Source organism: Eulemur rufifrons, chromosome 30 (assembly GCF_041146395.1).
Source record: "Eulemur rufifrons isolate Redbay chromosome 30, OSU_ERuf_1, whole genome shotgun sequence".
NCBI classification, from domain to species: Eukaryota; Metazoa; Chordata; class Mammalia; order Primates; family Lemuridae; genus Eulemur; species Eulemur rufifrons.
Window position 1 is genome coordinate 20,124,747 of NC_091012.1, and position 122,445 is coordinate 20,247,191.

General features: G+C 57.5%; 9 protein-coding genes, 1 non-coding gene and 1 pseudogene across 16 annotated transcripts in view; 3 read left to right on the forward strand and 8 right to left on the reverse strand.

Moving 5' to 3' along the window:
* The window catches only part of PLXNA3 (plexin A3), a 13,365-nt gene extending 11,350 nt beyond the window's left edge, over positions 1-2,015 (reverse strand). The window contains exons 1-3 of the mRNA XM_069462809.1: positions 1,419-2,015; positions 608-1,147; positions 1-105 (exon numbers count right to left, since the gene is read on the reverse strand). The exon at positions 1-105 is cut by the window's left edge and continues 78 nt beyond it. Coding sequence (XP_069318910.1) covers positions 1-105; positions 608-1,147; positions 1,419-2,015 — 1,242 coding nt within the window. The remainder of the gene's footprint in view (positions 106-607; positions 1,148-1,418) is intronic.
* Positions 2,016-9,438: 7,423 nt separating this feature from the next.
* Positions 9,439-16,233, reverse strand: FAM50A (family with sequence similarity 50 member A). 2 transcript variants are annotated; one of them, XM_069462881.1, is made up of 13 exons: positions 16,037-16,233; positions 14,687-14,771; positions 14,489-14,588; positions 13,855-14,003; positions 11,478-11,554; positions 11,316-11,382; positions 11,098-11,159; positions 10,800-10,876; positions 10,415-10,469; positions 10,181-10,229; positions 10,015-10,085; positions 9,788-9,898; positions 9,439-9,644 (listed from the first exon to the last, which is right to left on the reverse strand). In XM_069462881.1, exons 1-13 carry the CDS (start codon positions 16,145-16,147, stop codon positions 9,636-9,638), a joined length of 1,023 nt encoding a protein of 340 aa, XP_069318982.1. In that variant the 5' UTR covers positions 16,148-16,233; the 3' UTR covers positions 9,439-9,635. The 2 variants fall into 2 exon arrangements, with proteins under 2 accessions (XP_069318982.1, XP_069318981.1); XM_069462880.1 differs by having other exon boundaries at positions 10,415-10,538; positions 16,037-16,230.
* An 803-nt stretch (positions 16,234-17,036) lies between these two features.
* Positions 17,037-22,844, reverse strand: GDI1 (GDP dissociation inhibitor 1). 2 transcript variants are annotated; one of them, XM_069464382.1, is made up of 11 exons: positions 22,722-22,844; positions 21,459-21,566; positions 21,217-21,316; positions 20,947-21,081; positions 20,310-20,508; positions 19,955-20,086; positions 19,279-19,378; positions 18,705-18,876; positions 18,273-18,417; positions 18,112-18,166; positions 17,037-18,021 (listed from the first exon to the last, which is right to left on the reverse strand). In XM_069464382.1, exons 1-11 carry the CDS (start codon positions 22,764-22,766, stop codon positions 17,869-17,871), a joined length of 1,344 nt encoding a protein of 447 aa, XP_069320483.1. In that variant the 5' UTR covers positions 22,767-22,844; the 3' UTR covers positions 17,037-17,868. The 2 variants fall into 2 exon arrangements, with proteins under 2 accessions (XP_069320483.1, XP_069320484.1); XM_069464383.1 differs by lacking the exon at positions 20,947-21,081.
* Positions 22,845-23,457: 613 nt separating this feature from the next.
* On the reverse strand, positions 23,458-31,981 carry ATP6AP1 (ATPase H+ transporting accessory protein 1). The gene is made up of 10 exons (XM_069464385.1): positions 31,849-31,981; positions 31,511-31,637; positions 28,746-28,820; positions 28,266-28,459; positions 27,732-27,772; positions 26,262-26,347; positions 25,568-25,806; positions 24,812-24,859; positions 24,493-24,724; positions 23,458-24,313 (listed from the first exon to the last, which is right to left on the reverse strand). The coding sequence occupies exons 1-10, from the start codon at positions 31,971-31,973 to the stop codon at positions 24,104-24,106; spliced, it is 1,377 nt and encodes a 458-aa protein (XP_069320486.1). The 5' UTR covers positions 31,974-31,981; the 3' UTR covers positions 23,458-24,103.
* Positions 31,982-36,247: 4,266 nt separating this feature from the next.
* On the reverse strand, positions 36,248-44,582 carry TAFAZZIN (tafazzin, phospholipid-lysophospholipid transacylase). Of its 3 annotated transcripts, none has more exons than XM_069462817.1 (10): positions 44,189-44,582; positions 43,895-44,023; positions 42,848-42,893; positions 42,516-42,601; positions 38,385-38,465; positions 38,266-38,307; positions 37,922-37,984; positions 37,702-37,754; positions 37,250-37,327; positions 36,248-37,100 (listed from the first exon to the last, which is right to left on the reverse strand). In XM_069462817.1, exons 1-10 carry the CDS (start codon positions 44,295-44,297, stop codon positions 36,999-37,001), a joined length of 789 nt encoding a protein of 262 aa, XP_069318918.1. In that variant the 5' UTR covers positions 44,298-44,582; the 3' UTR covers positions 36,248-36,998. The 3 variants fall into 3 exon arrangements, with proteins under 3 accessions (XP_069318918.1, XP_069318919.1, XP_069318920.1); XM_069462818.1 differs by lacking the exon at positions 38,266-38,307 and adding an exon at positions 41,864-41,933 and having other exon boundaries at positions 42,496-42,601; XM_069462819.1 differs by lacking the exon at positions 38,266-38,307.
* A 1,998-nt stretch (positions 44,583-46,580) lies between these two features.
* On the forward strand, positions 46,581-55,604 carry DNASE1L1 (deoxyribonuclease 1 like 1). Its single transcript, XM_069462816.1, has 8 exons — positions 46,581-46,679; positions 51,661-51,873; positions 52,217-52,305; positions 52,388-52,474; positions 54,111-54,211; positions 54,354-54,466; positions 54,546-54,794; positions 54,895-55,604. Exons 2-8 carry the CDS (start codon positions 51,739-51,741, stop codon positions 55,039-55,041), a joined length of 921 nt encoding a protein of 306 aa, XP_069318917.1. The 5' UTR covers positions 46,581-46,679; positions 51,661-51,738; the 3' UTR covers positions 55,042-55,604.
* Positions 48,499-49,522, forward strand: LOC138378815 (KH domain-containing, RNA-binding, signal transduction-associated protein 3 pseudogene; annotated as a pseudogene).
* A 1,878-nt stretch (positions 55,605-57,482) lies between the features above and the next one.
* RPL10 (ribosomal protein L10) lies at positions 57,483-60,073 on the reverse strand. 2 transcript variants are annotated; one of them, XM_069464354.1, is made up of 6 exons: positions 59,998-60,073; positions 59,063-59,121; positions 58,873-58,980; positions 58,523-58,661; positions 57,775-57,937; positions 57,483-57,695 (listed from the first exon to the last, which is right to left on the reverse strand). In XM_069464354.1, the coding sequence occupies exons 1-6, from the start codon at positions 60,018-60,020 to the stop codon at positions 57,543-57,545; spliced, it is 645 nt and encodes a 214-aa protein (XP_069320455.1). In that variant the 5' UTR covers positions 60,021-60,073; the 3' UTR covers positions 57,483-57,542. The 2 variants fall into 2 exon arrangements, with proteins under 2 accessions (XP_069320455.1, XP_069320456.1); XM_069464355.1 differs by lacking the exon at positions 58,873-58,980.
* LOC138379332 (small nucleolar RNA SNORA70) lies at positions 57,987-58,121 on the reverse strand. Its single transcript, XR_011232099.1, has one exon. It is a non-coding gene; the product is annotated as a small nucleolar RNA SNORA70 (small nucleolar RNA).
* A 17,376-nt stretch (positions 60,074-77,449) lies between the features above and the next one.
* Positions 77,450-100,050, reverse strand: FLNA (filamin A). Of its 2 annotated transcripts, XM_069463511.1 has the most exons (47): positions 99,544-100,050; positions 96,308-96,556; positions 96,109-96,206; positions 95,861-96,008; positions 94,727-94,845; positions 94,556-94,633; positions 94,301-94,463; positions 94,017-94,217; positions 93,344-93,481; positions 93,138-93,261; positions 92,875-93,011; positions 92,580-92,773; positions 92,336-92,449; positions 92,101-92,244; positions 91,402-91,525; positions 91,159-91,319; positions 90,983-91,073; positions 90,734-90,903; positions 90,391-90,508; positions 90,009-90,271; positions 89,150-89,747; positions 88,883-89,056; positions 88,642-88,804; positions 88,401-88,561; positions 88,139-88,309; positions 87,639-87,762; positions 87,393-87,549; positions 86,554-86,743; positions 86,372-86,395; positions 83,887-84,134; positions 83,679-83,774; positions 83,436-83,538; positions 83,205-83,345; positions 82,973-83,101; positions 82,622-82,795; positions 82,360-82,521; positions 82,065-82,268; positions 81,836-81,988; positions 81,597-81,719; positions 81,226-81,492; positions 80,953-81,090; positions 80,590-80,705; positions 79,912-80,044; positions 78,952-79,128; positions 78,568-78,786; positions 78,277-78,480; positions 77,450-77,942 (listed from the first exon to the last, which is right to left on the reverse strand). In XM_069463511.1, the coding sequence occupies exons 1-47, from the start codon at positions 99,914-99,916 to the stop codon at positions 77,755-77,757; spliced, it is 7,944 nt and encodes a 2,647-aa protein (XP_069319612.1). In that variant the 5' UTR covers positions 99,917-100,050; the 3' UTR covers positions 77,450-77,754. The 2 variants fall into 2 exon arrangements, with proteins under 2 accessions (XP_069319612.1, XP_069319613.1); XM_069463512.1 differs by lacking the exon at positions 86,372-86,395.
* A 7,515-nt stretch (positions 100,051-107,565) lies between these two features.
* Positions 107,566-109,997, forward strand: EMD (emerin). Its single transcript, XM_069463425.1, has 6 exons — positions 107,566-107,836; positions 107,983-108,087; positions 108,247-108,324; positions 108,528-108,661; positions 109,139-109,188; positions 109,265-109,997. The coding sequence occupies exons 1-6, from the start codon at positions 107,755-107,757 to the stop codon at positions 109,596-109,598; spliced, it is 783 nt and encodes a 260-aa protein (XP_069319526.1). The 5' UTR covers positions 107,566-107,754; the 3' UTR covers positions 109,599-109,997.
* The last annotated feature ends 12,448 nt before the right edge of the window (positions 109,998-122,445 follow it).

Below are 122,445 nucleotides of genomic sequence, written 5' to 3' on the forward strand. Positions count from 1 at the left end.
GCCGTCCGTGCTGTCAGCCAGCAGGGGCAGCCCCTCGATCACATGAAGGCCACCCAGTGGCTGGTTCAGCACCAGCCCACAGAAGTTTCCATTGATCTGCATGGGCTGGCAAAACAGGGGAGGGATATGTAAGAGTCTGGTCCGGGTGCAAGCACACACCACTGGACAAAGGCCACCAGATCTGTCCCAGGAGAGAACAGGGTCTGGAACCCGCTCCCTCCATCCAGACCTGACTACCTGTCCTGGGACCCTGCGGGCAAGGGCACTTGGGACCAGAGGAGGGAGATGGAGGAGGAAACGCAGGGAGGAGCACAGCTCGGGCTGCAGGACACCCACGAGATAGAGCATGGAAGAACCTGCTGGGAGTGGCTGGAGGGACAGGGAGAAGGAGGTGGCAGTCTACAAGGAGGGCACTGGGCAAAAGAAAGACTGTAGGGAGGAAGGGTTGAGAGAGGGAGAGACAGGGCGGAGGTCCCTGAAAGGGAGAGATGGGTGTCAGGGCTATGGTGCCACTCCCAGGGTTAAGCCAAGCCTGGGACAGGACAGCCAGGTGTCAGCCCAGGCCAGGCACTGGCTTGGGGACAGCTGGGCTGAGTGAGGGGCTCACGGTGTTTATGCAGGGCAGCTCCTTGTTCAGCAGCCAAGGCAGGGCCAGCGTGCCCTCCCCCCGATAGCAGGACTGGATGCGGCGCCGGATGTGGGCGTTGATGTTGCTGAGGGTAAAGAGGCAGAGGACGGTCTGCCTGGGCGGGCTGACACGGTTCTTCTGGCCCTGAGAGAAGACGGTGAAGAGGACGTCCTCGTCGGCTGGCACACCCAGGGCCTGGGCCAGCAGCAGGCCGGGCTTGGCCAGGTGCGCGCTCTGCACCAAGCGGTACTCCACCCCGCGCCAGGAGCAGCCGATGGGGAACTCCACGTATGAGTAGAACTCCGAGTCCCCCGCGCACATGCGCACAATTTTGGACGTGAAGAATTTCTCGCCTGCTGTGTCCAGCAGCGTCTGCTGGGTGTCCAGCTGCAGCGTCAGGAAGTACACGAAGGAGGCGCTCACAAAGCCGTAGATGTAGTAGATGTCGAAGGCAGGGTACAAGGACAGTGTGTCTGAGGGGATCTTGATCTGAGAGGAAACGAACTCATCCTGGTACACCTGGGGAACAGGTCGTGGCGAGAGCGTAGGGTGAGGCCCTGGGCTGCCCCCCACCCCACCTTCACCCCAGCCCCAGCGCACTCCACCAGTGGCTTCCCTCAGGATGCCCCACCTGCCCCGCCTGGGCCAGAAAGGCCAAAGAGGGCAGGGTAAGCAGCCTCCCTGCAGACAGGACCCCCCAGCAGCTTGGGCTCAGCTCGAAGACCGAAGACCGGGACGCAGAAGGAGAGGGAGGGCCAGGCGGGTGAGCAGGGGGGCGAGGCTCACCCACCAGGCTAAACATGTCCGCGCTGTCTTCGTCGCTGATGAGCTTGCGGGAGCTCAAGGTGGGGAAGTACTCCGACTTGCCGTCGACAGCGGTGCCCACAAACAACTTGCTGGGCCCCTGGCCCTGCTCTACAATGACGCCAGCCATGGAGTCAGGCTCCTGAGCCCCCGACAGGTAGTGCTCCTTGCGGTGGTGGGGCTCGCCCAGCTTGAAGAGGTCATCCAGGCGCAGGAACTGGCAGATGCCCTGCCAGGTACTGCCACAGGCCACCAGGCGGTGGGCTGCGTAGTCTATGAGCAGCAGTTTGTTCACGTTGTCCACAGGTGCCAGGCGGTGGGCACATACGCGCATACTGGGGGGTGGGTAGCAGCTAGCATTGTCCTCGACAGGCCCGGTGACGTGGGCCCGCAGCTCGGTCAAGTTGGGGGCCAGCTTAAAGACACGGTTCACCGCACCCACGAACACCTCTCCGGTCACTCGGTGCACAGCCAGGTGGGTGAGCGTGGTGTCTGTCACCACGAAGGCACGGAAGGGCCTGCTGTTGCCCAGGGCCCCATCAACGGCAAGGAAGAGCAGCTGGAGGAGGAAGACAGCAGGCATGGCCAGCAGCTGCACCTGGGGACAAGCCTGAGAAGAGATGGCAAGTGGGAGTCAGAGACCCCAGGCCCAGGCTGCCCGTCCTCCTCCTGTGCTGCCCAGCCCAGGGCCCCCGGCAGGCTGAGCTCCAAGCCACAGAGGGCCAGGAGCCGCCACCACACCGGAGCCCCAGATGGTGACCACGGCTGGGAGAGAGGAGGGGCCTCCACCAGGGCGCATCAATCACCCCTCATCCCCTGTGCTAGAGAGGAGCCAGGAGGCCTCGCCTCAGCTGGGCCACACCCAAGGGGGTGGCAGAGCCAAATGCTCAGAAAGGCAGGCCGGGAGGCCCTCCTGGAACTGAGAGCCTGAGCGACACATCCCGGAGCTGAGGTCGCCAGCTGCACAGAGCAGCAATCACAGGGAAGCCTCAGGCCGCAGAGATGCCCCCGCCTGGGCTGAGAGAAGGGGAGAGGCAGGGAGAGAATCAGCACAGCTGGGGGAGGGGAGTGGGGGCAGGGACACCACCCCTGAGTGGCACTGCGACCAGAAACCCAGGACAGAGGTCTGGGGCATCAAGGCCTGAAGCTAGACCCAGCACCACCACATCCCCGCAGGGGGCCAGCTGCCTCTTGGCCCCAAGGGCCTCGGCTGGCTGTCCAGGAGTCTGCTGTCTGGCCTCCCCGCTGCAACACAAAGCCGAGTCGCCTGCCCCCACAGCCACGTGCCGAGACAGACATAAGTCAAGCTCTGCTCAGGCACAGCCAGACAGTGCCCGGCAGCCCCACGCGGCTCACTCCAGATCCAGAGGTTAGCTGGGGAGGGCAATGTGCAGCGGGCCCAACCCACCCTTGGGAGTCCCAGGAGCCTTATGGAAGGGGAGCAATGTCCCAAATACAGTTGAGGCCTTGGGGAGATGAGGCTTGGGCCACAGGGACAGTGCTGGGATTGGCACTTAGCCCCCAGGCCACACCCAGCCAGACCCAGGCTGCAAAGACAGCAGAGCAGTGTCGTGGCAGCCAACAGGGCAGGGCTCAGCACTACCATCTCAGTGCCCCGGCCCTAAGGGAAACAGAAGGCACCAGCCTGGGGGCTCGGGGAACCAAACCAAGGAGGCACAGATGAGAGAAAGGAAAAAATACATTTGCTAGAACAAGGAGCGGGCCCAGCTTGAAACTGCAAAGTTTCAGCTCGAATTGATCATCTCTCTGGGGCTCTTTTGTCAGGTCTGCCTCCCAGACCTCTAATGCAACAGCAGGAGAAGAAAGGCAGGCAAAAGAGAAGAGAGGCCACATCCTGCCCTCACCTTCTCCACACTCCCAGGAAGCCAAGCTTAGGGACAGGCTGGGGACAGGTCAGCAGAGAGACCTGGAGAGGCAGGATTTGCAGCCCAAGACCCCACCCCAGCCCCCACCTGTAAGTGGTAACCTCTGGCATCACAGGTACACCCACCCGTTTGCTGCAGCCCTGCCAGTACAGCGCTCCTGCACGGGGACAACCCCGCACAGAGACGCGGGTCCAGCACCACCCAACGTCTCCCTACGCTGCTGGCCCAGCTCGCCCTACCCCGCCAGGAGCACCCTCAGCAGCCGACGGAGACCTGAGTGGATGAAGTGCAGCAGCAATCCTCGGAGGGGTCGCTCCTCCGCGACAAAGGGTCCCCATCGGCCTGGGCGGCTGGGCTTGGGCTGGCCATCCTTACCCGTGCAGAGCACAGAGGGCCAGGCAGGCCGTCGCCCGACGGGCAGGGGCAGGGCCAGGGCCTGACCCCCGCGAGGCCGAGCTGGACCCCCGGGGCTGCCGGAGCCCCAGGCCACGGAGCAGGCTGGCCCCGCGGGGATGGTGGCCACCTACCTGTCCCTCCGCCGCCACTGGTTCCGGGCGGCCGCCCGCCGGCCACGTGGACGCACCCCCGAGCCCCACACCGGCCCCGCTCGCGCGCCCCCACTGCCGCGCCCCGCGCCCCGCGCGCGCCGCCACCCACACACTGGGCCGGCCCACGGCCGCGGAGCCTTTTAAGCCTGGACCGTACCACCGCGCCGGGCGGGGGCGCCCAGGGAGGGCCAGCGGGGCGCCCAAGCGGCGGGGCGCCTGGGCGGGGGCGCTCTCTGCCGGGGCCCGGGGCCCAGCCCGCAGCCCCGACCCCCGCGAGCCGCCGGGGGTCCCCCCCAGCGAGCCGACCCCCTTCGCTCAATGGCCGCGTCCGCCGCGCGCGGCTTCCCCCGCCCCCAGCTCCCCGCCGGCTGCCTTGGGCAACCCTGGACTCCGCGCGCGCCCGCGCCACACCCCCTCGCGCCTGGGGCGCGCGCTCGCCCTGGCGCTCGGGGGCGCGCCCGGGGGGTCACCTGCTGCGGGTGCGCGGCCCCCTTGGTGCCGGCCCCTCAGGTGCACTGGGGCCGAGGACTCGGGGTCCGAGCTCGGGACGCTGCCCGGACGGCCCATAACGTGGATGGCCTGAGGCTGGCGGCATGCAGATGCCCAGCGCGGGGACTAGAGGGTTAAGGTTACAGCCATTTACACCTTGCCCCTGCCCCAGCTGGCCACCGCGACCCTGAATCAGAGGCTTTCTTCCCTCGCTGTCTTTCTCCTTTTTAAACAGTTTTATTGAGATGTCACTCATTTAAAATGCACAATTCAATGGCTTTTAGTATATTCACGGAGTTGTGCAACCATCGCCACTAATTCCAGGACATTTTCATCACCCCAAAAAGAAACTCTACCCGTTAGCTGTCCTTCCCCACTCCCCCCTGCTCTAGCCCCTGACAACTGCTCTTCTGCTTTCTGAGTAGGGTTTGCCTGTTCTGGACATCTCATGTGAACGGAATCACACAGCATGTGTGTGTCTTTCTGTCCGGGTTCTTTCACTTAGCATCCTGTTTTCAGGGTTCATTCTTGTTGTAGCCTATGTCAGGACTTCATTTCTTTTTATTGCCAAATTGCATTTCATTGTATGGGTGTATTTTATTTCTTCATCAGTTAGACATTTGGGTTGTTTCTACCTTTTGGCTATTGTGAATAGTGGTGCTAGGAACATTCATGTAGGAGTTTTTGTGCGAACATGTTTTCATTTCTCTTGAGTATACAGTATACCTAGGAGTGGAATTTCCAGCTCATATGATGACTCCATTTTTGACGTTTTGAAAAACAGCCAAACTGTTTTTCAAAGTAGCTGCACCATTTTACATTCCCACCAGTAATGTATGAGGGTCCCAATTTCTCCACATCCTCTCCAACGTTAATTATTGTTGGGTTGTTTTTTTTTAATGGCCATCCTAGTGGGCGAGAAGTGGTATCTCTTTGGTTTGGCTTTTCATTTCCCTAATGAGTAATTATGTTGAGCATCTTTTCCTGTGTTTGCTGGCCTTTTATATATTGTCTTTGGAGAAATGTCTATGGAAGTCCTTTGCCCATTTTTTAATTGGATTTTTTGTTTTGTTGCTGTGGTTGAGATGTGGAGTTCTTTGTATATTTTGTATACCAATCCCTAATCATATGTAAGATTTGCAGATATCTTCTCCAATTCTGTGGGTTCTCTTTTCACTTTCTTTGTAGTATTCACTCATGCACAAAAGTTTAAAATTTTGATGGTGTGTAATTTATCTTTCTTTTGTTGTTTGTTCTTTTGTTGTCATATCTAAGAAATCATTGCATAATCAATCCAAGGTCGCAAAGGTTTACACTTACGTTTTCATTTAAAAGTTTTACAGCTTTCTCTCCTGAATTCGGGCCTCTGATCCACTGGGGTTACTTTGTGTGTGTGATGTGAGGTTGTGGTCCAGCTTCATTCCTCTGCATGTGGATATCCAGTTGTTCCAGCACCATCTGTTGAAGAGACTGTTCTTTCCCCGTTGCACAGTCTTGGCACCCTCGTGGAAAATCAATCGACTATAGATGTCTGGCTTTATTTCTGTACTCTCAATCCTGTTCCATTGGTCTCTGTATGTCTGGCTTATGCCTGCACCACACTGTCTTTTGTTTCTTCTTTTAGCAACACATTCCAAACCTAGTACCACACTGTCTTACTCAGTGTAGCTTTGTAGTAAGTTTTGAAACAGAATTATGAGTCCTCTAAATTTTTTTATTTTTCAAGAGTGTTTTGGGTATTCAGGGTCCCTTGCATTTCCATATGCATTTTAGGATGAACCTGTCAGTTTCTGCAAAAAAGCCAGCTAGGATTGTGAAAGGGACTGAATTGAATCTGTTGATCAGTTTGCAGGGTACTGCAATCTTTACAAAGTTGAGTATTCCAATCCATGAGCACAGGATGTTGTGATGGTTCAATTAAAACCACACTGAGAGCAAACAAAAACTTGAACATGGATGTTCACAGCAACGTTATTTACAATAGCCAAAGGGTGTAAACACCCAAAATGTCCATCAACAGATGAATGGATAAACACAGTGTGGTCTATCCAGACAATGAAATATTACTCAGCTACAAAAAGGAATGAGTTACTGGTACATGCTACAGCATGGACGAACCTCAAAAACATTGTGCAAAGTGAAAGAAGCCAGGCACAGAAGGCCACATATCAGCCTCCCAAAGTGCTAGGCCTACAGGCGTGAGCCACCACGCCTGGCCTGTACATTTTTAAATGGATAATGGCTAATTTTATGTCAGTTTTTCCTCAGTTGAAAAATTAAAAATATAAATTAAAAATAAAACCCCACATTGAGAAAGCATGTCTCCCGCTTCAGCTTAGTGTATATCTCCCGGCGGGGAGCAACAACACCCTGTGGGCGAGGCTAGGGGGGCAGCTCGCACACCTTTGGTTAGGCTACGAAATGGGACAGGCCCCAGGGAGGGGAGTTTGCCAATATCTGCAGCATTTACCACGTGGCTTAGAGAAGAATGAGGAGCCTCTCTATGCACAGATGTGGGAAGACAGGTAGACGATTCAGATATATCGTTAAGTGACATTGTAGTGCACAGCGTAGAGCAGCGTGCAAGCGTGACATCTTTTGTATAAGAAAGGTGAGCTCGGCCAGCTGCGGTGGCTCACGCCTGTAATCCTAGCACTCTGGGAGGCCGAGGCGGGAGGATCGCTCAAGGTCAGGAGTTCAAGACCAGCCTGAGCAAGAGCGAGACCCTGTCTCTACTAAAAAAATAGAAAGAAATTAGCTGGATAACTACAAATATATAGAAAAAATTAGCCGGGCATGGTGGTGCATGCCTGTAGCCCCAGCTACTTGGGAGGCTGAGGCAGAAGGATTGCTTGAGCTCAGGAGTTTGAGGTTCCTGTGAGCTAGGCTGACGCCATGGCACTCACTCTAGCCCGGGCACCAGAGTGAGACTCTGTCTCAAAAATGTAAATAGGCCGGGCGCGGTGGCTCACGCCTGTAATCCTAGCACTCTGGGAGGCCGAGGCGGGTGGATCGCTCAAGGTCAGGAGTTCGAGACCAGCCTGAGCAAGAGTGAGACCCCATCTCTACTAAAAATAGAAAGAAATTATATGGACAACTAAAATATATATATACAAAAAAAATTAGCCGGGCATGGTGGCGCATGCCTGTAGTCCCAGCTACTCAGGAGGCTGAGGCAGTAGGATTGCTTAAGCCCAGGAGTTTGAGGTTGCTGTGAGCTAGGCTGACGCCACGGCACTCACTCTAGCCTGGGCAACAGAGTGAGACTCTGTCTCAAAAAAAAAAAAAAAATGTAAATAAAAAAATAAAAAAGAAAGAAAGGTGAGCTCGGAGGACTGAAGGAAAGCGCGTCGCTGCTGGGGACGTTGAGGGAACTGGCCCAGCCAGGGCTGAGCCGGAAAGGTGTCCTTTCATGCCTGTGTGAACCACGTGAACATGTTGAACGGTTCAAGGCAAAAGAGAGAAAAGAGTAACATCCACCCCTTCCCTTCATTTCAGACTTTCCTCCTTCCCTCCTTCCAGCCAGGCTCTCCTGCAGCCAGCCCAGCGGTGTCTGCACGTGCTGTACCCTCTGCCTGGAACCCCGTCCTCCCAGGGACTTAGGGTCTTCCCAGAAAGTAGGTCCGCCCCTGCCAGGCTCCGAGATTGGTCCTCAAGGAGCTTGATTTCCAGAAGCTGCAGGGCTGAAGGCAGCTCCCCTGGAAACCATCTGCCGCTGGATGAGCTGGCTGAGAGGCGCTCCCTTTCCCCGGGAAGCCTGCTCTTCTGGTGGCTTCTGAAAGGAGAGGAAGGGGCTGGCACACAGGACCAGACAATCTCCCCCGGGGGCTTCTGGGAGCCCAACAAAAGGCCCCATTGAGGTCCCCAGACTTGTCTCTCACAGCTGGGACACGGAGTGAAGCCCGACCACCCCCTCCTTGCTGCTCCCTGGCCTAATCTACCCTCTTCCCTCCTCCAAGTGACCCCAGATGGCCCCACCCCAGACACCGGGCCAGGAAGCCCCCGTGTGGGTTCCTAGTGGCAGCCAGGCCTCCCCAGGCCACGCCGAATGGGACACAGGGCCTCTGTGCTGAGCACAGCCCACCACCTGCCACCATTGCATCTCCACATTTGCCAGGGATGTGGGGCCAGCCCCAGAGCTAGGATGCTCCTGGCCAGTGAAGGGCTGTCCCCTGTCCCCTCTGCTTGGCTTCAAGCAAAGGAAGGGTAGGAGCAGAGAGCTGTCAGCTGGCCTCCCTCAGCCTCCTGGAGCCAGGCCTGCCTGCCTCAGCTTACCCAAGGGGAACAGGTGGGCAAGGAGGTGGCTGCTGAGGTGGCGGGGGGCAGGAGCCACCCTGTCAGCTGGATCCCACTCCTAGGGCCGTGACAGCCGCCAGCCCCGGGCAGTGTGAGCAGGGGTGCCCAAGGTAGGGCAGGCAAGTGGTGACTGCAGGACACCCATAGCAGCTTTCCCGTGCTGGGACTGGGGGGAGGAGCCAGGAGGGCGTGGCCAGGTTTGCACCTGCGGGCAGGGCAGCGAGGAGACAAGAGGACCCCAAAGGAGGACCCCAAAGGCTGGGGAGAGAGGCCCGGGAACTCCTTTCCCGCCCTGGAGACCCACCGCAGCCCGCAGATGGGTGCCCATAGTAAAGAAGCACAATGCCGTGGAGGCGCCTCTGGGAGGGTGTGTGCCTGGCCACGGGGACAGCTGGGCCTTCCCTCAAAGATGTCCCCTTCTCCTTTCAGACTCATGTTCCTGCCCAATCCCCTTCCACTTCCCCACGCCTGCCAAACACACATCTTCTCCCAGACACATGAAACGTCCAGAATCGGCCCATTCACAGACGCAGAAAGTAGATTAGGGGCCACCGGGGCCTGGGGGAGGGGCGTGGGGAGCGACTGCTAAAGGCCATATGGTCTTTTGGGGCGATGAAAATGTTCTGAACTAGATAGAGGTGATGACTGTGTGACATTGTGAAGGCACTGAATGCCACTGAATTGTATAGTTTAAAATGGTCAAAATGATGAAGTTTATGCCATATAAATTTTATCTCAGTCAAAAAAATGGTTTTAAACAAAACACACTTTCATGCAGCACTGGTGCTCCAGCTCTGACATGTGCCTTTCTTTATTGTAGAAGAAACAAGCGGTCAGTGACAGTGCCCGGGCAGGGGCTGGGCAGCTCCTGTTCTCCCAGCGTGCCCAACCCGGGCGGAGGGCAGTGGGCACCTGGGGTCCCAGAGACACCAAGGGCCGCGCCGGGAGAGCCGAAGAGCCGAGGCTGCGCCGCGTCCCGGATGCTCAGCGGATCTGGCGCGAGGACACGGGAGGCACAGGGAACAGAAGGAAGCAGAGGCGTGAGCTGCAGCCCTCTGAGAGCCAGGCCGGTCCCCACCCCACCTCGAGCCACCCAGCCCGGCATCAGGGCCACCTCAGAGGAGCGTCCTCCTCACCGTATACTTGTCCCACTTCTTCTCGGGGTCGTAGGGCTCCCAGCGGCTGGCGGGGAAGATGTGCTTGTTCTTCTCATACCAGCTCCTCAGCACCACCTTACCTGCGTGGGACTGAGGACGGGGACAGGCCCAGTGCGGCCGCTCAGGCCCGCCGGCCCGTCCCCACCCTGCCTTCTCCTCCACAGCGCAGACACACCTGCCCTGCTGGGCTCAGGGCACCGCCGTACCTCGTCCTTCTCCACCGTGGCGTCACTGAGCAGCCGCACGTCATCGTGAACATCAAAGTTAAAGAGTGGCCCTGCAGGGGGAAGCACACCTCCCCGACGTCACGCCGCTGCCCCTGCGACACCAGGGGCAAGCTGCTGTGGGGGAGGCCGAGCCAGGAGCACTCACCACTCTTCCCTCGCGCCTTGGTGACGATGAAGTCGTAGAAGCTGTGATGCTAGGAGCCAAGGGCAGGAAAGCGATGGTGACGGCTCATCTCAGCCTGTCCCACCCCGTCCGCAGGCCGGACGCTGCACCCCCCGCCCCAGCCCAAGCCAATGAGCCCAGAGCACAGCAGGGACTCTCCTGCTGAAGCCCAGGGCTGCGGCACCCACTGTGTGACCCGGGGCTGAAGGGACTCACATGGGGGATGATTAAGTCCTCCTTGATGTACATGAGCTGCTCTACCCCTGCTGACCTGAAGGAGAAAGGCGGGAGGGTCTGGACGGACAGACAGCATCCTCTGCCCAGGAATGGAGGAAGCTGCCTGCCAAGGAGAGCCCGGAGTGTGGTGAGCCCGGGACTAGCGCCCCGCTGTCCTGCACCTTTGGGCTCAGGAGGCAAGGCCGGTGCTGCCTCCTGAGCGCTCTCCGGTCGCGGGGAGGGAAGAGCAGCCTGATCCTCCTCTCGGGAGCACAGTGCCCAGCACGCCACTTTGCTATGTGGGAACAGTCATCCCGGGTGCCTGGTGCCCAGGCGGGGACCGCAGGCACCACACGCATATACACACAGGTACACACGCCCTCACCTGAGCTCACTGAAGTCTTTCCGAAGGATCTCAAGTGCCTTCTGCAGGAACTGCTGCATCGTGTTGCCCTTTTTCATCTGCGCGGGTGGCCCGAGCGCCGGCATCCGGGAAAACGAGGAGTTGGGAGGGGAAGACAGAAGCACGGAGAAGGTCTCTCGAGAAGGCAGAGACTGCAGAGCCTCCGAGAGGTCTGAAGGGGGCCGGGCCCTCTATCCCGCCACCCTCAGGATCCCCCAGGGCTTCCCAAGTCCAGGTTTCAGTTCCTCCCCACTGGACCCAAGGGCCCCGCGCTGCCTACCTTGACGGTCCGCCGGTGCCCAGAGCCATCCCAGTAGCTGAAGGTGATTTCAATCTCCTCACCTGCAAAGCAGAGTCGCCCCTTAGTCTCCACACCCAGCTGGCCCCGCCCCACCGAGAGCTGCCTTGGGGCTCAACACACTGCCCAGGGGACTGCGGGCAGGAGGCCAGCTTGGCCCCAGTGCCAGGCCACGCGCACCCAGCTCCGCGAGCACTCACTCTTGATCTTCTCCTGCTTGGCTTCCCACTCCTGCCGCAGCTCTTCCCGGAGCCGATTCTCCTCCTCCTGGGAGAGGAAGCAGGCACAGGAGTTAGGCCAGGGTCCTCAGGGCACGCGGTGAGAGCCTCCCCCAGGCCCGGGTCAGGCCAGGCAGCCTTTACCTCCCGGTCTCGGTCAGGCAAAAAGCTTGTGTCCACATCTGGGTTCTTCCCCAATTTCCTCTTCTTTGTGGTGATCTCTGGAACGAAAGGATGCAAAGAATGTCTCAGCATTATCATGAAAACGGTTTCGAGCTCTCAGACTGCCCCCTCCAGGGTCCCTGGAACACACTTTGAGAACCACTGACCCAGAAGACAAGGGCAAACTCCTCAGCTTGATGCTCTAGGGCAGGGGTTCTAGAGCCCGGTTGCACGTTAGAATCACAGGGAGGGCTTTAAAAAATTGATGCTGGGGTCCTATTGCTGGGCCCCCTAAAATGAAACCTCAGAGGGGAGGGAAGAGCCCACCACGCAGGGTTTTGTAAACGCCCTAGTGATACACAGCGAGGCTGACAAGCCTCCCCCAGGCCTGCACTGGCCACGCAGCTAGTGTGACGTGCCACAGTGGTAATGTTTTGGATGTGTCAGGTTAAATACATGTGCCACTAAAATGACACATGCCTGTTTCTTCTTATGTGCTTTACTGTGGTTCCTGGAACACACGAAATGAAAATTGTAGGCGGCTGGTAGGCTCTTCTTTCTGACAGTCCAGCCACTCCCCTAAAGCCATCACGCCCAGCCTGTGGCCACAGCCATGCGATGCCATCCCTAGCCTTGGCCCCTTCCCACCACTGTTCCCTGGGCATCACGATTTCTAAAACAGCCTAGACCTGCCACCCTGCCCTCCCCTGAGGCCTGGGACACAACTTGCTCCAAATCCTCCAACGTGTCCACTCTGCCCTGCTCTTTCGGTACATACTGTGTCTTTTGACTGTCACACTCTCCCCACCCTCTCCCATCTTCCTGGCTAATGAAATGTCCCTCATTTTTAAGGCTCAACTCAACGGTCCCCCCATGTGACATCTTCCCTGAGTCCTGGGCTAGCCCCCCGGGCCCTGAGCAAAGCAGCAACCCTAAGTGTCCTGAGTGCATGCTGACCCGCGTGACATCCACTAGGAGAGGGACAACACCCTGTGCGCCGCTGGTCGGGCACAGCGCAGGTATGTGGTACATGGGGTGCCAGGCTGGCCTTCCTGAGTTGTCCCTGACAGCCCCTCCTTCTCACAGCTGAGACCTACAGTGTCCGACTAGTAGCACCGCATTTCTGTGGCTGTGGAAGTTTATGTTGAAACTAACCACACAGAATTAACAATCTAGTGCCCCAGCCACATGAGCCACGTGGCAAGTGCTCAGTGGCCACCTGTGGCAAGTGGCTACCACATTGGGCAGTGCAGACACAAACATTTCCATCATCATAGCAAGTTCAGCCAGCCAGCCTGGTCCAGACTATCTTCTCTCCTCCTCGGTTTATCCTACATGGTAGCTCTAAAAGGCAGTGTCTGGGGCCGGGCGCGGTGGCTCACGCCTGTAATCCTAGCACTCTGGGAGGCCGAGGCGGGTGGATCGCTCGAGGTCAGGAGTTCGAGACCAGCCTGAGCAAGAGTGAGACCCCGTCTCTACTAAAAAATAGAAAGAAATTATATGGACAACTAAAATATATATATACAAAAAATTAGCCGGGCATGGTGGCGCATGCCTGTAGTCCCAGCTACTCGGGAGGCTGAGGCAGGAGGATCGCTTAAGTCCAGGAGTCTCAGGTTGCTGTGAGGTAGACTGACGCCACGGCACTCACTCTAGCCCGGGCAACAGAGTGAGACTCTGTCTCAAAAAAAAAAAAACACCCATGTATACATATGGTAGTAAAAGTCAACAGAAATCATGCAGGTGTCCGGGGGAGGACGGATAAATTCACACCTAATGGGTATAATGCACACTATCTAGGGGATGGGCACATTTGCAACTTTGACTCAAACTGTACAAAACAATTCACGTAACCAAAATGTTTGTACCCCCATAATATTCTGAAATTTAAAAAAAGGCAGGTGACGGCCGGGCGCAGTGGCTCACGCCTGTCATCCTAGCACTCTGGGAGGCCGAGGCGGGTGGATCGCTCGAGGTCAGGAGTTCGAGACCAGCCTGAGCAAGAGCGAGACCCCATCTCTACTAAAAATAGAAAGAAATTATCTGGCCAACTAAAATATATATAGAAAAATTAGCCGGGCATGGTGGTGCATGCCTGTAGTCCCAGCTACTCGGGAGGCTGAGGCTGGAGGATCACTTAAGCCCAGGAGACTGAGGTTGCTGTGAGCTAGGCTGACGCCACGGCACTCACTCTAGCCTGGGCAACAAAGTGAGACTCTGTCTCAAAAAAAGAAATAAATAAAAAAAATAAAAGGCAGCATCTGGAACCTTCCTGACCGGGCACCAGCCTTGCTCTAACAGCCACTCCCACTGGTGGCTTCTGCCCAGGGGCCACAGGCCCACTCAAGCCTGGCCTCACCTTCCCTTTCCAGCTCCTCCTCATACATGGCCACCTCCTCCTCCTCCTCCTCGCCTCCTTCTTCTTCCTCCTCCAGAGTGAAGGACAGGCTAGAGATCTTCCGCTTGGCCTCCTTCTTGCGCTCCTTCTCTCGAAGTTTCTCCAGCTTCCTACCGGAGCACAGGTGACAGTCACACCCCAAGCCCCACCCTCAGGTCCCTTCCCTGACCCAGAGCCACCTGCGTACTCAGTGTGGGGGCCACTGAGTGCAGGCTGGGCCTCCCCAGCACCCCAGAGGGATTTTACTGCCTGGGTCACTTCAAGCTCATGGGCAGGGCTCTGATTATGACACAGCGGGCACAGCAGGCCATGGGGGTCATGGGATGGAGAGGAATGACACCCGATGAAAGGAAAGGGCCCCGATGGGACTCAGCGCCTTCGCAGAGGAACAGAAAGGGGATGGACAAACCACAGAGGTAAGACTTTAGCGTGGGCCCAAAAAGGCGGGGGAGAGAGAAATACAAACCCCAAACTACACACTACACCTGTTCCCCAAGCAGGAAATGGGGTCCCCCGCAAGGTACAAAGACAGCCTGGGCCGCCCCCAGGACCCCAGGCACTAGCTCCACTCGAGCCCACCGGGGAGAAGACCCACAGCTGCAGCTCCTTGGACTGCTCCTTCTTGGCCAGCTGCTTCTCCCGCTCCTTCACCAGCGCCTCCTGCTTGGCCTTCATGTCATTCAGGGTCACCAGACCTGGGAGGCAAGGAGACGCGAGGGGAAGGGTCACTCACCCAGGGCCAGTGAAGGAGTGGCCCCGGGCCAGGAGAGGGTGGCACACGCGCCCGGCTCACCCACGGTGCTGGACTTGAGCTCGGCCTCCACGGCATCGTAGTGCGCGGAGAACTTCTTGTCAATGTTGGATTTCATGATGTTCTCCTGCAGGGCAGCGGGGCAGCAGTGAGGGTGGGAGCAGCAACCCGGGTTCTAGTCCCAGGCCTGCCCCTGGACTCGCTACAGTGTGACCCTGGAAAAGACATGTCCCCTTTCCTTTGTCAACACAGGGTTCCATGAGACTGGGAGGGGCTCTTCCAGTGCCCAGGGAGCCAAATGGGGTCACTTCCCTTTGATCCCTGCAGTGCACTGGCCCCTCCAGATCTCCTGCTGGGGACCAGAGCCCTCTCAGTGGCCTGGAGCCACAGGCCCTACTGACCTTTGGCCTTTCCATGCTCAGTCTTTAAGATGAAGCTCCTGAGACCCAAGCCAAGGAGTGTCAGTGGAGGGCAAAGAAGGCAAGAGTGGCTGAGGGACCAGCCCTCCCTGAGCGGTTTTCCTCCCTGCAGTGCCAGATGTGGCCAACAATTTCCCATGAAGCCTCCTCTCTTCAGTCCTGGCCCCAGCCCACTTGGTACCACAAAGATCCTTCTCTGACTGGTGGGCCCCAAGGGAGGTAGCCAGCAGTGAAATATACCTTCAGCTTGCCAGAGAGTCCTCATTGAGACGGTGGGGCCAGGACAGGGGAGTGACCCGAGGCTGCAGGGCCTCAGCGTGGAGGCTGCTTGCTCGGCCGGGCATCTGCACTTAGCTGGGGTAGGAGCCTGCTCTGCCCTCCAGCCCCGAGTCCCCGCTTTTCGGCTGAGTCTACTAAGATCTCCATATTACATCCCTGACTGCACGCCACCACAGGCCCCTCACCAGAGCGCTGGGCGAACCGCTCGCATCCCAGAGGCGCGGGCCTGCCAATGTCACAAGGGCAGAGGCGGTGGTCTGAGCCTCCGCGCGGGTGCACCGGCCAGGCCTGCTTGGGCCTCCCTGTGAGTCCCCTGCGGGGAGAGCCTGCCCTTCCCGGTAGCACTGGATCAGGGCAAAGGACTGGCGCTGAGGGCTCAGGGACCCAGGAGGGGCCCGGGAGGGCCCGTCCCGCCCCATTGTCACCAAGAGAAACACTGATTGTAGCTCCCTCCTGCCGGAGCTTTATCACAAGCTAGATGTCTCAGATTCTGAGACGGCCCGATCCTGTGGAGGGGACGGTCGCCGGCTTGCTTCTATCCCAGGCTTGAGGTCAGCGAGCAAAGTTCCCGCCCCCGGCTCACAGCCCGAGCTCAGAGCCTGCAGCCCGGGATCGCCCCGGGCCGGAGTTTCGCGCCGCGCCGCCAGGGGGCTGGGCGCGCGCATGCTCCGAGGCGCCCCGGGCCGGTCCGCACCTCCGCGATCCGCTGCTTCATCTGCTCCATCTGCTCGCGCTGCTTCTCCCGCTTCTTCATCAGGTGCATGGCGCGGCCCGCCTCACTCGCGGCGCCCTTGTACTGAGCCATGGCGGCGGCGGCGGCGGCAGCGGCGACGGTGGCGACAGCGACTGCAGCCCAGCTGAGTCTCGGTAGCGGCGGCGGCGGCGGCAGAGGCGCTAGCGGCGGCGGCGCTGGCGGCGGTGGTAGTGGCGGCGGCGGCGGCAGCGGCGGCAGCGGCAGGGGCGGCGGTGGCCGTGCAGTCAGCTGACGCCCGCGCCGTGACGTCAGCCGCCAGGAGACGCACGGACGCCCCGCCCCGCGCCAGCTGTCCCGGGCGTGGCGGCCTCCCGCCCCGCCCCTCCGGCTCCTGGTACCCTGCGTTGACTGGCGTCCTGGCCCCCTCTGCCTGCCCCTAGGTGACCCGGGAGGCTGGGTCCCCCAGCCCCCTGCGCTTCCTCGACGTTAGCCCGACCGAGGCGGGGCCTCCATCCCTCTACTCCCTCCTCTCGACCCCGAGGCTGGGACCACCCCTTCCACTTCTTCGATGTTGACCCCAGCCCTAGGCCAGACCCCTTGGTCCCCAGGCTTCCTCCCTGCCTGAGGCCAGATCCCAGTTCCCAGCCCCTGCCCTCGACTTATATCCCTGTCCCCCTGCTTCAACTTTGGCCCCCATCCAAGGCTAGGCCCGGGTCCCCTTGCCTCCTCAGACCAGATGTTACCCCTGGTTCCCTCTGCCTCCTCCTTTTGACCCAGAAGCTAGGACCCCAGCCCCCTCCCTTCCTCGACGCCCAACTCCCGGCCCCTCCTCCTGCACTGACCATTGAGGGTCGCATTCCTGGTGCCAGCATCAACTCACTGGGTGAAGAATGCCACCTTTTACAGTCAGGAAGTGGCCAAGTGAGAGCACCAACCCAGGGAGCCAAAGCCCCGCCAAGTACCCAACTTTTGGGAAATAAACCTAAAGATCCAGTTCAGTTTCAACAGTTTTATTGGGAGGTTTTGTTGTCTGTGAAACACACTAGATAGAGGTTTAGGAAGGGGACACATTCACTTTGCAGAGATAAGGGTTTCCCACCACTAAAGGAAAGGCATGGGGCGGGGCACGCTGGGTCGGGATCCATTTCCCACCTCCTTCTGCTATGCTCACACTTCTTTTCGCTCTCAGCCAGTACCACAGAACACAAACACAAAGACAGAAGCAAAACAGCAAGAGCAACCTCCAATGGGGCCACACCCAAGCCTTCTCCCCTCCCCAGGCTGGGCCAGGGCTGGGAGGGGCAGGGCAGCTCACTCTACAGCCCCCAGGCCGCACCTGAAGGCTGCGGGCTCAGACGGGGTGGGCCTAAGTTAATAAATTAGAATAAATTAGGGGGAGGAATGCAACTTTGTGCTGGGAGGGCCCCTTCTCTCCAACACGCAAGAGAGTTGGTGGGGGGAGGCAGGGGGCATCTCCAAAGGCCACTACAGTGGGGATAAGAGCGGTGGGGGCAGAAGTCAGCTTTTCTTCCACGTCCTTTCCAAACAGAGCAGAAGAATTAGGGGTGGGGGGAAGAGACACACACAAGGAGAGGAACCCTCTTTTCCTAGGATAAGGAAGGGCCAAGAAAAAGGATGCTAACCAACCCCCCGTCTCCCAAACCATCACTAAGGTTAAGGATTTGGTCAGTGAATCAATGAGGTGGTGATGGGAATGTGGTGGGGAAGCAGAAGAGGCTGGGAACAGGTGTCCAGCCACACATCTCCCCAGCCCTCGAGCAGAAGAGACACAGGTGGGAGGAGGGCGGCAGGGGCTGGGGCGGGGGCAGCAATCACTGGTCAGCCTCTCCGAAGACGTCATTCTGTTTGCGCTTCATGTTCTCAAAGTCAAAGGCGGAGCCAGCCATCCGTTTGTAGATGTCTTTGATGTCATTGCAGGTTGTCTCAAAGTGTGTGGTGGCATCATAGGAGCACGAGCAGAACACCTGGAAACAGCCAAATCCCAGGGCCCGGGATGAGTTGGGCAGGGGCCCTGGGTGGGCAGCTAGGAGCCAGGGCCGGGACAGGCTGCTTACCTGGCTCTCGGAACCGTCATCAATGGGCTCGTACAAGTCACTGATAGCCACAAACCTGAGGAGCAGATAGAGGAGAGGGGAGAGGCCTCACAATAGGCCTTGCCCTTCCTGGGCTTCCAACCCCCTCTCCCCATGCGGGCTCAGCCCAGCCCCTCCCTCACTTCTGGTCAATAGGCTCCAGCAGCTCCAGGGCCGGCTCCACCTCCTTCTCGGGCTCCGTGGTCTCCACCGTGGTGCTGGCGATGGCGATGTACTTGCCCTGCGCAGCCACGTTGTGCGCGTAGGAGATCATGCACACGTAGATGTCTGGCCACAGGAAGCACCGTGTTAATGCAGACCGGAGGCACCAGCCGCACACAGAGGGCACAGTTCTGGCCGGCCCGCCCGTCTGCAGCCTCACAAAGCAGGCAGCATCCAAGACATCACCCTCATGGAGGGGAAGGGTCCAAGAAACCCAAACCCTAGGGCCCCAAGTCGTGACTGCAACGCAGGTCCCATTTTTCCTGTGGAGGGATCAGGCAGGGCACCCCGAGGCTGACAGGGAGAGGCAGAGCCACCCCAGCGAGCACACAGGAGAGGAAGTGGCCACCTACCTGACTTCCTGTTGACCTGGTTCTGAGGGATGATGATTTGGCAGGAGTTGGCATCGTTGGTATTCTTGATGGGGTGGCTGAGGATACAGATGATGCGGATAACCTGGCCAGCCTTCTGCACACGGTCTGGGATGTAGCTGGGGTCACAGATTAGCTGCTTGCAGCGGGCCACCTGTGAAGGCACCAGAAGGCCTTGCTCCTGTCGGATCACTCTCCTAGGTGGCCATGGGGCTGGGCCCACAGTGAGGACAGGCAGCTCTGACAGGGTGCTCCCCTGATCTGTCACCACTGTAGCACACGGCCCCCCACTACAGCTCAGGGAGGCAGGCCCCAACGCACAGGGCTGGGCAATCCCCCTGCTGAGGCACTGTGACCAAGAACAATTTCTGGACCACAGGCACAGTACACGGCTTTTAAAGAGACCTCTTGCCAATGGTCATGGCTCCACAGACTTCTCTTGGACCCTGGTTCCCAGCTCCAGGGCCCTCAGAGTCAATCTCACTGGGAACAGCGCCCGTGAGGTGGCCAGGCCCCACCCCAGCCACGGTGACCGCACTGCGAAGGGAAGGCTCACCTCTCCCTCAGACTTCACGCCCACCACCTTGCCATTCTCCATGATGATGTCATCCACAGGCTTGTTCAGCATGTATGTCCCCCCATAGATGGCACTCAGTCTGCGGGGAGGAGGGTGATGGTGAAGGCCCCCACCCAGGAGAGACGGGCACCAATTCTACCACACCCCCCACAGCATGGTGCAGAGAAGGCTGCCCCAGGCAGACAGGAGTCCCAGAGACCCAGTGTCCATCCCAACTCTATCCCTGCCACAAGCTCTGCCCCCTCTCAGGAAGCTCCTTCCTCTCTGGAGCTTCTACCCAGAATATTCTGCCAAGGGCTAACCTGAATGTGGCATGAGGGAACAGTTCCACTCAGCAAGAGCCTGGGGAGGCCGAAATGAAGGACTCTCTGGAGAAGGGCCTGCTCCCAGCTAAGCCCTGACTCAAGGTTCTGGGGGTCCGGGCCCAGTCCTGGTGTTGCCAGGAGCTGAGCAGACTGTGTCTGGGAACACCTGCTTTTTTGACCCTGCACTTCAACGCATCGGGGCTGCACCCCATCACCCAAGGATGCAGTGATGTAAATGAAGATCACAGATTGCAAAGTGTGAAATGCTATGGAAATGCTCGAGGGAGCCATTTCCATTTTGGGCCTCAGTCCAAATTAGTAATGCCAACTCAAAAAAGCCATATCCTCACCTTGCAAAGCCCTGGGGCAGCTCACCCAGGCCATAGAGTGGGTATAAATATGGGCTCTTGCCATACCGAGCCAGGGACTCGCTGTACAACTTGATGCGGTTAATGGTCTCAAGACAGGGCTGGTCCAGGTAGCTGGGGGGAGAGGGGTGAGGGGAGACACTCCAACAGCAGCATCCCTGGCTCACCCCCACCCAGGCACCAGGCCAGCCTTCCCACCACCCTGAATGGCCTGGGGAGGACGTGAGTCAGATGCAGGGGAGACGTGCGGGGTGGGCGGAGGGAGGAGCAGGCAGGTGCGGGGAGGGCAGGGGATAGGCCAGACGAGGGGGCTGCCGCCACACCAGCTTCCCCTCACTCATCAGTGCGGTAGAGCGCCAGGGCGTGGCCAGTGAAATCGATGACATCCTGGCCCAGGTCAAACTTCCGGTAGACATCACGCATGCTGGTAGTCTGGGGGTCGACGCCCTCGAAGGTCTTGGGGTCGTTCTCATCGAAGTTTGCCACAAACACCAGGAACTTGCGGAAGCGCCGTTTCTCAAACATGCCCATCAGATCTGAGGAAGGTGGCGTGAGGAGACCCTTCACACCAGTGGAACACAAAACTCTCCTTCCCAGCAGGGCAGGCCAAAACAAGCAGGCACCCTAGGTCCCGGCTGAGCTATCGTGTAACCTGAAGTTAACCCCTCTACCCTCTTGGCCCCAGTTTCCCCACCTGTATGAAGAGGGGCTTGGGCTGGACAGACTCTGAGGTCCCTCCTGGCTCCGACACTCTGGGACGTGGTGGGGGTCCAGTGGAGCCCCTGCCAAAGGCTGAAGTCTTTCAAAAAGGAGTCCCCCTCCCCATCCCTGCTATGTGTGGACTTTCCTCCTGGCACCCAGCCATAAGGTGCTATGGTCCTATAAGAGGAACGTGACTTTGGGCAAGGGGGTACCCTACTCTGGACGGCTTCCCTCCACCCTGCTATTCTCTGGCTCAGGGGACCCACACTCACTGGAAGCCAAGGCCTCGGTCTCAGTGGATGGCACTTTGTAGATCTTGCCCCCCTTGTAGACAAAGCTGCCCTCTACCACCTTGAAGTCCAGGTAGCGAGTCACCTCTGTATACAGTAGCATCTTTACCAGCTGCCCTGTGGGGGAGTGGGGGTGACATCAGCACAGCTCTCTCCAGAAGCACTAGGTGGTCTGGCTTCCCCTTCTCTGGAGCCTGACTGTCCTCTGGTCTTCCCAATCACTCCCCGCAATCCCTCCTTCATCTCCCTCACCATTGGCCATGAGGAATTTGGGGATCAGGTCAACGTTCCAGTCTCGGCCCCGGCCCATCGACTCAGGGGGGCCCTCCAGCAACTGAAAACGCTTATATAGCTGTAAGCAGAAGGGAGAGAAAAAGACATGCCTCAAGGACCACCCCTCCCTCCCCCACCCGCCTTCCCCCCAAAACTGAGGAGCTGCCACAACCCTATGCCCCTATGTGAGAGGTTACAGGGATGGGCCCGGGCAGCCTCACCTCCTCCAGGGGTGTGATGGAGGAGCTCTCGCCCCCATAGTAGGGGTTCCGGTCCATGTGCAACACCTTCTTCCCGTTCACAGACATGATGCCTGACAGGATGCATTCCTGGGGGAGGGGCGACATTTGCTGCACTCCCACCTGCCCACGTCCCCACCAGCAGCCATGATCTGTTCCCCACAGCAAACCTGCCCCAATGGACAGCTCCTTCCACCCCCAGCTGGTCCCCTCATCTAAAACTGGGGGCGAAGGCTTCGTGTGACCAAAATTTCCTTTGTAACCTTGCTGAGCAAAGACGTGAACAAGGTGAGAGAAATAACGGAGGATTCGAGGGAGCCAGAGCATCCAGTGCCAACATGCCAGTAAAGTCATCTATCTCCGTAAAGTGCACAAAAAGGCAGACAAGACACAATAAGCCATAGAAGAAACCCAGCCATGCGGCAAAAGGCACCCAAAAGGGAAGCTAAGAAAGATTTACCACAGTCCTTGAAATCGCAGGCCCCACCCTGGGCTGCTCTTTCTTCAAACATCAGGAGCCCTGACCCTGAGCTTTCGCCGCCATGTCCACGGGAGGGGCGTCTGGGCCCAGACTAAGCAAAAGTCTCTCAGGGGATTGGGCCAGTGGGGTTTGGGGGAAAGGGGAAGATAAACACCCTCACCAGTCACTGTCACTGGCCCAAGGACAAAGGCTGCAGATACTACTCCGCCTGAGGTCTCCATAGGAAACCGGGGTGGGGTAGCGGGAATGTGGTCGCTGCCCCCACTGTTGCGTCTTCTGGAACATTCCCTGGGTGCCGTGGCCCCAGAAGAAGCTGGGAAGGCAGGATGAGGGCTCACCCTGGGGAAGCCCCCGACCCTAGGTCCTTGGACTTCATCCCTATCGAGATTAGCGCAAGATAGGAGGGGATGCTGGGCGGGCGATGGGTGGGGGCTGAGTAGGCGGGGTCGGGGGCATCGGGCGAGCGGGGGTGAGTTTTCCAGCCCAGCAAGCAGGGGTAGGGAAGATCTGAGGGGGCCGGGGGTCGGCACCCTGGGAGTCGAGGGGACGGGCAGGAAAGGGGGGGGCCCTTCAGGGAGACGGAGCCATGGAAGCGAGTAGAGACAACGTCGCGGGGGGAACTGGTGGGGTGGGCACGGCGCTGGCTTTTTGGGGACCAGAGTGCAGAAGATGGCAGTGATGGGAGGATGGGGCCGGCGGCTGCATCATCGCAGGGGGTGGGGAGGGCACGATGAGGGGCCAAGGGTGCCCAAGACCGCACTTACGGTGAGGCCGGTCCCCAGCACGATCACATCGTATTCCTCGTCCATGGTCAGGCCTAGGTGCCAGCGCCCGCTCGGCTCCTCCTCCTCCTTCACCACAGCAGTCGCCGCCGACGCCGCCGACGCCGCCGCTGCCGCCGCAGTGGACCAAAGATGGCGGCGTGCCGCACGCCGCCCGACCCCTCCGCTGCGTCAAAGAGTCCCGCCCCCTTCCAGCGCCCCGCTGCACCCGGCCAGGGCCACCGCCTCCCCGGCTCGTCTCCCGGGAGGGCTGCCAGTGCCCGGGCCTCAGCACCAGCGCGGCTCCGCGGGCGACGCTGCTCGTCAAGGGCCAAGAGAAGAGCGGGGCGGGGCGGCCCGGCGTCCGGTGCTGCGGCCCAGGAGGGATCCCTGCGCGGGAGCCGCGCGCGCCCCGCCCCGCCCCGCCCCCCGGGAAGCTCGGCGCGGCCCCGTCGTCCGGGCGCGCGCCGCTGCGGCAACCCCTCACGACGCGAGGGCTGCCATTGTCACCGAGGCGCCGAAGCGAACTATCGCTCTGCCCTGACTGCCCCCTCCTTACCCTAACCGGTTAGGGGCCCACCTTGCTGAAGACCCTCCCGGCCTTCCCGATCCCGGAGATGCCTTCCTGCCTCCCCTGCTTGGCCTGGCTGGGCTACATCCGGGAGCCTCTTCCCGCATCCCTCAGCCAAGCACAGTCCTTATGCCCAGCGTAGAAATGAGTGACATGAGGGCCAACACATTGCGATCGTCTTTATTTTATTAGGAAGGAAACAACTGATTACCCCAGGCTCCTGCCAATATGCCAGAAACCCAGTGACCACACCCAGCCCACCTGTGGTGGTCCCTCCCTTCTCAGGACACATAAACAAACCCCAGTGTACTGCTTACTGTTAGCACATCACAAAAAAACGATAACGACAGCCAAGCGGGACAGAATTTAGTACTTCCACACCCCCTAAACTCAGGGAACCTCAAGCTCATGGCTGCTGCAGGGAGCCTCATAAACTGTAGGGAGGGAGCATTTGCTACACAAAAGCGCTATAAACAGCAAGAGATAATGGTGGAGAGACAAGAATAAATAAGGAAAAAGGGGAGGAGAAATGGGACCGGAGAACTAATGTTCCCTACCCCTCACAATGACTGAGCCTGGGAGATGTGTCTAATATCTATGCAGAATATGTACACCTTGTTGGTAGAGATGGAGGCAGCCCCAGGGAAGCCCCCCAGTAGGTTGAAGAGGGAGCAAGACTGGCTGAGGGGAGCTTGGGGTTCATGCTATGGTAGAAAGAAGGGAAGCCCTTCCATCCAGTGTGCCACAAGGTGGGAAAGCGACAACCTGGACACCATCATGCCCTCTACCTCGCCCCCCCCCAACTGGCACAGGGTCACACGATCTGGGTCAAAGAGATGGTGGGGCCCTTGTGGTCGTCAAAGCGATCCATGGTCTTGAGGCTGAGGATCATGTGCAGGCCATAGGTGAAGATGAAGAGCATGAACAGGGAGGTAAGCAGCCCCATCCAGATGCCCGGGGAGAAGAAGCCGGCACAGTCGCTGGCATAGGAAAACTGCTCACCCATCACGTTGAAAGCCTGGATCTGGGGGACACAAGGATGCAGGTCAGAAAGGACCATGTGGCCCCACAGGTGGGAGGTCCAGCAAGGACTGGGATAGGGCAGCTGGGACTCTTCAGGCCTCTCCTCCCCCCTCTATCGGTGCTCTGCTACCATCAGCCTGGGCCCCCCCACCTGAAGCTGGGACCCTCCCTGCTCCACACCTGGAAGTCCTGAAGAGTCACCATCCAGAGTGAGGGCTGTGTGCGGGGCACAAGGAGACTGCCTATCTTGCTTTCACTGCTGACATACTCGCAGTGGAAGGAGTAGATGCTGGGCCCTGTGACCTGGGAAGCATTGAAGTAGGCAACAGAGCCATTGCTGTGGATTTCGAGGTGCTCCATGGTAAACCAGTGCCGGGCAGACACTGGGTAGAAGCGGTTGGCCAGAATGAACCTGGGGAAGGCAGCAGGGGTGTAAAGTGAGCTGAGGAGACTGGAGCCACACCAGCCTACCCACATCTCAACTGCCCCCAGGACTCACTTGAATGTCACTGTAGTACCAAAGAGTTGTTCGTAGGTCAGCGAGAGCCTGCAGGATCAGAGTAAGAGGCATGTTGTCAGGCTCTGGGAGGGCCTTTAGCATCTTAAAGGAAGGAGCAAGTCCCTTAGGTCTGCTCCTACCTAAGCTGCCCCAGGTCCTTGCAGCCACCTGAAGAGGCAGTGTCCCCACTTGACAAATAGGAAAACTGAGGATTCAGTCATATTGCAAGCAGGAACAGAGCTGGAAGCCAGCATCTAAGTCCCCCACCTCCAGCTTAGGGCTCCTTCCTCTGGTTACCCTGAGCTGATCGCCCCTCCTTTTTCTCCCTCTTGGAGTCACTGAGGTGCCTGGGTTGGGTTTTGGGGGAGAGGGCAAGCAGGAGGGTATGGGAGCCCCAGAAGTGGCTCAGGTAATTGGCCTGGTATTTGCCCACGTGCAGTCCCAGAGGTTTTGCTAAAGGGGGAGGTGACAGGTTCCCAGGTAACTGTGAGGTGTTAACAACCAAGGTCCCAACCCATTACTGGCAGGCACGGGGAGGCAGAACTCTTGAGCAATTCCCCCTCCAATAGCCCACTAGTGGCCCTATCCTGTGATGTGATACCACCTGCATTTTCAGGGTGACCATGCCCCACCAAGACCAAAGCCATCCTTGCCCCTAATACACATACCCGATCCCAGCTCCCCACGTTGGCCCCAACCCACAGTGGCAGGATGGAACCTGTGACAGCCTAGTCCTCCCCAACCTAATGCCCTTACCTGGCAATGGAGTCATTCCAGAAGGAGCCAGTCAGGTTGAGCTCCTGCACCCCGAAGGTGAGGGAGGTCAGGTCTCTCCACTGGCCGTTGTATGCTACAGAGAAGTTTTGGGCCCAGAACAGGATCCGGGGGGCGGTGTCATTGTAACTCACAGGGGGATGGGTCACAGTTGATGCAGGCTGTTTTTGTAGCAGCTGGCGACCTATCCCCCCAGCCACCATGGCTATATCACGGGCCACCTGTGGGAACACCCAACAAGCCTCCTCTCAACAGCCCTGGGAGCAAGCCCTGACCCAACTGTCACGCCCTCCCTTCCCTCCCCACTGGGTACCCTGTGCACCATCTAGACGTCCCAGAGGTCAGAGGCAGCCCTTCCTCCAGGAAGCTTTCCCCGCTGGCCCCTAAGCCCTGGCAATACTCCTATACCCTCAAACATGGGATCACTTGGCCTTAGTGTCCGATTATGCCAACCATAAGGTTCACAGGGCAAGATGGAAAGCTGCCCCATGAAGGAGGAAGCGGGACTTGACTGCTCATCCTGTTGCCCCAAAGAGTTACTCCACAGGGGTCCCCTGCCTGCTGCTTCCCCAACCCTGGGACTCCCAGGGGGCCCTGACTGTGGCATACACCTCCACCTCCAGGCAGACTCACCACACTGCCTCTCCCCACTGCTTCAGAGCCCAAGGGCACATACCCTGGAAGGGCGGATTGCTGTGAGGGCCGCTGTATATGGGACATCTTCGGACTTGAGTGTGTTCAGCACCTGCCCGATGACCTCATCTGAGGGGTGATGGGGAGAGCAGACACCCAGGTCACCAGACAGCCTGCTTAAAGAAATGCTCCCCACATCCGTCTGCTTTAGAAACCTTCTAGACATGTGGTCCCCAACCTCCAAGCCATGGACAGCTACCGGTCCGTGGCCTGCTAGGACCCGGGCCGCACAGCAGGAGGTGAGTGTCAGGAAAGTGAGCGAAGCTTCATCTGTATTTACAGCCACTCCCCATCACTCGCATCACCACCTGAGGTCCGCCTCCTGTCAGATCAGCAGCCGCATTAGATTCTCATAGGAGCGCGAACCCGCTGTAAACCGCACGTGCAGAGATCTAGGTTGCGCGCTCCTTATGAAAATCTAACGCCTGATGATCTGAGGTGGAGGTGAGGTGGTGATGCTAGTGCTGGGGAGCAGCTGCAAATACAGAGTCTCATTAGCAGAGAGGTTTGCAGAGACCATAATAAACCAATTGCTTGCAGACTCATATCAAAACTCTATCAGTGAGTGGCAAGTGACAATGTAATAAAAATAGAAATAAAGTACCCAATAAATGTAATGCACTTGAATCATCCCGAAACCATCCCCCCTGCCTCTGGTGCATGGAAAAACTGTCTTCCATGAAACCGGTTCCTAGTGCCAAAAAGGTTGGGGACTGCTGTTCTAGACCATCTGAAAGCAGTGTTTTTTTGATACAGAGTCTTGCTGTGTTGCCCGAGCTAGAGTGCAGTGTTGTCATTATAGCTCGCTGCAGCCTCCAACTCCAGCCTCAGCCTCTTGAGTAGCTGGGACTACAGGCGCATGCCACCACACCCACCTAATTTTTAGTAGAGACAGGGTCTCTCTCTTGCTCAGACTGGTCTTGAATGCCTGAGCTCAAGTGATCCTCCTGCCTCGGCCTCCCAGAGGGCTGGGATTACAGGCGTGAGCTACCGCGCCTGGCCAAGAGCAGCTATTTCTCATCCCACCCTCTCCCCCAGCCTCTCCTGGGACCACATTGTGGCCTCAGTCATCACCAAGTACTACCTAAGTGAAATGGGTAAATACATATACAGAAAATGCCATATCCACCCACAGAAGGTTTCCAACTACCTTTCCATGGAAATGACTGTCCTTTATAGCAAAATGCTCTCAGAATTATTTTTTTTAAATGTTGCTGGTCTACTAAATCCAAAAGTCTAGGACTCATGCTGCCTGAGAGAAACTGGCTCCACAGGCTCCCGCACAGTAGGCCATATCTGCCAGCTGGACAGGGATGAGGCCCAGGAGCCAGCATAGATCCAGGAAGCAGGCAGGCTGTCCGGGAGTGAGGAGGGGCCCTGGCGCTGTGGGCCAGCTCTGTGGTCCCAGCCCAAGGGCTAGATAACGACGTGCATCCTCCCTGACTGCACTCACCGTTGCCTGTGAGGACTTCCCTGGGCGCCATCAGGCCAGAGCTGTGGAAGAGAGAGTGTCAGAGCCCTCAGGTGGCCTGAGCCAGCTCCCCACTGCCCACCACCCTTCCGTCTGCCCCTCCAGCTTCTTCTCCCTGCTGGCCCCACTCGCAGAGCCTGCATGCACACTCAGCCAGGGCCATGCTCAGCCTTCCTGCACCTTTGCTTACCTCAGCACCTCTGCCTGGGATGCCGTACCCGTTATCCCCGGGCTCTGTGAACAGGGCCTGGCTAGGTGAGGGGCTCCCCACAAGCAGGGCCCACACCTGCCTCGTCTCTGGAGGCCTGCCAGGCCCGGCTCAGTGCTGGACACCTACTCCTGAGTCCAAGCCTGGCAGGAGACCCTTCCTGCCTCTTCTGGGCATACAGGGAACCTTCTGGAAGGGCTTCAAGGTAGTGGGAAATACTGTCATCTTTGGCTGAACTGTGCACCAGAGCCCAGAGCCTGACTGTTCTCTGGGCCTTAGAGTTGGAGACTAGGCCATGTGGGCAGTACCTGGCTGTGTAGGGCAGGCGGATGAGCAGCAGGGCAGGGAGGCTGGCATTGAGTTTCAGCTCCCGCAGGGTGGCCAGGTCCACGTGCAAGGGGCTGGCCCCGAGCTTCTCCTGCAGGTAAGTGGTCAGAGTGCTGACTGCATACCAGTCGACGGCGGGAAGCACCAGTGAAGAGGGGGCCAGGTCCAGGGCATTCTAGGCGCAGGGGAGAGGCAGAAGGTTCAGTTAGCCAGGGACCAGTGGGCCTGGGCTAGACCCCCAACCTCTCTGGCAGCTCTCCTCTGGAAAGCCACATCTACACAGGGGTCTTCTCATGTGTCTGAAAGAAAATGCCCCACACCCCCGGCCCCTGACACTCAGGCCCCAGGCCTTTCTACCCCCAAAGCCAGCATCTCTGGTTCCTAAGAGTACAGTTCTTATTGTGCTGGGAGAGCAGGCACAGAACAGACACCATGGCCCATGGCTGGAAGAGGACTCTTACCTCCAGGTTAGAAAAGGCGCTGTCTTGCTTGTTTCCAAACACACCACCATATGCCGTGAAATCCTCAATGCTCAGCTAATAGGGATGCAGGGGAGACATCTCAGGAGGTTGACAAGTAACAGGGACCAGGGCAGGGGGCAGTCACCTTCCCTGTGCATTCTCAGGGCCAGCAAAATCTCAGTTAGAGTCAGATTTGATCTGGTGGAGTGAGCCGTTGGGTGGGGGTGGGGTGGAAGGCTGGCTTTCTTCCCTCCAGCACTCTCTGGGCAGGGTGAGAAGACACAAAAGGCAGTCACGGGGTCAAGAAGAGACCTGCAGGCAGCTGACTTGTGGTAACCACGGGAGTAGGAGTCAGCAGCCTCACCCCTGCAGACAAGAGGAACTGGGGAGGGAAGAGGGAAGCTGTGGGGAGGGAAGCTGGGGAGAGGGAAGCTGTGGGGCACACCTTCTGGGAGGGAGTCAGAGAAAAGGAGAGCCGTCTATGTCTGGTCTGGACAGGACCCATTTTAAGGAGGGTGATAATTCCCTGCCCCACCCGTTTTTGGTGGACAGGGAGAGAAGTGAAGATCATAGGGTATGCTGGAGGAAGCACTGAAGTCTTTAGAGCTCTCAGGATCGTAGTAACCCTGACCTCATCCCTACCTCATCTCTACAACCTACAGATGTCCTGTAACTCCTGCCCTCCACCCCAACCCCAGCTTCCTCTGGCTTTTCCCAGTTAGGCCCAGAGACAGATTTCGATCAGCTTCTCTAGCCTCACTCTGTTTAGTATACACACTTGCCCAGCCTCCCCTCCCTCTGAGCAGGAACCTTGACCTTGTTTGGCTGCCTGGGCTCTCAGTCTGAAAGCACTGGAAGCACCTCTGGGTCCTGTGGGCTTTCCTTAATCAAGAGGTCACATCACTCCCTGCTCCACAGAGCCCAAGGCGTTCTTACACATTTCCAACTGCAACTGACCTCCCGCCTTCTGGCCACCTGCAGACTACCTCCTACATCTCCTACCCCTTTCTCTCACTCACTGTGCTCCAGCCACGCCAGCTCTTCCTTGAGTTCACCAACAGCACACCATACCCAGGGCCCTTGCACCTGCTGTTCCCCTGCCAGGAATGTCCTTCCCCCAGAGCCACATGGCTGCCTCCCTCCTTCCCTCCACTGAGGTTTCTGCTCAGGTATTACCTTCTCAGTGAGGTCCTGCCTGATCACCGTTATCTAAAACAGCATCCCCAGTCACTCTGTCCCCTCAGCCTGCTTCCTTCTTTTTTTTTTTTTTTTTTTGAGACAGAGTCTCACTCTGTTGCCGGGGCTAGAGTGAGTGCCGTGGCGTCAGTCTAGCTCACAGCAACCTCAAACTCCTGGGCTTAAGCGATCCTACTGCCTCAGCCTCCCGAGTAGCTGGGACTACAGGCATGCGCCATCATGCCTGGCTAATTTTTTGTATATATATATTTTAGTTGTCCATATAATTTCTTTCTATTTTTAGTAGAGACCCGGTCTCACTCTTGTTCAGGCTGGTCTTGAACTCCTGACCTCGAGCGATCCACCCGCCTCGGCCTCCCAGAGTGCTAGGATTACAGGCGTGAGCCACCGCGCCCGGCCCTGCTTCCTTCTTTAAAGACCACAGCACTGACATCGTATCATATACTGACTTAGTATTTACCAGTCACCCTCACAAGAATGTCAGCTTCCTGAGGGTGGGGCTTGGGTTACTCTGCTCACCGCTATAGCCCCAAACTTAACAATACCTGGCACGTAATAGGCTCTCTATATTTCGCAAAGGAACAAATGCCCTAAGACTGGGGGACCCTGGCTAGATGTTTTACGTGGATTTTAAGAATTACTTCTCACAGCCCTCTGATGTAGGTGGTGTCATTATTTTACAGTGTAGAAACTGTCATTCACAAAGATTATTCCATGCATCCAAAGGCTGGTTTAGTAAAACTGGGACTGAGTTCCAGTCTGACTATATAATTTACCACCTCCTGGAAAGACTATGGGTCGCCACCACCTGCCCACACAGCAACTGAGTGAGACCACAAGGGGAATGAGCCATACAGGCCACCAAAGAGGGACAAGCAGAGGTTTGACAGCCTCCCAAACACCAATACTAAGCTGTCCTGGAATCTTCCCATGGTCTATACCCCTGCTTTGGGGGCAGAGAGGTATGGATAGGACAGAAAACAGCATGCTGGTTAGGAGTACAAACTGGGGCAGGTCTGACAGACTCAAGCTGGAACCAATGTGGTGTCTATAAACTGAAACTTCAGCAAATCATTGCACCTGTACAAACCTTAGTTTGTAAAACCAAGATAATGACATCAGATTAACATGGTACCTATGAAGTACTAAATAAGTGATCATTTTCCAATTATCCCTATTACGATCATTACAGTTGGAATTACAACTCAGTCACCCATTAGCTGTATGACCTCGGGCAAGCCACTTCTCCTCCTCCAGCATCAGTCTTCTCATATATAGACAATCCCCACCATACTAGAAGCAAGTCAGATAATATCTAAAGTTCTTGGGACTTAGGCATCTGGCCTCAGACCCATTGCTTCCTGCAATCAAGTCGGTGCCATTTCTGCTGCTCTCACCAGTCCCACTGAAGCTTCTCCTACAGGCCTTCCCAAGAGTCGAGCCACACCTCCCTACAGTTTGGACAAGGTCACTGAAGCTTCCCTTAGGAAATGGGTGTCAGTGTCGTGGGGGGAGGGGGCCTGCCTGCCTCCTGATGACCGGAGAAGAGCTGGCTGGGGCAGGCGCACCTTGTCCTGCAGGAACAGCAGCACATTCCGGGGGCCCAGCTCCAGGGCGGGGTCTAAGTAGGTAGACAGCTGCAAATCGCTGGTAATGTGGCCCTCATGAGTGTCAGCCGAAGGAGCCCACAAGTCCCTGACAGGGGATAGAAAAGCTGATGTCAGGCCATGGGCTTGACGCGCGGGGACCGGACCTCTGTCGCCAGCCGACTCGCTGCGAGAGAGCCCCTGAGCAAGGAAAAATCCCCCTCTGGGCCTCGCCACCGCTTGCCGAGGACAGCCCCGGAGTCGAGCGAGGGTGTCTCAGCGCCCACGCCGCGCAACGCAGCCCACCCTAGCCCGCTCACCGGTCACTCGACCACAGCACCAGCGGCACTTGCTGCTCCGCCGCTGCCACCGCTGCCACCAGCAGCCAGAATGCTGCGGCCCACTGCGTCCCCATCCGCACCCGAGAATCCGCCGCCGCCATCATAGCCTCAGCCTCCACCGCCTCTGCCGCCGCAGATCAGGTGACCGCGGCTGGGCCCGAGCTCCGCCCCGCTCCGCCATTGGCCTGGGCGCAGGCCTGCTCCCCAGGGCCACAGGTAATTGGGCCAAGCGCATGCCACTCACAACCGCTCCTTTTCACTGGTTGGCTGTACGTGTCTCCAGGCGCTCCCGCTCCGAGTGGGAAAGGGGGCGGGGCTGAGCGCGACTAGCTCCGAGGGGAAGCGACGACTCAAGAGAGCCCCACGCGCATGCGTTGGGCCCCGTCCCTTATTTATTAATTAATTAATTAATTTATTTTTGGTAGAGATGGAGTCTAGCTATGTTGCCCAGGCTAGTCTCAAACTCCTGGGCTCAAGCGATCCTCCCGCTGGCCAATCCCTGTCCAACTCCTGTTTTAATCTCTTTTTTGCTTAAAATTGCAAGAGTGGTTTGTTTTTCCTGTAGAAGGACGTTCTCTGATGCAGGTGAGAGGAGAATGCGATCCCTTGAGAGTGAGGAGAGAAGAGGACCCAGGATAGCATCCGGAGGAACACCAGCACTTACACTGGGCAGAGAGGAGGGTCCAGAAGGGAGATCTGAGAAGGAGCATCCAAACAGGAGGGGGAAACCCCAGGGAGAAGCTTGGTTTCAAGGGCACCGTGACTAACAACATCAGTGTCAACTGCTGCCAAAAGGCAGGTAAGATGAGGACAGGAAAATGTTTCTTGGACTTAGCAATAACTGGAGACTCTGGCAAGAGCAATCCCAGTGTGAGGAAATGGAAACACGGTACAGGATTGTCCTTTCTCTAAATTTGCCTTAAATGGAAGAGAGAGTGACAACTAGAGTCAGAAAATGGGAGACACTGCCCCAAACGAATTGGAAGACTTTTATCTTTTTCTGTGTCGCTTTTGATTTCTCAAACTGGTGATCATTACAAACAAACAAAAGGATAACTATAACCAAATCTTGAACTCTCCTTAGGGATATCTATGCTGATTAATTTAGGAGCAAATGAACTAATGTCTGCAAAGTACTTTGAAATGCATCAAATAAAATAGAAAAAGGATGGTATGTGATAGGTATGTGATAAAGCAAGGACACTAAAGTATTAATGGCAGAATCTAGGGGGTGGGTAGATACGAGTGCATCTCATTGGCAGAATTCAGTCTGTTTCCAGAGCCCTAGATGTGAAGAAGCAGAGGGGGCTGGGGGCTTCTCCTTTTCCAGCCACTGCAGTGCAGGAAGGCAGGACTAGGTGCCAGGAGCCACCACACATGGACATAATGACTCCAGCCCAGCCTTATTGTCTGAACACAGCCCCATGTAGCTCACAGCCTACTGATCACCTCCACTTGTTGGAGAAACTGGTTATAAGATTGTAGTCATGATTGTCACACTTCATTCAGACTAGGACTAGGATGGTGGCAGTTGAGCTAGAAAAAGGAGGTGGGCCTGACAGGATATAGTCAAAGAAGATAGTGGCTGAGGGTGGCTCTTAGGTATCTCTGAGTTGGGGACTAGGAGATGAGGTAAGTTGGGGACTGTTAAGTTTGGGGTGCTTGTGGGACCCCCCTCTCCAAGTGACAATGTCCAGGCCTGAGCTGGCTGAGGTGAGAAGTTTTGACTTGAACTTTGCTTTTTCCCAGAAGCCATTGAGAAAGTGGTTTTAAGCCCTAGTGACATGAGGGACAAGAAGAACCCATGGCCATGGGGAAATCCTGCAGAAGAATCTGACAGATTTAAAAAGGAAAACATGTCTGTTATGTTTAGGAACACAATTATCTCCATTTAAATAGTTTCAAGGCAAAGACCTGGCCAGGCACGGTGGCTCACGCCTGTAATCCTAGCACTCTGGGAGGCCGAGGTGGGCGGATCGTTTGAGCTCAGGAGTTCGAGACCAGCCTGAGCAAGAGCGAGACCCCATCTCTACTAAAAATAGAAAGAAATTATATAGACAGCTAAAAATATATATAGAAAAAATTAGCCGGGCATGGTGGCGCATGCCTGTAGTCCCAACTACTCGGGAGGCTGAGACAGGAGGATCCCTTGAGCTCAGGAGTTTGAGGTTGCTGTGAGCTAGGCTGACGCCACGGCACTCACTCTAGCCTGGGCAACAGAGTGAGACTCTGTCTCCAAAAAAAAAAAAAAAAAAAAAAAAAAAAAAAAAAAAAGGCAAAGACCTTCTCCCAAATGTGATCTTGCCAGTCAGCATTCTGTTGCTCAGCTGCTTCTATCCTTAAGGGGAGAAATTCGCCTCCAGCTGCTTTTATTCTTCCCTGGGTTGCCAGCGGTCCTTGGAGTGGTGACCCTCAAGCCTTCCTGAAACACCTGCCATGGGCCAGACACTAAGTCAGACTCAGACTCTGCCCCCCCACAGGTTCACCATCTAGTCTAGAGGAGACACGGGACAGTGGGTCCCGATACAGGGTGGTGAATGTTCAAAAGGGGGAGACACAGGGCTGGGAGGGAGGTGCAGACAGGGGTGGCCATGAGACGGTTTTGACTACAAGGTGATATCTAAATTGAATCATTCACCAAATGTTGACAGCACCAATGAGCACCTTCTGTCCGGGGACTTCCTCAATCTTGCTGTGAATCTAAAACTGCCTTAAAAATATAGTCTATATTAAAAACATCAAATTACAGAAGCATCTATATGGTACAATATCGCATAAAATTTAAAAACCTGCAAAACTATATAATATTTATGGAGACTAGTATCTAGTAAAAATACAAGAATATGAGAAAATGGAATAGTCTATCATACGGTATAAAATTAGAACTCTTCATGTAGTTGATGTTTGTTCAAATGGATATAAAATAGATCCATGAAAAAGGGATGTTACATTTGGACCTATTGTCAAACTGGCCAACAGTCTGCTTTACCTATACATTTTTTTTTTTTTTTTTTTTTGAGACAGAGTCTTACTCTGTTGCCCAGGCTAGAGTGCCGTGGCATCAGCCTAGCTCACAGCAACCTCAAACTCCTGGGCTCAAGCGATCCTCCTGCCTCAGCCTCCCGAGTAGCTGGAACTACAGGCATGCGCCACCATGCCCGGCTCATTTTTTCTATATATATTTTTAGCTGTCCATATAATTTCTTTCTATTTTTAGTGGAGACAGGGTCTCGCTCTTGCTCAGGCTGGTCTCGAACTCCTGAGCTCAAGCGATCCTCCCACCTCAGCCTCCTAGAGTGCTAGGATTACAGGCGTGAGCCACCGCACCCGGCCCACTTTTCTATTATAGTATTTTTCTGTTTGTCTTTTTTTTTTTTTCTTTTTTTGAGACAGTCTTGCTCTGTTGCCTGGGCTTGAGTGCTGTGGCATCAGCCTAGTTCACAGCAACCTCACGTCCTGGGCTCAAGCAATTCTCCTGCCTCAGCCTCCCAAGTGGCTGGGACTACAGGCACATGCCACCAGGCCCAGCTAATGTTTTCTATTTTTAGTAGAGACAGGGTCTCGCTGTTGCTCAGGCTGGTCTCGAACTCCTGACCTCAAGCAATCCTCCTGCCTCGGCCTCCCAGAGTGCTAGGATTACAGGCATGAGACACTGCACCTGGCCTATATGTATTTTTAATATTGATCTGACCCTATCTATATCACAAGTACCCAAGGGTTCCAACCTGTGTTTCTGCTGACGTAAGTACAGTGATTCATTTCTTTGTATGTTTGGTGATCTTTGTGAGGTCTTCTTGGTTGATATTAATCTATGGACAGAGGGCCTAAACTGAGCATAGAGGATTTGCTTTGTTTCTGGGAGTCCAGGAGCATCACCACCTTGCATCTATCTTTGCTTCCATGCAGGGTCCCCAGCTCAGCCTAGGTGTCCCCCTTCCCACTTCCTGATCATAGCACACCCTGCTCATGGCTGGCCACTCACTGGGCCCTTCGGAGCAACCTTCCCTCCTGTCAACCAGGCCCAAGTAGGATCGAATTGGTTTTTCATAGTCAGGGCTCTCCCAAGTGTGGCTCCAACCCACCTGGCTATCTTTGGGTTTCAAAGCAAGTCCATTAGCCTCACTCTGCTTCCTTTTCAATATGGGGAGATTAATCCCTACTTTTACAAGGTCATTATGGGGATTACAGACAATAAGTGAAGCCTTAAGTCACTGGTGCAGAATGAGACCTCAGTGCCTGTCTGCTCAAGCGCTCTCCGTTTGCCCAGGGCACTAAGGGTCCAGCCTTCCTGTCCAGTGAGCTGCCTTCCATTTCCACCCTTACAGAGACGCCAAAGGCCAGAGGTACAACAGATCAGCACAGATACTTTATTGTTTTCTTTATAAAACATGAAAACCCCGGCCCCAGGACGACAGTGATGCTGGGGGGCAGAAAGAATGGAGTTGTCGGTGGGTCCTGGCATGGGGGCAAGCAGCCAGACCTCAGCTCTCGCCACGGGCTCCATCTGGCTGGGGTTGATTTCTGGCAAAGGGCTGCTCTTCTTGCCTGCAGCCCACCCGAGGCCAGGCCCTGCAGGTGGGGGAAGCTCGGGCAGAAAGAAGATGTGGCTCATGGCCATCCCTGAGTTGGCAGTAAGCAGTTCTTGGTTCGGCAAGGGCGAGGCTGGGTGGGAGCCAGGCCGAGGGGCCTCATGGTTCCCTCTCACAGCTCCAACCGGGCCACCCGCTTTGCCACCGAACTACTTGCTCACCTGCCTGCCATGCTCCCGCCTGATGCCAGCCCCTGGGAGAGAACATCTGAAGGCAAGAAGGAAGAAGGCCCCTGCCTAAGCTTCTTCCTTCCTTTCTGGTCAAGTGGGAGGAGCAGCTGAGGCCATTTCTTTAACTGAAGAACCACAGAAGGGCTGGGACAGGGCACCCAGTAAGGGTTATGAACACATCTCTGAAAACCATATCTGAGCTGAAAGCATCAGTCCATCCCCAGCCCAGCTCAGTGCAGGGCGAGAATCCAAAAGGCAGCACTGAGAGCCAACCTGGCTGGGGCTGGGGTCCTAGCGCCGCCTCTTGCCCGAGCTTCAGAGCCCGCTGCTGCCTGGGCTGAGGGGGGGCCAGAGCCCAGCCCAGCGGAGCCTATCTCCCAGGCTGCAAGTGGTTGTGGAGCTGCTCTGCCTGAGTCTTCAGGTGCTGGAATTCCTCCTGAATGAAGTCGGTCAGGGCCTTGCGCATCTCCACCTGAGTGAAAGGAGCAGGGCTGGCCTGCACCCCTCGGGAAGCATGGCCCAGGTACCGTGGGAGGTAGGGGGGATGGGAGGGGAGAGACACCACCGGTAGCCCACGCGGGGGGCTGAGGACAGCTACGGGAAACTGGGGAGGAAACTCACAGCTGACTTGTTCTCTGCCCGGAGCCGCTCGAGCACAGGGAGAGCACTGAAGGGCTTCCCGATCAGCACGGTGATCTTCTGTGGGGAGCCCAGCCGCCGAGAGTGAGCAGGGGGAATTGCCCTTGATGTGCTGCGTGCTCCCTCGGGGCCACGCTCCCTCTTTAAAACGAGGCAGCGGGGCTCCAAGGGCCATCCCAGTCCTAGAATCTGTACTGCAGATGACTTGTCCTGTCCCAAACCCTAGGGTCTGACCCTGCCCCGGCCTGATTTCCTCGGCTTTCATTCTAACATTCTCGGTGCCAGAGAGTCCCTGCCTGTGTCCCACTTGGTCTCCCTGCTACAGCTTTAAGCTCAGTTCCTTCTGCATCCGGCCTCTGTGATGCTGAATGGGAGACACCGGGCAGATGGCAGACGGGCAAACAGACAGACAAAGGTCAGCAGCTGCTACCCACCTGTCCAAAGCGGGGGAAGTAGGGCCGACTGTTAGGAAGGACATCATTCATCCCTGCAGCACAGTGGACAGAAGGCCAGATGAGGGTGGAGTAGGGCAGCCTGGGACCAGAGGGTGTCCTGGGCTCCGCACCCCAGATGCCCTCTCTCTGCCACCCAGCAGAACTGCCCCGCCACACCACCTAGGGAAGCCACTCTCCCTGCCCTCGTCCCCAGGCTCACCAACATGCCACAGTGGTAGGATGATGGGGTTAAGATGACACTCAGCAATCAGGCGCCCGATTCCTGCCAGGAGGGAGGCAGAAACACTGGCAAAAGCTGGGTCCTGGGCCAAGCTTCTGTGCCAGCCTACAGCCAGTGCCACCCAACATCCCCCAGTTACAACCAGCTACCCTAGGCTAGCCTCTGGACAAGGCAAGCCCTTATCTCAGCACCTGTCCCTCCCTGCCGCTACAACACACCCATCTGCCACAGTGCAACCCAGCCCAGAGGGGGCAGGAGCCAGGGTCCCACAGGGCCACCTCTGGGCTGGGAAGATAGCCGTGCCCAGGGGCAGCATCCCTTACCCCACTTGAAGCGCAGAAACTCGGAGCTCATGTTCACTTTCCCTGGCGAGAGAGCACAGAGGTGAGGCTCAGCAGCCCACCCCGCTCACCATGGGGGCTTGACCCGCCAGCCCGCTGACCTTCTGGGAAGATGTGCACCCAGTCCCCGTGGTTGAGCTTCTCCAAAATGAAGTCCATCCCCTTCTGGTAGACACCGTCTCCTGAGGACAAAAGGCCTCTCCCCATCAGTCCCCCTCAGGGGTGGCCGTGTCAGTGAAACAGGCCCATGCGTTAAGGCCTCTCCCCATCAGTCCGCCACTTACTGGGAAGGAAGGAGCAGCTCAGGGATCTCCTCATGCCCCACTGTGCCATCCACACCGACACCCTCCAATGACTGTCTCCAGGGCCTGCTCAGCCCCTGGGCACACTGTGGCCCTTGACTTCCTTCCTTCAACAATATACTCTAAACCTCAAGTGTCTGTCCCATACGAGGTAGCATCATCTCAAGACATCTCCTACTCAGATTCTGAACTTGGCAATTCCTCCACCTACCTATGGCCCCCCTTTCAGTGGCTCACCTGCTAAGCTGCTTCGGCCACATATACCTGTACACCCTCAAATACCGCCCCCCCAGGTCAGCTCACCACCTACCTTCCCTCCCCAGCCAGGTCCCAGCTGCCAGTCACCACTCTCAGGGCCTCCCTTTCTCCTTGGATGTGACACCCCAGGGTGATCCTGCCATGTGCTGCCCCTAGCCCAGAGGGCACTGCTGAAGCCAACCAAGCCCAGCCTCGCAACCTTTTCCTAGGTTGTTAGCCAGTTCCACGGGCACTCCTCACGGGGCACCTGCCTGAGGCCTCAGCCTCCATCATTCCTCCCTCCTGCTGCTCCCTTCTTCCCAAGGCTTCCCTGTAAACGAGACCCTCCCTTACGGGGGCCTCTTGGGAAAAACTCAAACTTGATAGACTGAAAAAAGTGGAGTCAAGCTGCCGCTGATTCTAGCAGCCTTCCACTTAGGAGACAGACAGACATTAGACCAAAGAGAAAGAAATGCAAACCTGGGCCTAAGTGGCCCAGCAGTCAGCCACAACACAGAGGCAAATGTCTGATGCTGTGTGCTGGCTTGCATCTTGGTGTCGCTTGGAGACAACAGTACCCAGTAAGAATCTCATAAACCTCGATGATGGAAAAGTAACCATATGATGGACAAAAGCAGGAAAGAGGAAGGGGGGAGGTTGAAAGAATGGAGTATAGCAAATATCCTCATCTTATCAGGTGGGGAGTAAAGCAGCCCTATCACAAAGAGGGAAAGAGACAGATATTAGGAATCTCTCTGGTTGATGTAGTAAGAAATGGACTTTAAACCTGTTCTCTGCAAGGCTGATTCTTTGGAAGGTGCCAGTTAGGGATCCAGGATTCTCATCCTAACCCAAATAGGGACCTGACACAGCGGCTCACTCAGGGGCTAGAGGTGGGGAGTGACTGATTACCCACTTAAATCCAAGTAAGAGCAGTGGTTTCCCTACTTGGGATTGCAGTATGTAGCAGGGGGTGGTCTTCATAGGTGCTGGTCCTTCTCTACTAAAGCCCACTGGTATGATCTATCCATTGATTGGAATTGGAATTAAAAAATAATAATAATATTCTTTTGGAGCAACACTTCATAATTTTTAGCTTTTGCAAATGCTATTGCTACCCACTTGTATAGCTTGTGTAAAATCACTTGAGTACTTAAATATCATATTACAAAATCTATGGAGAAAAAGGGAATTTATCTCTGGAAGGCTGAGGCGGGAGGATCGTTTGAGCTCAGGAGTTCGAGACCAGCCTGAGCAAGAGTGAGACCCCATCTCTACTAAAAATAGAAAGAAATTAGCTGAACAACTAAAATATATACAAAAATGAGCCAGGCATGGTGGCGCGTGCCTGTAGTCCCAGCTACTCGGGAGGCTGAGGCAGGAGGATCACTTGAGCCGAGGAGTCTGAGGTTGCTGTGAGCCAGGCTGATGCCACGGCACTCACTCTAGCCTGGGCAACAGAGTGAGACTCTGTCTAAAAAAAAAAAAAAGGGGGGGGGAATTTATTGCAACACAGACACAAAGTATGTCAAATATGTCCTTTACTTTAATCATGTGTTATTATTAGATCTTTGCTGCATGCCAAATGGGTTTGCTAAGTAACTTGTCCACCCACTTTCTCTCAACGAAGGTGCTTGGGATTAAGGTTTCACTTTTTGTTTCTAATGGTACAACAAAACCTAGATGCAGATGAAAAATAAAGAAGTGGATATGGAAAAGCCTCTGCCTGAGGTTGCAGAGAGGAGGAACTGAGACTCGGGGACAGGGAATAAATAAGCAGAGTCCCCATTTCTCAGAGCAGGTTGCAACAAACAACACCACAGTCATTTGCCAAGACATTGGGGCCTCTGCTTGTTCTCCTACAGAGATAGAAGTAGCCTCCAAAAGCAGCAAAAAGAGGAACCATTCCAAGGGGCTGTTTCTGGGAAATGGGACTAGAGAAGTGGAGGGGTAGGCACCGCCATGTTCCATTAAAAGTCCTTTTGATTCAACTTGAGAAAGCTCATATCAATAAATAAATAAAAGCCCTTTTGTTATTTGAGGTTATTTTATGGGGTTTTGCCATGTTCTACTTACACCAACTAGAAATAATAAACTCTCCCTTGACCTCTAATATCCTTTGCTTACTCCCTCCTTTCCTTTCTTCCTCACAAGGGAACCTCTGGGAAGAGTGGCCCCCCCCCCGCCCCCCGCTGTCTATACTCTCCTGCCCACTGCAGTGCCACCAGCCCTCTCAGGCCACAGCAGGCTGGCTCCTGGGGCCGTCACTCCATGGGAATGGCTTCTCCAGGGTCAGTGTGGCTGCCATGGTGCCATAGGCACCTGGTTTGCTTCTTTCCTCTCTGGACATTGTACCCTGCCACCTTGGTGGCTTCTCTCTCCCTGTGTGCTTTGAGGCACCGTCCTGGGCCACTGCTCGCTCTCCTTGCTCCCTCTAGAATCTTGCCTCTAAGTCCATGACTTCATTTGTAGTTGAATCCCCAATATCTTTATTCCTGATCATTCTTCTGAGATCCAGAACTGCATATCCCACTGCCTCTGGGACTGTTCCCTTGCACAGGCGACAGGCTCCTCAGATGCAGCACATGCAGAACGGGACTCACCCTCTTCCCTCCCCAACCCCATGCTGTGTTTCGCTTGCCTCATCCTCCTGGAGGCTCAGGCCAAACACCTGGTGTCGGCTTTGAGTTCTCTTTTCCTCACCCCATCCCACATCTAATCCATTTACAAGTCCTGCCAACTCTGCCTCTAGAGCATATCCCAAAGCAGTCCCCTTCTCCAGCTCTCCACAGTGACCCCCGGAGGCCCAGCCACAATCATCTGCTACGGGAATTACTGCAGCAGCGCTGACCCCGGCTCCCTACACACACACACACACACACACACACACACACACACCGCGCTCCCATCCAGCAGCCAGGATGCTCTCTCTGAACCACAGATGCAAGCATGTTAGCCCCCTGATCAGAGAGTAGAGCCCAAAATTCCTAACAGGACTATTCCAGAACTTTCACATTCTGTCCACAACCTACATTTCCTACCTTTCTGTCTCACCTCTCCAGCACCTGGCATGTGCCTGCCTGTGTCCAAAACACCTTTTCCCCTCGTTATCTTCTTGGAAAAATTCTGCTTCCCCAGAGGAGAAAGCAATCTAGATTCGAAACCTGGCTTTGCCACCTCTCGGCCCATCACCTTGGGCCAGCAGCTTAATCCCTCCAAACCCCTCATCTGGAGAATGGGGACCAAAACGGCCCCTACCTCCCTGGGGTTCTTGAGAGGTCCCAAGTAGTCACTCTATCTCAGATGCTTCATCCCACGAGTCTGTTTGTTCTCCCAGAAGCAAAGCCCTCTGGCCTCCCAGTACATGCTACCACCATCATGGACCGATGACAATGCACTGCTCTCAGTGAGTCGCCCAGTGACCTCCCTGAGAGAAGGGGCTGTGGATAACGCCTCCTTGAATTCCAACGCTAGAGCTCCAGCTCCACACGATCCCCGGGCAGTTGCAGAGATTGAGGGCTCTCCAAGAAGCCATCCCTCCTCCAGCAGCCTCTGCCGCCTCATGATGGAGCTGGGCCTCACACTGGCTCCCGGACTGCCTGTCCCCCATGGGTCCTTCCAAGACAGAGGTGCTGGCCACCAGCCTCCTTGCCCTAGAAGCACCTCCCTGCACTCCCTGGAGGAAGAGCTCACCTCGGCACACAGGCACACACTTGCCCAAGCTGAAGAAGTGGGAATGCAGCTCCTTGGTGAAGCAGATGTCTGCAGCCGCAGGGGTCCTGGAGCAGGGACAGATGTAGTCAGCTCCACCTCCTCTGCAGCCTGCTGCCCCGCCCCACCCCCAGCATGAGACCTGACATCATCGGCATGCAGAAGGGAGGCACAGGAGGGCCTGTGGGGGCCCCACCCCATGCCCTGCCTGGACTGCTGGACGCCACCTCCTGGGCAGAGCAGGAGGAGGGCAAAGCTGGGCAGAGACGGGTGGGGGCTGTCAGGCCCACTGTGAGGGGCCCATTCCTCCTCACCAACGCATCAACTTCAGGTTCCAGATGTGGCGGAGTTTCAGGATCCCTAAAGAAAGAGAGGAAAGGCTTCATGCCCTAACTTCTGTTGTCCCCAAGGAATGCCCTTTCTGTCATCCCATTTCAGAGAATGAAGAACAAGGGTGGCAGCAGTACCATTTCCCTACATCCCAAAGTGCCATATTCAGACGTTTGGGCTGGACCCCTATTTTCTCCCTGGCTCCTCCCTCTCCACGACTCTCCATATCTTACTAGTCACTGCATCTGGTCTGCCTACCTCTCCAATATATTTTGACAATGCCCATTCTTCTACAGCTCTCCCTCCACTATCACTGCCACCATCCTAGTCTAGGCTACTGGACAGCTTCAAGGCCTCCCAGGATCCACCTGTGGCATCCTACAGGCCATTCTCCACCCAGCAGCCAGAGTGAGCTTTGAAAGGCTCCAGTGTGTCCAGTTGGCCCCCCATGAGCTCTAGGACAGTCTAATGCCTACATTCAGATGTGGAGGTCCTGGGCACCCCTCCACCCAGCCATTTGGTTACTGGAGCCAAGCAACTTCCCATGAAGTCACAGAGCAGGAACTTCTAGGTGTGGCAACCAGGCTCCTAAATGGGGCTGGTTGAAGGCTACAAACCTAGCCAGGGGCAAACCTGGAACCAGGACACAGGTCTTCCAGCCCCTGGCCCAGAGCTTCCTCAACAGGACACCCTATCATCCCCGAACATGTTCACAAGACTCTGTGAGACCTTCAACAGTTTAGAGAACAGAGGGTTCCACAGGCCTGATCAGAGTAAAGAAGCTTTCAGACCTTGCTGTGTGGCCAGTTCCTCATTCCTTCTAAATTTCTCAGGCCCTCTCCAAATCATGTTCCCTGAGGGCATCCTGAAGGGGCCACAAATCAGACTTTCACCCCTGGGGCAGGACACCAGAAACAAGAGTGCCAGGACTACACAAAGAGCCGCTGAGAAGTGAGTTTGTCCTGCTTTTGTTTGGCTCCATCCTGAGTTCTCTCCCTTCCTCCCTGTGCCCAGCACACTGAACCAGGTACCCCAGAGATGAGGGTCATCCATGCAGGACTGGTGATTGGAAACGGTGATGAGGGGCGTGGCAGGGCCTCGGTTCTCGATGAGCTCGTACAGCACCTCCTTGTTATGGACGGTGAGGTGATTCATGTACTCTGAGGGGAGAGGAGGAGTAGAGGGGTCTCAGCCTCCTTCTCCCCACCGGGCCCAGGGCTTACCCCTGCCAGGCTAGCCCCTGCCAGCACCCGCAACCCCAAGCCCCAACTCTGGCCGGGCATGGGATCTGTGACAGACGCCTCCTCGGCCTCGGGCCCACTCACTGGTCCAGAAGCAGCTGTAGGTGCCCACCAAGCCCATGACGACGCTGCTGGCCAGGGTCCAGGTGAGCGGCGGCACCGCGGGGAAGGGCCATTTCACGTTTAGGGGCATCTCCCCCAACCCCCGCCGGCAGCGGCCCGGAGCTCCCCCTGCCACTGGGCAGCCCGTGGGGCCGCTCTAGGTCTGTGTCCTTAACCGCTCAGGAGAGGGGTTTCTGACAGGCCCGCGCACAGATGGGCGGCACGGCGCGACAGGGGACTCAACCAAGGTCACCTCGCGGGTCAGGCGAGAGCTGCACCTGGCCCTGCTCTCTCGCCACAGAGGAGCCGCTCCCGGGGTCAAAAGCTGCAGTCGCAGCGAGGGGCGGAAAAGATGGGGAGAGCAGGCCACGGCAGCCATCGGCCGCTCGCACACGCCGGAAAGCGAGCCCGCGACAGCGCCTGACTCCCCACCGCCTGTCGCAAAACGCACCGCGCTGCTTGATGGCAGTGGGGGCGGGCCCGCGGGCCGCGTGGCCGTGGCTCCGCCCCGCCCCGCCCTGGCGCGGATCCCGGTTCCAGACTGCCGGCTGAGCTTCCCTTTTGTCTCTTTTTTCTTTACAAGACTTCACTCTACAGCCAAACCTTTTGTCTCTTTAATTCATCCCCAGAAAAATCTCTGCAGATGACACGGGCTTCGCAGCACGATTATCTGACATCACTAAAGGCCTGGGCTGGCAGAGCACTTTTACTTAATTTGTTTTTTTTCGCCTTTACTTTTTTTTTTTTTTTTTTCTGAGACAGAGTCTCGCTCTGTTGCCCTGGCTAGAGTGCCATGGTGTCAGCCTAGCTCACAGCAACCTCAAACTCCTGGGTCAAGCAATCCTCCTGCTTCAGCCTCCCAAGTAGCTGGGACTACAGGCATGCGCCACCATGCCCGGCTAATTTTTTCTATATATTTTTAGTTGTCCAGCTAATTTCTTTCTATTTTTAGTAGAGACGGGTCTCGCTCTTGCTCAGGCTGGTCTCGAACTCCTGACCTCGAGCGATCCTCCCGCCTGGGCCTCCCAGAGTGCTAGGATTACAGGCGTGAGCCACCGCGCCTGGCCCTCCCCTTTACTTTTATTGAGGTAAAATTCACATAATAGAATTAGCCATTTTATAGTATTTTATACCATCTTATGTTATATATAATGTCTTTACAATGTGTATATGTTATATATTACATTATGTAATTTTACACAATTATACAATTCTACTTAATTACAATAGTACATGATTGTACTATATATATGTAACATGTAATGTGTGATAGGATATGTAAGGTATAACATGTGGTAATATATAAGATATTGTATATTATATGTAATATAAAAACATAACATTTTATACCACTCGGTACATTCACAAGTTGTCAACCACTACCTCTAACTAGTTCTAAAACATGGTCATCACTTCGAAAGAAAGCCCCTCACCCGCTAAGCAGTCTATTTTTTATTTTTAAACCATAATTTTATTGATTTAAAAATTTTTTCCAACCTTCTGCCCATCACCACGCCCAATCCATTAGCCAGTAGGTCCTACCAACAGGAACATTGTCCTGCATGACCGCACTACAACCATCTGATGAGGACTTGAGCGGACTCGGATCCACCGCTTGCCTGCAGACCCTGTCCGAATCCTCCAGTTGTCCCAACAGCATCACTGCAGGACTCTATGGGGCATTGAACTGCCAGCTCTGTAGTCCCCTTCTCTCTGGGACAGTTCCTCAGTCTGCCCTTGATTTCCACAACCGTGGGCAGACAGTGAGCGGACTGTCCCTCACTTTGGGTTTCTGGAGCGCTTGGCTCAATACACCCTAACTCAGGAGTGTGCAGCCACACCCAGGGCTAGCGCCTGAGGACACGGAGAGAAGGCGCTTGTCCTCGGGGGTGCCCAGGCTCGCCACAGGGCGCCCCTGCCTTGGGCACGAGTTCCACCTCCTGCGCCTTCAGCACCGCTGCTACCTGGAGGCAGCCCGGGCTGGGGGCCTAGCGCCTGGCCTGGGCGAGCGCATCGCGGGCGTTCCGTTCTGGCGCCAGCTCCTTCTTGCCCCGGGCCCTTGGCACAGGTAGCCGCCCATTAAGGGGCTGCTGCTGCTCCATCGCGACGGCGGCCAGCCTGCCACGCTTTAGTGACTCACGGGTCTGTCGTCTCCTGCAGCCCCAGCTCTACCAGAGCGCAGCCCCACGCCGGCCCAGGCAAGGCGGGGTCTAGGTAGGAAGGTGGGCGGGCAGGTCGGCAGTTCCCAGGCCCTGTGCTCGGGCCTGGGAACTGTGGGCGGCGGGGCGGAGCCCGGACGGGGCTGCCCATCGGCAAGGGTGGGGCGTCCGGCCCCGCCCCGCTGGGTGAGTAGGGAAGACAGCCGCTTCTTCTTTTTTCCTCTCCGGTCCCTAAGCAGGCAGGAGCTGCGATTTGGGAGTGTCGCGATCCGCTTAAGACTGAGGCAGACGTGGTGACAAGCTGGTCTGTGCAGGTATGGGAGGTCTCTGGGCAGAGAGAAGGAGGGAAGAAGAGTTGCCCCCTGCCTGGGGGGCGGGTTGGGAGGGGAAGGGAACCCCAGCGCTGGGCCCAAGGCTGGTATTGGGAGCCCGGGCTGAGCTTTGGGCTGACGCCAGAAAAAGTCGCGCTCTCTGGTTCTTCTTGCTTATAGCCCTCGTGGGGGCCCCTGGCCCCAGAACCTCCAAGCTGGCCCATGTAAGCCCAGGGCTGCCCAAATGTCCACATATATCCCAAAATAGGCACCAGGGCAGGGAACCCAAAGTACCATGAGTGACAGAGCAGGTGCTCAGGGAGAAACAGGCATCAAGCCCAGCCAGGCGGGAGACACTGTGACAGAAAGGGGGTGGGGAACAAAGAGAGGGAGAGGGAGACAGAGACAGAGTACAGGAGAGGCAGGAAGTGCCTTGGAATGGAAGCAACATAGACAGGGAGTGGAGTCAGGGGCTGAGTCCTGCAAGGTCGGAGTGAGCCTGAGACAAAGACAAACCCAGAAACGCTCAGAAAGAGGGGGCTCTAGCTCACAAGATGAACAAGAAGGGCTTGCCAGTGCTAGCGAGGCCGTGGGAAAGAGGCCCCATTACACATTGCAGTGGGGATGATTTGGCCATATCTAAGATCATTTTAAATGCATACACCCTTGGACCTAGCAATTCCACTGCTGGGACTCTATTTTAAAGATAATATCTCACAGGCTGAGGTGGCTCATACCTGTAATTCCAGCACTTTGGGAGCCCAAGGCAGGAGGATCAGTTCAGCCCAGGAGTCAGAGACCAGCCTGGGCAAAATAGTGAGACCCCGTCTCTACAGAAAATTTAAAAATGACTTGGGTATGGTGGTGAATGCCTGTAGTCCCAGCTACTCAGGAGGCTGAGGCGGGAGGATCGCTTGAGCCCAAGAGTTCGAAGCTGCAGTGAGCTATGATGATGCCACTGCATTCCAGCCTGGGTGCCAGAGCCGGACCCTGTCTCAAAACAAAACAAAATAAAACATAACATGTCACAAGTGGGGAGAGAGAGATGCATGAAGATATTCCTTTAGTTGCTGATAGAAGTGAGGTTATAAGCACCTGAGCCTCCCTGAGTTGACAGTTGGCTGCATCTCCCGTACGTAGTCAGTGTGTCTGGAGGAGAACACTATGCAGCAATTTAAACGAAGGAGGGAGCGGGTGGAGGCTGCAGCTCCGACGCCGGTGCGGGCTGGCGGGGCTCGCCCGCGATGGCCTTCGGATGGCCCAGTGCTCCGCCCGCTGAGCCTGAGGGCCCGCCTGACGCGCCGGCCCGCGCCCATTGCCTGGGATCCGCTGGCGCTGGGCACTTGGCGGCCCCGGCGATCCGATTGGGGCTGTGCTGCTGTCGCCACCGCCCAGCCGACCGCCCGGCTTGGCCGCCTCTGCGGTGTCTGTCTGTCCCCAGGTCCGCGCTGCTGAGGGCGCCGGTTGCAGAGCCGCGGCAGCCTGAGAGCGGCGGGTGCAGCTCGGACGCCTGGGCGGGCTGGCGGGGCTCGCCGCAGACGGCCTCAGGGTCGTCCAGTGCGCCGCCGGCCCAGCCTGAGGGCCCTCCTGGCAGTACCGGCCCGCGCCCGGAGCGCGGGGGCCACTGGCGCTGGGCACTCGGCGGCCACGGGGGATGGGGGCCAAGCGACCGGTTCCCACTTCTGAGCCGCTGTCACCGCCGCCCAGCAGGCCGCCCGGCTTGGCTGCAGCTGCTGAAGGCGCGGGCAGAGTTGGCGGTTGCTGGCCCTCCGCAGCCTGTGCGCCTCGAGCCTGCGTCCAGGGCCCCAGGCAGCCGATGAGCATGGAGGAGAAGTGCTTGCTTGAGATGATGGTGGAGGACTCCCTGGACCCCTCCTTCAGGCATATTCTGCAGCTGGTGTCAGAAAGGAGAAGACAAGGATGAAGAAAAATACATTGATGTGGTGTTTAATAAGAACATGAAGCTGGAACAGAAAGTGTTAATTCCTGTAAAACAGTTCCTGTAAGTTCAACTTTTTGGGGAATCTTTAGGGTCCACATAGTCATTCTCTGAAGTGTTCACAGGAAGAAACCTTGACCAAAATGTCCACCCTAGGAAAAGATTCCATGAGAGACAAGGCAAAGGAGAAGAAGAAGAGTTGAGGCAAAGTGAAGAAGTTAAGTACTTCCACCTCCATGATGATCTCCATGTTCTCACTGAAGCATTTCCCCACCTGCAAGAGGCCCCATGGGACGTACTTTGGGAGAACTCAGTAAGTTCCTCATCCCTAACTAGAATGATGAGATCAGGCAAGCATAGCTCCAGGAATTATCATATTGGAATAGCAGTGTAGAAAATGCAGATGTTCCAGTGGTTGGAGGGAAACCCACCTTGCATGCAAGAGGTGCACCAACCCCAGCACTAACCAGGGGAAGGGGAGAAGTCACAGCCCAGCTGGTTGGATTTGGTGTCCCAAGAGGGGCACCAACTCCTAAGGGAGTTCTTTCTACCTGAAGGCCAGTGAACAGAAAAGAGGACCTCTCACTCCCAGAGCAAGAGGAGTCCCCCCAACTGGGTACAGACCACTACTGCCACTCTCAACACAAGAGACCTCTGGAGAACATGACTGTGATGATGGAAATGGCACTGCTTATGATGAACGGAGTTATGATTCCGATGATAACAGCTGTAGCTGCCCAGCCCAGTGATACTGATTACTATGATTATGGACTCTGACCCAGTGTGGAGACTCACGATTCTTACGGGCAAGAGGAATGGACTGACTGAAGACACAAGGACCTTCAGCAAGGACAGCAAAGGATGCCTCTACAGAGACCAGCCATGTGACAGAGATTGTACTGTCTGATGTGAAATAGCCAATCTCCACCAGTCCTGTATACTGTTCAAAGCAAATTTTTTCCGGCCAACCTCAGTGGCTCACACCTGTAATCCCAGTACTTAGGGAGGCTGAGGCAGGAAGATTGCTTGAGACCAGCAGTTTGAGACCAGCCTGGGCAACATAGCAAGACCTTGTTTCTACAATAAATAAATAAATAAAAATTTTTTTAGGCCTGGCATGGTCACTCACGCCTGTAATCCTAGCACTCTGGGAGGCTGAAGCAGGAGGATCACTAGAGCTCAGGAGGCTGAGGTGGAAGGATAGCTTGAGGTTAGGAGTTCGAGACCAGCCCGAGCAAGAGTGAGACCACATCTCTACTAAAAATAGTAAAAGTTAGGCCGGGCACGGTGGCTCACGCCTATAATCCTAGCACTCGGGGAGGCCGAGGCAGGTGGATCATTTGAGCTAAGGAGTTCGAGACCAGCCTGAGCAAGAGCAAGACCCCGTCTCTACTAAAAATGGAGAGAAATTAGCTGAACAACTAAAAATATATAGAAAAAATTAGCCAGGCATGGTGGTGCATGCCTGTAATCCCAGCTACTCGGGAGGCTGAGGCAGAAGGATCGCTTGAGCCCAGGAGTTTGAGGTTGCTGTGAGTTAGGCTGACGCCACGGCACTCTAGCCCGGGCAACAGAGTGAGACTGTCTCAAAAAAAAATAAAATAAATAAAAATAAATAAACTTTGATTAAGTAGTGTTAAACAAAAAACTAAGTTTACTAAATATGTTAATCTATTCTTTTAACATACGCCTCACTTTTCATTTTAAAGGTTTCCATAGAATTTAGTTATTTTATCTTTCAGCCATATGCTAGTTTTTTTGTCTTGCCAACATACGTAAAAAAGGAAGCCAATTACAAGTGCAAATAATGAAGTATTCTTTTGTAACTCAAGTCTTGAAATGTTCTGTAGTGTTAAGCAATAGCTCTTCTTGATACTAAACTTGTGAAAGAAAAATAAATTAAATTAAGTAAAATAAAATAAGTTGAACCCTTGTGCACTGTTGGTGGGAATGTAAAATGATGCGGCTGCTATGGAAAACAGTATGGCAATCTCTCAAAAAATTAAAAATAGAGGCTGGGCGTGGTGGCTCACGCCTGTAATCCTAGCACTCAGGGAGACCGAGGTGGGAGGATCGCTTGAGCTCAGGAGTTCAAGACCAGCCAGAGCAAGAGGGAGACCCCGTCTCTGCCAAAAAAGTAGAAAGAAATTAGCTGGACAACTAAAAATATATATAAAATTTAGCCGGGCATGGTGGCGCATGCCTGTAGTCCCAGCTACTCGGGAGGCTGAGGCAGGAGGATCGCTTGAGCCCAGGAATTTGAGGTTGCTGTGAGCTATGATGATGCCATGGCACTTAGCCCAGGTGACAGAGTGAGACTCTGTTTAAAAAAAAATTAAAAATAGAACTACCATATGATCCAGTAATCCCACTTCTGGGTATATACCAAAAAGAACTGAAAGCAAGAACTCTATATATTTATACACACATGTTCATAGCAGTACTATTCATAATACCCAAAAGGTGGATGAAACCCAGTGACCATTGACAGAGGAATGGGTGAACCAAATGAGGTACATATAAAGAATGGAATATTATTCGGCCTTAAAAACAAGGAAATTCTGACATGTGCTACAACACGGATGACCCTTGAGGACATTATGCTCAATGAAATGAGCCAGTCACGAAATGACAAATGCTGTATGGTTCCACTTCTATGAAGTCCCTAGGGTATTCAAATCCATACAGACAGACAGTAGAATGGTAGCTGCCAGGGGCTGGGGTGGGGGTGGGGGAGGAAACAGGGAATTCATGTTTAATGGGGACAGTTCCAGTTTGGGAAGATGAAAAAGTTCTGGAGATGGATGGTGGTGAGGGTTGCACAACACTGAATATACTCAATGTCACTGAACTGCACTCGTACAAATGTTTAACATGGTATGTTTAATGCTGTGTTTTACTATAATTTAAGAAAGGAAAAGAATGTGGCCATGCCGTATGTGCAGATGTCGGCAGGTAGCCACGGGGAGAGAGGTAGGAGACCTGCAGGCTGGCAGCGCTGCTGAGCAGCAGAGCAAGCGCGGCTTCTGTTCCATGTCCTTCCAGAACCAGAACTGAGCTCAGCTGGGAGCACACCCTGGAGCAACCTGGATTCCTCTGGGGGTCCAGCAGCCGCAAGCAGCCATGCACTGCCCAGCCGCAATCCTGCTCGTCCTCCTGGCCAGTGGGGCCGAGGCCTTTCGCATCTGTGCCTTCAATGCCCAGCGGCTGACTCTGGCCAAGGTAGCCAGAGAGCAAGTGATGGACACCTTAGTTCGGGTAGGTTCCTCGCTTCAGGGAAGCTGTGCCCCTAAGGACTGTGACCCAAAGCCCACAGCCCTGCCTGACCAGGGGTATGTCCCAGAGAAGAGGGTATGGGAGAGATGCAGTGCAGAGCGTGTTCTTTACCTGCCACTGGTCTCAGTCTCCTCCTCTGTAAATGGGGTGTGAGTGGGGATGGCACTCAAACTTCTCCGAGGTCCTTTCTAGTCACTGTTTTCTGTGGGCTGCAACTAGCAAGCCATGACACTCTTAGCCACACCAGTGCCAGTTCCCCAGGTACACTGCCCTCCTCTCCGGGCAGCTGGCACTGGGTAGAGCTGGCCTTTCTGGTGTCCTGCAGATCCTGGCTCGCTGTGATATCATGGTACTGCAGGAGGTGGTGGACTCTTCTGGCAGCGCCATCCCTCTCCTGCTTCGAGAACTCAACCGGTGAGGAAGGCTCTGTGGATCTAATCAGAGGCCCACCAAGAGGCTTGGGAGCCCTAACCCTGGCTTTCCTTTTTCCTGGCAGATTTGATGGCTCCGGGCCCTACAAGTCCCTGAGCAGCCCCCTGCTGGGGCGCAGTACGTACATGGAGAAGTATGTGTATGTCTATCGGTAAGCACAGGGGTTGGCCCTGCTGCGAGTTGGCTCATTAGTCTCAATGGCTACAGGACCCACCCTCCTGGGCAGCCTTACCTTCTCAGCATGCCTTTTCTCCTCAACAGTTTTATTCTGGCATCTTCCCATCCTCTGTCCTAGCCAGTGTGTCCATGTAAGCAGGCCTTCCTTCTCCATGCACAAATGTGGGCTCCCTCTTCCTCTCCCCTGTGGAAGGTTCTGGGGCTCAGGGCGTAGCTCACCCCCTCTCTGGGAATCGGTTCAATGGGGGTTGGTTATGGGAGGACAGGTTGAGGGGGAGGAGCCCTTTGGAGTCAGGATCAAGAGGGCAAGGGAGACTGTCAGGGAAGGAGACCTGTGTCTCCATATAGATGAAATTAGAGGCTGGGTGCAGTGGCTCACAATTGTAATCCCAGCAATTTGGGAGGCTGAGGCGGGAGCATGGCTGGAGGCCAGGAGTTTGGTGTTCCAGTGAACTGTGATCATGCCACTGCACTCCAGCCTGGGTGACAGAGCAAGACCCTGTCTTTAAAAAAGAAAGAAGGAGGCCGGGTGTGGTGGCTCACACCTGTAATCCTAGCACTCTGGGAGGCCGAGGCGGGAGGATCGTTTGAGCTCAGGAGTTTGAGACTAGCCTGAGCAAGAGCGAGACACTGTCTCTACTAAAAAAAATAGAAAAAAATTAGCTGGACAACTAAAAAACTATATATATGTGTATATATATATATTTATATAAAATTAGCCGGGCATGGTGGCACATGCCTGTAGTCCCAGCTACTTGGGAGGCTGAGGCAGGAGGATCGCTTGAGCCCAGGAGTTTGAGGTTGCTGTGAGCTAGGCTGATGCCACGGCACTCTAGCCTGAGAAACAGAGTGAGACTCTGTCTCAAAAAATAAATAAATAAATAAATAAATTATATGTCTGGCATTTGCTCCAAAATAACTGGGAAGCTCCTAGGTATCCACCTGAGAGACACAAAAACATATCCCCACAGAAATGCTCATCACTCATAACAGCCCCAAAGTGAAAGTGTCCATCAATTGATGAATGACCTCAAAGTATCCAAATGTCCACCAACTGATGAATGGATAAACAAAATGTGCTATACACAAACAACGGAATCTTATTCATCCATAAAAAGGAATGAAGCACAGAGACACATTTGAAAACCTTGTGCTAAAGATGCACAAGGCCACATATTATTTTATTCCATTCATATAAAATATCCAGAATAGGTAAATCTACAAGACAGAGAACAGATTGGTGGTTGCGAGGGCTGGGGGAAGGGGAATGGAGAGTAGCTGCTAATGGATATAAGGTTTCTTTGGGGGGGGTGATGAGAATGTTTTAAAATTGATTGTGGTGATAGTTGCACAACCTTGTAAATGTACTGAAAACCATGGAATTGTACACTTTAAACAGGTGAATTTTATGGAATATGAATATCTAATTTTTTAAGTTCTAGAAAAATAGGCTGGGAAGGCTGTGCCTATGTGAAATGGATGAAGCCAGGATGGGCTCCCACTGGGCTGCTGGTGGAGGGCACCTACCTGAGTGTCACCTCCGCTGTTGGCACTTACGAGCCCAAATCAGTGTCATGGGGCCACTGCTTCCCATCCCTTGGTCCTCCTAGGTCACAGAAGACACAGGTCCTGAATTACTACGTGTACAACGACAAAGATGATCTCTTTGCCCGGGAGCCCTTTGTGGCCCAGTTCACTTTGCCCAGCAAGGGTAGGAGGGGAAGGAGGGTGGGCCTGGTACGTGGGAGCAGGAAGGGGGTCTGGCTGGCTTCACTGGGGGCTTGGTCACCCAGAGGAGGCTAGGGAAGAAGGGCTGGGAGTGGGTGGCAGCCCTCGGGCCCTGGGCCTTATAGTCCTTCCTAGCCTGGTGCTGGTCCCGCTGCATACTACTCCTAAGGCCGTAGAGAAGGAGCTGAATGCCCTATACGACGTGTTTCTCGATGTCTCCCAGCACTGGCAGAACAAGGTAGGGCCAGGCAGTTTACAAGAGAGGGAACAGGACAGGATGGCCCAGTGGCCAGGCCCGACCGCTGCTCCGTTTCTAGGATATGATCCTGCTCGGGGACTTCAATGCTGATTGTGGTTCACTGACAAAAAAGCGCCTGGATGAGCTGGTACTGCGGACTGAGCCCGGCTTCCACTGGGTGATTGCCGACGGGGAAGACACCACGGTTCGGGCCAGTACCCACTGCACCTACGACCGCATCGTGCTGCATGGGGAGCGCTGCCAGAGCCTGCTGCAGGCCGCTGCCGCCTTCGACTTCCCCAGGAGCTTCCAGCTCACTGAGGAGGAGGTAAAGGGGAGGGCTGGCACAAGGAGGGCGGACAGGAACGGGGTCACAGGGAAGCCCCTCAGCCCAGGCACTGACGCTTTGTCCTGTCTCCCGTGTGCAGGCCCTCAACATCAGTGACCACTACCCTGTGGAGGTGGAGCTGAGCCAGGCAGTGCACAGCGTCCAGCCCCTCAGCCTGGCTACTTCTGCTGCTGCTGTCGCTGCTGCTCTGTCATTCCTGTCCCCTCAGCTAAGCCCTGGGGCCTGAACCTCCCAGGGTCTGCTGCTACCAGATACGATGATGACACTGCCTTTAAGACTCTCAAACCTTGTTCTCCCCCATCCGTCCCACCCTGGGGCTGAAGCAACTCCTGGGAGCCTTCAGCTGCAACCGTCCTCCATATGACTGTAGCACTGCCCCATGTGACTGCAGCCTTCCTTCCTCTGCCTTTCGTTCGGTTTGGCTTTTGTTGTTCTCTGGTTGGGCTTGTGCCTGGTATTAGGAAAGGAAGCCAGGGGCCCTGAGGCTGGACCCGTGCCATCCCTACCCAGGTAGTGTTAGGAGTGGACACAAAGCAGGCTCCAAGGCTGGGGGAGGGGAGGAGAGGGCCCAGGAGGCATCTTGGCTAAACTCCCGCAGGGTTCGGAAAGGGGAATCACAACTGATCAAAAGATTTTATTACGTGACAGAAAGGAAACTTACACAGAGAACAAAAAGACAGATTGGAAGGATATTCTGTGTGTAGCAGATATGCCAACAGGCTACCTTTATGGTATACAGGACTCATGAATCAACACGAAAACATTAAGACCCTAGCAAATTTGTGGTTTTTTTTTTTTGTTTTTTGTTTTTTGAGACAGAGTCTCGCTCTGTTGCCCGGGCTAGAGTGAGTGCCGTGGCGTCAGCCTAGCTCACAGCAACCTCAAACTCCTGGGCTTAAGCAATCCTACTGCCTCAGCCTCCCGAGTAGCTGGGACTACAGGCATGCGCCACCATGCCCCGCTAATTTTTTCTATATATATTTTTAGTTGACCAGATAATTTCTTTCTATTTTTAGTAGAGATGGGGGGGGGGGTGTCTCGCTCTTGCTCAGGTTGGTCTCGAACTCCTGACCTTGAGCGATCCACCTGCCTTGGCCTCCCAGAGTGCTAGGATTACAGGCGTGAGCCACCACGCCCGGCCCCTAGTAAATATTAATAAAAGGGGGGAGATATGCACTTACACAAAATAACCCCCCCCCAAAAAAAAAAACTAGCGAACAACGGAAAATGTTTAAGCTCACATAATGCAGTTAATGAATAGCCTGGAAACAGCCCTGGTGTCTGCAGTAACTGCTGCGCAGCCCTTCTCCCACCACCCCGGGGTGCCGTCAGTCCACGTTCTTCCACCCCTCTGTGCATACGGCGAGGCCCAGCTGAGGCTGGTTACCAAGGTAGGTACACACAGAAAATACCTACCCGAACCAGTTATCACGGAACCTGAACAGCTACTGTGTGAAATCGCTCAGGGAAAAGGGATACAGAATAGAACATACAACAAAAACAAAAGCTAGCAGTGATCCTGTCTAGGGTATCACAGGACCCCTCCTTCCCCACCCTCCACTTTCCAAAGAGCTGAGCTCAGTAAAAACACCTATTGGGACACTATCAGAGCTAACTGTAAACTATAATCAATCAGATTTATGGTTTAGAGCCATCTCGCTGAGGTAAAAAAAATGTAAAGGTAGTTTAACACTTTAGACATAGCCTGGTCCAAGTACAGTGGTGTTTACAACTAATTCATCACTAGTTAGATTCGTTTGTTCCTTTCTCCACTCCTACTGCTTCACTTGACTAGTCTAAAGAAAATAAATAACTTAAAATAAAAAGAAATGGCTACAAATAAAGACTACAAAAAGCCAGAGGGCTCTCTTGGGGGCCACGGTGCCCCAGCTCTAGGACCAGAACCCTTTGGAGCGCTCCGGGTTCCTGGGCCCAGCGGCTCAGGGTGTATCACCTAGTAGTTCTGGCCTGTTTTTGCTGCTCCCCCAGACCTCAAACCTGCTTACAATTGGCATTAGGGTCAGAGGACCAGGATCCAGGCCAAGGTGTGCCACATCTGTCCTGAAGGATTTTTGTTGCTGTCAGACCAGCCTCAATGGTGAAGGCCCTGGGAACACAGGCTCTAGAGCTTGTGGGTGGGAAGGGCCAAGGGCAGTGGGTCAAGAAGTTGCTAAAGGCAGAGGAATGGGGGCAGTCCCCAGATTACTCCAGGAATGCCTGGACAACTGGTTGAGCCAGATGGCTGCTGGGGCATTTGGTTCATGTCTACCCTTTTCCTAAATGCTGGTCTGGGATGCTGCAGAGGTTAGCTTTGACACACAAGCCCTTCTCCACGCCGGTGGGGAGGGATGGTCAGGCAGCAATCAAGACTCACAGCAGCCTAGGATTCCAAGGGCTTTGCTGCCCTGCATTCCCCCTCCTTGCTGCTTTGATGCCTTTCAACCTACTGCCTAGGATCTGGGGAGGTCCAAGTCAAGGTCCAGACTAGGAAACTGAGGAAAGGCTAACAGGCCTGGCCCCTTCCAGGGCGTTACCTCATTAGCCCTGCTTACTGCCAATTATTTGGCCTGCTTAGTCATCAGCCTGTTTCTTAAATGAAAGGTCAAGGATCCCAGAAGTCCCAGGTTCCTCCTCCCCTCCCCCACAAGAATCCAGATGCAAAAAACATAGGTGGACAGAAAAGATTTATTGGTGGTTACAAAGGAGGGGACAGCACCGTGGAAGCCCTCATGAGTGCAGGGCCCGCCACTTGTCAAGGGGGCCACGATTCGGGATGTATTTGACCCCACAGCCATCTGGGATGAGCCGCTTCTCAGCCACCATGTCTTCAAATTCATCCGCATTAAACTTGGTAAAGCCCCACTTCTTTGAGATGTGGATCTAGGGAGACATGGAAACAGCTATCAGAGGAGGCCTGGGGCAAGGAAAGGTGGGAGAAGGGGGTTGCAACACTGCTCACCTTCTGGCGGCCAGGGAACTTGAACTTGGCTCTGCGTAAGGCCTCAATCACATGCTCCTTGTTCTGCAGTTTGGTGCGGATGGACATGATGACTTGGCCAATATGAACCCTGGCCACAGTGCCCTGGGGCTTTCCAAAGGCACCTCGCATACCTGTCTGGAGCCTAGATTGGGGACAGCACAAGGTCTGACACATGAACATGCATCAAAAGGGACTGTATCCAAGGTCCCTTAGAGCAACCTATACAAGCAACAGGCTGCATACACTACCAAGGAGGCTGCTGTTTGCAGCCACTGCACACCGGGCCCCCATGAGGAAAGGAACACGGTCGGCTTAATTGGCTGCAGGACAGAGGATCGGAAAAACAACCATTGGGAGGCTCTTCAAGGTACCACTGGGCTCATCTGACAGGTCCCCAACTATCCTGCTTGCAAGCAGGTATTGTCAGGCTCCAAGCAAGGACTCTCATCAGGAGTGCCTCCCTCCACCTGTGGCCCAGGGACAAAAACTTAATCATGACACTTTTTGGGCTTGTTTGACTTACTCTGCAATAGGGTTAGACCAACCTGGTTGCCAAAAGAGGGTGTGTCCATCGAAAGCCACTTGCCAGCCGTGTCCTCGCCTTCCCATTACCCACAGGTGGCTGAGTGTGAGGCCATGTCTATGCCCTGACTGATAAAAACCCAAGCCCAACACAGAAGCCCCAAGATATGAGAAAATGTCTTAAAAAGGCCCAGACTGAGCTCACCTGTCAGCCCCAGCACAGGACAACATCTTGTTGATGCGGATAACATGGAAGGGGTGAAGCCTCACTCGGATATGAAAGCCATCTTTTCCACAACTTTTTACCATATACTTGTTGGCACAAATACGGGCAGCCTCCAGGGCTAGGCAGGGGGAAGGATAGCAGCAGTGAGACAAAAAAGTAGAAAAGTCCTTAGCCCACGGCCACCCCCGGCCTTCAGAGGAAATGTGTTGGCTACTGAGTTCTGTAAAAAGGCCTGCGCTTCATGACTGCTAATTCCAGTGCAGTGTGTTCGGGGTTGGGTTGAGTGAGCACATAGGAAGGACTGGGAATGATTAAAAGTCCCGCGTCACCTTCAGAGGAGAGCTGCTCATATTCATCTGACACCATGTGGCCACAGAGTGGGAACTCATCCACTTTTGCCTTCTTCCGACCCAGGTCAAAGATGCGAATCTTGGCATCTGAAAAACACTCAGGTTAAGTGTGTGGGGTGGCAGCTCAGTGAGCAAGCCAAACCAGCTTGAAAGCTCTTCCACTACTTACCAGGGACGCCTCGGCAGAAACGAGACTTTGGGTATGGCTTGTTCTTACAATACCGGTAACTGCAGAGGGGAGGAAAACCCATGTTAGGTGGTTTTCACAAGCAAACTCAATAGGCACTTTGAGTGCCTGCCTCAAGAAACAACCAAAGGCCAGAAAGGGGATCGGGAATACATATCGGGAATACATAGAGACAACGTCTAGGTTGTCTCTATTTGCAAAAATTGGCCATTAAGTAACACACGGTCATAACAGGTGGCTATGACAGAAGACACCCACACGGGAAACAATAGCACCAATGCTTTCCATTAGCCCTAGGTTTAAAGTTCCTATAAAGCCAAGACTTTGAAAAGCTCTCCCAGTTAAAAAACATTCGCCTTGTAACAGTTGAACACTTCAGCTGACCCGACTAAAGGTCACGTGGCACTGAGTGTGCCTCTGAGGCACGTGAAGGGCACCCGGCGCCCCCTGCAGGGCACGCGAGGCGGCTGCGCCCGCTCCCCCCGCCCCCCTCCCGCCTGCCCTTTGAATCCGCACGAGGCACGTCGCCCGGAAATAAGGCAGAGAGCGCACACAAAAGCCCCGAGAGGGCATCAAGCTCGAAAATTCGGCAAATTTGAAGGACAGAAGTGGGATACACGGCAGACATCGCTTCCAACACGACACTGGCGCGGCACATGTAGTCCAGGGTCAATCCGTCACCCCAACAATAAAAGGGGGGAAGCGCTACAAAGTGGCATAAACTTTTAGAGAAAAAGAACACATAGTATAAACAACGACTAAAAGCGACCTGGAAAGTATTAGGGAAAACATGGGATCAGTTCCCAAGACAGGACTGCAGAACGAAGGGAGACTCTACACGATGGTCGCTTTTAGCGATCAAGGGCAGTTCTCCCTCCCCTTACTCAGCAGTGCAACTGTACGGATTCGGCACTCACCACCGGGCGGGGCGACGGCCCATGGCGATACCACGATCTTCAGTGGCTGCAACGAAATAGAAAAAGTCGGAACACAACATGAGAACAGGCCTCAAGAACCAGGGTGAGACCCAGCAAGGGAGCGCACCGAACTAGCAACCACGCTTACTCACCGCGCCGAAGGAAAAGAGGCACTCCCGCCTCTGCGCATGCCTTATATACTTGGCCCATCTTCCCACGTAGGAACCATAGAGTTCCGGCGAGGGCAGGTGGACGCTCTGTCATACATCCCTACCATAGACGCAGCGGTGTTCTGCGTCTGCGCGCGGGCGAAGCCCAGTACATGCGCAGAGCAGAGAGGTGGATGGGCGTCCGCGGTCAGCTGACGAATCGGGCTTTGCCACATGGGTGCTAGAAGCCCGCTTCCGGCTGGCTATCCTGGGCATACAACTCTTCCCCTAGGCTTTTCTGTAACTATGAAAGATGTATGTTCCAATAGTGGAAAGAAGGAAGGTACACTCCGGTGGCCTCGCGGCGACCGCGCGAGTGTTCCCAAGCTTGGGGGCCCTGGGCACGCGCTCCGTGCCTCCCTGTGGGTTCCAGGGCCCGGCGGAGGAGCGCCATGCTGGGGCCTGGGTCTGCGTTCCTTTGTCAACCAGGAGCCCTTAGCAGGAGACCGTCTCCGCTTTCCCCTGACTGGAAAGGCTGGAGCAGGCCTTGTTCTGAGCCGTGCGCCGTTCCCCGGAGACCCAGCTGTCGCGCCTCCTCTCGGGGAAGAATCCGAGGAGGAGCCTCCACGGAGATCTGTGGCCCGTGAGACCCCATAGGCACCCTTGGGCCGGCACCCCCCACCCTGACCGGCACCCCGCCCGGCTATCAAGTAAAGACAGCCACTCCGTCTCCGGCCACGCCCCGGTCCTGGCCTCTCAACTCTTTTGCACCGCCTCCAGTGAGTTTCCACCCTCCCAGGGCGCAGACGTGTGGCAGTCCCTCTCCTTCCTACTCCACTGTGTTTAAAAAGTGCCGCTGAGCATGATCGAAGCGCTCGTGGGGAAGCACAGACACCCGTACACACACGGGGTAGTACCCAGGCACAAATGGGCAGCACTGGTGGGCAAATCATGGGGGAAAGGCGGTGTCTGTCAGGTATCTGTCCACATTTCTGGACGTGGGTGACAGTATGGTAACAAAGTCTTGCTCGTGTCACTGGACAGGTGTGGCCCACCAGCGAGGGTATCCTGCTCGAGCACCCCTGTTTTCCAGGATGATATGTCATTTCAGTAACTGGCTGCAGGTCCCTTTGGGGAAGGCTTGGAAGGATTTGTGGGGTGCACTTGCAGCAATGGTGCAGGGTCCTACCCAGGGGAACCTAGCCTCCCCTTGTATCACAGGGCTCTGGATCCGTGCCCTGACTTAGGTCAGGAAACGGGGTGACAGGCTGTGACTCCAATGGGGCAAGTCAAGTCAAGTATTTGGCACCCAGACCTAGAGGATTTCTGGTTATATACATCAAGCAATGCTGTAGTAAGCTACCTCTATATTTTGGCCCTAGATACACTGTGATCGATCAGGCATCTCCAAAAACCTCTCTGGGCCAAGGCATTCTGATTGTGTATCCCTGCTGACCTTTATGGTGGACATAGCCACCTTCTTCTGAGCAGGTTAGAGCTGCCACATGGTCTCTGCTACACAAGGGTTCTGTCATCCCCACAGAAATCAGGGAGCCAACCTCAGTAGTGCCATCGTGTAGAGTCATACATACCATATAGAGGAGAGCACCATAAAGCGCTTCAAGGATGCAGGTGCTCCTACACTAATGCCTCCCTCAGCGCCTCAATAAAGAGCATCTTCTGGATTTCCCCATGAAACAGATGGGGGACAGAAGTGTGCGCGTTCCATGTGATGAATCTACACCAACATTACACTTTGTCAAAGCCTGTGGATTTCCTCTTTTGCCTCATACCAGTTCAGGCAAACCCAGGAACTGCAGGCTACCACTGAGCACAAGTTTCAGTCAACTAAGAAAGTGAGCTATTAGAGTTACCACTACTTGCATGCACTAACATAATCTGGTCTCTCTACTAAGCGTACCCCTATCAGAGAATCCAGAGCCATTTAGACTCATGGTTTATCCTTCGTAGTCTACACTCTGACAATCCACTATGACAGATATAAACTGGAGACTGCTGGTAGATATCAGTCAAGTCTTCATAATTATGGTGTGGCAGCTGTTTCCTCCTGGGGAAGAACCTGTGCCTATCCCACTAGAGCATAATGAGATAAAACAGTACATATAAATCTGATGGCAACAGGTTGTAGTTATGGAGGGTCTCACGGGTAACGCGTGTCCCCTTACAAGGCTCCTGCCCAGGCAAAGTTTTGACAGTTCTCCAGACACAAGAGGTCAAGCCACTTCCACTGGCAAGGGAGGTTCAGAGGGAGTGGCGGCTTCCCGAGTCTCAGCTTCAGTCGAAGCCAACAAGATGTCCCCATTCCAGGTTCCAGGTCCCAATCCTCCCCAACCACTGCTTACGTTACACATGGGAAATGTGGCGAGGCTGGGGGTTCAACACATTGAGATTCTGGCGCTCGCACAATTCAACTTCGTGTGCGAGTGTCAGAACCGTCAGCCCTGCAGGTACGAGGAGTAAGAGAATGTTTAGGGATGTCCTGGAAGCCCTCTGGTTCCCTTCCTGTGACTTGAGCTGAGAGTTAAGGAACCCGAGGTCAGCACGTCTTCGCTGTACACAGTCAGGTCCACCCCCAGAAGTCATCCCACACCAGTCCTCACAGCCCTCCATGGCCGCCATGACAGTTGGGTGCAGCGCTGACTCGAGCTCCCCAGGCACTGGCTTCGGTTGGCCCATGATCCCCGTCAGCCAAAGGTGGCAGCTGGACTAATTGTGAAGCTGCGCAGGCCATGGATGACTAGCGCCCCGCTCCCCATTGGCAAAATGCTCAGCCCTGCACTCCAGCCCAAAGGCATGAGCAGACCCATCCAAACCTCCACGTACGTAGGCCTGTCTTCTGGAACCTCCCCAGGACCAGTTCAGGGTTAATCACGGACCACTCAGGAGACACAAAAACATACCGAGACTCTCAAGACAGGGGACTTAATTTAAGGGATTGTTTACTCGGGGTTTTGAGGGCTGAACATGCGAAAAGGGATACTGAACTGGATGAAGGAAGAAGCTACCACTCCCAGATCAAGGGGCGGGGGAAGAGGTTGGGGTTATCAGGAGCCTAGAAGCAAGCATGAGGAGCACTGAAGACCTAGGGCTCAGATCTCTGAGGAAGGGCTGCTGCCATTTCTCAGGGAAGGAGGAAGCACTATCATCAGCTATGAAGGAGAACAGGCCAGGAGGAAATCTCTTTGGCATCATCTTCCAGATCACTAATTCTCTCTTCACTGGCATCTATTTGTTGACTCCATTGGTCGAGATTTTCAGTGCAATGACTATGTTATTTTTTTTAACTTCTATTTTAACTTTTTTTTTTTTTTTTTTGAGACAGACTCTCACTCTGTTGCCTGGGCTAGAGTGCCGTCAGCCTAGCTCACAGCAACCTCAGACTCCTGGGCTCAAGTGATCCTCCTACCTCAGCCTCCCAAGTAGCTGGGGCTACAGATGACTACGCTTTTTGACTTCTAAAAGTTCTGTTCACTTCTTTTTCAAATCTGCCTGCACATTTAAACTTATTTATACCTTTTATTCTTCCTTCCTTTCTATGTTTATACTCTTGTGTCTCAGAGACTATTAAAGACTCGAGGAGGGGCCAGGCACAGTAGCTCACACCTGTAATCCCAGCACTTTGGGAAGGAAGGCAGAGGAATTGCTTGAGGCCAGGAGTTTGAGGCCAGACTGGACAACATAGCGAGACCCCATCTCTACAAAAAACATTAAACAATTACCCAGGTGTGGTGGCGCTTGCCTGTGGTCCCAGCTCCTCCGGTGGCTGAGGCAGGAGGGTCGCTTGAGCCCAGGAGTTTGAGGCTGCCGTGAGCTATCATCTTGCCAACACATTCCAGCCTGGGTGGCACAACAGAGACCTTGTGTCTAAAAAAAACTTTTGTTTTACATAAAAACCTGAGGAGTCTGAGTAGCTGTGACATCACAGTTACGCAGACAATTTGTAAACGTCCATGAGACCTGCTCTCTGATCTCATGAGAATTCAAAGGCAATGTGAATCTCTGTTTGCAAAATTCACCCAGTCGAGCTTGATAGGAGAACACGGGTTCTCTTCCTACCCTCCTCCCTTTCTCATATGGTGGCCCAAGGCCTGGGGGATATTCAGCCAGGCTCCCTCCCACTCCTTACACAGACACACACACACACACACACAGACACACACACACACACACACCATGGGAACCTCGCAGGGAGAGAAGGGGGGAGCTGGAGGCAGTAGAGCATAGTCAGGAAAAGGATCAGGCCCTGGAGGCCAATGTCCTTGGCTCACATCCTGCCTCTGCTACTTGCCATCTAGTGACTCTGAACAAGCGACTTCAGCCTTCTGTGTCACACTTCCCTGGTGTCCTCATCTGGAACACGGGGTAACTAACTGGCAGCCAGCTCTGCAGGCTGCTGTGAGGATCGGGGGGATGAGCGCTGCTGAGGCGCTTGGCAGCGGCCCGGCTCAGAGCAAACACGCCTGGCCGGCGCCGAGCATCGTGTCAGCAGGTCCCTGTGCAGTGTCACAGGCCGGTCTGCCCTTGCTCTTTGACCTACCTGCTGAACGTCGAGCATGGTGGCCGGCGCGGTCAACCTGAGGCTGCTGGCCGTCTTCAGCTTTACCTCTGGGAGTCCCGTGTGGCAATCCTGGGGTGAAGTGTCCCCTCTAGGGAGGGCGGGTTTGCTCTGCCGGGACGCCGGCAGCATGACCACACCAGGGAGGCGAGGTGCTCTCTCAGCCAGGGGTTCGCAGAGACACGAAGCTTCTTCCTGCGGCCATGGGAAGGCAGGCCCTGCTCGAGAACGCCCAGGGCACCTATTGTAAGACAGGCAGTTCGACCTCTTGAGCTATTGTGGTGTAATAAAAATAAATAAATAAATAAATACAATGAAAAAAGAGAAAAAACGAGACAGGCAGTCTTCCTGGCTTGCTCGCTCAGACCCGAGCTGAGATGGTCCTGCTGCTTTTGGGTCCCTGTGCTGAGGGGAGAGGGGCAAGGTGCAGCCCACCCTTCCTTTTGACCCCAGAGGTCGCGCTTCAGGAACTCTGGATGCAGGTGGGGAGCTCAGTTCCACTCGCTCGCCATCCGAGGGCACAAGGCCTCCTGTCCCCGAGGCCAGCAAGACTCATGCGCCCGGACAGCCAGGCACAGCCTGTTGCTCCTGTGCGGCCCCTGCCTCGGTGCCTGCTCACCCCTCTGTGTTTTCATTGCCCTTTGTCCCCCCGACCCCGCCCCGCCCAGGGACTGCCCTCACTTACCTGTGGCCCAGGTATCCTTGAAATGATGCAACCCAAAGTCTTATAATTGCTCCTTTCCGTGCTTTCTTCCAAACTGGACTGGGCCCCTGGGGGGTCTACTGGCTTATAAATAATAATAAGAATAGACAAAATATATATATATATAAATATTTTTTTTTGAGGCAGAGTCTCACTCTGTTGCCCGGGCTAGAGTGCCGTGGCATCAGCCTAGCTCACAGCAACCTCAAACTCCCGGGCTCAAGCGATCCAACTGCCTCAGTCTCCCGAGTAGCTGGGACTACAGGCATGCACCACCATGCCCGGCTAAATTTTATACATATTTTTAGTTGTCCAGCCAATTTCTTTCTATTCTTTTTGGTACAGACGGGGGTCTCCCTCTTGCTCAGGCTGCTCTCGAACTCCTGAGCTCAAACGATCTTCCCGCCTCGGCCTCCCAGAGTGCTAGGATTACAGGCGTGAGCCACTGTGCCCGGCCGATAAAATATTTTTTACTAAAAAAAGAAAAAAGCTAAAGAAACCTGGACTGGGGACACACACACACCACTTCCCCAGCCCCCCACCCCCTGGCCCAGAGGACAGGCGCTGCTGGGTGCCTGAGAGGCGCCACCCTGGATCCCTGCCTAGTCAGCACTGGCGCCCGTGACCTAGACCCCCGGCCACCGCTGCACTGGGCCGGTGGGGCCGACCCGCCCAGCTTAGGTCCACCTGGAATTTGCAACGGGCACTCAGAAATCCTGCCCACAGTGTCCTCGCTCTCTGAATTTTCCGGGCCACTTTAGGCAGAGGGAAGATGCCGCAGGCAGAGGCCCAGGTCCCCCAGCAGGTTGCACAGGCTGTTCCCCTCACAAGGACGGCTTCCTTGGGAGTGAGGAGACTGCCGAAATCCCTCCCCTGTCCTTGCTTCCAGCCACGTACTGGCCAAGAGGGCGGGTCCCTTTTGCTAATCGAACACAGGCCTGCAGGGATTCATGGGGGCCCTGGAGCCCAGACAGGCGCCCAGGAACCTGGCAACCCTAGACGGCAAGGAGAGGGGAACTGCCGCTTTCCACCTGCTGGCTCGGCTCCCGGACGCCTGGCTCCTGTCCTTCCTGCCTGTGAGCCACCCTTGGATCCTTCCAATAGACGTCCCTTTTGCGCAAGCAAATGCAAGCGGGTTTCTCCACTGCTACCCTACCCTCCATCGTCTCTTCTCCACCTGGGCAACGGTCCCACCCTGGCGCACAGCACTGTGGAAGGAGCTGTTTGGCCATGTCTCGCCCATGGGAAGGAAGGTTCCAGAAGTAAGAGACTGTCTGGTGCTCCTCGCTCCTGGGCCGGCTCGGCACTGCAGGAAGTGCTTGCCTGCGGAGCTGCGGCCAGCAGAGGAAATTGATTCCTCCTACCTGGACTAAGTCCAAGGTCTTCTGGAGCAAAGCAATGCTGAGAATCGGGCGCTTCCCGTCTCGCTGCCAGAGTCCCAAGAAGCGGGGCACATGGGTGTCTCGTGGTCCCAGACAAGATGATGGGGAGGTTCACTCAGAGAACCAAATGCCCAAGGATGACAGAAACCGTCTGAAGCATCATAACGAGGGAGCCGGCAGATCCACTAGGTATGACAAGGTGCAAATGCTCACTGCAGGGAATTGGCTGAGACGCAGGTCCACGGATGCATGGGCATTTAGTGTGAACGTGGCAGCGACAACGGTCGGGAAGAGGCTAGTGTGTGAATAATGGTTTGGAGGTGACTGGCTGTCCTGCAGAGAGCAGGAAGGCAGCCCGTTATTAGCCACTGCTATTGAGCCAGCCGCTGAGACCCACAGACCCTGCCATCTCATGGCCCCTGCCACAGTCAGAAGCCACACTTGGTTTTCTTCCAAACCTCCTCTGCGGCAAGAGATGCCTCAGGATTCAGGCCGCTCTGCGACTCGGCCACCTGGAACCCATGGCCCTCCCGAGGCAGGGGAAGAAAGGGCTGGGCGACCCCACGAGGTGTTTGCAAAGCCCCCCAGGGTCTGCCTCAAACCCTCCTTCACACCACAGCCACAGTGTAAAGTCTAGATGGTGAAACGGCTAAAAGCAAAATCACCACTGTGAAAATTAGAGAAGAAAATACAGACCAGTGTTATGATGTTTTGCGGGGTGGGCACCATGAAAGATACCTAACCCAGAAATCATAAACCAGTACTTCAATAAATTTGATCATATACAAACGTACAGCTCCTTGACAGCCAGAAACAACCAGCATAGCTGTGCAGACGACACAGGCTGAGAGAAAAGATCTGGTACCTACGTGACAAAGGATGTATCGCTGTGGTGTATGACAGGCTCCTGCAGGGCACGGGTGGTTCCCAGACTCAGAATCCCAGATGGGTGATGAGTTCGTGAAGAGATGCTCATGCCCAGGGTGGAGCGGAGAAATGCAAAATCAAAGAAAACCTGATACCACCTTATGCCCAGCAGAATAGCAAACATCAGAAGGTGGATAATCCCAAGGGTGCCGTGGGAGGAGGAGCGTTCTCGGGTAGTGCCTGTGGGACGTGAACCCCACAGCCGGTCTGGAAAGCTGAGGGGTGGCATTTATTGGAATAAAGTGTGTCCATGCCCTTTCACCCAGCAATCCCACCCCTTGGTATGTCACCAAGAGAAACTCTCAGGTCGCTAAGGTGACATGGAGTGCAATGGCCGTCGTGGCATGGGTTGTGCACAGCAGGGGCTGAAGCACTAGGGCTTCGTCACTCGGGATGGGGATGATCGGGTATGCTGGATCCAGGGGATGAAATGCTGTGCAGGAGCGCAAACGTCACCCACCTGTTTCCAGGGCCACGGGGAGGGAGCTGAGATGCCCTGGTGAACGAGAAAAGCAGTCAGCAGAATGAGACTACAGCACGGTGACAGTTATGGTGGGCAAGGACGTACGAGTATTTCCAAATGGCACTGCGTGTTTACCAAGGATGCGTGGACATTTAAGGCTGGAGGAGGCATCCCAGTGACTTTGGTAGGGAGGGGAACGGCAGTGGGAAGGCAGGGGGAAGGGAAGAATAAAAAGCTGTGTTTCGGCCAACTAAAAAATATATATAGAAAAAAATTAGCCGGGCATGGTGCCACATGCCTGTAGTCCCAGCTACTCGGGAGGCTGAGGCAGTAGGATTGCTTAAGCCCAGGAGTTTGAGGTTGCTGTGAGCTAGGATGACGCCACGGCACTCACTCTAGCCCGGGGAACAAAGCGAGACTCTGTCTCAAAAAAAAAAAAAAAAAAAAAAAAAAAAGCTGTGTTTCTCCCATCCAATTTCCAGACACTATAAAAGTTGTTCACCCAAAACGTGTCGCTCAGGCCGTGGATAAACACTGTGGGTACAAAGTGAGGCAGGATGACGTAGGATGCCAGGGTCTTTGGGGGAGGCAATTCCTCAGTGTCTGTTAAAAGTTTTAAGCACACTTTATGTTTTGACCCAGTAGTTCCACGGAGAGGTAATTATCCTAGAGAGAGACTGACGCGACACGTGTTCAAGGCTGTTGGGTGCAGCATTCATAGCAGAGGCAAAATAAACATGACGATGGCTTAATTAAAAGCACAGCAAATGGGGATTCATTATGTAAATGGCACAATAGTTCGGGGATCCTATCAAATAGCACACAGCCAAGAGAAAAATGAGCTAGCTAGAGGATTGTGTGCTGACATGGAAGGATCTCGAAGAATTGTTCCAAGTGAAAAGAAAACCGCAACAAAAGGCTATAGCATTATGGGTTTTAAAAAACTGTGAATGCCCATGTAGGTGACTTCACAGAAGGATCAAAGAGGGAAACAAAACAGTGTTGCTTAAAATAACGTTGTTTCATAAAAATTTTCCCACGATTGGCTCTAAAAATGTGCAGGGTGGTGATGTTAACTGGTTGAGCCGCTCTGGAGGACAGTTTGGCTGTTTCTGTTAAAACTACACAGCCACTTCCCAAGGACCCAGCCACTGCACCCTCAGGCGTTGAAGACGCAAGTGGAAACAAGATCACAGGGAAACCTGTTCGTGAACTGGTTTATTTGTAGCGGCCTAAAACTGGAAACAAGAAACTTGTCCTTCAAAGGGCAGATGCTCAAACACACCGTGGTTCCCCCAAGCGTGCACTAAATGAAAACACAGCAGTAAAGAGGACACAACTCAGAAGCATGACCAGGGCATTCGGCCCAGTGAACAGAAGCCCACCCCAGAAGGCTACGTGCTGTGTGGTTCCATTTAGCATGAGGAATTTATGGCCAGGTACAACAGATTACTGCTTGTCACGGACTGGGAGGAGGCTGGGTCTATGAAAGGTCAACAGGAGAGACCCTTGAGACTGAACAGGGCAATCTCCAGGCTGTGGCAATAGGGACAGGGACCTAGGCAGGTGAGGCAATGCCCAGGGACGTGCGCGTACACACGCGCGCGCACGAGTGCACGCACTGCGGGCGACATCTGGAGCAGCTCTCAGCTGGTACCAAGGCCGCGTCCTGGCCCTGAGACTGCACCTCAGTCGCGCAAGATGCCCACGCTGGGGGACCTGCGGGGAGGCTAGCGGCCTCCTAAACGTCTCTCGGCAACGAGAAACTTCCCATGACTCTAACGATGGGAACGGAACCAGTCCACACCCAAAGCACGGCGCCGCAGCGCTCAGCGCGCACAGCTGGCAAGTCGCGCGCGAACCCTGCTGCAGCCAGCGCCCGGGCCCTCGCCTCGCGGACGCCCAGGCGGGGGAAAGGTGCGCACCGCGGCCCGGGCGTCCTCAGGGGCGCGCACGCGAGACGGTGGATTTGACGGGACGAAGGAGCGCCCGTCAGGCGCGGGGGCGGGGCTTCCTCCAGAGCCGAGCGAGATCATTGGCGGAGTCAGCCGGAAAAGGACAGGAAGGCGAGGCGGCGCTTCCGGCGGGCGCGCTGAGAGGACGTGCAGAGGCGAGGCGGACACGCGGCTCGGGGTGGGCGGAGTCGGGCGCGGGCCCGCCCCGGGCGCCTCGGCACCGCCTTCCGTGCCTCCCTGCTCCTGGGCGCGGCCGTGCAGGGGACGCGCCGAGTCCCCTTTTCCCGAAGCAAGGGGTGTCTGCGTCCTCTCCCGGGAACAAGCCGAGAGGGAAGCCTTCGCCGAGAGCCGGACCTGGGCCGGGCTGTGGGCAGCGTTGTTTCCGTGCCGCCCCTGAGGGCCAGTCTGGCTTTCTAGAAGGGCCAGGAAAGAGATCTTGTGCTCCCCAGGGTGATTTCGAGAAGGGTGGAAGGAGGGTGGCGACCCCAGCCGGCTGCTGAGAGACTTTGGCCTTTCCGTTTCTGGCCACTCCTGGGTCCTGGCCTCCGAGCTCTCTTGCGCCTTCTGTGAGCTTCTACCGTCCCAGGGCGCCGCCGCGGGGCAGGGCTCCTTCCCACTCCATTGTGTCTAAGAAGCGCCTCTGAGCGTGTCTGGGGGCTCGGGGGACGCACGGACACCCCTACACGCACACACACACATACCCCCAGGAAGAGGTGGGCAGAGCTGGCAGGCAAGTCCTGGGGGCAAGGTGGCGGTTGGTCAGAGGTGTCTCCAGGCTTCTGGAGGTGGGGGGCTGGTACCATGAGAAAGCCTTCAGCCTGTCACTAGAAAGGTGTGGCCCGCCAGGGAGGGCACGTGCCTGGGCAGGGGCTGGGGTCCTTTCAGATCTTAGCCTGTCTCCTGGGGGAGGTAGGTCAGTGGGAGCCCCATGGAGAAGACGGGTGGCTTCTCTGGAAGTGGCTGCAAGCAGGAGCCATCCCTCCCTCCCGCTGGTTGTAGCCCAGAGTTTCTGGAGAAGCCTCGCCTTTCCGGCCACATTTCCCTCACCAAGGGGGACCCCAGCGCATGGGCGATGCACAGGCCCGTCAGTGCCTGGCACCCCACCCACCCCAGACAACAGCTGCCATTGCCCAGGGTTTGCCCTGGTTGGTCTTTGTTTGGCTCCAGGATGGCCTGTCATCTAGTTGGAGGGCAGCTCTGGGGACTGAGCGTGTCATCTCATTGCTGTGCGATCAGATTGTCTCCAAAAGAATTGCATCCCGGTGGAGAAGCATTTTGCCTGTCAGTTTCCCTTCCTCTTCTCTCCCATTTGCTCTTGGGTCTTGGGCTTTTCCTTGTCCATGTGTCCCAGCTGTCTGTATGTGAACCATGTGAGCCCTTAGTCACATCTTGCTGCTATTTTCCCCCGTGTTATCACTTGCCTCTTGACTTTGTGTTTGAGGGTCGTGTTTGGTTGGGCAGAGCACTTTAGTTTTTGCATCATCAAAATTTCCAGGCTCTTCCTACTGGCCTCTGGGGTTGCTCATCGGTTTGTTTGCTCCTGGCTCACGTGTAGCAGTGGTCTTCTCCATTTAAAGTCGTGTCCTAGTTCCCTAGTTCCCGACCGCTGCGTGAGGAATTACCCCAAACTTAGCTCCTTTACACAACAAATGCTCCTTATCTGCCACGTCTCTGAGGGACAGGCTCTGAGAGAGGGGCTTCTCAGGATCCAGGCATTCTGGCTCAGGGTCACTCCTGGGCCCCGGGCCCGGCGTCAGCCGGGGTCCCTGCTATCTGGTCTGAGCTGGCTCCCATGGCTGTAGGCAGGAGGCCTCAGTTCCACCCCACGGGGCCTCTCTCTACGGATGCTCAGGGCAGGGCTTCCCCTGGGACACAGGTGGGAGAGAGCGTCCCCATACCAAATCACAGACTTTTGATAACTTCATCTCCTAAACGCTGTATTCTTTATAGGTCTCAGAGGTCAAGCCTGTAGCGGTGGCAGGGGAGATGACAGGCGCAAGGTCAGAAGTTCCTGAAGAAGGATTCGAGGGGCACCCTTGCACGAGGACCTGGATGTGTCGCTGCAGGTCCTGAGCAGGTCCGCCTCCCTTATGTGTCCTCGGTGTAATCCGGGGCCAAGACTGGATGGGGCCCGTGTTTGTAAGGGCAGAGAGCAGCTTCTACTTCTTTGTCTTGTTTTGCTTGTCTGCTCTGATCTGCTCTGCTCTCTTTTTTTTTTTTTGTGGTGTTTTCTTTTCCTTTCCTTTTTCTTCTTTCGACAGAATCTCACTCTGCCATCCCAGCTAGAGTGCAGTGGCTTCATCATAGCTCGCTGCAACCTCAAACTCCTGGGCTCAAGCAATCCTCCTGCCTCAGCCTCCCGAGTAGCTGGGACTACAGGTGTGTGCTACTGTTCCCGGCTCATTTTTCTTTTTCTTTCTTTCTTTCTTTTTCCTTTCTTTTCTTTTTTTTTTTTTCAGCAGAGATGAGGTCTTACTCAGGCGGTTCCCAAACTCCTGACCTCAAGTGATCCTCCTGCCTCGGCCTCCCAGAGTGTTAGGATTACAGGCGTGAGCCATGATGCCCTACCAGCTTCTACATCTTTAAAGGGTTGCAAAACAAATCACAGGAAACCCAAAGAGAGGTGAGTATGCCGCAGAGACTCCCTGTGGCCCTCGGGGTCTGCAGTATGTGCTCTCTGGCCCTCTCACAGGAAGCCTTTGCCAGCCCTGGAGGGTTAGGCGTTAGGTTCTACAGCCCTGGGAACCGGCAGGAGGTCCCTCCTCCTCACAGCACCCCCTCTGCGTCCTCTGAGTACCCCGCCCCCTCTGTGCCCCAGGTGGCTGCATCCTCTCTCTTCAGACAGGCAGGCCTCTCCCCCTCCCTTGCACTGGTGAAGGGGAGGGGCGGGGGGTAGAGAGGTGTGTGGCACGTTGTCATGGTGTCCTTTTCTTCAATGACAATGTCAGCTCGCCTGACACTGGGCTCTGGTGGCCCAGGTGGGGGTGGTTGCTGGCCTAGGGGTCGGGAAGGAGCTTCCTGCTGTGGCCCAGGGAGGCCCTTTGTATCTCGTTTCCCTGGAGACGTGCCCCATCCTTCCTGGCTGGAACTCAGAGGTGACTTCCTGATGACGCTTTTGGTGCCTCTGAGTTTGTCACAGAAGTTCTGTGGGTGGCAAGTGCTTTTCCTGTTAGCTCGTGTCTCTGGGCAACACCGAGGCCCTTGGTGACAGCTCCGGGAACCTTCCAAAGCCACCTTGCACTCCTTGCACCCCAGGACAGCAGGTTGCTGGGCCTTCCATCGAGGAATGTGTTTGTGGCCGGTGGGGACAGCCCGAGGGGTCCTGAGGAGCCGCAGGACACGGTCTGGCCCGGTGTGCCCCTACAGTCCTGGGGCATCTGACCGCTTGCTGCCTGCTCTTTCCTTCCCTCCTCTGACTGAGCCATGCCACCTTCCCGTCCTGTGCCTCTGCGGGGAGGAACAGCGTGGGGGGCCCCAGCTTCCCCTGGTGTGAGGGCCTCGGGGGGCCTGGGAGGGTGCAGGGCCTCCCTCCCCCTAACTGCACGGCACCCTTACCCAAGGGGTGCCCTCCTAGTGGCCTTTTCTGCAGATGGGACGGTCACCACAGCAGCCAGACCCCGTCCTGACCCACACACCCACCTTGACTTAGTGGCCTGCCAGCCTGGCCCACTGGCTCCATCGAGGTCCCCAGAGGGGCTGTCCCAGAGCACCCTGGCCAGAGCCCCGAAGCACCAGACCACCAACAGCTGCTGCTGGCCCAGGCAGGACCCAGGGGCTTCTCAGGACAGAGCAGCCGCCCCTTGGCATCGCTACCCAGGGCCACCCAGGACTTGCCAGCAGTGCCTGGTCTGGGACCTCCGCTGCTGCCCCGGATCAAGGTGCTGCCTTCCAGGAGACCTGGTACCTGTGGGGAACTGGGTCCTCGTGGCAACTGGAGAATGCCCTGGCATGGTGCCCTCTTTGGCTGGTGCCCTGCCTCCTGCTTGCCTCCCATAGACCCCAGGCTGCTGTCAGCTGGGGCTGGGGGTCCTCTTTGGTCTAGGGGGTATCCCAGCCTGTGAGTGCCCCGCCCTGGACACCACGTCAGGGTAGGACACACACTGACCTTTTGTTGGGGGGCTGGGGGGGGTTGGGGAGGACACTCGGCATCTCTGGGACTCCTCAGTGGGTACGGCCCCTGCTCGGAGGGATCCTGCCCGGGGCTGGGGCCCTCTGCCTCGTGCCTGGGACCCTGGTCCGGCACCTCCCGCCAGCCACCGGGCACTGTCTGCTCCTCAGTTGTGTCCCTACTGCCTGTCCATGTGCCCGGGGCACCCGGCCCCTCCCTTGATGTTTGAGGGCACCCCCACGCGGATGTCTGGGTGCCTCTGTGTATCGGCGTGTTCCTGAGTTGGGGTGGGTGGTGGCGGCAGTGTTCCCACAGTCACTCACTCCTGTCCTCCTCAGCCCCAGGTGGGGCCGGCGCCCTCTCTGCCCTATGCCCAGCCTGTCCCTGTCCCCCAGGCAGGTCCCCTAAGCTTCCCCCTCACGTTCCCAGGTGCACCCAGAGGAGCCCAGAGCCCTAGAGTAGAGCCCAGACCTCCCTGTGTTGGGGACCCCACGGGGACCTCGTTCCCATTGTTCCCATTGTCATCCAAGTGCCGGGCCTCCCCTGCTGTAGGGCAGGTGGGAGCGACGCCCTGAGGGCCCATCGCTTTCCTTTCCTCTCCCGGGTCCCCTCCCAGCATCCTTGGGGAGTGGATTGGGCTGTGGGAGGCAGAAGGGAGAGCTGAGGTGCAGAGGTGTGGCTGGGGGCAGGGACGGGCAGCTGGGCCATCCCCTCCCTTCCCCTGCCCTGCCCGCCCCTCCCTGGACTCAGTTGAGGCAGAACCTGCAGCTTCTGAGGGCTGCGCCCACTTGGGGGCAACCAGCACGCGTCCCCTCCCCTCCTTGGTCTCAGCAGGTGAGATGTGGCCAGGCTGGGGAGGGTGATCTCCCCTCTGCTCCGGACACCTGTTGGCCGGCAGGGCTTGGGCCTGGGGCCTGATGGGGCATCGCCACCACCCCCACCGGGTCCGGGCCAAGTGGCCAGGCCGCGATACCGGGTGTGAGAGCCTGGCTGAGGGGGCCGAGCCTGTGTACCCTCCGTGTCCCCCAGTAACCTGCTGGGGCCCCCCAGGGTTTCCTCAGTGTGGCTGGGTCACCAGGCCATCTGCCCCCAGCAGGGTGGGGGTCCCCAGTGCTCCTTTTGTTGGTCTCATCTGCTTGGTCTCCCTTGGGAGGCCCCAGTCTCCCTCCCTCCTGCCTCTCTGGGTGGCCTTCAGCTCACCGCCAGGTCTGGTCTGTGGCCTCTCGCTGGGGCTGTCCCCAGGGGCCTGTTCCTCCAAGTTTGGTGTCTTCTGCCTTTGCCGCCCACTTGTGTCCCTGCCACCTGGGCATGATGGGGGGGGAGGGGACGGGCCGGGCCCTCCTGGATAGCCCAGCTCAGCCCAGGGGCGCTTCCCCCTGGGGTCCCTGTCAGATGGGGGCTTGGGAGAGCATGTGTGGCAGCGCCCTCTCCGCTAGGTGGCCCTGGCACGGGGAAGAGGGCAGTAGGCTCTGGGTGACTCAGGGCAGGAGGGGGTGCCCCAAGGGTGCAGAGTCCTGGGTACCCTGTGGGCTGGGGGGAGGGGGCAGGGCCTCAGGGGCACCTCCTGGCCCCCCGACTGGCACTGGACATTTCTGGTCCTGGCTCTGCTGCCTCCTGCCCCCTCTCGGGGCACCTTCTGGAGGCATCCAGAGAGGGCCTGCCTCCCTTCCCGTCCTGGGGCCATTGAGGGCAGCAGGAGCAGTAGAGGGCCCGTGGGGTAGGGGTAGGAGTTTATCCAGCTTTGTCCTGCCTGCTCCTTGGGGAGTGTCTCCCTGTGACTGGCCACCCAAGCCTAGGGCAGCAGGACAGCCCCAGGTGGAGATAGAAATGAGGATTGTGTCACAACTGAGGCTGTGCCCACGCCCTGTGCACACACCAGGGCAGGGAGGAGAGTAGGGTGCTCATCCTCAGGAGGCCGGGGTTGGCATGTGCAGCTCCGAGTCATCCTGTCCTCTCTCTCCCCCCTCCCCTTTGTGTGCCTGTCCACGGGCCGTGGATTGATGCTGACTCCGAGGCATCTTCCAGCAAAGGCATGGCTGGAGTGTCAGGCACTGAGGAGCTGGCCTGAAAGCTGAGCTTTGGCCCAGACTTGGTTCCTGGCCCTCTGCGGGTTTCTGGGGTGCTGGTGGCATCCTTGGAAGGAGTTTGGGCAAGGGCCAAAGCTGCCTGCAGCCGTTGGCTGGGGGCTGCAGGCAGTTTTGTGGGCTGACGAGGGGACATCTGAACTGTGCAGGTGGCATCAGGAGCCAGGAGGACTTGGGATATTGTGTTTTGGGTTGACTTTTAGGGTGTGAGATGCGTGGGCTGGTGTGGGAGCCCTTGGGCAGGGATACAGAGGAAGGAGTGTTCAGCAAGGGGCCGAGATAGCTCTAGTGCACTAATGGCAAGAGAGTCGTGGCAAGGTCTGTCCAGGGAGGGAGGACAGGACAAGCAAGGACACCTGAGGCCGGGGTGTCATGTTTCCCTGGGATTCCCCTTGACTATCTGGTCACCTGCACCAGGGAGCCTTCCTGAGCCTACCCTACACAGTAATGGGCCCTCCCTCCCAGCGCTTTGCATCCCTACGCCCGGCCTTCTCCTAGGCCCTGTTCTGGGGTCCACATCTACCCCCGTCCTCACATTGGTGTGAACCCAGGGAGGCAGAGAGGAGGCAAGTACAGATGGAACTTTCTGGAGTCGGGGTAAGCAGGAGCCCCTGGGCACTTGGTCAGCAGGAGGGGCCACCTGGAGGTGCAGCAGCCTGTGCATGGCCCATACTTTTTTTTTTTTTTTTTTTTTTGAGACAGAGTCTCACTCTGTTGCCCAGGCTAGAGTGAGTGCCGTGGCATCAGCCTAGCTCACAGAAACCTCAAACTCCTGGGCTCAAGCGATCCTCCTGTCTCAGCCTCCCGAGTAGCTGGGACTACAGGCATGCGCCACCATGCCCGGCTAATTTTTTGTATATATATATTTTAGCTGTCCATATAATTTCTATTTTTAGTAGAGATGGGGTCTCGCTCTTGCTCAGGCTGGTCTCGAACTCCTGAGCTCAAACGATCCGCCCACCTCGGCCTCCCAGAGTGCTAGGATTACAGGCGTGAGCCACCGCGCCCGGCCATGGCCCATACTTTTATCTGCCCTGTTGGCACCCTTGCTTGGTTGGCCTTGACCTAGCCCCCTGCCCCCAAAAGGCTGCAGCCACCCAGAGGAGAATGGAAGCAAAACTTTATTTCTCTTGGCTGGGGAAGAGAACCAGTGGATGGTCATGCACAGGACCCCCGTCCCTCACTCCTCCCAAAACCAAAGAAGACAGGCGGCGCCACCAAATGGCTTCCTCTGCCCAAGTGAAGGCCAAGAGGCCAGAGGCTGCCGGGAGAGGCAGGTGAGCACAGCGCAGGGCGGGCGGCCACAGTGAGGGGGTGGCTGGGGAGGGGGAGGGTGGGGCTGCTTGGGTAGTGGGGCAGGCATGGGACACGTCTTGTCATGGGAGCTGCTGGCTGGCATGGGCACCAGGCTCAGGGCACCACAACTCGGTAGGGGCTGCCCGGGATATGCTCGTCACCCCACTTGACCACCAGCGTGTACTCCCCCTTGTCCTTGAGCAGGTAGGAGACGCTGTAGAGCCGGCTGCCCACGTGCTTCACCAGGATCTCCTCGCAGGGTGTTCTCGGGCCATGGACTCCCACCAGCAGCATGTTGTTGCCTGAGGCGGGAAGGGGCCTCAGTCACGGGCCCAGCCCCCTTCCTTCGGCTGTGACTGCGGGAGCCCCTCCTCCCCAGCCTGTATCCTCTCCCTAGCCTGTTCGAGGGTGACAGCCCTCCCTAAAGAGCTGCCAGTGCTCTCCCCTACCCAAGCCAGCAAGGAAACTCCAGCTCCTCCAGGGCATTTTTTTGAGAGGCAAAGGAGATGGCAGGGAGGAGGCTCTAGAAGTGTTAGCCGTGCCCCGAAAGGTTCCCACTCCGGCCAGATGCTGGCCATCCTGTTATTTCTGGCCTTCTCTTTCTGGAAGGCCAGGACAGGGGTCTGTGCTGCCCACCTGCTTTGCTGCAATCTACTGTGAAGCTGCTCTTCTGGCCTACGTAGGCCTTGCTAAGCCCCAGGCCCTTGGCCACCACCTTGCTGGCATCGGTAGGACTTGGGCCTAGGGTCCCATGCTGAGGGGCACCGGCAGCTTTGGTCAGGGAGTCCACAAACACTGATGACGTCTCATGGAGGCTGTGGTTGCTGACGAGACGGGGGCCTACAGAGCAGAGTGGGTAGGGCTAAGAGCTGGCTGCAGTGCCAGGCATTGGGTGGGCAGGAACCAGCAGCCTGGCCCTAGGCTCACCTGTGACTTTGGCCTTGAAGGGGCTGCCCCCAATGTGGTAGGGGCCACCATACTTGATGGAGATGAGGTAGCTGCCAGGTGCCATGGGAGTATAGGTGACACGATAGCCCTCAGGGCACTCCTGGCAATCCATCTTCACCTTGGAGGGGCCGTCGATGGTCACTGACAAGGCACCAGCTCCCGCATTGCTCGTGTTCACAATAAACTCAGCTGGGCTCCCTGAGAGCATGGGAGGTCAGGCAGAGAGCCAGCCTGGCCTGCCTCCCTGTCCTCAGCCACCCAGTGCAGGCTTGTCACCTCCAGGTACCTCCTGTTGTCACCAAGAGCTTGGAGACAAGGCCCTAGCAGCTGCATCCGCACTTGAATCTGTGCCCACGGACCTACCTGTGACACCACCTTCTAGGCCTGCTCCATAGGCAGACACCAGGCCTGGGTCCCCTCCATGCCCAGGCTCCCCAACTCGGATCTTGAAGGGGCTTCCAGGGATGTGGGTGCCATTGAACTTGACATCAATCAGGTAAATGCCATTCTCCCGTGGGATAAAGCGCACAGCGTACTTATCTGAGGAGCAGAAGGGTACACTGTGGGCCTGGGGTCCCTCCTCTGTAACCAGCAAATGGAATCTTAGAGGAACAGCCTCAGCCCCGACCCTCCCTGTTTTCTTCGCCCAGTGGCTCCTTGGGGCCCACTCTGCTGCTTCCAGGGCCATGCTGGACACCCACAACCTGCAGCACAGACCTCCTGAAGGCTGAGGGCTGAAGCTTTAGACACTCGAGCAGCCGCCGTTGAGGCTCTTTGGACAGAAATTTTTTACAGGCAAGACACACTCCTCACTGCCTCCTCAGAAAGGTTGCCGTGAACACCACATCCCTGCTGTGTTAACTGGGCTCAGAGCCACGCAGGAACTTACTCCAGGTCATGCGGCTGGGAAGGGGCATGACGAGACTGTGCAGCCAGTGACAGAGCCCACTGGCTCTTCCTGCCCCCAGAGCGGCCACAGGCCTGTCTGTCAGCGCCAGGCCCCTGGCTGTAGGGCCGGGCAGCCCTGTGGCTGCACTTTGGGCCTCTCCCTCTAGAGACTGCATGGTACTGCATGCAGAAGGCCTTCCCAGTGGCTGTGGCTGGCAAGTCAGATCCCCGAGGGCTTGGGTCACCAGTTGAGGAAGGGCTGCTTGGCTGAGAGGGCCCAGGAGCTGGGGCCCAGTCTTGGCCGCTTACAGAATCTGTACCTTCCTTTTGTACTCTCAGCCTGCTTCCAGCCAGCTGGGCAAGGCTTGGGGAGGTCTGCTGCCCCAGCGGGGCCGGGGCAGATGGCTGGGTGGCCGGGCAGGGACAGGGCCTCACCTTGGTCAATCTCTGTGACATAGCACTCCTCCAGGGCTCCCGAGGGGCTGTGTACCTTGGCATCGATTGCCCCCTTGGCCCCATTCAGGCTGACTGCAAAAGAGGCTGGCTGGTTGACCTTTAGCCCTGACTCCTGGAAGCACAGCAGATGCGGTTAGAGGGGTGGCTGGGGCAAGGGAGGAGGGCAGGGCCCCAGAAGCAGGAGGCCCATGGGTGGCACTTACCCATCTGGCATCCAACTTGGTTTAAAGAGGGAGAGCCATTGATTTGCAAGGGACAGCAAGCCATGGGCACGCCCCGCCCCCCGAGCTCCCACGCCCTCGGCCCACGTTGTGCATTCATATACACCCAGGTGGCAGGAAGGGAGGGTGGCCCCACACCGTGGGCAGCACCCAGCCCTGGCAGGCTGTCCCTCTTTAAACCTCAGCCCTGGTGCTCAAGGGGCACAGGCTTCTGTTCAAAGCCTTTAGACCTGAGACACGAGAAAAACTCCACGCGGTGGGCAGGGTACTTCCTGCCAACCCCAAGTGTGGGCTGCACCTGGCCAGAGCAGAGGCCTGGTGCCCAGAGCTGGGTCAGGCAGGTCACTCAACACAGGGCGGAGGCCTGCTCTTTGTGGTGGCTCTGGTCTGGCCAGGCCCAGGGGCCCCAGGCGGGCGGTTTCTCTCAGTGCCTCACCTGAAGACTAGAAACAGTAAGGCGGCGGGCATCGCCAGACGGAGAAGCCACGGGCACCACGAAGGGGCTGTCAGGGATGTGCTCCTCGTTGAACTTGACTGAGACCTCGTAGTCACCTGGGCAGAGAAAGAGCACAAGGCTGCTGGGGGCACCACATACATATCCCCAAGGGCCACCCAAGGAGAGCACACTGGAAAGCCCCAGCTCATGAGCATTTGGGCCTTCTACCTCCCACAAACTGCCTGGGTGGCTCTGGGCCCTCAAGGGGGAGGGTAGGAGCCAGGAAGGGCTGTCTGGCAGCCCCAGGGACCAGCACCCACACTCGGGCCCCACCTCCTCCAACCCCAGCCAGGCTGTCAGTACCTGGCTCCTGGACCACATAGGCCACACCACAGGAGCCATCCTTGCGGTCCTCAAAGGAAATCTCAGCCTTGCTGGGACCCTCAACAGCAATGGCCAGGCCGCCGGCGCCAGCTTCCCTGGTCCAGATACTGAATTCGGCTGTGGGAGAAAGTGTGTTCTCATGGAAAGTTGCCCCCTGTCCTCAGCCCCCTCTAAGCCATCGACGTGGCTGCTGCTACTTCCTCTGCCCGCCCCGCCCAGGAGAGCGAGAGCTCAGCGGGAAAGCAGGCCCACCTGGCACTCCAGCTTCGGCCCTCTCTAGGCCAGGGCCCCCAGCGCGGACCTTGTGGGCTCCTCCTTCCCCCAGGGGCCCCACAGTGAACTGGAAGGGGCTCCCTGGTACATGCTGGCCCTTGTACTTGACGCTGACTGTGTGTGTGCCCATCTCGGCAGGCACAAAGCGGATGCAGTAGGTGTGGTTCTCCCCTTCCACAATCTCGGCCTCGTGGCTCTTGCCTGATGGGCTGGTCACCTGGGCCGTCATGTCCTGGATGCTAATTTCTGCAGGTGGGGGACAGCCTGGTGAGCAAGAGCCCTGGGACCTGCCCCTCTGCTTGGGGCTGCCTGAGCCCCAGGACCCCTCCCCAGCTCCCTACAGCCCCTACCAGGGATCTTCAGGCTGAGGTCACAATGACTGCCAACGTTAGCCACTGAAGGGGCCCGTCGCCTGCGTGTGATGCTCTCTTTCACCCTGCCCTCGCCTGTCACCTTCACAGAGAAGGGGCTGCCTGTAGGAAGAAAATGCAGTCCATGCCCCGCACAGGTTATACACCACAGGTGGCCCTGAGGGTGTGACAAGGAGGGCTGCCAAGTGGCAGGGAAGGCACATGGCTACTGAACTCACCAGGCACATGCTGGTCAGCAAACTTGATGTTGATGATGTAGTTGCCAGGCTCTGTGGGGCAGTAGGTGACCCTGCAGGTGCCGTCCTCCAGGTCCTCTGTGTTGATGTCCACCTTGCTGGGGCCCTCAATGGACAGGCTGAGCCCACCATAGCCTGGGGGATGGACACTCCTGAGCCAGGGTGTCAAGCACAGTGGTCCCACCCCAGCTGGCAGGCAGCCACCACCTACCTGCATCTCGAGTGTCAATGATGAACTCCGCAGGCTCAAAGGTGTGGCCTTCACGGAGGCCCTGGCCCGAGACCCGGACGCGGCTGGCATCCCCGATCTCTGACTGGCTGATCACCACTGGGATGGGGCTGCTTGCCACGTGCTGGCCATTCTTTTTCACATGCACAAGGTGCTCCCCTGTCTCCTTGGGCACGAACGAAATCCCTGGGCAAGGGCAGGGCCGTCAGCTGGGGAAGGTGTGGGCCCCACAGACTCCCCCCGTTCCGAAAGAGCCCTGGCACCCTTGGCCTCTCACCCACGTGGCCGTTACGCAGCCGCTTCAGCAGACAGGGCTCCTCCCGGCCTGAGGGCGGCACCACAGTGGCTGTCAGCAGGCTGAGGTCCGTCTCTGAGATGTTGATGGGGATGTCAGCAGCAGAGCCCACCTTCAGGTGGGACATACGCATCGATTCGTCACCTAGTGGGGGGCAGGCCATCCGTCACTGTGCATCCAGCCACAGGAGACTGTGTCCGCCCTGTCACCTGCTTCCATCACATCACTACTCGGTGCCACCCACCTGTGACCCTGGCAGTGAAGGGGCTGCCTGGGATGTGCTGCTCGTTGTACTTGACGAGGATGCTGTAGTCACCAGGCAGCACGGGCAGATACGAAACACTGCATGTCCCATCCTGGTTGTCAGTGCAGCTGATTTCTGCTTTGGATGGACCCTCGATGGCCAGTGACAGGCCCCCTGGAGAGAGTTGTGGGACACCCTGCTAGGCCTGCATGGGCGAGGAGCCCTGATGGCCAAGCAGAGGCCAGGGCAGCAGGCCAGGGAGCGCCATTTGGGAATGGCTTCTGAATTCAGCCCTTGGCTGGGTCAGGGCCTCCTGGGCACATAGCAGATTGCGAGAGAGCCATTGCTCACCTTCTCCTGCGTCCTTGGTGTTGACGGTGAAGGTGGCAGGCTTGTTGACCACGCCATGGGTGAGGCCGGGCCCATAGGCAGTGACATGACCACAGTTGACGTAATCCACATAGAACTGCAAGGGGCTCCCTGAGGCAGGAAGAAGGACCTCATGGAACGGCAGCCTTGTGTCTCTCCCACCCTCGTCTCTCTGTGAGGTGGGGCGGGGTGGGCAGAGGCAGGGCGAGCCCACCTGGAATGTGCATGTTGTCATAGCGGATGTCCATCTCGTGCAGGCCGGCCTCGCTCGGTGCGTACCGCACAGTCACAGTGCCATCCTTGTTGTCGGTTATGGCGGGCTGGGCCACCTTTCCGGAGGGCATTCGGACCTCCCCTGCAGGGCAGCAAGCAGGGCTGCGGTCAGGGTGGCCCACCAGCACACCCCGGCCTCCTCAGCCCCTGAGCTCCTCCCAGCCCCACTCACCAGTGATCTCTCCCTTCTTGATGGTGAAGGGGATGACGAGGTCAAAGGGCCTCAGGCTTGTCACATCCAGCCCGTTGACGCCCACCAGGGGCCTCTCTGGGGCCTGCAGTGGAGACAGAGGGCCTGGGTGAGGGGCTGGGGGATCTGGGGGCCCTCCTCACATGTAGTAAAGCAGGGCTTCACAGAACACCAAGCTAGCCAGCCCCAGAGTCCCCTTAGGCTGGGCATGCTGGGAGGCCATACCCAGGTCTGCTGGCCCCCCTGGGCGTAGGTGTACTGTGGGGCCAGCTGCTGAGACCGTAACGGGGGCTGCGCCGTGGGCTGGTCCCCAGCCAGAGCCTGCAGGGCAAAGCAAGAGAGCTGGAGACTATGTCGCCACATAGGGGCCCCAGGGGGACAGGCCAGGACCTGCCCAGACCCCCCTGCTGCTCCACCCCCGGCCCCTCCTCACCGTCACTTGGAAGGGACTGTTGGGCACATGTTCACCACCAAAGCGCACGCAGATGACATATTTGCCCGGCTGAGGGGCTGTGTAGAAGATGTCAAAGGTGCCATCTTCATTCTCCACCACGTCCACGTCTACCTCTGAGCCATCAGGGGTACACACGGTGCAAGTCACCTTGCCTTTGCCCGCTGCCTTTGTGTCCACAGTGATCACAGTCTCCTCCCCAATCTGGATGGTGGGGCCAATGCCAGCACCTGGTGGGGCAGGGTGGGTCCCCAAAGGGGGGCCAGAGCATGAGCTTGGGTTCGGGCTGCTCCTGTCTGTCTGCCACCCACACAGGCCTCTTACTGCCACCACCGAGCACAGCCAGGCCTCCCGCCCCACCCTGACCAAGCTGGGATGGCGAGTGGTTTCTCAGAAGGCAGGAAGGGTTCTCCTGACCACCTCAAGTGCCCACGTGGGAGAGGCCCGATGGGGGGCACCCAGGTGCCTGGGAGGAAAATGAAGGGCCCACCCCGGCACAAGTATTGACTGCCACCTCCCTTGCCAGCTCAGCCTCAGCAGGCACCGTGGCCCACACTGAGGAACGCCAGTGCTCTGGCTGGGTCTATGGCTGCCTGCACCCCTTGTGGCCTGGCCCCGGCCCCCAGTGCTGTGTGTGGATGCGGTGAGGCAGAGTCCTGCTGCAGCGTGGGGGGGATGTGACACTCGCCTCCCTACCCCCCAGGCCTGAAGGTGAAACTGGAGTTTCCTGACAACTGAGAATGCTCACTCAACCAGAGGCTCGCGGTGAGAAGCAGCCTGGCGCAGGCGGGGGCAGGGAAGCAGGGAGGCAGTGGGGTTAGCACCCGAGTAGCGCAGCACAGCAGGCTTGGCAGAGTTGTGGCAGCACCCAGGGGGACAGGGAACAGGAGGCCCAAGCCACAGCCACCATTGCTGGGTTGCAAGGGCGGAGCAACTGAGCAGCGTCCAGGGCCCCAGAGTGCCCGAGGAAAGGGGAGGGACAGTGACGTTATGATCTGGGGCTGAGCCGTGGAGGCTTGGGGGGCTGTGGGCTGTGAGGCCTGGCAGTGAGAGCATTTTTTGTAGCCTGGCCTCCCGCCAGGGAAGCAGCTGGGAGCATAAAACCCACTTGAGGGCCAAGTTCAAGGGGACCTGCCACCAAGTCCCCCTATCTGCCAAGGGTTCCTGCTGCACCAGGCTGCATGCTGGCCTTCCGCAGCCCAGGCGCGGCTCTCCTGAGCTCTAGACCTGGCTGCCTGCTACCCATGCAGCCCTGGGAGGCCTCACTCACGCCTGCCCCACATCATCTAGCTAGTGGCACGGACCCCAACCTCACAGGTACCCCGGCTCCCCCCATTCCCCGCCCAGCCCCCAGCCCATCAGCAGTCTTGGCCACTCCATCTTCAAAGTACACCCCCTAATTTGGCTCCCCCATGAAGCCCCATAGCCACCAGCCTGGCCCAAGTCAGCCCTCTGGCTTGCCCAAGAGCAATGTCAGCCCTGCAGCTGGGCTCTCTGCCTCTATTCTGCACACAGCTGGGGAGACTGAGGTCACTCTGAGACTTGCTCCCACTCCCCTGGCCCCCAAAGCCTGTAATCAGCACCCCTCCCAGCACCCCCTGCTCCCCTGCCCTACACACACACACCTGTCATCTCAGATCCCATGGCCTGCTCTACAAAGTCATCTAGCTCCTGCCACAAGACCCTAGCCACCCTCTAACCCTCTCTCTGGCCACTTTGCCCGAGTGCCAGGCCTACAGCCTTTGGAGGCCCTTGAATAGTTGCAGCCTGCTATCAGCATCCCTGGGTGGCCCTGACTAGGGCAGGAAAACCTCCATGCCTAGTTGGACACCGAATAACGAATAACGTCACTGCTGTGGGGACAGGGGAAGGGAGGGAAGGAGGGAGACGGGTCAAAGAGTGCACTTTGGGGCTCTGAGGCTGGGCCAGGCCCCGCCATGCTGGCCGCCCAAGCAGTCGACACTGGCGCTACTGCACTACCAGCCAGTCCCACCCGCTCATGCACCTCCCCCGGCCCGGGACACAGAGGCCCCTGGGGGGTGGGGATGGGGGTCTGTGGATCTGGCCAGGTCTGGGGACTTCCACTGAGTGGGGCAGACCCTTTGTCCCCTCAGCCCACGCAGGAGCCCTGTGCTTCCCTGGGGTGCCAAGATCCCCAGACCCCAGAGTCCCCAGTGGGGTGCCTCTCAGGATGCACCTCACCCCAAAGCTCTCAGCTGCAACCCGAGTTCTCAGATGGGGGAATAAAGGCCCAGAGAGGGGAAGGGCTAGAACGTTCGTGCTCAGCTCCGGAAGCCTCCCTGGGCCCTAACCCTCCAGCCATGGCCTTGTCTTGTGTGGTCCCCCCCCCACTCTGTCCCTGCCTAGAGCTGCAGCTGGAACTGTCCTGGGAATTAGCCCCGAGAGGAAAGGAAGCTGCCCCTCTGGGCAGGAGGGGCATTGGGAGTGGCCCCAGCAAGCAGCTTACCTAGCCCGTGACCTCCGATTGACACTGAGGTGAGAGGGCAGAGAGCAAGGAGAAAGGTCAGGTGAGTCACTCAGGGGGGCGGCCCCCACTCCCACACGCCGCCCCAAGCAGCGAGCCCTTGCATACAGGCACACCCAAGCCCCGTGCGGAGCGCCACGGTGGCCACTGGTGGGCTGGCTCACCTGTGACCGTGCATTTGCTGGCATCCCCAGTGGGCACAGCACGCACGCGGTATGGGGAGAAAGGGATCTCGTCACCGCCATACTTGATGAGGATCGTATAGCGGCCTGTGACATCTGGCACATAGGCCACTGTGTACGTGCCGTCATGGTTGTCTTGGATGTGTGTCTTCTTGGGCTTGCCTTCAGGGTCCTGCGTGGCAGAGCACAGGGGAGGTGGCTGGCCCAAGCCTAACCAGGCCTAGGCCTGCCTCGGGCCCTCCCGAAGGAGTGCCAAGTACCACTGCCACAGGGACAGCCTCTGGGCTTCTCAACTGCTGTGGCCCCACATGGCTGCCTGCACTTGGCATTGTCCTTTATTTCCCCAGGGGGAGAGTCCAGTGTGGAAACCCTAAAATACCCAACACTCCCCACATGACAACAGACATGGCCAGGGAGCTTGGTGCCCATCCTGCTTTACCCAAATCCCTGTGACATTTCTTGGCTCCCATCCTCGGCCCCAGGGCCTGCGTAGGAGCTCACCCGAGAGATCTCAGGGTTCTCTCCTTATACCTGCCCCATGAGAATATTGCAGGTGGGGAAATGGAGGCACGAAAGGCTTCGGTAATGTGCTCAAAGTCGGCGGTGAGCAAGCGTGTGTGTGAGCCTGTGCCTGTCACCTCCATTCTAAGGTACTCACAGCTTTAGCGAACCAAAGGCAGAGGACCTGCCCTTCTACGCCGTCCCTGGTGCAGTTCCCCAGGAGATGAGACCCGAACTGGCCCAGATGCCCCACCCTCCAGCCCCCCAGGCCCGGGCCCCTTGCCTCCCTTTCCCGCTCCTGCAGCTGCGGGCCGGCTCACCGTGATCTGGACAGCCAGCAGGCCTTCCCCTGCGTCCTTTGCATCAATGGTGAACTCCACGGGCAGGCTGGCGGGCACGCCGGTGGTGTTGAGCCCAGGGCCGCTGGCCTTTACTTTGCTTGCGTCGTGTGTAGGCAACACCTTGACCTTGAAGGGGCTGTGGGGCCGGGGTGTCGTAAGTAGTGAGACAGGCTCTTTGCACCCAGCCTGGGCCTCTCCCGACGGGCGGTGGGCCGTGCCTCTTACCTCCGGGGCACCTCCTCTTCTCCATACAGCACTGAGATGCTGTAGGGCCCTTCTCGGCTGGGCACGTAGTTGACAGTCTGGGTGCCATCAGCGTTGTCCACCACGTCCACTGGCTCCACCAGGCCTGGCCCCAGTCCCAGGGACAGAACCTCAGCCAGTCCCCTGGGCCCCCACCCCTGCTCCCACCACACTGGATGGCCAGGCTCAGCCCCAGGCCGAGACCCCCACCTCATCATCAGCTGCCCAACCCTGGGAATGGCCTGGAGCCCCTGTGGCACAAAAGACACCAATGTGGGAGTCACCTTGGACCCTTGCCTGCCTTCCCTCTCATCACATCTGCTCAGTAGCCACATCCTTTCTGTTCCACCACCTCCCGGTCTCCCCACTGGCTCCACTGTCACCTGAGGCTCTTCTACCAACTACCTGCACACCTGCCAGTGTCTCCCCCAGCCCCCTCGAAGAGGACTCTGCTCCTGGCTCCCAGGTATGTGAACACTCACCTTTGGGCCCTTGCACTTTGACCTGCAGTGGGGCCACGCCAGCCTTGCTCGTGTCTACCTGGAAGGACTGCGGGAGGTTGGCGCGGACCATGCCTGGACTCAGGCCAGGCCCAGAGCACTTGACCTTGGATGCATCCGTCACATCATGTACCGGGACCTTGAAAGGACTGCCTGGGGGTTGGGGTAGGGGGATGGCAGCTGCATAAGACAGAGTGGGGACGAGTGGACAGTCCCAGCCACCACCTGGCCACCGCCTCCTCACCTGGCACTTGGTGGCCACCATAGGTGACGTTAAGGCTATAGGTGCCGGCCTCGTAGGGGATGTACTCGACTGAACAGCTGCCATCCTTGTTATCCATGCAGGACATCTTGGCCTCAGAGGGGCCCTCTACAGCCAGGCCCAGGCCCCCTGTGCCAGCTCCCCTGGGCCAGATAGAGAGCTTGTCATCCTCTGGTGTTCCCATGCCCATCAGCCGCCCCTGCCTCCCGGGCAGCTCACTCACCTGGTCTCCACAGTGAACTTGTTGGGCTTGTTCGTGGTGCCGCTTTGGATGCCCGGCCCGTGGACACGCACCCGAGAGGGATCGCAGCCCTCCGTCACGGGCACCTGGAAGGGGCTGCTGGGCACCGGGCTCCCGTCGTAGGTCACGTCCACAGAGTGGAGGCCTGGAGGAGGGCAGGCCAGGTCAGGAGGAGCCCGGGCTGGCCCTGCCTGCCCCCGCCCGAGGGAGCCTCAGCACGTACCCTCCTCATAAGGTGTGTACTCCACTTTGTACGTGCCGTCGCCGCAGTCCTGCACGTAGGTCTCAGTCAGGTTGCCTGAGGGATTGGCCACACGAGCCTTGACGTGTGGCCCTCCGGTCTGCGTCAGAGCCCGGGCATCCACACTGAACTCGGTGGTGGCCTCACGGAAGACACCTACAAAGGGACACAGGGAGGAGGCATAGGGATCTAGGGACCTGGCTCCCCAAGTGCACCCTCCCCCATGTGTCCCATGGTGGGTACCCTCACCTTGGCCCTCAATCCCAGGCCCGTAGCACTGGACGCCTGAGGTGTCCACTGCAGGCTCCACCTGCAGCTTGCTGGGGAAGTTGGGCACGGGCTGGCCACCGTACTTGATGGTGACAGTATAGGCCCCGGGGCAGAGAGGAATGTAGGTGATGGTGTGCGTGCCATCGCCGTGGTCCTGGATGTACACCTCAGCCGGCAGGCCCGCCTCCGAGCGGATCTCGATGGTCAGCTCCGCGCTGCCGGCACTTGAACAATCCACTTGAAACTGGCCCACCTCGCCAGCAGTAGCCCGCTCCAGCCCAGGGCCCGAGCACTTGACCTTGGATGCATCAAAGCAGGGAACTATGTGCGCCTTGAATGGGGAGCCAGGGATGTGGGTGTCAGCGAAGAGGATGTTGATGTTGTAGTCCCCAGGCTCAGTGGGTACGTAGGACACAGAGCATGTGCCATCCCCGTTGTCCAGGCACTCGAGCTGTGCCTCACAGGGGCCCTCCACTGTCAGGCCCAGGCCACCTGTACCGGCGCCCTTGGTGTCGATGGTGAAGCGGGCAGGGGAGCCTGCGCTGCCCCCCTGCAGCCCCGGGCCAAACGCCTTCACCTGAGGGAAGGGGGTGTCAGGAGCCAAGGCCACCTCCCTGACCCCAGACCTCCCGTCTGACCCTCCATCCACCTCCTTTGGCGTTGGCTTCCCACCCCCACCAAACAGGGACACGGGCAGGCCCGAGCTGCCTGCCAGTTGGGCCATCCGTCAGTCGTAAGGACAATAGAGAAACGGCAAGTCTGGAGAAGATGGGGTGCCCCCGGGGCCCTCCGAGAGTGCACTAGACTCCGCCCTCAGGGCCCCCCACATCCCAATTACCTTGCTAGGCTTGGTGGGGGCCACGGCTTCCAGAGGAAAGGGGCTGCCAGGCACGGGCATGCCATCATAGGTCACCTCCACCTCGTAGGGCCCCTCCTCGCGGGGCACGAAGCGCACCACACTGTTGTCAGCCCCCAGGCCTGGCTCCACCTTGCAAGGCACTGCCGTACCCGAGGGGCCCACGATCTTGGATGCTACTTTGCCTTGACCACCGGCACCTTTTGACTTGACTGTGAACTCCTGGTCTTTGCCAACATCCACCTCTGTTGAGATGATGAAAGGAGGGAGAGAAAGAACCGTGAGACCCAGCTCAGGCAGCCCCTGGGGTGACACTCCGGCTGGGAGGTCCTCAGTGACCATGACAAGGGCCCCAACTACTTACTTTCTCCCAGGCCAGACACCTTGATCTTGCTGAGGTCCAGGCTTGGAGACACTCCCACTGAGAAAGGGCTCTTGGGGATGGGATCACCTCCGTAAGTGACATTGACACCTACAGGACCCTGGGAGGGGTACAGAAGTCATGGGTCAGGGCCCTGGTTTCTCTGGCCTGCAGCGGCCCCACCTAGGCTGTGCTCCCCAACACCCCTCCTGGCCCTCCGTGCCTCTCCTCTCCCAAGTGGGAAACAGAGGGGGCAGTAAGCGCCCTGCAGCGGGCCACCTAGGCCGCCATGTGGGGTCAACGACCGCAGTGCAGGGGTGTGGCTGAAGGGGGGCCAGATGGCTACCTGCTGCACAGGAGTGTACTTGACCGTGTAAGTGTTGTCATGATGGTCAATGACATCCACGTCTCGCACCGCATCCCCTTTGGCAAGCCCTGAGAACTGGACATCCAGCTTGCCCTTGCCAGCAGCTTTGGCATTGACCGTGAAGTGGGTGGGTTTGCCAAGCTCCACACCTGAGGAGACACAGTGACCATGTCCCAAGCCCTCCCACCCTCAAGGCCCCCCAACCTCCCACAGGGTACTTGTCCTCACCTGTGCGACTGAGACCAGGGCCCTCGGCCTTCACCTTGCTGGCATCGTGGGAGGGCTCCACTTTGACCCGGATGGGGCTGGTGGGGGTGGCCTGCAAGTGGTGGGGGGAGAAGGGCTGAGAGGGGAGCAGCCCCTTGCACTCCGCAGTCGCGGGGGCTGGGAGCAGCAGCACCTACCTGGTCAGCAAAGAGGACCATAATGGTGTAGCTGCCAGCTCCACGGGGTGTGTACTTGACTGTGAAGGTGTCGTTGTCATTGCGGATGATGTCAAAGTCAATGTCGGCCTCAGCAGGGCCCACCACTCCAGGGGCACACTTGATGCCGATGCTGACATCCCCTGCAGTGGGGGAAGGAGCGGAGGCTGGGACCTCACAGGGACACCCCGCCCACCTGCCCTCCTGCCCACGGCCGGGCCTTACCCTGGCCAGCCTCTGTGCAGTCCACAGTGAAATAGGTGGGCTCATGGGCCTTGAGCCCCGTCTTGGCCACTCCCGGGCCATATACCTTGACCTTGTTTGGGTGGCTGCCAGCTCCCACGTTCACCTGCAGGGCACAGGGGCAAGTGCAAGGGTTTGGAGGAAAGGCAGAGGCTCCCTTGGCCACTGCTGACTGCTGACAGGCACGCGAAAGCCTGCAGCCGCCTCGGGAAGCGTGTGGCAGTTCCTCAAACGATTAAACATAGAGTGACCATAGGATGCTGCAGTTCCACTCCTAGATAACTACATGTCCACACAAACACCTGCACCCAGGTGTTTATAGCAGCACTATTCACAATAAGCCAAAGGTAAAAACACCCTAAGTGTCCATCAGCAAGTGAATGGACAAAATGTGGTCTTCCGTGCAATGGCGTGTTATTCAGCCACGAAAATGAATGAAGCGCTGATGCCTGCAAATGCAGAGATAGAAAGCAGGCCAGGTGCTGGGGGAGCGGGAGTTGGGAGGGCGGGAGGTTCCTTTTAGGACAATGACAAGTCCTAAACTTATTAATAGATTGTAGTGATGGCCGCTCAACTCTGAATGTACTAGAAACCAGAGTTGTCTGCTTTGCCCGGATGAATCGTGTGCCATGTGAATTTTATCTGTGGAGATGGGCTAAAAGCCCATGAGGTCCAGCTCACCCTGAAGGGGCTGTTGGGGATGCTGACACCTCCCCAGGACACCATGGCTGTGTGCTTCACCGGCTTCCTGGGCACATAGGAGCAGCTGTAAGTGCCGTTGCCGTTGTCCTTGACCGATGCCTCCACAGGGCAGCCCTCATTGTCCTGCAAGGAAGGCAGGGGCAGGGGGCCCACTGGTCAATGCCCAGGCCTGGGTGCCCAGCAGTGCTGCCCCCAAGATGAACGGGCACTTCACCTGGACTTGGACCCGGAGAGGCGCCTTGCCACCATGCTTGGCATCCACTGTGAACTCCGCTGGCTTGTTGATGGCCACACCTGTTTTCTCCAATCCAGGCCCACGTGCCTTCACCTGATAGACCACCCAGATTTCAGGGGACCAGGTCAAGGCCACCAAAGCCACAAACCAGGCAGGGTAGCCAGAGGGACAGAGTAACAGAAGCAGGAGGCCAAGACTCAGGCCAGTGCTGTGTGTCCTTTACCCTGTCTGGGTGGAAGTCCTGGGGCGCGTCGCGGATGTCAGCCATGAAGGGGCTGAGGCGGATGTCCTCGCTGTTGCACAGCACGTGAACGGCATATTCGCCAGCCTCCTGGGGCCAGTAGCGCACGTCACAGGAGCCATCACCCTTGTCGTCACATTCGATCTTGGCCTGTGAGGGGCCTTCCACCGAGAAACCTGACAAGAGCCACCAGTCCCCTCAGTGCCCTGGAGCCTCAGGGTGGGCTGCCCTAGCCACCCTCTGTCCCCAGGTGCCCACGCCGCAGCCTCCAACTTACCGAGGGTGCCTACATCGTCCCCAATGGCCTCCACCACAAAGTCTGCTGACTTGCCAACGACACCGCCCTCCAGCCCGGGGCCCCAGGCCCGCACCTTCTGATTGCCACACTCGGTGCCCACCTTCACCTCGAAGGGACTGAAAATGGGAGAACCACACAGGGGAATGCTGAGGGCACTGCCCCGCGGGCCGGGCAGGAAGGTGGGGACGGGAGGGAGGATGTGGAGTGAGCAAAGCAGGGAGAGAAACGCCCAGGGGCCTCACCTGCGCCCGATGTTCTGACCGCCCCACGTGATGGTGACTGTGTACGTCCCGGGAACCGTGGGGTAATACTCGAAGCCATAAACGCCATCGCCCAGGTCCTTCTGCTTCACACGCTCCTCACCCTCTGCCAGACGAGGAAGACCTCAGGCCTGCCCAGCAGCAAACCCGGAGGCCACTGCCACCCACCCCAGCCCCGGCCAACTTACTGGGGCCCTTCACGGTGACCTTCAGCTCCCCGCTGCCAGCACCCTTCGTGTACACCTTGAAGTCAGCTGTCTCCTTCACCCGCACACCTTTGGGCTGCAGGCCCCGGCCAACGGCCCTGCAGGCGCTGGGGTTACAGGCTGTGGGCAGAGGGGCCGGCTGAGCTGGTGGGAGCCGGGGCTGGGGCCTCCCCCTCCCTTGCCCCCCACAGGGACAGGCCATCGGGACTGGAGGGTCCCTCAGAGCTTGGCTGGTGAGGGACATGCGAGAAAGAACTGGAGTGACAGGACCCCAGGACACGGCAGGCCTCCTCCCACCTGCTCCACACCAGCCCAGAGTCCCGCCCGGCCCTCCCGTCCAAGAAGAAGACAGATGCAAGTACCGTCGACCCTGTGGGCAGAGCAGAGAGCGGCAGGTTTCTAGACAGCTGGAGCGAGCTCTTCCGAAGGTGAAAGCGTGGAGAGGAGAGAGATGGAGAGCGGCGAGGAGGAGGAAGAGGAGGAGGAGGAAGGGTCCCAGCAAGGCAAGAAAGACAGCGCGTGCCCAGACAGTTGAAGCTCAGAGACCAGGGGCACCCGGGCAGGGCTGCGGCGGGAGCAGCCCCTGTGGGCTCCCGCTCCTGTGGGAGGCTCGGGCTGCAGTGCCACAGAGGAGGGTGGCCAGGGCCAGGCCTACCTTGGCCAACAGTGACAGTGTAGGGGCTACGAGGGATGGGCACACCGGCGAACGTGACGTGCACTGTGTGGACGCCCTCCATGGTGGGCTGGTAGCTGCAGCGATACGTGCTGTCGCCCCGAGCCTCTAGCTGAGGCACCACTGTGCCTTTCTGTCCTGCAGGGTCCTGGATCACGACCTCCACCTCGCCCGTGCCAGCTCCTGCCACAAGGCACCAGCTCAGCTCCTGTGCCCCAGGGTGACCCTCCCCGTAGGCCAGCCGGGCCTCAGCAGCCTCCCCTCACCTGCTGTGAAGATCTCAAAGTACGTGGTCTTGTTGGCGATGTTGCCGCTGGGCTCCAGGCCGGGACCTTGGGCAGTCACTTTGCCGGCATCACCCTGTGACTTATCCACATACACCTCAAAGGGGCTCTTGGCGATATGCTGGCCAGCAAAGAGCACGGTGACCTGTTCCCGGGAGGGGCAGGCCGTGAGGGCGGGGGCAGGGTCCTCTAGCCGCTGCCTGCAGCCACCAGCCTCCCCACTGGCCAAGGGCTCACCTTATGAGTCCCCGTCACCTCGGGGACATACCAGACAGAGAAGGTACGGTTCTTGTCGTTGTTGGCAGTCACTTTTGCCTGTGGTGGACAGGAGCCCGTGAGCCTTTGCTATCAGCGGCCCCACCCAAAGGGGGCACTACCAGGCCCTCCCCTGCCAACAGGTGGCCCTACTTCCTCCTGGTGTCCGGCTGGGTCCTCCACATACACCAGCACCTCGCCCTGGCCGGCACTTCTGGTCTCCACGGTGAACTCTGCCCGCTTCTTCACCATATTGCCCGTGGGCTCGATGCCTGCCGGGGGAGGGTGAGCAAGCCATGGGCCAGCTACTGTGGCCACAGCCGTGCCCCCCGCCGTCCTCCCCAGACACCAAGGCAGGCAGCGCAGCCGGAGCCCCTGGCCCTTCAGAAGTACCAAGGGAGGCAGCACTCAAGGCTCCGTGCCCCTGCCTGCCGGCCGCCCAGCGGGCACATTCCAAACTGGGCGAGTGAGTTCAGCACAGGCCCGCACACCGAGGCTAGCCTCCGGACCCGGCGCTGCTCCTGCTGCCGGGACAGGCCTGTGCCTGTTTTCTGGAACGCTCAGGTTTGCCGCGCTGGTGTGGCTGCCCAACCCTTTGCCCGGGCCCCTGCTCCCGTGTGATCCCCCGACTGGGTTTCAGGTCCCTGCTACCACAACCTGGTTCATTTCCGTTTGAAGTGAAATGGGTCCTCCCTGTGGCTTCACCACAGGTTTGGTTTTTTTTTTTTTTTTTTTTTGTTGTTGAGACAGAGTCTCACTTTGTTGCCCAGGGTAGAGTGAGTGCCGTGGCGTCAGCCTAGCTCACAGCAACCTCAAACTCCTGGGCTCAAGGGATCCTCCTGTCTCAGCCTCCCGAGTAGCTGGGACTACAGGCATGCGCCATCATGCCCGGCTAATTTTTTCTATATAGATTTTTAGTTGTCCATATAATTTCTTTCTATTTTTAGTAGAGACGGGGTCTCCCTCTTGTTCAGGCTGGTCTTGAACTCCTGACCTCGAGCGATGCACCTGCCTCGGCCTCCCAGAGTGCTAGGATTACAGGCGTGAGCCACCGCGCCCAGCCTTCACCACAGGTTTAAGTGACTTCAAGAACTTACCGGCACCCTCTTGTCTAGTCAAGTGACCAGTTTTAACCGGTCCTAACCCACTCCCGTCTGACTCTTGGGTGGTGTTTCATCACCTAGCCACTGTGTGACCCAAGATCCCTTGGGACCTCCAAGTTGAGAGAACTCTGTCCCGTGGGGAGGACAGCGGTACACAGGTGCACCCCCGGCTGGGCTCCCTCACCTGGCCCGTAGGCTCGAGCTTTCTTCGGGTTCAGTTTGGGCCGCAGCGGAGCCCCTGGCTTCAGCTTGGCTTTGGGGAACTGGGACAGGTAGGTCATGACAGAATGCTCATCCACATTTGGGTCCACAATCTCCTCAGGGGTGATCACCTGGCATAAGCAGAAACCAAGAGCCACTGGGCCTCTGAGTCTCTCCCCACGGCAAACACGGCCCCCCAAAATCCTCAGGCCGGGCTGGGCGGGGGCGTACCTGTGGGATGCCCAGCCAGTCGTCCGCCTGCTGCATGGCTTCCCGCGCGTTGTTCACAGGCTTGCTGGCGTCCCAGGAGTCCCAGTCAGGACACAGGCCTGTGGCACAAGGCAGGATGAGTCCGGAGGCTGCAGGACCCCCTCGCAGGTTGCCCACGGACAGCCCCAGCCCCATCGTCCCCACCCCCGTGCCCCCTCACCCGGAGCACAGCTATCCACAAGGGCGCCCAGGGCCCGGCCACTCTGCCAGTCCCGACTGAAATTGGTGATGGGCAGCTGCGGCAACTTGTTCTGGATCCAGCCCAGGAGCCGCTGCTTGGGTGTCTGCTTTTTGGCCTCCTCGTCCTCCTCCTCATCCCACATGGGCATGGAGATGGAGTAGTGCAGGATCAGGGTCCAGATGAGGCCCAGGATCAGCTTCAGGTTCCCATCCACGATGGCCTTGCTGTCTGTGAGGCAAAGGAGCGCAGTGATGGGCAGGCAGGGCCAGGATGGCATTCCCGCCCTGTCCCCACAGCCTTGGAGGGGCCAGACAAGGGGTCAGCTCGCTCCCAGGCTGTGGGGTCAGGGAGAATGGGGAGTCCCCCTCCCAGCCAGGGGCAGGGTGTGGATCAGGCCCTCTCTGCCCAGGGCCCCTATGAGGGTGCCAGAGGGTCTTCAGAGGGAAGGAGACTTCTGGGGAGACATAGACACACAAAGATAACGCAGTACAATAAGGGGGGCATTGCTGGCAGCCCCAGGGCCCAGAGGGAGGGCAGAAAACAGACCTATTCTGTACACAGCTGCCAAAGTGGGGGCCCACCACCCATCTCCAGGGGCCTATGGGGAACCAGGAGTAGTCCAGCCCCAGCTGGCCCAGAAGCCAGGGCCCTGACCTCAACAGCTGGGCTGGGGCCGAGGAAGAGGAAGACTGGCTGGCACAGGGTAATTGGGAAATATAATTGCTGCTCCGGGGTGGGTGGGTGGTGTGAGGCAGGGGAAGTAGAAGAGTTGGGCAAGGACCCTTTGGCTGAAGGGGTTGAACCCCACCCCTCCCCACTTCCTCTCCACCCTGGAGCCAAGCTGGGGGTCAGGAGGCTGCAGGGGGCGGCTATGGGCCCGGCTTGGGGGAGGGGCCGGGAGCCCAAAGGAACGAGTGGCTGGACCACATGGCCCTGACTCACTGGGACCCATTGGGAAATGCTGGGGTGATGGTCAGGAGACATTGTAGGGGCCCCATCACCCAGCCAGAGGAGGAGGGAGTGGGCTGGGTGAGCCTGGGTTGGGCACTAAGGGCCCTGCTTGTGAGCTTGGGTGGCAGAGGCCTTGGGTGGAGTCCCCATGTCCCGCTGCCTCAGCACAGCCCACTTGTTGCCGCCTACTGTCTGCCCCACTTGCCACCAAACGGTCCCCTGCGCCTCAGGCAGCCACCATGCTCACCACAGGGGAAGTGGTTAGGGCGGGCACCCTGCACCCCCATCATCATGGCAACCCCTCTGGGCTCCACCCAAGGCCACCCCTGGGTCTCAGCCTTCTCAAGGGGGGTGGCTGAGGCTTTCTAAAAGTTCATCTTTGGAAACCCTGTTGGCCTGCCCCATAATCAGAGAAAATACTTGTCTGGCGAGTCAACTCATGTGGGCAGGGGTGGGCCTGGGAGAAGGGAATGGACACCATCAAAAGGGCCATCAATGGCAGGTGGCCTCCCAGTCCAGGCAGTACCTGGGGGAGCAGCTGAGCTGCTCAAAGCCGAGCAGCTTCCCCTGTTCCCAGGTTGGTCCTGGCCCCCAACAGCTGCCTTTCGCTGTCCCCAAATGGCAGGAGGGAGGGTGGGGAGGGGGATCCAAGGGAGAAGACCAAGGGCACAAGGCCAGGACACAAGGCCAGCCAAGGCTTCCCACCAGGCCCCGACCCCGAGAGTCCTGGGTCTAGTACAAGAGCCCACAGTGACCTGCATGAGCAAAGCAAGGCCTGGCCCCCCAGCCCTGGTAGGTAGTGCTGGGCCCTCCCCCTGGTCCATATTAGGCCAACCTATGCCCGGCCCATCCCCCTACCAAGAGAGGGTGGGAAGGACCAGGGCCCACGGCTGGGAGACAGCCTGGCTGGATGGCCCCGCCCCATCCCACCCCCTTTCCCTAGCCCAGGGCCAGCCGGCCCCCTCCCTCCCCTAATCACTGCTGCTTTCCAACATTTTTTTGCCTTATATGGCAAAGCTCTGGGAACTAGGCCTGCTCCAGCCAGCTCACAAGGAGGAGGGGAGAAGGGAGGAGGGAGGAGACCCCCCCCAAAAGAGCTGGGGTGTGGCCTGCCTCCCCACATCCGGTTGCCCCCCCACCCAGGACTCAGAGATGACTCAGCTTGGCTAGACAGAGGCTGGAACTGGGGGGTGGGCCTCCGCCTTGCCTCAACTGGCATTCCAAAGAAAGAACTTCTGCTCTTGGGACCTACTCTCTGAGTGGCTAGAGGAACCCAAGTCTTGGTCCCTCACTTTCTTGAGCCCAGCAAGGACCATTCCAGAGCCACAGGAATAACTGGAAGGTCCCTTTCAATTCTGAAGAAAAGCGGGTTCATTCCTCTCCCTGTTACACATTCCCTCGAAGTCACCAGTTCTGCTGCCTGTCCCCTACCAGCCCCCATCTTGAGAAAGGCCTGGGATGCTGCAGTAGGCCTGATCGATGCCAGCCTCTCCAGCCCAGTGACACAGACACTGGGCTGGCAACGGGCCAGTGCACACTGGAGCATCTCCCAACAAACTCCTGCATTCTAGATGCAGAAAACCAAGGCCTACATGGAAGCAAGAGTTGACTCAAGATGAATGGCAAAGTTGGTGTCCAAGAAGACTACCAGCCAGGTCCCTCACTCAACCACGCCCAACTCACCTCCGGTGCAGTTTTGCTAGCTATGCCTCTCTCTGGCCCCCAAGTTCCCGGAGGGGGATCTAAACTGGGAGTTGGAGCCATCTCAAATGGGTAACCCATGTTCCAGGGACAGAAGAAGCCCAGAGCCATAGACAATGGGACCCACAAGCTCCAGTCTCCACTTTGGAACCACAGGGGCTCCTGAAGGCTACAGGGCCTTCTCTAAACTGCTGTAGGGGGACAACCCAGGCCTCCTCCTCCTTGGGGATGGGGCTCGGGGTGCAGGGCCAGGAGCCTGGCCAGTGCCCGGCCCCCAGGCCCTCTCCCACCACGGCCGCAGCGGCGGGGGCGCGGCCTGCGGAGGATGTGAGCTCAGCCTGGGCGCGGGCCAGCCGGGGCGCAGCGGGCGGGGGCACGTAGCGGTTCGCACACCCGGCCGGCCAGCCCGCCCGCGCGCCTTTGTTCTCGAGGCCCGCGTGGAGCAGGGCAGTCCGGGGGGCCCAGGGTGCTGCGCTGCAGCCAGGGAGGGGGGATTTGGAGGGGCCCAGGGGGGGATGGAAGGACGCACGGAGTCCCCGTCCCCGCCCGCCCGGCGCCCTCACCTATGGACACGAGCTTGATGCTCTCGCGGTCCAGGAACTCGAGCGCCACCGACACATTCTCGAGCTGCATCTGGCGGAAGGTGGGCCGCTGGTTGTGCTTGCGGTGCATCTTCTTCTGGCTGAGCACCTCGAGCAGTGCGATGAGCCGCAGCCCGTCACTCAGGTCCGTCTGCAGGTTGGCGATGCGCTTGCTCACGCACTTGAGGTGCTCGTTGCACCAGCGCGTGAACGTGTTCTGCTGGATCTTCTTCCACGGCGCGTCCTCCGCCAGGTCCTTCTCGGTGGCCGGCATCTCGGCGTCCCGCGTGTCGGCTCCGCCGCCCGGAGCCGCGCCCGCCGCGCTCTGGCCAACCCGGGAGTGGGAGCTACTCATTTTGAGGCGCGAGGAGCCGGGGGGCGGTGCTGTAGCCTCTGCGAGGGGACGGCCCTTCAATTAAAGTCGCAGGCACCTCAGCGCGCACACGAGGCGAGGCAGAGAGCGGACGTTGAGCTGCGGAGAGAGCGAGCCCTTTAAATGCGGGCGGAGGGCGGGGCCAGGAGGCGGGCCTCCCGCGGGGCGGGGCCGTGGGGTGGGGTTTCGGGGCCGCGCCCGCCCCACCCCGCCCCGCCCGTTGGAATGCCCCCACTGGGCCCCCGCTCCCACCGATGCGACCCGAACGTCAAGCGTGTAAGAAGGTCGATGGGCCCCGAAAGGGGCAAAGATGTTCCCAGGCCCCAAAGCCTCGCTCCAGCCCTGTAGAAAACGCGCCCCAGAGCAAGAAAAGGCCGAGTAGCGTCCGGCACAGGACCGCTTGGCCTCCAGTCGGCACGCCTTACAGGGACTTTCCTTCCCCAAGGCCCCTGCGGGGGGTGGGGTGGCTGTGGTCCCTGAGTCACTTGGGCTCCGCCCCGTCCCTACACCCCACTCGCGCCCCCTGCCTTCGTCCCCCTTCCCCAAGCTCCCGGCTGCCCAGGCAGCAGCGGGCAGGGGCCGGATCCTAAGAGCAAAGTCTTGGAGAGCGCCGGCCCCGGCAGGCGCCGCTGGGAGCGCTTTGTCTGCGCAACGCCAGGGAAGCGGCTGCCCGGCTGGGTCCCGCAGAGCCCCTGCCCCAGGCCTGCCCTTCCCGTCTGCACAGCCCTCGCCTGCGCACCTGCGCCCGCTGCTTCCCACCGCCTCCCTCTCCCCTTCCTTTCCTCTCCCCTTCTCTCCCTCCCTCTTCCCTCGCTCCACCCGGGAGGAAGTGGGGCACTGGGCCAGGAGGCCGCCAGCACTCCAGGAGCAAGCAGCCTTCGAAGGGGCCCGGGCAAGCCAATGGGCACGGGCAGAGGGCGCCGTGTCATGCGTGCAGAGGCAGCGTAGTGTGTCCGCCTAACCTTCCATGCTGTTCACCTGGGGCCCGGGCGGGGGGGTGGGGAGGGGGCTTTCCTCTTAAGTGAGAATGGGCCCTAGCCCAGCGTGACCCTGGCCCAGAGTGGCTGGGTAGGGGGCTGAGGGAAATGGCCTTCCAGACCCAGAGGACCCGCTCAAAGGTTCTCATAAGGCTTGGCAGGCTGGGTCTCGGTAGGCTTCAGGTGTGGTGGCAGGTACAGAGAGGGCCCAAGGACAAGAGGGCCAGAGGACCAGGGGTAGGGGGAGTATGAAACATGTTGCCAAGGCTTGCTAAGAAGCCTGGATTGTGTCCCCAGAGCAGTGGGAAGCTATTCACTCAAAATGAATTTTCTGGTAGATAACTGGAGATGGTGCAGAGGCTGCTTTGCTGAGACGGAGGCCGGCAAAGGTACAGGGGCAAGGGCACTGTTGGGGACACTCACTGCCACTCTCTTCAGTCAAGAGAAGCCAGCCTACCTATGGCTTCTTCCCCAGAGTGGACTCTTCCTCTCAGTCCTGTGTACCTCACCTCTCTAGGATGTTCCCTCCTCTATGTCTTTTTTCTAGAAAGGAAGGTCTCTGTCCATACTGCTTCATTCTAGTATTAATTAATTTATCTGCTAAAGACCAGTGGGAGAAGGAAGCCCTGGGTTGGCCAGCATGTCATGCCCAAATATGGTTGGCTCTCCCATAGCCTTGGTGGTGCGGTTGCAAGCCCAGCCAGCATCCCCCCTGCCTATCAACACGTTCACTTCGGGGCTTCCTGTAACCCCGCTGTTTTTCCCCACCAGTGGTGGTTGGGGGGGATCCAAACGGCATTTTCTAAGTACTGAGGCCCACCCCCTGTACACTCTCTCCTCTGCTGACCACTTTCAGACGCACCTACACAAAATGCACCACGCTGTTGTGTCTGGGAGCTGGGGAGGTGGGAGGGAGAGCTGTGAAGGCAGACCCCATGCAGATCCCTCCCTGCCAGGCTCCTTTCAAGACAGACTTAAAGTTGTCCTTCTGATCCCCGTGCCCCACTGAGAAACAAGTTCCCAGGGCTGGAATTACATTAAAAATTGCTTCTCTCTCCACTAAGTGCTATCCAGCTAGGTCATCTGGGTTCGTTCCTTAATGTTCAGGGAGCAGGGAAACTGAGTCAGAGTAACTGACCAGTACTCAGTTCCAGCAGAAAGGGTGTCAGAAGGTGGGTGTCCTGGCTTCCAGCCCTAGGTTTTCCCTATTTAGAGAAAACAAGGAATGGGAGTGTAGAGGGTTCTTCTCCAGAGGGGGACACAGTATCACCACCAGATGTCGCCCGATCCCAAAGCCCCCAGATCGGACAGTCCTGGGAAGCCAAAATCCAGCTCTTTCATATTTTCCCTTATTTGGAGTAGATTCTTGGACGTTAGACACACCCCGCCCACCACACCACCCCCGGCCCTCAGACCCCAGGCCAGGCCCTCCCACGGGGAGCTATAGCCCCAAGGCCAGGGGCTGTTCAGCGGGGATCCTTTAGGAGTCCTTTCCAGGCCTTTGTAGCCAGGGGGCGCCAGGAGGGAAGGAAACAGAAGATTGGCAAGGTGAGAAGAGACCTGGGCTGGTGCAGCAGATGAGGGGCCCCATTTTCCCAGCTCCCACTTTGACAGTGCAGCCTGGAGCACTTACAAATGGGCCTGCCAGCGGATTTCACCTAATTTCCTGGCCCAGGTGGCATGGGAAACTGGGGACTCTGCTGCTCACATCTTGGCTGGCAGTGAACATCCAGCCCAGAGCCAACCTGGGACAAGGCCCAGGGCCCAGGGCCCAGCAGAGGAATCTAGCCTGGCCACACCCCTGCTATGGCTCCACAGCAGTCCCAGAACCAGCTCCCCTGTGTCCAAAGCAGCTGTGGACTTGCACCAGCAAGGGACCCACCCTCCCAGCGGGCACACTGGCTTAGAAGTGCCTTTCCAGGGAGGGGCCGCTCACCCTCAGCCCATGGGAGGTCCTTGTGTCCTGGGGTCTTTCCCACAAAGTGGTCGCTTCATGGGCAGCTGCGCAGGCGCCAGTCTCCTGCCAAAGGCCCAGACACCCTCTCTCTCTCAGGGACCCCCATGGCTTTGGGCTCCCACACTCGTGGGACAGACACTGCCCATGGGCAAATTACGGAAAGCAGTCCCCACACACTCACTCCCCGACGCCAGGGGCGCCTCCATCGCGCTCGGGCACCCCAGCCGAACCTGGGCGCGAGCCGACGCCTGCATTCTCGGACCTCTCCGCCCGCCTTCTCCACCCTCGTCCCGGCCAGCGCGGAGCTGAGCTGCGGAGGCCTCACCTGCTGTCCCTGCGGGCGGGCGGCGACCGCGGGGTGGCGCTCAGCTTGCCTTTGCGCGGGTGCCAGGCGCCTCAGGGCTCCGCGGGCGTCCGCTGCGCGCCGCGCGCCTCCACGCGAATGGGCCACCGCCACCCGCCTTCTTGTTGGCCGCACCCCCGCCCCGCGCCCGCCCCGCGCCCGGCCCGGCCCGGCGAGAAAGCCTTAATTGGTAAAATCGCCCAGGAGCCGGGGACGGGGATGGGGGGGGCGGGGACGCGCCGTGAGCTCCAGCGACCCGGCCGCCTGGCGTCGCCGCCCCCCATGAGCTCACCGCCCCTCGAGGGCCGCCAGGCCCCGGGGAGGGGTCTCGCTTCCAGCGCCCGCAGGGTCTGCAGGGCCCACATAGGCCCAACTGCAACGACGCTGCATGGCTGAGTTTGGGGCAGCCAAGCGATCCCCAGCTGGAAAAGCCCAGCCCCAAGGCCACCTCCTCCAGGAAGCCACCCACAGTTACAGCCCCCTGTCTCTGCCCCAAGCCTGGGCTGGCCAAGCAGGTCGGATTCTGCCCCCCCAGGATGGGGGACAGCAGGCTGTTGCAGGTGTTCACTGGGCACCTACCACCGTGAGGCTGGACCAGGGACCAGAGCCCTGTGATGAACAAGCTGGGCCTGGGGCTGCGCTGGAGGCAGCAGCAGAACTTACTGAATTACCAGGGGCAGATTCCGTGCAGTCCCAAAGTCCAGGAGTGCGCAGCAGGGTGCGGCCAAAGGGCCAAGTGTCTGTGAAGCTGGTGGGCACAGCCACACCCTGGCACTGCCAACCTCTCTCTTCCTCTTCTACGTGCCCATTTCCTGGTAGCTTCAGATTCAGCTCAAATGTCACTTCCTTGGGGAAAGCCACATAAAGCAGTGTCATTTTAACATTTTGCCCAGAACCCCGAAGAAGAATTATTTTACATTTTGAGCCAGCACACAGACACAAACGCAGACATATGTAACTGAAACAGACGTTTCACAAAACAGTACTTCCCCTTACTACCTGTAAAGTACTCTGATATTTTTCTATTCCATTCTACTTCATTTAAAAAGAGAAAGAAGAAAGGGAGGCAGGGAGGGAAGGAGCTTGGCCACACTTGCCAAGTGAACTTGGCAATACCCAGTTTAACACTAATAGCAAGGTGCTGGCCATCTTCTGGGCCTCACTGCATCTGCTGCTGCCTTTGCTAGCTCTGCTGCTGCTGACGTTTCTCACCTTGACTCACCGTGGAAACCTCCAACGGTCCCAGGGTCTCTGCCTGCCGCTGCTCCGTCCAGTGGGAGGCCCCTGCCGGGAGGGGGGGCGGCAGTGAATTATCTTCACTTGCTGGACGAGAAGCCTGAGCTCAGGCCCATGAGGTGGCTGTGCTGGGGTTCACAGCCAAGGCTGTCCTTTGAGGGGGGAACCCCACCTACCCACGGGCACCACAATCCAAGCCAGGGGTACAACAGGTGGGGGGAGCACAGAAGAGGTGGTGGATGCTTGGCTGAGTCTCAGGACCCCCACTGTATTTGAGCCCTCTCTTTACACTACTGTCTTCCCCCCACTCTAAACACAAGCAGTTCCTTGTCTCTACTTTTTCCAGGTCTGGGGAGGGAGGGATGAAGGTTTGTACTGCACCAGCTGTTCCCTGGTGAGGATCATAATAAAGATATTTTCTTCCTGTGTTGAAGATGTCGGAAAACTGCTAGAATTGGCTCCATTCCTGCTGCAAAGCCAGCCTGAATCTCCAACCAGCCATGCCAACAGTAGTAACAAGATGAACCTATGTGTGTTCTAGGGCTTGAACGCAAGGCTTCTGGTTAGCTAACCATTCACCATTTTCCTTGGTTTTCACAGTCTTCAACACATTGATGTCGCAGTAATCATTGTCTTATGACTTTTGTTACCATCTGAGCAAATATTTCAAAGCATTTGAATACAACTTAAAAACCCCAAAATCTTTAAAATCCTTGCAGAGAAAAGCTAAATATTGTTTACTATTAAGATTCTGAGCTTAAGGAAAATGTGAACAACTCAATGAACAATCATCTCTTTGTACACAGATACTGAAAAATATTTTCATGTTGATATTTTTTCAACTTTCAATCTTGCTAGGATTGCAAGTTACACAATACTGTATACTGCTTAGAAGCCATTCCCCATCCTTAAAGGAACAGCTCAGTTTTCTTATTCTTGACCTAGAATTGGCTGTACGCCAATGTCTCCTCTGCCTGCCCTTCCCAGAAGAACCCCCTGGTGCCCTCAGATTTCCCCGTACACGCTTCCCAGCTCCTCTGACAACTGCAACCCCTCACCAGGGAGCTCTGAAGCCATGTCATCCCTCTGAGGACCAGGTCCTGGCCAGGGGAATGGTCCATGAATGAATTGCTGTACTCAGAGCCCTGGACAAGTCTCCTCTGACCTGAGATCCTGATTCTTCCTAAGACTGGGGGTTGGGGGGGTCGTGTAGAGCCTCTCAGCCCTGATGGCCAAGAGCTCCCCTGGCTTCTAGTGGTCTGGGATGGAGCTGCACTGCAATGGAGCTGGACGCAGGCTTCAGGTACCCACAGGGTGGGTGCAGGGGGACCATTACAGTTTAGTTTCCTGGTGCTGTCTGTGGTGGGACCTCATCGTGGGGCAACCGGTTGGGGGGCATAAAAGGCAGAATGCTGAGGCAGGTGCGGGTGGGGGTGTTCCTCAGGGAGAAGGCAAACCTAGAATTCCTTGACCTCATAAGGAAACAGCTTGGATCTGTGTGGGGAGGGGTGGCACGGGGGAGGACTGAGCAAGCACTCTGTACACACAAGCCTCCGGGAGAGGGGCCAGCATTGCAGAAGGTTTCGAGAGGTGCTGGGGAATCTGATTCTGTCAAAACTAAAAAATCCATGAGGCAGCCCCTGAGTGGCCTGGAGTGTAAAATGCCAGCCCCTGCCCAAAGCTCCTCTGCCTCATGCTGCCACACATGGTGTCTTCGAAGACTCACATGTCACCTCCTCCCACATTGCTGGGGACAGAGCAGAGCCTTGCCTTTACTCTAAAACCTAGCCAACAGCAACTCTTCTTCGTTAGGGTCTTAGTCTGTGGCGAAAACAGGGCCCCATCTCCTCCCCTCTCTATGAGCAAACCTCCATGTACAAATGGTATGTGACCCTCACCAGCCGGGCCAGCCAGTCTGTATCTGACCAGAGTCCTCCCTCTTCTCCTGTCACCACCCCTCATTTGTGAGACCACGATGGTACCTCTTCATGCTCCCAATTCTGGGCCTCCCAGTGAAGGGCACCCTGGTTGGTCCCACACTCCATTAGCTGGCGTTGTTTACAATGTGACCACCCTCTTTCCAGTCTCCACAGGGCAGCCCTTTTCTGATGAAGGCCCTGGCTGACTTGTAGCCACAGTCCAGGCTCCTGCACAAGCCACGGCAGCTTCCCATAGTTCGCCCGCCCCGTGGCTGGCCATGCTGGGCTAGGGGCCATTCTGACTTAAGAGGAAAGCCTCCTCCCCACCCCCCCGCCCGGGCCCCAGGTGAACAGCATGGAAGGTTAGGCGGACACACTACGCTGCCTCTGCACGCATGACACGGCGCCCTCTGCCCGTGCCCATTGGCTTGCCCGGGCCCCTTCGAAGGCTGCTTGCTCCTGGAGTGCTGGCGGCCTCCTGGCCCAGTGCCCCATTTCCTCCCGGGTGGAGCGAGGGAGGGAGGGAGAGAGAAGGGGAGAGGAAAGGAAAGGGAGAGGGAGGCGGTGGGAAGCAGCGGGCGCAGGTGCGCAGGCGAGGGCCGTGCAGACGGGAAGGGCGGGCCTGGGGCAGGGGCTCTGCGGGACCCAGCCGGGCAGCCGCTTCCCTGGCGTTGCGCAGGCAAAGCGCTCCCAGCGGCTCCTGCCGGGGCCGGCGCTCTCCAAGGCTTCGCTCTTAGGATCCGGCCCCTGCCCGCTGCTGCCTGGGCAGCCGGGAGCTCGGGGAAGGGGGACGACGGCAGGGGGCGCGAGTGGGGTGTAGGGACGGGGCGGAGCCCCAGTGACTCAGGGACCACAGCCACCCCAAGAGCGCCGACTCTGCCCGCTCCCACGCCCAGGCGGATCTCTGCTCGTTCCCCTCGCGCGCAGACCCCGCCCATCTCATAGGTCTGGCCCAAACACGCCGGCGTGTGACGTCTGGCTGGCAGGCCTCAACCCCCCCCCGGCGCTCAGCCCGGCCGGCTCCCAAAGCTACAGGAGTCTGCGCCGCCTCGACTCCCCAGCAGGCCCCGCCCCCTTCTACCCCTAGCCAATCCGGTCGGCCTGTGACGTATGTGGTCGCCAGGCCCGCCCCCCGATGCGCGGCCCCGCCCCGCCCACTCTCCAGGCCAGACCGGTCTGCGCCAGCTGCTCCGCGCGATTTGGCTCCGCCCCGCGCAGCGCGCGCAGCCTGCGGTGCCCGCGGCCGTGAAGCGAGAATGACGCAGGCGTGACGCGAGCGCGGCCGCTCCCGAGGCGCTCGCGCTATCCCCGCCGCGCTTCGAGGCAGTCGTTGCTTGGCCTGTTTCGCCAGGCCCGGGCCAACCTCAGGCCTTGCCACCCCGGCCGCCATGGACGACTACGCGGTTCTGTCGGACGCCGAGCTGGCTGCCGTGCTGCGCCAGTACAACATCCCGCACGGGCCCGTCGTGGGTACGCGGCGGCTGGCGGGACCCCTCCCGGAACCCGCTCCCCGCGCTCCGCCCGGCGCCTCCCCCGTCCCCTCCTCGCGCCCCCCACCCCCGCGCTCTCCCCCCCGGCTCGCGGCCCGCGCACCTCACCGTCCCGTGTCTGGCCAGGCTCCACTCGCAAGCTCTACGAAAAGAAAATCTTCGAGTACGAGACCCAGAGGCGGAGGCTCTCGCCCCCCAACTCGTCCGCCTCGTTCTCCTTTCGGTACTCAGGTGAGACCCCCGCCTGGCTGCCTCTGGGGATGGGGCTTGGGAGACAGGAAGGATGGGGTAGTGAGCGAGTGCGTAGCAGAGCGCTGGTCCAGAGGGGCACTGGGGCGAAGGGAGGGAAACGTAAGGGGCAAATGGTTCTGCCTCTTCTCTTCAATTTAGACTCGGATTCAGCGTCGGTGGACTCAGATATGTACGACCTGCCCAAGAAAGAAGACGCCTTGCTTTATCAGAGCAAGGGTAAGGCAGGGTGGGGGTGGGCACCTTGGCACCTTGATCCCACTATGTCATAGACTGTGGTCACAGGGAGACCCTGAGACCTCAACCCCCACCACTCTTCAGCCCTAGAGGGGAAAAGGCCATGAAATGGGATTCAGATTAGGGCCATCGGGCCAGGTGGGGGACCCAATGCCCTCTATGCTATCACTGCCCCCCTTCCCAAGGCTATAATGACGACTACTATGAGGAGAGTTACTTGACCACCAGGACTTATGGGGAGCCCGAGTCTGTGGGCACGTCCAAGGGCTTCCGCCAGCCTGTGACTCCACTCTCAGATGCTGACACCTTCCACCACCAGGTGAGCTGGTTGGCAGGCACCCTGTACTTGGGTACAACCTAGAGGATCATGGCTGGGTTTGGATAAATTGAGGGGACCACTGGGTGCAAATGCTGTCTCCTAGGCCTCTAGGGAGAGTTAGGGTCAGCAGACACCTGTTTGTTCAGGGCCCCAGTTTGGTGAACCATCAGAGCTATTTGACTAGAGCACATGGGATGTACTTTACACCCTGGTCTGGGATCTAGGTTTGAGCTCTTTCTGAGCATCCTGGGGGAGAAAGGAGGATGCTGGGGCATGGACAGCCGGGATAGTCACTGAACACAGGTGGTAAGGCCCCATAGACCAAAGGCCAAGAACCCAGAACCGTTGGGGGGTGGGGTGGGCTTAGCCTTTAAGCAGTGGTCAGAGTGGGTCAGCTGGGGAAGCTTGGACTGAGGGACACAGCAGGGCCATATTGGCCCTGCCAGCCAGTCCCCTTACCCTGATTCTCTTCTGCAGGTGCGTGATGACAATCTTTTTTCTTTTCCTGAAAAGGATGGCAAGGATAGGTGAGTAGTGCGGAGGCCCAGGGGCTGGTTCTGGGCCCAGGCTCCCTGGCCCACCTGCTCCCCTCTTTTACCACAGGGAACGCCGCATGTATGACCGGGACAGTGCCTACCAGAGCATTGCGCACTACCGCCCTGTTTCCACCATCTCCAGGAGCTCCCTGGGCTTATCCTATTATCCTACATCCTCCTCTGCTTCTTCTGTGTCCTCATCTTCATCTGCCCCTCCTTCATGGCTTGCCCGCCGTGCCATCCGGCCTGAAAAGCAAGCTCCTGGGGCAGGTCTGGGCCAGGATCGCCAGGTCCCGCTCTGGGGGCAGCTGCTGCTTTTCCTGGTCTTTGCTGCCTTCCTGCTCTTTGTTTACTACTCCATGCAGGCTGAGGAAGGCAACCCCTTCTGGATGGAGCCCTGAGGGTCTCAGCTTTAGAGCCAGCTCTTCTCAGAAGTCCTGGCCGACTGCCTTAGCAGTGTTTGCTGGGGGTGGGGGGTGGGGGGTGGGAGCTTTTCTGTGTTGTAACTTGCAGGGGTGGGCCTAGCCCGGGGCAGTGCTTGTTTCCCCTTGCTTTGTCCTGCCAGGGAGGCAGCACACTCAGGCCCTCCTGGGTATGGTGGACCTGGGTGTGCCTTCCTCTGGAGCCTCCTGGCCCTGCTTCCTCTGACCCTTACAGCCTGGGAGAGCAAGACCTCACTCCTACAGAGGAGACTGTCGTCGTTGTGGTAGTTGTCATGCATGCCTCCTGTTCATTGTCACCTTGTTGGGGGGATTAACCAAAGGCCACCCTGACTTTGTTTTCGTGGACACACAATAAAAAGACCATTTATTTTTAACGTGTTGGCTCTTCCTGCTGGGGTAGGGATTGGGGTCCCATGGCACAGGCGCTGGGGCTTAGGTCTCAAGGATCACCGTCTGGCTTTGTTGGTTCTGCATTTTCACTTTGGTCTGGGGCCAGCGGTCAAGTGCTACCCATAGATGTTTGTGTTTTGTTTGTGAGTTTTATTCCCTGACTCATCCCCCAAAGTGCTTGTTAACAACTTATAACTATGGTACAACAGTGTGTAGAGAGAACCCACTTGGAAGCGCAGGTGAAGCTGCACGTACAATACCAGTAATCTGCCAGTGTCGTCACTGGGAAAAGCTGCCGTCAGGCTCCGTGTCCAAGGACGTGGGGATGGAAAGCAAGCATCTTGGTAACGGGTGGTTCCTCAGCTCTTGGAACTGCTGCGTGTTTAGCGACATGGGCAAAGCTCCAAAGACTGAAATGCCCGATCATCTCTGCATACTCAAATTCTTCACCTGTCTATATTCACTTATCTCCCAGGTTTTCTGCCTTAGGTATGTATTTCAGTCTCCACAGTTTACATACATGTTTCTTAAACTGGAAAGCAAGTGCTGAAGAGACCCAGGATAGGACGCCACATGATGCCTTGCATGCCTGGTTCCAGCTGCCAGCAGAGGGCAGGGAAGCAGACCCTCACCTGTCATCTCCCTGCTGTGGGCAGCAGGACTCAACCCTGGCCTCCCACCTGGCACAGGACCCATGCAGTGCCTATGTATGCACCCATGGGCCCCTGAGCCTTCAGGGGCTCTTGGCTGTCTATGGGTACACAGTTTGTGGCAGGACTGGGACCCTACCTGCTCCTGACCTCTTTGCTGCACTCTAGTCTGTCCCTCCCCACCATTTTTTGTGTGTGATTCTAAAAGTAATACCTGCATGATTCTGTGCATTTAAAATACGCAGAAAAGAATGAATCACTTCTAATTTTCTTACTACTCACAGTCTTAGCCTCCCTTGTTTGCTTGCTGAAAGCCCCTCCCACCAGTGCCCAGCCACTAGCTGCATGGACTCCTGGTGTCCCTTCCCCTCACCATCCCAGTCCCAATACAAGGTCCTGAAAGCTGGCCCTGCAGCTAGCCTGAGGCCTGGATTATCTATGGTGGGTGGTAGGCATGGGCAGGGGATGCTATCTTGACAATAGGACCTGATGGTGTCATCAATGAGCCTATATACATGGGGGACAAAATAAGCAGGATGCCTCCAGGACCTGAAAAGGACACAGTGACATCCTCCTGTTTCAGCAGCTGATCACAAATCAAGTACGTTGAGAGGAACAACGAACCTCCCCTGTGAGTACAGTCCCCCAGCAAGCACTCACTACCTGGGGCTGCTGTTGGATGGCAGCCCAGTGGGGGAGGGGCAGGGACGCAGGTGGAGCCCAGCAGGGACCCACGTGGGGCCTGGGCTGGTGGAAAGGTTGACATCCCAAAGCTCAGGAGTAGCAGCTGGGATGGAGAGGAACAGGAGCAGGGTTTGGGGCATCCCAAGGAGGGGAAAAGAGATGTCCAGGTTTTAGGACAAAATGGCCTTCTCTAGGCCTCAGGCCCTGGACATGCAGCAGGTGGGGAGGATGGGGCAGCTGGACGTACTTGGCAACCGCTGTGACATGTAGCATGAGGGAAGGCGGAAGGAAGGAAACAGTCACCACCTGTGTAACATAGTCTCTCCCTTGTTCTTCATTCCAAAACGACTCCTAAGACTGGATCAAAGACAGAGGGGACAGGAGGCAGCAGAGCCAGGACCAGAAATGTCCAGTGCCAGTGGGGGGACCCGGAGGTGCCCCTGAGGCCCCACTCTCCCCCCAGCCCACAGGGTACCCAGGACTCTGCACCCTTGGGGCACCCCCTCCTGCCCTGAGTCACCCAGAGCCTACTGCCCTCTTCCCCGTGCCAGCGCCACCTAGCGGAGAGGGCGCTGCCGCACATGCTCTCCCAAGCCCCCACCTGGCAGGGACCCCAGGGGGAAGCGCCCCTCGGCTGAGCTGGGCTATCCAGGAGGGCCCGGCCCGTCCCCTCCCCCCCCATCATGCCCAGGTGGCAGGGACACAAGTGGGCGGCAAAGGCAGAAGACACCAAACTTGGAGGAACAGGCCCCTGGGGACAGCCCCGGCGAGAGGCCACAGGCCAGACCAGGCAGTGAGCTGGAGGCCACCCAGAGAGGCAGGAGGGAGGGAGACTGGGGCCTCCCAAGGGAGACCAAGCAGATGAGACCAACAAAAGGAGCACTGGGGACCTCCACCCTGCTGGGGGCAGATGGCCTGGTGACCCAGCCACACTGAGGAAACCCTGGGGGGCCCCAGCGGGTTACTGGGGGACACGGAGGGTACACAGGCTCGGCCCCCTCAGCCAGGCTCTCACACCCGGTATCGCGGCCTGGCCACTTGGCCCGGACCCGGTGGGGGTGGTGGTGACGCCCCATCAGGCTCCAGGCCCAAGCCCTGCCGGCCAACAGGTGTCCGGAGCAGAGGGGAGATCACCCTCCCCAGCCTGGCCACATCTCACCTGCTGAGACCAAGGAGGGGAGGGGACGCGTGCTGGTTGCCTCAGAAGCTGCAGGTTCTGCCTCAACTGAGTCCAGGAAGGGGCGGGCAGGGCAGGGGAAGGGAGGGGATGGCCCAGCTGCCCGTCCCTGCCCCCAGCCACACCTCTGCACCTCAGCTCTCCCTTCTGCCTCCCACAGCCCAATCCTCCACTCCCCGAGGACGCTGGGAGGGGACCTGGGAGAGGAAAGGAAAGCGATGGGCCCTCAGGGCGTTGCTCCCACCTGCCCTGCAGCAGGGGAGGCCTGGCATTTGGATGACAATGGGAACGAGGTACCCATGGGGCCCCCAACACAGGGAGGTCTGGGCTCCACTCTAGGGCTCTGGGCTCCTCTGGGTGCACCTGGGAACGTGAGGGGGAAGCTTAGGGGACCTGCCTGGGGGACAGGGACAGGTTGGGAATAGGGCAGAGAAGGCGCCGGCCCCACTTGGGGCTGAGGAGGACAGGAGTGAGTGACTGTGGGAACACTGCCGCCACCACCCACCCCAACTCAGGAACATGCTGACACACAGAGGCACCCAGACATCCGTGTGGGGGTGCCCTCAAACATCAAGGGAGGGGCCGGGTGCCCCGGGCACATGGACAGGCAGTAGGGACACAACTGAGGAGCAGACAGTGCCCAGTGGCTGGCGGGAGGTGCCGGACCAGGGTCCCAGGCACGAGGCAGAGGGCCCCAGCCCCGGGCAGGATCCCTCCGAGCAGGGGCCGTACCCACTGAGGAGTCCCAGAGATGCCAAGTGTCCTCCCCAACCCCTCCCAGCCCCCCAACAAAAGGTCAGTGTGTGTCCTACCCTGACGTGGTGTCCAGGGCGGGGCACTCACAGGCTGGGACACCCCCTAGAACAAAGAGGACCCCCAACCCCAGCTGACAGCAGCCTGGGGTCTATGGGAGGCAAGCAGGAGGCAGGGCACCAGCCAAAGAGGGCACCGTGCCAGGGCATTCTCCAGTTGCCACCACAGGTACCAGGTCTCCTGGAAGGCAGCACCTTGATCCGGGGCAGGAGCGGAGGTCCCAGACCAGGCACGGCCAGCAAGGTCCTGGGTGGCCCTGGGTACCGGTGCCAAGGGGCGGCTGCTCTGTCCCGAGAAGCCCCTGGGTCCTGCCTGGGCCAGCAGCAGCTGCTGGGGGTCCGGTGCTTCGGGGCTCTGGCCAGGGTGCTCTGGGACAGCCCCTCTGGGGACCTCGATGGAGCCAGTGGGCCAGGCTGGCAGGCCACTAAGTCAAGGTGGGTGTGTGGGTCAGGACAGGGTCTGGCTGCTGTGGTGACCGTCCCATATGCAGAAAAGGCCACTAGGAGGGCACCCCTTGGGCAAGGGTGCCGTGCAGTTAGGGGGAGGGAGGCCCTGCCCCCGCCCAGGCCCCCCGAGGCCCTCACACCAGGGGAAGATGGGGCCCCCCACGCTGTTCCTCCCCGCAGAGGCACAGGACAGGAAGGTGGCATGGCTCAGTCAGAGGAGGGAAGGAAAGAGCAGGCAGCAAGCGGTCAGATGCCCCAGGACTGTAGGGGCATGCCGGGCCAGACCGTGTCCTGCGGCTCCTCAGGACCCCTCGGGCTGTCCCCACCGGCCACAAACATATTCCTCGATGGAAGGCCCAGCAACCTGCTGTCCTGGGGTGCAAGAAGTGCAAGGTGGCTTTGGAAGGTTCCCGGAGCTGTCACCAAGGGCCTCGGTGTTGCCCAGAGACACGAGCTAACAGGAAAAGCACTTGCCACCCACAGAACTTCTGTGACAAACTCAGAGGCACCAAAAGCGTCATCAGGAAGTCACCTCTGAGTTCCAGCCAGGAAGGATGGGGCACGTCTCCAGGGAAACGAGATACAAAGGGCCTCCCTGGGCCACAGCAGGAAGCTCCTTCCCGACCCCTAGGCCAGCAACCACCCCCACCTGGGCCACCAGAGCCCAGTGCCAGGCGACCTGACATTGTCATTGAAGAAAAGGACACCATGACAACGTGCCACACACCTCTCTACCCCCCGCCCCTCCCCTTCACCAGTGCAAGGGAGGGGGAGAGGCCTGCCTGTTTGCAGAGAGAGGACGCAGCCACCTGGGGCACAGAGGGGGCGGGGTACTCAGAGGACGCAGAGGGGGTGCTGTGAGGAGGAAGAGACCTCCTGCCGGTTCCCAGGGCTGTAGAACCTAACGCCTAACCCTCCAGGGCTGGCAAAGGCTTCCTGTGAGAGGGCCAGAGAGCACATACAGCAGACCCCGCGGGCCACAGGGAGTCTCTGCGGCATACTCGCCTCTCTTTGGGTTTCCTGTGATTTGTTTTGCAACCCTTTAAAGATGTAGAAGCTGGTAGGGCGTCATGGCTCACGCCTGTAATCCTAACACTCTGGGAGGCCGAGGCAGGAGGATCACTTGAGGTCAGGAGTTTGGAACCCGCCTGAGTAAGACCTCATCTCTGCTGGGAAAAAAAAAAAAGAAAAGAAAGGAAAAAGAAAGAAAAAGAAAAATGAGCCGGGAACAGTAGCACGCACCTGTAGTCCCAGCTACTCGGGAGGCTGAGGCAGGAGGATTGCTTGAGCCCAGGAGTTTGAGGTTGCAGCGAGCTATGATGAAGCCACTGCACTCTCGCTGGGATGGCAGAGCGAGATTCTGTCGAAAGAAGAAAAAGGAAAGACCACAAAAAAAAAAAAAAGAGAGAGAGAGAAGAGCAGAGCAGAGCAGAGCACAGCAGACAAGCAAAACAAGACAAAGAAGTAGAAGCTGCTCTCCGCCCTTACAAACATGGGCCCCATCCAGTCTTGGTCCCGGATTACACCGAGGACACATAAGAGAGGCGGATCTGCTCAGGACCTGCAGCGACACATCCAGGTCCTCGTGCAAGGGTGCCCCTCGAATCCTTCTTCAGGAACTTCTGACCTTGTGCCTGTCATCTCCCCTGCCACCGCTACAGGCTTGACCTCTGAGACCTATAAAGAATACAGCATTTAGGAGATGAAGTTATCAAAAGTCTGTGATTTGGTCTTGGGGACGCTCTCTCCCACCTGTGTCCCAGGGGAAGCCCTGCCCTGAGCAGCTGTACAGAGAGGCCCCGTGGGGTGGAACTGAGGCCTCCTGCCTACAGCCACGGAAGCCAGCTCAGACCAGATAGCAGGGACCCCAGCTGACGCCGGGCCCGGGGCCCGGGAGTGACCCTGAGCCAGAACGCCTGGATCCCGAGAAGCCCCTCTCTCAGAGCCTGTCCCTCAGAGACGTGGCAGATAAGGAGCATTTGTTGTGTAAAGGAGCTAAGTTTGGGGTAATTCCTCACGCAGCGGTCGGGAACTAGGGATCTAGGACACGACTTTAAATGGAGAAGACCACTGCTCCACGTGAGCCAGGAGCAAAGAAACCGACGAGCAACCCCAGAGGCCAGTAGGAAGAGCCTGGAAATTTTGATGATGCAAAAACTAAAGTGCTCTGCCCAACCAAACACGACCCTCAAACCACAAAGTCAAGAGGCAAGTGATAACACGGGGGAAAATACCAGCAAGATGTGACTAAGGGCTCACATCGTTCACATGCAGACAGCTGGGACACATGGACAAGGAAAAGCCCAAGACCCAAGAGCAAACGGGAGAGAAGAGCAAGGGAAACTGACAGGCAAAATGCTTCTCCACCGGAATGCAATTCTTTTGGAGACAATCTGATCGCACAGCAATGAGATGACACGCTCAGTCCCCAGAGCTGCCCTCCAACTAGATGACAGGCCATCCTGGAGCCAAACAAAGAGCAACCAGGGCAAACCCTGGGCAATGGCAGCTGTTGTCTGGGGTGGGTGGGGTGCCAGGCGCTGACGGGCCTGTGCATCGCCCATGCGCTGGGGTCCCCCTTGGTGAGGGAAATGTGGCTGGAAAGGCGAGGCTTCTCCAGAAACTCTGGGCTACAACCAGCGGGAGGGAGGGATGGCTCCTGCTTGCAGCCACTTCCAGAGAAGCCACCCGTCTTCTCCATGGGGCTCCCACTGACCTACCTCCCCCAGGAGACAGGCTGAGATCTGAAAGGACCCCAGCCCCTGCGGAGGCATGTGCCCTCCCTGGCGGGCCACACCTTTCTAGTGACAGGCTGAAGGCTTTCTCATGGTACCAACCCCCACCTCCAGAAGCCTGGAGACACCTCTGATCAACCACCACCTTGCCCCCAGGAGTCGCCTGCCAGCTCTGCCCACCTCTTCCTGGGGGTATGTGTGTGTGTGCGTGTAGGGGTGTCCGTGCGTCCCCCGAGCCCCCAGACACGCTCAGAGGCGCTTTCTAGACACAATGGAGTGGGAAGGAGCCCTGCCCCGCGGCGGCGCCCTGGGACGGTAGAAGCTCACAGAAGGCGCAAGAGAGCTCGGAGGCCAGGACCCAGGAATGGACCAAGATGGAATGGCCGAGGTCCCTCAGCAGCCGGCTGGGGTCGCCACCCTCCTTCCACCCTTCTCCAAATCACCCTGGGGAGCACAAGATCTCTTTCCCGGCCCTTCTAGAAAGCCAGACTGGCCCACGGGCGGCACGGAAACAACGCTGCCCACAGCCCCGCCCGGTCCTGGCTCTCGGCGAAGGCTTCCCCCTCGGCCTGTTCCCGGGAGAGGACGCAGACACCACGGGCTTCGGGAAAGGGGGACTCGGCGCGTCCCCTGCACGGCCGGGCCCAGGAGCAGGGAGGCGCGGAAGGCGGTGCCGAGACGCCCGGGGCGGGCCCGCGCCTGACTCGCCTCTGGACGTCCCCTCAGCGCGCCCGCCGGAAGCGCCGTCTCGACTTCCTGTCCTTTTCCGGCTGACTCCGCCAATGATCTCGCTGGGCTCGGGAGGAAGCCCCGCCCCCGCGCCTGACGGACGCTCCTTCGTCCCGTCAAATCCACCGCGTCGCGTGCGCGCCCCTGAGGACTCCTGGGCCGCGGCGCGCACCTTTCCCCCGCCTGGGCGTCCGCGAGGCGAGGGCCCCGGCGCTGGTTGCCGCCGGGTTCGCGCGCGACTTGCCAGCTGTGCGCGCTGAGCGCTGCGGCGCCGTGCTTTGGGTGTGGACTGGTTCCGTTCCCATCGTTAGAGTCACGGGAAGTTTCTCGTTGCCGAGAGACGTTTAGGAGGCCGCTAGCCTCTCCCCGCAGGTCCCCCAGCGTGGGCATCTTGCGCGACTGAGGTGCAGTCTCAGGGCCAGAACGCGGCCTCGGTACCATCTGAGAGCTGCTCCAGATGTCGCCCGCGGTGCGTGCACTTGGTCGCGCGCGTGTGTACCCGCGTGTCTCTGGGCATTGCCTCACCTGCCTAGGTCCCTGTCCCTATTGCCACAGCCTGGAGACGGCCCTGTTCAGTCTCGAGGGTCTCTCCTGTTGACCTTTCATAGACCCAGCCTCCTCCCGCCTCCTTCCAGTCCGTGACAAACAGTAATCTGTTGTACCTGGCCATAAATTCCTCATGCTAAATGGAACCACACAGCACGTAGCCTTCTGGGGTGGGCTTCTGTTCACCGGGCCGAATGCCCTGGACATGCTTCTGAGTTGTGTCCCGTGCTGATAATTGTTCCTCTTTACTGCTGTGTTTTCATTTAGTGCACGCTTGGGGGAACCACGGTGTGTTTGAGCATCTGCCCTTTGAAGGACAAGTTTCTTGTTTCCAGTTTTAGGCCGCTACAAATAAACTAGCTGCGAACGTTCACGAACAGGTTTCCCTGTGATCTTGTTTCCACTTGCGTCTTCAACGCCTGAGGGTGCAGTGGCTGGGTCCTTGGGAAGTGGCTGTGTAGTTTTAACAGAAACGGCCAAACTGTCCTCCAGAGCGGCTGAACCAGTTAACATCACCACCCTGCACATTTTTAGAGCCAATCGTGGGAAAATTTTTATGAAACAACGTTATTTTAAGCAACACTGTTTTGTTTCCCTCTTTGATCCTTCTGTGAAGTCACCTACATGGGCATTCACAGTTTTTTAAAACTCATAATGCTATAGCCTTTTGTTGTGGTTTTCTTTTCACTTGGAACAATTCTTCGAGATCCTTCCATGTCAGCACACAATCCTCTAGCTAGCTCATTTTTCTCTTGGCTGTGTGCTATTTGATAGGATCCCCGAACTATTGTGCCATTTACATAATGAATCCCCATTTGCTGTGCTTTTAATTAAGCCATCGTCATGTTTATTTTGCCTCTGCTATGAATGCTGGACCCAACAGCCTTGAACGCGTGTCGCGTCAGTCTCTCTCTAGGATAATTACCTCTCCGTGGAACTACCGGGTCAAAACATAAAGTGTGCTTAAAACTTTGAACAGACACTGAGGAATTGCCTCCCCCAAAGACCCTGGCATCCTACGTCATCCCGCCTCACTTTGTACCCACAGTGTTTATCCACGGCCTGAGCGACACGTTTTGGGTGAACAACTTTTATAGTGTCTGGAAATTGGATGGGAGAAACACAGCTTTTTTTTTTTTTTTTTTTTGAGACAGAGTCTCGCTTTGTTCCCCGGGCTAGAGTGAGTGCCGTGGCGTCATCCTAGCTCACAGCAACCTCAAACTCCTGGGCTTAAGCGATCCTACTGCCTCAGCCTCCCGAGTAGCTGGGACTACAGGCATGTGGCACCATGCCCGGCTAATTTTTTTCTATATATATATTTTAGTTGGCCGAAACACAGCTTTTTATTCTTCCCTTCCCCCTGCCTTTCCACTCCCGTTCCCCTCCCTACCAAAGTCACTGGGATGCCTCCTCCAGCCTTAAATGTCCACGCATCCTTGGTAAACACGCAGTGCCATTTGGAAATACTCGTACGTCCTTGCCCACCATAACTGTCACCATGCTGTAGTCTCATTCTGCTGACTGCTTTTCTCGTTCACCAGGGCATCTCAGCTCCCTCCCCGTGGCCCTGGAAACAGGTGGGTGACGTTTGCGCTCCTGCACAGCATTTCATCCCCTGGATCCAGCATACCCGATCATCCCCATCCCGAGTGACGAAGCCCTAGTGCTTCAGCCCCTGCTGTGCACAACTCATGCCACGACGGCCATTGCACTCCATGTCACCTTAGTGACCTGAGAGTTTCTCTTGGTGACATACCAAGGGGTGGGATTGCTGGGTGAAAGGGCATGGACACACTTTATTCCAATAAATGCCACCCCTCAGCTTTCCAGACCGGCTGTGGGGTTCACGTCCCACAGGCACTACCCGAGAACGCTCCTCCTCCCATGGCACCCTTGGGATTATCCACCTTCTGATGTTTGCTATTCTGCTGGGCATAAGGTGGTATCAGGTTTTCTTTGATTTTGCATTTCTCCGCTCCACCCTGGGCATGAGCATCTCTTCACGAACTCATCACCCATCTGGGATTCTGAGTCTGGGAACCACCCGTGCCCTGCAGGAGCCTGTCATACACCACAGCGATACATCCTTTGTCATGTAGGTACCAGATCTTTTCTCTCAGCCTGTGTCGTCTGGACAGCTCTGCTGGTTGTTTCTGGCTGTCGAGGAGCTGTACGTTTGTATATGATCAAATTTATTGAAGTACTGGTTTATGATTTCTGGGTTAGGTATCTTTCATGGTGCCCACCCCCCAAAACATCATAACACTGGTGTGTATTTTCTTCTCTAATTTTCACAGTGGTGATTTTGCTTTTAGCCGTTTCACCATCTAGACTTTACACTGTGGCTGTGGTGTGAAGGAGGGTTTGAGGCAGACCCTGGGGGGCTTTGCAAACACCTCGTGGGGTCGTCCAGCCCTTTCTTCCCCTGCCTCGGGAGGGCCACGGGTTCCAGGTGGCCGAGTCGCAGAGCGGCCTGAATCCTGAGGCATCTCTTGCCACAGAGGAGGTTTGGAAGAAAACCAAGTGTGGCTTCTGACTGTGGCAGGGGCCATGAGATGGCAGGGTCTGTGGGTCTCAGCGGCTGGCTTCAACAGCAGTGGCTAATAACGGGCTGCCTTCCTGCTCTCTGCAGGACAGCCAGTCACCTCCAAACCATTATTCACACACTGGCCTCTTCCCGACCGTTGTCGCTGCCACGTTCACACTAAATGCCCATGCATCCGTGGACCTGCGTCTCAGCCAATTCCCTGCAGTGAGCATTTGCACCTTGTCATACCTAGTGGATCTGCCGGCTCCCTCGTTATGATGCTTCAGACGGTTTCTGTCATCCTTGGGCATTTGGTTCTCTGAGTGAACCTCCCCATCATCTTGTCTGGGACCACGAGACACCCATGTGCCCTGCTTCTTGGGACTCTGGCAGCGAGACGGGAAGCGCCCGATTCTCAGCATTGCTTTGCTCCAGAAGACCTTGGACTTAGTCCAGGTAGGAGGAATCAATTTCCTCTGCTGGCCGCAGCTCCGCAGGCAAGCACTTCCTGCAGTGCCGAGCCGGCCCAGGAGCGAGGAGCACCAGACAGTCTCTTACTTCTGGAACCTTCCTTCCCATGGGCGAGACATGGCCAAACAGCTCCTTCCACAGTGCTGTGCGCCAGGGTGGGACCGTTGCCCAGGTGGAGAAGAGACGATGGAGGGTAGGGTAGCAGTGGAGAAACCCGCTTGCATTTGCTTGCGCAAAAGGGACGTCTATTGGAAGGATCCAAGGGTGGCTCACAGGCAGGAAGGACAGGAGCCAGGCGTCCGGGAGCCGAGCCAGCAGGTGGAAAGCGGCAGTTCCCCTCTCCTTGCCGTCTAGGGTTGCCAGGTTCCTGGGCGCCTGTCTGGGCTCCAGGGCCCCCATGAGTCCCTGCAGGCCTGTGTGCGGTAAGCAAAAGGCACTCGCCCTCTTGCCCGGTACGTGGCTGGAAGCAAGGACAGGGGAGGGATTTCAGCAGTCCCCTCACTCCCAAGGAAGGTGTCCTTGTGAGGGGAACAGCCTGTGCAACCTGCTGGGGGACCTGGGCCTCTGCCTGCGGCATCTTCCCTCTGCCTAAAGTGGCCCGGAAAATTCAGAGAGCGAGGACACTGTGGGCAGGATTTCTGAGTGCCCGTTGCAAATTCCAGGTGGACCTAAGCTGGGCGGGTCGGCCCCACCGGCCCAGTGCAGCGGTGGCCGGGGGTCTAGGTCACGGGAGCCAGTGCTGACTAGGCAGGGATCCAGGGTGGCGCCTCTCAGGCACCCAGCAGCGCCAGTCCTCTGGGCCAGGGGGTGGGGGGCTGGGGAAGTGGTGTGTGTGTGTCCCCAGTCCAGGTTTCTTTAGCTTTTTTCTTTTTTTATTAAAAAATATTTTATCGGCCGGGCGCAGTGGCTCATGCCTGTAATCCTAGCACTCAGGGAGGCTGAGGCGGGAAGATTGTTTGAGCTCAGGAGTTCGAGAGCAGCCTGAGCAAGAGGGAGACCCCCGTCTCTACCAAAAAGAATAGAAAGAAATTAGCTGGACAACTAAAAATATATATAAAATTTAGCATGCCTGTAGTCCCAGCTACTCGGGAGGCTGAGGTAGTTGGATCGCTTGAGCCCAGGAGTTTGAGGTTTCCGTGAGCCAGGCTGAGGCCACGGCATTCTAGCCCAGGCAACAGAGTGAGACTCTGCCTCAAAAAAAAATATATATATATATATATATATTTTGTATATTCTTTATTATTATTTATAAGCCAGTAGACCCCCCAGGGGCCCAGTCCAGTTTGGAAGAAAGCACGGAAAGGAGCAATTATAAGACTTTGGGTTGCATCATTTCAAGGATACCTGGGCCACAGGTAAGTGAGGGCAGTCCCTGGGCGGGGCGGGGGGGACAAAAGGCAATGAAAACACAGAGGGGTGAGCAGGCACCGAGGCAGGGGCCGCACAGGAGCAACAGGCTGTGCCTGGCTGTCCGGGCGCGTGAGTCTTGCTGGCCTCGGGGACAGGAGGCCTTGTGCCCTCGGATGGCGAGCAAGTGGAACTGAGCTCCCCACCTGCATCCAGAGTTCCTGAAGCGCGACCTCTGGGGTCAAAAGGAAGGGTGGGCTGCACCTTGCCCCTCTCCCCTCAGCACAGGG

Coding starts and splice junctions, on each gene's coding strand:
- FAM50A (XM_069462880.1), bottom strand. CDS start 16,147: ATGGCTCAGTACAAGGGCGCCGCGAGTGAGGCGGGCCGCGCCATGCAC. Junction 11,160..11,315: donor CAAGCAGGAGAAGATCAAGA/GTGAGTGCTCGC, acceptor TCTGCTTTGCAG/GTGAGGAGATTGAAATCACC. Junction 10,877..11,097: donor GGCACCGGCGGACCGTCAAG/GTAGGCAGCGCG, acceptor CCACCCGCGCAG/ATGAAAAAGGGCAACACGAT.
- GDI1 (XM_069464382.1), bottom strand. CDS start 22,766: ATGGACGAGGAATACGATGTGATCGTGCTGGGGACCGGCCTCACC. Junction 19,379..19,954: donor CTGCCCCAGGGCTTTGCAAG/GTGAGGATATGG, acceptor TCCTCCCCGCAG/ACTGAGTGCCATCTATGGGG. Junction 18,418..18,704: donor CCAGGTCAACAGGAAGTCAG/GTAGGTGGCCAC, acceptor TCCTGTGGCCAG/ACATCTACGTGTGCATGATC.
- ATP6AP1 (XM_069464385.1), bottom strand. CDS start 31,973: ATGATGGCGGCGGCGGATTCTCGGGTGCGGATGGGGACGCAGTGGGCC. Junction 24,860..25,567: donor TGGAATGACTCCATTGCCAG/GTAAGGGCATTA, acceptor CTGATCCTGCAG/GCTCTCGCTGACCTACGAAC. Junction 24,314..24,492: donor TGACTCTTCAGGACTTCCAG/GTGTGGAGCAGG, acceptor TGTGTCCCCCAG/ATCCAGGCTTTCAACGTGAT.
- TAFAZZIN (XM_069462818.1), bottom strand. CDS start 44,297: ATGCCCCTAAACGTGAAATGGCCCTTCCCCGCGGTGCCGCCGCTCACC. Junction 41,934..42,495: donor GTGAGCTCTTCCTCCAGGGA/GTGCAGGGAGGT, acceptor TTTTCCAAGAAG/ATAACGAGGGGAAAAGGTGT. Junction 37,101..37,249: donor GGGCAGAGAACAAGTCAGCT/GTGAGTTTCCTC, acceptor CCTTTCACTCAG/GTGGAGATGCGCAAGGCCCT.
- DNASE1L1 (XM_069462816.1), top strand. CDS start 51,739: ATGCACTGCCCAGCCGCAATCCTGCTCGTCCTCCTGGCCAGTGGGGCC. Junction 52,475..54,110: donor AAGTATGTGTATGTCTATCG/GTAAGCACAGGG, acceptor TGGTCCTCCTAG/GTCACAGAAGACACAGGTCC. Junction 54,212..54,353: donor GTTCACTTTGCCCAGCAAGG/GTAGGAGGGGAA, acceptor TGGGCCTTATAG/TCCTTCCTAGCCTGGTGCTG.
- RPL10 (XM_069464354.1), bottom strand. CDS start 60,020: ATGGGCCGTCGCCCCGCCCGGTG. Junction 59,122..59,997: donor GGCCGTCGCCCCGCCCGGTG/GTGAGTGCCGAA, acceptor TCCCCTCTGCAG/TTACCGGTATTGTAAGAACA. Junction 57,938..58,522: donor TCCTGTGCTGGGGCTGACAG/GTGAGCTCAGTC, acceptor TCCCCAATCTAG/GCTCCAGACAGGTATGCGAG.
- FLNA (XM_069463511.1), bottom strand. CDS start 99,916: ATGAGTAGCTCCCACTCCCGGGTTGGCCAGAGCGCGGCGGGCGCGGCT. Junction 96,009..96,108: donor ACTGGCTGGGCATCCCACAG/GTACGCCCCCGC, acceptor TGCTTATGCCAG/GTGATCACCCCTGAGGAGAT. Junction 90,509..90,733: donor AGTACACTCCTGTGCAGCAG/GTAGCCATCTGG, acceptor TACCCCTCCCAG/GGTCCTGTAGGTGTCAATGT.
- EMD (XM_069463425.1), top strand. CDS start 107,755: ATGGACGACTACGCGGTTCTGTCGGACGCCGAGCTGGCTGCCGTGCTG. Junction 108,662..109,138: donor CTGACACCTTCCACCACCAG/GTGAGCTGGTTG, acceptor TCTCTTCTGCAG/GTGCGTGATGACAATCTTTT. Junction 109,189..109,264: donor GAAAAGGATGGCAAGGATAG/GTGAGTAGTGCG, acceptor CTTTTACCACAG/GGAACGCCGCATGTATGACC.